Source organism: Bombina bombina, chromosome 4 (genome assembly GCF_027579735.1).
Source record: "Bombina bombina isolate aBomBom1 chromosome 4, aBomBom1.pri, whole genome shotgun sequence".
In the NCBI taxonomy this organism is placed as follows: domain Eukaryota; kingdom Metazoa; phylum Chordata; class Amphibia; order Anura; family Bombinatoridae; genus Bombina; species Bombina bombina.
The window spans coordinates 291,981,830-292,126,008 of NC_069502.1; positions in this window are offsets into that span (position 1 = coordinate 291,981,830).

Below are 144,179 nucleotides of genomic sequence, written 5' to 3' on the forward strand. Positions count from 1 at the left end.
CTTCGTTCTCTTGCAATCTTTATTTTAAAAGCAGGAATTTAAGCTTATGAGCCGGCCCATTTTTGGTTCAGCACCTGGGTAGCGCTTGCTGATTGGTGGCTAAATGTAGTCACCAATCAGCAAGCGCTATTAAGGGTGAAGAACCAAAAATGGCCTGGCTACTAAGCTTAGATTACTGCTTTTTCAAATAAAAATAGAAAAATAGCAAAGGAAAATTGATAATAGGTATAAATTAGAAAGTTGCTTAAAATCACATGCTCTATCCGAATCCGAAAGAAGAAAATTGGATTTAGTATTCCTTTAAACCATTTGACTAAATGCAGTAACTAGCTCTTCCATTTTTGCTTTTAAACAAAAGTTTTAACGTTTTTAGATGGAATACATAAAAATATGTTGGTTAATTAATTATATATTTATCAAGGCAGCCTAAAAGTTGCTTTTCACTTACATAGTAATATCAATTCATGCTGTGAACAGTTAATCATTTCTTATAATGTTAGTTCATTTTATAATCAACGTTTTAAAACACCCAAACATTTAATGTCAATCATAAATTAAAGGGAAAGTCTACTTCAGAATTTGTATTTTTTTAAAAAGATAGATAACCCCTTTATTACCCATTCCACAGTTTTTCATAACCAACACGGGTTAAATTAATATACTTTTTACCTCTGTGATTACTTTGTATCTAAGTCTCTAGAGAATGCACTCTTAAATCAGTTCTTTTGACAGACATGCATTTTAGACAATCAGTGCTGAGCACTGTTATCTATATGGCACACATGAACTAGCGATGTCTAGATAAGAGGCAGCCTTCAAGGGCTTAGCAATTAGCATGAGTCTAGCTAGGTTTAGCTTTCAACAATGAATTCTAAGAGAACAAACAAATTTGATGATAAAAATAAAATGGAAAGTTGTTTAAAATTGCATGCCCTATTTGAAACATGAAAATTTAATTTTGACTAGACTGTTCCTTTAATATTCTGATGAGTGTGATTTATTTGTGTCCTGGCAAATAACTATCCTTGATAATGCTCAAGAACTTAAATAAGTCACTCAAAAAAATACCAAAAAAAATCTATTTCTTCAAATGTTAATCACAACTTGTTCATTCTATTTATATACTTCTTATGTTCAGGGTCACAGGTTACTGCCCACTTATATAATTTTAATTAAAATACTCTTTGATACTACTTTAATAGAGTATCACTACCAATAAAACACTATAGGTCAGATTACAAGCGGAGGGCAAAATATCGATTTGCGATGGCGATATTTGCGCTCCACTTTGTAATACCAGTGCATGCAAATGTGCGCTAGTATTACAAGTTAGGAGCAATGCAAACGTGACCTTGCATTCGCATTGCATGAAAGCTTTGCGCTCACAAGTGTCCTTCCATAAGGGGTAAGTCGCGCAACGATGGGTAGCAGATTTAAAGATATATGTATATGAATATATAGATATATATTTATATGTTTGTATGTGTATATACACATTTAATAAATAAATAAAGCATATACATATATATATTTTTACAGGAAATACACTGTTTCCAATAAACCGCAATGTAAAGGCACTTTTCAGTGCCGTTTTTTTTCTAACACCTGTTTCGGGCACGCAATAAATTAGCTCTTCACTTGTAATCTAACCCTATATAATTTGAAACAAGCAAGTAAGGATTGAGAGTACAAACAGAACAATGGTCTAAAAATGTAGTATCTTGAAATCTTAAAGGGACAGTCAACACCAGAATTTTTGTTGTTTAAAAAAGAAAGATAATCCCTTTATTATCCTTTCCCCAGTTTTGCATAACCAACACTGTTATAGAAATACAATTTTTACCTCTGTAATTACCTTGTATCTATGCTTCTGCCCCCTTATTTCAGTTCTTTTGACAGATTTACATTTTAGCCAATCAGTGCTCAATCCAGGGTTACTTCACATGCATGAGCTCAATGTTATCAATATGAAACACATGAACTAATGCCCTCTAGTGGTCAAAATGCATTCAGATTACAGGCAGTCTTCAAGGTCTAAGAAATTAGCATATGAACCTCCTAGGTTTAGTTTTCAACTAAGAATACCAAGAGAACAAAGCAAAATTGGTGATAAAAGTAAATTGGAAAGTTGTTTAAAATTATATTACCTATTTAAATCATGAAAAAAAATTTTTGGACTTGTCTGTCCCTTTAAAAGAAACACAGTTAATAATATTGGACATTCACCCACCTTGTGTTACTTAATCATATGTGGTATATATTGTATCAACATTTTTGTTTGTTTCTATCTCTTTTGCAACAAGTAATTGTATAATATGATAGGAAAGGAGGTCTTGTATATCCACCAGTTGATTAGAGACAAGTGTCAAAACTTGTCAAGTCCTATCTGAAGCAGTCATAATACAGCAACCACTTTTTTAAACCAATTTCTCCAGCCATTCACCAGTATTACAGTTTTACATATTCCATTGTATTCACATTATATTATATATATATACAGAATTTGATGGTGCTTTACAAAGAAATCAAGATAATAATAAATATACTACACATATCTGGGCTTTGATATAGAAATACAAAAAATAGCATATTCTCTTTTTTGAACATATTAAATTGTATCTATCTTGATGTTGAGTTCCTATTTGAAAATACAATTAAAAAATAATTGTAATTATCAATTCTTTATTTATGTCCAGACTTATATCTATGACCAGCGTAGTGTGTACACTGTGTGTTGGGGGAGCCCAGGTACACCCTAAAGCAGCTGGCGCCAGACTTAGCTGAATGACACAAGGGAGTGTGCAGACCCGAGTGCCTCTTCCACAATCACTGCACTGCTGCTCTCTTAAGGTGCAAGAATGTGATTGTAAGACATAGGGGAAAATATCTCCAATGTAAAACATCATATTTCTCTGTTCTGCTATCACCTGGAGGCAGAAAAAGTTGCAAGTTTTTTGTTTTTTTCTTAGCATTAGTACAACGCCACAGTAAACCTATCACTAAATAAGGCAGGTTTATATAATCCAAACAAGTAGGAGATTTGCACTGATACCTTCAGAGACATCAAATGTAAAAAAAAAGATGTAATCCAAAACTATATATATATATATATATACAGTGTATATATATCTTTAAAATTAAATATTTAAATTAAATGTTGATGTTTTTTATGTTTATTCTTTATTTTGGCTGGTTGTAATAAAAATGAAGTGTATATTGTGAATGTATTTTAATGTATCATGTGTACTATTTATATAAATAAAATGCACTTTGGCTTTGCTTGATGCATACAGTGCTAACTTTGGTATAAATTAGTGGAGTGCTAATTTATCGCGCACCCTTAAATGGCAGAATTTGCACGTTTACTGGTGCACAATAAATAACCAGCCATTACCGCGTGCTGGCAGTAGCATGTAGTGCTCCGAAAATTAACCAGAGATAAGATCTCTGGTTAATTTTAAAAATGTGCCGAAATTGCCCCAAAATACAGTGTAGTGTAAGTATTAATAAAAAAAATGTAGCATTTAAAAAAAATAACTGCAAGAAGCAGTTATGAGGGGTTAAAGTGAGCGGGTGTAGGGTGTTAGAAAAAAACATCACTAAAAAGTGCTTTTACATTGTGGTCTATGGTGACTGTGAGTTCCCTGTAAATTGATATGCATATGCTTATATACATATGATTATGTGTTAATCTGTGCATAAACACATATAAACACATACACATATATATGTATATATTCATATATATTTAAATTTGCTGTCCTTCGCTGCGTGACTTACCCCCTTCGCTGCGCCAGGCTCTCATTCCGTGTCTCGTGGCATGAAATTGAGGCTCCCATCGGAGCCTATAGAAGCACACTCTTGTGAGCCCAAAGCTTCCATGAAATGCGAACATGAGGTCGCATTCGCATTGCACCTATCTTGTAACACCAACGCACATTTTCGTGCGTTGGCATTACTGAGTGGAGTCCAAATACCGCGCTTGCGTTATCAATATTTTGCACTCCGCTCATAATCTGGCCCTTTGTGTTTTATGTGAAAGAGAAATACAGTGAGGTGTTGGACAGGGGAGTTACTTAAGTAGCACATTAAATCGAAGGTCACTAAACCTATAGTCAAAACATTTAAAATGATCCCTGCAGTTATTTTTACATGATAATGCAACAGTTTTCAGCAACCTTGGCCAAGGCTGCCACCGGGGCGGTGAAACACAGGGTCACTGACGTCCAGCACCCGACCACCTGCTAGACAAGGGCTTAATTAACCCACTGAAATTGCTGCAGCTGCCAATGCACTTTATTTTTGTGAACAGCATGATGGTAACTGTAGTTTTCATGCTGTGCACAATTTTTAGCACAATATCAGCAGCTTCAGCAGCACAAGGAGGCAATATCTTCATTCCCCAAGCAGTTACTTTCTCCCGTTATTGCAGCGGGCAGTCTGTGTGGGTGGGGCTAAAAGCCACTACTGCCACTCCACATGTATAGATTTTGAGTTCTCTGGTTTTAAAGATATACTTATTTTGTATGCCTGGTTATCAATAATAAAAATGTTGATATTTTGTGTCATATAGGTTGAGTATGTATATGTTTTGCTTGGTTTTATTTTCATTATAATGAATTAAAATGGATGTCTTTTCTTTTACATATTTTGTTGCCTAAAAATAAATCTCTTGGTGCACACCCTAAGTGGCTTATTATTTAAATTTTTAGTGTATGAGATATTGAAATATCTAACCATTTTTATCAGTCATGCTATTTACAGATACAATTTAATGTGGATAAAAAATCAACAAAAAGTAGATATTATCAGGAATTGATAAGAGTAATTTAGACAAATAAATGAGCATTGTAAATATAAAGGTAAATAACTCAGATCTTATCAATATGTATAGCAATTCCAATAATCTGAATCAAACTGGTTTAAACAGATTAAAAAAATCTGCTAGTAATATGTTTCAAATGAGGCATTACTTTGTGAGAAGGAAAACCATAGTTAAAGATCATTACCAACTATTCTTACATTTGATAAAGACATTTTATTATATATCTTTGTGGTTCAACTTTTGGAACAATCATAGATCATTATTTGGAATGTTGGGCTTAGTATGTTTCCATGTGTTGGTTATATCTCAAAAATTGCACCAACATCTTTAGGAAGAGATTATCAGAAGACAGATACCGTTTCAAGTTTTATCTATGGAAATATAAAACCAAATCTGTTACTGTATGTGGCGATAAGCGATATTTACTACACCCCCAGTAGTCTTTCATTGTTAGGAATTGTGCCCAGAACATTCTTGAATTGTGTTTTTAGACCTAAGTGATGGGCAAGCTTCTCAAGGAAGCACAATTGAAAGGCACCACAGTTAGATTAAATCCTTGTCAATCTCCCTTCAGCATTACTAATCTTTTTTTTTATTTTCCATATAGTTGATTGAGAAGGGGCTGTGCCTATTTGAGATCTAACTATATCAATTGTGGAGAGCACAGTGGGAGAAAAACAGTAATGATATTCTTCTTTTTGATGTAGACAATCTACAGTCAGCAAGCACATGCAGGAGACTAAAACTGAACCAAACAGTAGAGGTCTTTCTAAATGGATAGACCAGATTGCAGGTTTGTTGAAAAATAAATGTCTAAATGATAACACATGTAGGATAACATTCTAACTTGAAGACTTTTTGAAATGGTGTGATGCACTTTTTTGGCCTCACCTATTGTTTGAAGAATGAAATAGTATTGTTTGTAGATTTAGATTTTTATTTTTTATTAATCAACAAATTTATGAATATTATTATTATTATCATTTATTTGTATAGCGCCACCAAATTCCCTAGCGCTGAATATAAATTCTATTATTTGCAATATATTGACCACATTAAACTCAAAATGTTTGAATATATATGGAAAACAACAGCAATCACATTGATATAAAAACAACCCTTTATAAGGCATCTTAAAATATGTTTTATAATATGTAAAGAATGTTTTTTATTAGCTAAATATGGAAAAGGTGCTAACAAATATATATATATATATATATATATATATATATATATATATATATATATATATATATATATATATATATATATATATATATGTGGGTGTTTTAAACAAAAATTAACATCCTTTTTACAGCAATAATTTTTAAATAGCCAAATTCCACCCACCATGCCTTATTTGGAGGAGTTAATATGGGTTTATCCACAGACAATAAGCCTAGCCATGGTTAGAAATTTAGTATACACTTCATTGTTTTACCGTTTTTATCAGTTAAAGCCACCTAGAGACAGATATGTAGCAGACTTAGCCTTGAGAAGTCATCATGGTGCATTTCAAGTTATATTTCTCAATTTTCATAGCTAAATTCCATGAAATGGGAGCAAAATAATAATGAAAACAATACAAAACTAACCATTTTATATAAAATCTCAAGGTGTTTCCAGTCCCTTTAAAGGGACACTGAACCCAATTTTTTTCTTTTGTGATTCAGATAGAACATGCAATTTTAAGCAACTTTCTAATTTACTCCTATTATCAAATGTAAGTTTAGAAGCCGGACCATTTTTGGTGAACAACCCGGGTTGTTCTTGCTGATTGGTGGATAAATTCACCCACCAATAAGCAAGTGCTGTTCAGGGACTGAACCAAAAATTGGCTGGCTGCTTAGCTTAGATACCTTCGTTTCCAAATAAAGAAAGCAAGAGAATGAAGAAAAATTGATAATAGGAGTAAAATAGAAAGTTGCTTAATATTGCATGCTCTATCTGAATCATGAAATAAACAATTTGAGTTCAGTGTCCCTTTAAACCCCTCTTGTGCATTGGATGATAAGGAAACCACAATAATTATTTTAGTGATTTTGATTCAAACCTTTACAAGCAGAAAAACAAAAAAAGGAACAACCACATCTATAAATTAATAAAAAAATAAATAGCCACTTGTTATTCAAATGTATTATCTGCCTTAAACAAAATAATACCATAATAGCATTTTGTCTTAACACACTTATTTGAATGTGGGAGTAAACATTACACTGTTATTCACAGCTGAGCATTTTTATTGAAAATTATTTTGTTTACGAATTTTCAAAAGTAATATTATGGCATCATATAACATGGATGGCACATTTCTTTGTATTGCTGTTAAACATATCTTTCAGAGGTTAACATAAAGGTTAAGAGCCCCAAAATTAGATGCACAATGCAAATAGAGGAACCAGTTTTATTGCTGTGAGGCTATCAGAGATGCTAACACACTTACTTCACACACATAATTACCTCAGGATTAAGCTGTTCGACACATATTTCAGAAGCATTAATAACCTACTTCATTTGATTGCTGTAAGTGTTTCATTAGGAATAATGTAAAATTGCAAATTGAACAGTTTTATAAAGGGTTAACTCTTAAGCCACCCTAAAGTTAGATTTTTAATTAATCATTTAATTTTACTTTTTAACAGACATTATCTTAACATTATGAAATATATTATATTATTATTATTATTATTATTAATATAAATGTTTTAAATAAGAATATTTTACATTTAAAATGACTCTCATTCAAAATCACATAGGCTAAACTTTGAACATTTCAAAACATACTAAAACTTTTGAAGGGACACTGACGTTACAATTAAACTTTCATAATTCAGAAAGAGTAAGTCATTTTAAATAACCTTTAATTTTTTTTCCTTGATCAAATTGTGCACTCTCTTTTTATAGTTATACTTTATGAGGCACCAGCTACTACTGAGCATGTGCAAGAGTTCACAGTATATAGGTATATAAGTTTGTGATGCGCTGTAGTCTGTCACATGGTAGGAGACAGGGAAATTAAAGGAAATTCTGAAATTACACTGCTTTTTTTAAATTCAGGGGGCAAAATTACATATGTGGTGACGCCGTTTTTTTACTCGGTTTTGGTATCTCATATACGGCATCACATACAAGTTATGCGCTTATATATTTTACCCGTCAGCCGCATTTTTTACTCCCATAAACTAATATAGAAATGGCGTCGCCATTCAGTATTACATATTCAGCGCTAGGACTTACATGCGCAGAATTGAGAAAATCTACTCCCGTTTCATCTCACCACACATAGGCAGGTGCAGCAACCCTTGCACTGACTAAACAGCAACATAACTCCCTGGAAGCCTTAACAAACACATACATTTAAGCAGCATCTCAAATAGTTAAAGGGACAGTATTCTAAAAAAATTGTTTTTCTCTTTCCAATTACTTTTTATACTAGCTGCAGAGTATAAAATGTATGAGATTTGCTTTTTTAAGGTATATTTGTGTATATGAAATAGCCGATTTAGTGTTTTGAAGTCACAACCTAATAAAATGGGTTGAGCTTGTAGGTATAATCAGATCTCATTACTTTATTACATTGTGTTCATATACCTGCTTCTTTATTTTATATCTGTTCATAAACCAATTACCAATATAGCGAGAGAACAATGGAAAATTAACATTGTATTACCTTATCTCTTCTAGAACCCACTGGGAGTGTAATTTATTCTACTGGCTGTGTTAACACAGCTTGGCCTTGAGGCCAAAATATTTAAAGGGACATGAAACCCAAATTTTTCTTTCATGATTCAGATAGATAATACATTTTTAAACAAATTTCTAATTTACTTCTATTATCTAATTTGTTTAATTATCTTGGTATCATTTGGTGAAGGTGCAGCAATGCACTAATGGTTTCTAACTGAACACATAGCTGAGCCAATCACAATCGATATATATATGCAACCACCAATCAGCAGCTAGAATCTAGGTTCTCTGCTGATCCTGAGCTTGCCTAGATTAACCTTTCAGCAAAAGATAACAAGAGAAGGAAGCAAATTAAATAATAGAAGTAATTTGAAAAGTTGTTTAACTTTGTATTCTCTATCTGAATCATAAAAAAAAAAAAAAAAAATTGTGTTTCATGTCCCTTTAAGGATGGGTGGGGATACCACAGGCTAAATAAAATATTTCAGATGCGATCATAAGGGTAAAGGAAATACTTGTAAAAAATGTAATACACTTCAGCAGGTAAAGTGGATCATTGGGAACAAATTAAAGGGAAGAACATTTTTGAGTAAACTGTTTCTTTAAACATTGCTGCCCACTTAATAATTAAAATCAATATTCCTCCTCTGCAATTGTGTCAAACCAATCACAAACAGCACAACCTCTCACCTGCAGCCTTAAAACACCTGACAATGAACACCCTATCAGTAACATCAGTATTATATATACCCATGTGTCAATTTATATTAGATGTGAGATACACTGATTTATATCTTATGTGAATATTACTATATGTACCCTTCATACACAACTATATGGATGTGAGCTATAGTACAAGAATATGTCATAAACATGATAATATTACCTGGTTTTTATTGCCATTTCAACACAGGTCATATTATATGTTTTAACAATATTAGTGTAATAAAACACCTTACATGGATGTGTATGGCAATTACATGGGGTAAATAACAGAGGACAAGGTTTATGGGGAACTATAATATATATATATATATATGGCTTCTTGGATGAGGGAGCTGAGGTGCCTGTAATGGATTGCCTTGTTCTCCTTGTTTTAGCAGATTATGATGTTTCTGCTGGTGTGCTGGCCACAGATGACAGGCTAGATGCAGTGTTCTGCTGGTGTGTAAAGTGCTCAACAAACACACCCAAAAGTTGATTTTGTTCTCTCCATCTGTTGTCCATCTGCATCTGCATTTTAGACAGAATTTGCATAATCTGTGACTGGTTTTGAACACTTGCACTTAACAATGCTGCAATGTTCCTCTGCAGCTCTATGCTACATTTGTGTAACCTCTCTTGGCCCCTGAAGAACCTCTCTTGGCCTCTTTGTATGCTCTCAGTGCTTGTGACAAGCCTCCTCTGGAGTGTAATGTATTCCTCACCCAGGGGAGAATACAATGCATCCACAGGCTCTTGAGCAACAGGGCTGGCAGTTGCTTCAGGGCCACAATGTTGGAGAAGAGGTGATGCCTGTGGATGTGCTCCTGTTGCTTGAGGGGCAGCTGTAGTTTCTGGTGCTTGAGGGGCAGTTGTAGTTTTTGGTTCTTGAGGGGCAGCTGTAGTTTCTGCTGCTTAAGGGGCAGTTGTAGCTTCTGGTGCTTGAGGGGCAGCTGTAGCTTCTGCTGTATTTTCATTTGCAGATATTGGAGCTCGTCCCAGGGAAGTGGATGGTGGAGCTCGCCCCAGTGAATAGGATGGTGAAGCTCGTCCAGGAAATAAGATGGTGGAGCTCTCAAAGATGATTAGTATTCCCACTGATGCCCAGTGTGTAACCACTCAGCCTCTACAATAGGCAAATCCTGTAACATAGTCTGTGGGTAATATCCATGACTGACATAAGACTGTGATTGTTTTGTGGGGAGTTTCTGTCAGTGATGTGCAGTCACTAGAGGCAGGTGAGGCAGTGCTTCACCTCTCATATGGGCAAAAATATATTTTTTTTTATTGGCTTTAAAAAAAAATTGTAATTTTTTTTTTCCCAGCATTTTTTTTTCTCACAGCTATATGTTGTGCAATGAAGAGGCACAAGCAGGTCTGCCCACCATTACACAACATGCTGCGCCATCTACTGGATGCAAGTGGTTAAGATCATTGCATGGCCCATTAACTGCTTATTTGAGGCAGTCCTATTTGGGCTGAACCAATCCAGCGAGAGGCATTAGTAAGTGGAACATAGGGTTGGGGCTGGATGTTAAATCATATAAAACAAAACAAAAACGGAAAAAAACAACTTTCATATATTTTGTTGCTGTCCTGTGAAGCTGCTAGCTTTGCTAAAGTGAAAAAGAGAGTTCTGTTCTTCCCCTCTAAGTGCAGTGGAATGTGCCACTGTCACTTCCTGAATCCTTCCAGAGCAGGAGAGAGGCACAGAGAGCAGTGTTTCACCCACATCTTATTAAAGTAAGATTTTACTGATAGGGATTCTGTTAGTGAAAATGCTAATTTAATGAATGTGGTTTAGTGTTTGTTTACTCTTTTACAGCAGGGTCATTTTTGTATTTTGTTTACTCAAACTTTACACCCACTAACTTAGCAGCTTGCCTCTGTACTTCACACTAAATTTCTGAACTCTCTGCAGCTCTGCTGTTTTATTACTTTAAATGCTGTGGTCCCTCTCCCCCCCCCTTGTGTGTGTGTGTGTCTCTCTCTATATATATCTAGCCATCTCTCTCCTTATGTGTTGTTCTCCCCCATGGTCTCTTTCTCTCTCTGTCTCTCTTCCTCCCCCATGGTCTCTTTCTCTCTCTGTCTCTCTTCCTCCCCCATGGTCTCTTTCTCTGTCTCTCTTCCTCCCCCTCTGACTCTCATCCCTTATGTAATGAAAGAATCTATAAGCATAATTTGCAGCATTAAAGTAAAAAGTATGTTTTAAACATATTTTAATGGGCATGGATTTCTAGATCTCATAATCAGAGCAAGCATTGTGTTATCTGGCAAGAGTTTCTGTTACAATCCTTTTAGACTAAAATCAGATGTTTACTAAGTTGACCAGTTTTCCAAGACACCATTTAAAGGGACATGAAACCCATATGAAACCCATATGCAAATGTAAATAACTTTCCAATTTACATCTAATATCTAATTTTCTTCATTATTTTGATGTCCTTTGTTGAAAATCATATCTAAATATGCTCAGTAGCTGCTGATTGGTGGCTGCACATAGATACCTCATGTGATTGGCTCACCCATGTGCATTGCTATTTCTTCAACAAAGGATATCTAAAGAATGAAGGCGTATCCTGCCACTGCCTCACCAGCCTCTGATGTCACTGCACGTCACTGGTTTCTGTGGAGGAGTCACAGTCAGATATATGTCCATGTGGGCATACAATGTACATTGATACATGCTAGGGCCTATACTGATTCACCTTTCAAACTCTAAAACATGCATGTGCGCATTGTGAGTTGGTCTATGAGGGATTTGAATATGAGCAGTATACAGGGATGTGTTTCATACAATAGTTATGTGTACATGTAAATGATTAAATAATGTGTTCTTTAAGTTACACTATGGTCACACAATTTACTTTAGCTTGATCTAGGCACAGAACCTGCTTTATTGAGCTAAGTGTATTGGGATGGCTATAGTGTTCATTTAATGAAAACTCTACATGTGGCTTGTGTTACTCTGAAAAATGTTAGTATTGCATTATTCCACCTCACATTATGAATTGCATTGTGTTATGTGGCAGTAATGTCAAGTATAATTGTAGATGTTTTTGTTAGTTCTCCAAATACCATGCTCCTCTTTAATGTGTGATATTAAAGGATGTTGTATTGCAATTACATATAATACAGGTGTGTGGGATGTTATTTACCAGCATGATGTGCTGTGGTTGCAACCTCTGAGTCATGAGCCCCTGGAAGTCCACAGACTGCTGTGATACTCAGGGATCTGAGTATCATCTTCTGCCAGGTGTTGTACTCCATTTCCAGGGATTGCCCACTGCCTGTTCCCTTCTGGTGGACAGCTTCCTGCCCCAACCAAACACTTAGCCTATCATACTCTAAAAATAAAGTAAAATATGTAAGGTGTAAGAAAAAAAGCGTGGTGTATTTGTATTTGTATGTATGCAATGTGTGCAATATGTCAGAATATGTTAAGTAAGTGTACAAGTTTACTCAATCCACCAATGCGACCTAACTATTTATTCTGTTTGCGCCTCTCTCTCTACTCTCACTAATCCTCCACTCCTGGGCCGTGTGTTGTAGCTCAATGAACAATCCAAACACAAGCAAGAAAATGGCGGTTGCGCAGGGGTTTATATTGGGATTTTGAATAGCGTAATTACGTGTCGCTTTTTTAGTTTAATTCCGGTTTCATTTTTATGTGCGTTATCCTCATTTGCATAAAACTACTTTTTATTGACACTTTCCGCTGATATAATAATGGCGTAAGTTACTTGTGACGACAGAAATGTGTATTTACGCACATTTCTGAAGATTGCAAGCTTGTCCTACTTACGGCAGTATAGCATCTGACGGCGCCGTATATGTGATACCCCGATGTGCAAGGTAAAATTACAGGCGGCACGGAATTCAGAAGTTACGCTGAAGCCTGCGCCGCATATCTAATCTCGCCCAGAGTCTGTGATTTAGCATTTTCTTTTTAGTATGTACTTTATGCAGTTCTACTGTATCTAATGCTTATGCAATTCTACTGTAGTTGATGATCTTTTAAACTTCTGCCCAGCTCTGCTATATCCGGAAACCTAGTGTCAAAAATATTAATTTTTTTAGTTTGACAGCTCAAAAGCTGTTAATTTAAAAATAGTGACAGGAACTTTCCATGTGTTTTTTTGTTGGTGTTTTTTTTACTAGAATTGATAAAAGTAGACCAAAATATATGCCCTTTCTATTCAATAACCCCATAGTTGTTTGATATTGAATTGCTCTATTCTTCCAATAAAGAAATATGTCTGAATCAAGCTGCCTCATAACAATCAACATAATTAAAGCTAAACTTTAAAAAAACAAAAACTAAAATATGGTTAAGACTAGCGTCAACATAAAAAAGATATATGAAAAATGATTTGCAAGACAGTGTATTTTTTTCAGGTTTTAACAAATTTAAATATTTTGTGGCTGACATTGGCATGACAGACTGGTACAATATCTAAAAACTTGATTACAGACATTTACACACACACACACACACACACACACACACATATATATATATATATATATATATATATATATATATATATAGATATAGATATATATATGTATATACATAGAATAAGGAAAGTTATGAAAATAAGAGAAGGTACAAACATGACAAATATTTTTGATTCAACTTGTATACTCAGAAAATAGCAATAAGAAAATATAAAATGTTGTTTTGTAGAGAATTGACAGCTTTTTATGTGATCAATATATCTTATAGATTACTTAGGCCTAGATTTGGAGTTTGGCGGTAGCCGTGAAAACCAGCGTTAGAGGCTCCTAACGCAGGTTTTAGGCTACCTCCGGTATTTGGAGTCACTCAAAAAAGGGTCTAACGCTCACTTTTCAGCCGCGACTTTTCCATACCGCAGATCCCCTTACGTAAATTGCGTATCCTATCTTTTCAATGGGATTTTTCTAACTCCGGTATTTAGAGTCGTGGCTGAAGTGAGCGTTAGAATTCTAACGACAAAACTCCAGCCGCAGAAAAAAGTCAATAGTTAAGAGCTTTCTGGGCTAACGCCGGTTCATAAAGCTCTTAACTACTGTGCTCTAAAGTACACTAACACCCATAAACTACCTATGTACCCCTAAACCGAGGTCCCCCCACATCGCCGCAACTCGATTACATTTTTTTAACCCCTAATCTGCCGACCGCCACCTACGTTATCCTTATGTACCCCTAATCTGCTGCCCCTAACACCGCCGACCCCTATATTATATTTATTAACCCCTAATCTGCCCCCCACAACGTCGCCGCCAGCTACCTACACTTATTAACCCCTAATCTGCCGTCCGCACGCCGCCGCCAGCTACATTATCCCTATGTACCCCTAATCTGCTGCCCTAACATCGCCGACCCCTATATTATATTTATTAAACCCTAACCTGCCCTTCCTAACATCGCCGACACCTAACTTCAATTATTAACCCCTAATCTGCCGACCGAATCTCGCCGCTATTCTAATAAATGTATTAACCCCTAAAGCTAAGTCTAACCCTAACACTAACACCCCCCTAAGTTAAATATAATTTTAATCTAACGAAATTAATTAACTCTTATTAAATAAATTATTCCTATTTAAAGCTAAATATTTACCTGTAAAATAAATCCTAATATAGCTACAACATAAATTATAATTATATTATAGCTATTTTAGGATTAATATTTATTTTACAGGTAACTTTGTATTTATTTTAACCAGGTACAATAGCTATTAAATAGTTAAGAATTATTTAATAGCTAAAATAGTTAAAATAATTACAAATTTACCTGTAAAATAAATCCTAACTTAAGTTTCAATTAAACCTAACACTACACTATCAATAAATTAATTAAATAAAATACCTACAATTACCTACAATTAAACCTAACACTACACTATCAATAAATAAATTAAATACAATACCTACAAATAACTACAATGAAATAAACTAACTAAAGTACAAAAAATAAAAAAGAACTGTTACAAAAAATAAAAAAATATTTACAAACATAAGAAAAATATTACAACAATTTTAAACTAATTACACCTACTCTAAGCCCCCTAATAAAATAACAAAGCCCCCCAAAATAAAAAAATGCCCTACCCTATTCTAAATTACTAAAGTTCAAAGCTCTTTTACCTTACCAGCCCTGAACAGGGCCCTTTGCAGGGCATGCCCCAAGAAGTTCAGCTCTTTTGCCTGTAAAAAAAAACATACAATACCCCCCCCCCAACATTACAACCCACCACCCACATACCCCTAATCTAACCCAAACCCCCCTTAAATAAACCTAACACTAAGCCCCTGAAGATCATCCTACCTTGTCTTCACCTCACCGGGTATCACACTGATCCGTCCTGGCTCCGATATCTTCATCCAACCCAAGCGGGGGCTAGACATCCACTGAAGAAGTCCAGAAGAGAGTCCAAAGTCTTCATCCTATCCGGGAAGAAGAGTAGATCCGGACCGGCAACCATCATCTTCCAAGCCGCATCTTCTATCTTCATCCGATGAGGACCGGCTCCATCCTGAAGACCTCCACCGCGGACCCATCTTCATCTGGCGACGTCCAACTGAAGAATGATTGGATCAGCCAATTGGATTGAACTTGATTCTGATTGGCTGATTCCATCAGCCAATCAGAATATTCCTACCTTAATTCCGATTGTCTGATAGAATCCTATCAGCCAATCGGAATTCGAGGGACGCCATCTTGGATGACGTCCCTTAAAGGAACCGTCATTCTTCAGTTGGACATCGCCGGATGAAGATGGGTCCGCGGTGGAGGTCTTCAGGATGGAGCCGGTCCTCATCGGATGAAGATAGAAGATGCCGCTTGGAAGATGATGGTTGCCGGTCCGGATCTACTCTTCTTCCCGGATAGGATGAAGACTTTGGACCCTCTTCTGGACTTCTTCAGTGGATGTCTAGCCCCCGCTTGGGTTGGATGAAGATATCGGAGCCAGGACGGATCGGTGTGATACCCGGTGAGGTGAAGGCAAGGTAGGATGATCTTCAGGGGCTTAGTGTTAGGTTTATTTAAGGGGGGTTTGGGTTAGATTAGGGGTATGTGGGTGGTGGGTTGTAATGTTGGGGGGGGTATTGTATGTTTTTTTCTACAGGCAAAAGAGCTGAACTTCTTGGGGCATGCCCCGCAAAGGGCCCTGTTCAGGGCTGGTAAGGTAAAAGAGCTTTGAACTTTAGTAATTTAGAATAGGGTAGGGCATTTTTTATTTTGGGGGTCTTTGTTATTTTATTAGGGGGCTTAGAGTAGGTGTAATTAGTTTAAAATTGTTGTAAGATTTTCCTTATGTTTGTAAATATTTTTTTATTTTTTGTAACTTAGTTCTTTTTTATTTTTTGTACTTTAGTTAGTTTATTTCATTGTAGTTATTTGTAGATATTGTATTTAATTAATGTATTGATAGTGTAGTGTTAGGTTTAATTGTAGGTAATTGTAGATATTTTATTTAATTAATTTAATGATAGTGTAGTGTTAGGTTTAATTGTAACTTAGGTTAGGATTTATTTTACAGGTAATTTTGTTATTATTTTAACTAGGTAACTATTAAATAGTTCTTAACTATTTAATAGCTATTGTACCTGGTTAAAATAATTACAAAGTTACCTGTAAAATAAATATTAATCCTAAAATAGCTATAATATAATTATAATTTATAGTGTAGCTATATTAGGATTTATTTTACAGGTAAGTATTTAGCTTTAAATAGGAATAATTTATTTAATAAGAGATAATTAATTTCGTTAGATGTAAATTATATTTACCTTAGGGGGGTGTTAGTGTTAGGGTTAGACTTAGCTTTAGGGGTTAATGCATTTATTAGAATAGCGGTGAGCTCCAGTCGGCAGATTAGGGGTTAATAATTGAAGTTAGGTGTCGGCGATGTTAGGGAGGGCAGATTAGGGGTTAATACTATTTATTATAGGGTTAGTGAGGCGGATTAGGGGTTAATAACTTTATTATAGTAGTGCTCAGGTCCACTCGGCAGATTAGGGGTTAATAAGTGTAGGCAGGTGGAGGCGACGTTGTGGGGGGCAGATTTGGGGTTAATAAATATAATATAGGGGTCGGCGATGTTAGGGCAGCAGATTAGGGGTACATAGGGATAATGTAAGTAGCGGCGGTTTACGGAGCGGCAGATTAGGGGTTAATAATAATATGCAGGTGTCAGCGATAGCGGGGGCGGCAGATTAGGGGTTAATAAGTGTAAGGCTAGGGGTGTTTAGACTTGGGGTACATGTTAGGGTGTTAGGTGCAGACGTAGGAAGTGTTTCCGCATAGCAAACAATGGGGCTGCGTTAGGAGCTGAACGCTGCTTTTTTGCAGGTGTTAGGTTTTTTTTCAGCTCAAACAACCCCATTGTTTTCTATGGGGGAATCGTGCACGAGCACGTTTTTGAGGCTGGCCGCGTCCGTAAGCAACTCTGGCATCGAGAGTTGAAGCTGCGTTAAATATGCTCTGCGCTCCTTTTTTGGAGCCTAACGCAGCCTTTATGTGGACTCTCAATACCAGAGTTATTTTTATGGTGCGGCCAGAAAAAAGCCGGCGTTAGCTTTTCGGGTCGTTACCAACAAAACTCTAAATCTAGTCGTTAGTGTCCTATTTATTATTTATATTCTGGTTATAAAAAAAACTATTTTAATGGGATACTAAGCTCTTAAAATAAACTTGCATACAAAAGAGCGCTAATTACAAATGTTACATTATTTTTTATGTTGAAAATATTTGTACATGAAATAAAATTTACCATAAATCTATTTATGTTGATTTTGAAAGCAACAGAAAGTGGGCCACTGGTCAGTGGGATAGAAGCTCTGGAATACCATTTCTTTAGTGTTGGACAGTGATTTGACCTGCAAGCATAAAAACAAAATGTGTGTTTTTTTTTTCTAAGAACAGGAACATCATTAGAACGCAAATGAAATTAAAATACTTTATTATCAATTGAAAGGACACATAATCAATAAGACACACATGCTAAAAGAATAGAATCAGAATAAATAAAATTGCTAAATATTGTTTTATAATATCATTTAAGCTTTTGTCTTACATCTTTTACTATAGTTTATAGTGAACAGGGCTAAAAATACAGCAATGGACTATTTGAACAGAGAATTTAAACTTTTGTTTTGATAAACTGGCATATACTGAATGTGTGCACAATCCAGAGGCCTATGGTAACCAGTAATACAACTTCACACCCTTCCAACATATTTTTTTCTGAAACTATGTAAATGTCAAGTTTACAGACAATGGTTAACTTGTATGCCACTGAAGTGTTTGTTCATTGAAGTGTGTCTTGTTAATAATAATTTGGGATTCACTAGAGTAATAGGCAATTCCAGCAACGGAGCACTGACAATTGCCAAAACCATTCATGCCATTAACTATGCTATTTCAAACCAGTTCCACTATTTGTTCTATAGATTTATTGTTTAAATATGTGATGAGCTCTATTGGGCAAAACTGATAGTTTAACAGTGTGTATGTAAATAATGTATATAAAATTGTCCTTTTTTTGTGATTATTATAAAGTGATAGTGTAGTTTATATTAACCCCATTATCTTAAAGTTTTTGTTTTACTGATTTGCCTTTAGACTAAAAAACATGCAGTTTGAAAAAATGTTCATACCACAACTTTGACAAATCAGTTGTCATTGAGTGAAATACTGGATGTGTTCATAATAGTGTTTCTTCAGTAATGGAAAAATAAAAATATTTCAAAGGAAAGTGTGATGAACATATCTAATGTCAGGGATAAATCGAGATAGCAAATCAACCAATAAAATTACTTATATAACAATATTCTCCAGCTTGTAGCTATACTAGCATAATGCTATCTGCAACATCAACAACCATGTATCTATAACCTCCACTAAAATGCCTACTACCATGAGAAACACAATCATCCCAATCACCAAGACAACCAAAATAATCAACACCTGTTACAACACTGGTACTGTCATCACCACAACAAAGGGGATTTTCTAACCAACCATATATCCCTGCTTTGATCTCTATGCAGCAGCCAGAGTCTGTCATGTAAAAGAAGACACGAAAGAGGCAGATAAAACATATGAAGAGCTGTACAATACAGTAGAGTAAAGCTTCATCCTAAAACATACACATTATTTGCAGTTATGAGCTTTATTAATGCTGCTTACACAGTATCATATGCTGGATGGATAAGTGGTAGAGGAAAAGTGTAAGGAGGAAAGAGTGTATGGCGTAACAGGAGATCTAGAAGGCTTTGAGACAATAGGAAAAACCCTTAGAAAATCAATTGTAGTTGTATAAATTGATAACAATATCGAGACCATAAAAGCAAAAATACCAATGACAGACACAAGTGCATAAGAAAAGTTTGCATTGTTAATTAAATTATAATTACAATCAGCAGGAAATGCATATCTGTGCATGTTTGTGCATTACTAACACTGCTTTATTAATTCTTAGTGGCTATAAAGGAACACTGCAAAATTTATATTAGTGTAAATTAACAAAAATGACAAAAATATCTAGTTTATTCAGCACAAGAACATCATTTTATAAAAAACAAACAAAGGGCTGATAGGTTAGTCCAAATGATAATGACAGAGCCCTCAGCAAATCATGATTCCTCTTGCTCTCAGTAATAGAGGATAAACCACCACACTCAAACTGTACTGCAACAGTTACAAGTAACAGCAACACTACTAGCTATTTGTATATGATGTAGCCAAAATACTATAAACATTCGGAAATGCTCTCTTTAAAAACATTAAAGCACAACTTAAATGTTAAAGGGTCTACTGTTCCACTAGATGACACCAAAGAGGAAGAAGATATTAATGATTTTTTTTCATTTTATTTGAGTAGGTTAGATAAATACAACTCTTTCAACCAACATGCATAGTTTAGTTATATCCCCATTTAAAAGTTAATAATAAAAACTAGTGTTTTTTTTCCATTAAACGTGATGTTTATTAAACGTAAACAGATTAACTGAGTTTGCTCTTACTGCCACATCAAGCATTTACTAATGTTTGCAGTATCCATGAAAAATAGTATTTCTGTTACATTTGGTAAGATTATCTAAGAAGTCTCATCTGTTTTGCAAGGGTCCTCAAGTAGGCAAATTTAACCTTGAGAGCTGTTAATCTGGAGGTAAAGGAGAAACACTAACACGACAATTTAATGATTAAAAATATGTTTTTGTGTAAATATGAGGATAAAAATAACGTTTTGTGTGATTTTTTTCAATGAATATATCCAGGTACAAATATTGATGCATGATACAAGCCTAAGGCTCTTCTCTTAAATTTGATACATTTGGGTAAAGATGTCACAAACATTAGTAAAAACATATTTTTGCTTTGAATTATATTATTTAAAAATATGTATTTTTTATTTTTGAGGTTTTTAGCAATATATATTACATAGTACATAGACCAGATAAGCAATATTCACCCCACAACACACAAGAAAACCTATATTTTTCTACTGATTTTCTCCATATAAAGATTCTGGTTAAGAATATGCAAATTATTTTAATAATTATTCCAAGCTCTCCTCAATATTTCAAGTTATCCACGAATTTCCTTATTCACATGTTATTGAAAGCACAATTTCAAATACAGTGTGGTTATTATGGGCAATGCTATAGAACTCAACAAATGTCGATAACTCAATTAATTTAATCCTTAATGATTTATGTATTTATGTAAAATTTATTTGATCTTTTTGCTCATAGGAATATCAGATATCACCTGAAACTACTATGAAAGAACTGACACCTTACTTAAGAGCTTCAAAAAGAGGCCCCGTAAATGTAAATATATGTAACTCACCTTCAGTGTTTTATATGAAAGGCAAGAATGTCCTAATCCATACATGCTGCTCTTTTGAGTTCATGTCCCCTCTACAAATACAAATTATATTATTTTTATTGTATTTTTAACTTCCTAGAGTAGTTCCTATCTTTTAAAGTCTCTGAATTAGTGGGTGCTAAAAAACACTAAGGGCTCATTTCCAAAAAGTCATTAAAAATGGAGCCGTAAGCCAACAGCTAAAAGTAGTTTATGGCTCCATTTTAGTACTAGGTTTCCATTTAAATATTTTGTGCAGTGCGTGCAGTCGGTCTTTTCGTGTATGTCTAAGTAAACATTGTATTAATGCTTTCATCTGACATCAAATTTCTTGAAAATCGTACCTTGCTATGGTAATCCATCCTAACACTTTGGGCCAGATTACAAGTGGAGTAGTATTTATCGCAGTATATACACACATGATTATATATAGGTATAGATATATAGATAAGATATCCATCTTCATAATGGTGGCAGTCTTCTATATTCATCCCAGTGGTGGTCTTCTATCTTCATCCATCTTCTTATCTTTATTTGCTGACGTTCTCTTCATGTGGTAACTCACCACACACTGAATTTTGAATGCGAGGTGTCTATAGGTGTACATATATATGAATGTATTTATATGTGTTTATATGTATTGACAGATATAAATATATACACATATAAACACATAAATATATATGTACACATATACAGACATATATATATACAGTATATATATATATATATATATATTTTATTTTTTTTTTTGCATTAAAGCCCTTTGCAGTTAAGTAGATGAAAAGATGTAAAAACATTTTTATACAATATTCATATTTAATAATTAAAGATTTCAACTATGTCTTTACTGTAAACATTTCACATTTGCTAATGCAAATATGCTATGTTGTGCGATGGGTGTTAGGTCATTTTTTCAACAATTTTTGTTTGCGTGATTTTGGGTGTGTTTTTTTTCTCCTTTTTTTTCTCCTTTTTTTTCTCCATTGACTTCTATGGGAGAATACATGCACGCACACATGAAAACTTAATTTAGGATATTTCCGCTATTCGGGTTACCGGTACCGCAAAATAAGTTTTTTTTTAACTTGTGACACTTAACACAACCCGACTAGCGCAAAAAGTTTAACTCTTGTGGAGTTTTCACAATTGTGAAAAAAAAATGACTCCGCCACTTGTAATGTAGGTCATAGAGTATGTATGCCTTAATTCTTCATGGCATAGATTCAACAAGGTGTTGGAAACATTCCTCAGAGATTTTGGTTCATATTTACATGATAGCATCATGCAGTAGCTGCAGATTTGTGCAGATTTTTGTGCACATCCATGATGCAAATCTTCTGTTCTACCACATCCTAAAGGCGCTCTATTGGATTGAGATCTGGTGACTGTGGAGACTATTGGAGTACAGTGAACTCATTGTCATGTTCAAGAAAACAGTTTTAGATGATTTGAGCTTTATGACATGGTGCATTATCCTTCTGGAAGTAGCCATCAGAAGATGGGTACACTGTAGTCATAAAGGGATGGATATGATCAGCGACAATACTCAGGTAGGCAATGGCATTTAAACGATGCTCAGTTTGTATTAAGGGGCCCAAAGTGTGCCTAGAAAATATCCCCCACATTATTACACCACCACCAGTGGCCTGAACCGTTGATACAAGGCAGGATGGATCCATGCTTTCATGTTGTTTATGCCAAATTCTGACCACACCATTGGAATTTCGCAGCTGAAATCAAGACTAATCAAATCAGATAACATTTTTCCAATCTTCTATTGTCTAATTTTGGTGAGCCTGTGTGAATTGTAGAGGAAAAAAAGGTAATCAGCTGCACTGGCGGTTGTAATGTAAAAATCCAAAATTTATTAATTCAGTTTAAAAACAAGGTACAAGCAGGCTAGGCAGACAGAACATCCTAACATGTTTCGTGCCAAACATGGCACTTAATCATAGGACAGGTGTTCAAGGTATGGCCCCTTCCTTTTAAAGGGGCCATATCCAATAGTATGCTAAGTACAATTTAAAAAGACAGTACTTGGAAAACCTATGCACTAGAAGGGAAACAGGGGGAGACAAATACTGGGGCCAAATGGGGAAGTAAAAAAGGACATCATATGAATCACCCCATAATGTAGTGCAACAATTAATAAATAAATGCATAAATGAATTACATTTAATAATGCTAGTATATTATGTCTAAGGGCAATAAGACTACTATTACTCTGATTTAAGCCTAAGGTTCTCTTAGAGCAACATAAATGGTGATGATATAATAGAGTAAATGCACAATAGGGCTTGCTATAGCATGTGTATTAACTGTGGTGCTTAAAGTATATACATTTGAATAAATGAATAATAAAAGAAAATAGATGATCAATGAATTATTATTAAATTAAAGGCCTGTCATTATCTATTTCTGATTGGGATACAAGAACATACAGATATATACAACAATAACTCCTTGGTGGTACCCCAAAACATTAAACATACCGGTACCATTCATTTAGAGTAAGTATTATGTGCTCCCAACATGAAACATTATATATCATAATAGATAAGACAGAAACAGAAACAGAAATGAGAAAAGTCACTTATTCAAAGTAATAAGACATATCCCACTCTCTATTTAAACCTGAGGGAGTTACAGTTTTGAGTTTATGTATCTAGTATAACTCACGTTTCTGTAATAATTTACATTTATTCCCCCCTCTAATTGGAGATTCTATTTTGTCTATCACCATAACAGTTAACAGTGCCTCATGAGTGAAGTGTATTTGATTAAAGTGTCTCGCCACAGCAGAATCCTTGTTATAATTCTTGGTGTCATTAATGTGCTCCCTGACCCTAGATCTGAGTTCCCTCGTCGTTTGTTCGACGTATTGAAGGGAGCAAAGATTACATTCAAGTAGGTAAACAATGAATTCACTTCTGCAGTTGGCATAAAAGTTGACCATGAAATTTTCCCTGGTTACAGAGCTAGAGAAGCTATTACTTTGTTTAATGACACCACAAGTAATGCAGAACCTTGCTCCACACTTAAAAGTGCCTTTTTTCTTTAACCAGTTGGCTGCTTGTTTTCTATTACTGGTAACCATACTAGGAGCCAGTTTAGTAGCTAGGGTGGGGGGCTTTTTAGAGATTGTAAATTTGTCTCTAAAAAGCCCCCCACCCTAGCTACTAAACTGGCTCCTAGTATGGTTACCAGTAATAGAAAACAAGCAGCCAACTGGTTAAAGGAAAAAGGCACTTTTAAGTGTGGAGCAAGGTTCTGCATTACTTGTGGTGTCATTAAACAAAGTAATAGCTTCTCTAGCTCTGTAACCAGGGAAAATTTCATGGTCAACTTTTATGCCAACTGCAGAAGTGAATTCATTGTTTACCTACTTGAATGTAATCTTTGCTCCCTTCAATACGTCGGACAAACGACGAGGGAACTCAGATCTAGGGTCAGGGAGCACATTAATGACACCAAGAATTATAACAAGGATTCCGCTGTGGCGAGACACTTTAATCAAATACACTTCACTCATGAGGCACTGTTAACTGTTATGGTGATAGACAAAATAGAATCTCCAATTAGAGGGGGGAATAAATGTAAATTATTACAGAAACGTGAGTTATACTGGATACATAAACTCAAAACTGTAACTCCCTCAGGTTTAAATAGAGAGTGGGATATGTCTTATTACTTTGAATAAGTGACTTTTCTCATTTCTGTTTCTGTTTCGGTCTTATCTATTATGATATATAATGTTTCATGTTGGGAGCACATAATACTTACTCTAAATGAATGGTACCGGTATGTTTAATGTTTTGGGGTACCACCAAGGAGTTATTGTTGTATATATCTGTATGTTCTTGTATCCCAATCAGAAATAGATAATGACAGGCCTATAATTTAATAATAATTCATTGATCATCTATTTTCTTTTATTATTCATTTATTCAAATGTATATACTTTAAGCACCACAGTTAATACACATGCTATAGCAAGCCCTATTGTGCATTTACTCTATTATATCATCACCATTTATGTTGCTCTAAGAGAACCTTAGGCTTAAATCAGAGTAATAGTAGTCTTATTGCCCTTAGACATAATATACTAGCATTATTAAATGTAATTCATTTATGCATTTATTTATTAATTGTTGCACTACATTATGGGGTGATTCATATGATGTCCTTTTTTACTTCCCCATTTGGCCCCAGTATTTGTCTCCCCCTGTTTCCCTTCTAGTGCATAGGTTTTCCAAGTACTGTCTTTTTAAATTGTACTTAGCATACTATTGGATATGGCCCCTTTAAAAGGAAGGGGCCATACCTTGAACACCTGTCCTATGATTAAGTGCCGTGTTTGGCACGAAACATGTTAGGATGTTCTGTCTGCCTAGCCTGCTTGTACCTTGTTTTTAAACTGAATTAATAAATTTTGGATTTTTACATTACAACCGCCAGTGCAGCTGATTACCTTTTTTTCCTTTGCTATTTTTGCGGCGGAACCGGCCGCTTTTTCGGCTTGCACCCCCTGTGGCTTCACACCAATTGCATTCCCCCTGTGACTTTCGGTGGCGTCTACAGCCAGCAACGGACTGGAGCGGCAGTTGTCTATGGATGTGTGAATTGTAGCCTCAGTTTCTTAGCTGACAGGAGTGGCACCTGGTGTGGTCTTCTGCTGCTGTAGCCCATCTGCTTCAAGGTTCGACATGTCGTGCATTGAGAGATGGTATTCTGCATACCTTGGTTGTAACAAGTGTTTATTTGAGGTACTGTTGCCTTTCTATCTTTTCTAACCAGTCTGCCCATTCTCCTCTGACCTCTGAGATCAACAAGGCATTGTCGTCCACACAACTGCCGCTCACTGGATATTTTTTTTCCGGACCATTCTCTGTAAACACTAGAGATGGTTGTACATGAAAATCCCCAGTAGATCAGCAGTTCTCAGACTAGCCCGTATGGCACCAACAACCATGCCACGTTCAAAGTCATTTAAATACTATTTCTTCCCCATTCTGATGCTCGGTTTTAACATCAGCAAGTTGTCTTCACACGTCTAGATGCCTAAATGCATTGAGTTGCTGCCATGTGATTGGCTGATTAGCAATTTGTGTTACCAAGCAATTGAACAGGTGTACCTAATAAAGTGGCCGGTGAGTGTATATTAGTATACATATGTATTTATATGTGTATATATGTATTTACAGACATATATACATCTTTAAATATATAAATACAAATGTATACATATAGACATACAGTATATATATATATATATATATATATATATATATATATAGTATACAGTATATATGTTGTTATATTTTTTTTTCACTTTTTGCACGCCATATAAGTCTATGGAGAATGTGTTAATGCAGTCATGATATTGTAACTTCTGCTTTTTGTGCAAGGTCGGTTAACACGTGAGTGAAAACATTTAACTTTTACTTGTAAAACATGTGTAGTACCCGATGCAGAAAAATCCTAAGTCAAGTGCAGTTAGCGCAGGAGAGATAATTAGCGCATCACTCTTAATCTAGCCCTTTCTGAGTAATCAATGTAGAAATTTCTAAGGGTACCCAAATGTTTTCCTGCCACTGTATATGTGCAAGGGAATGTGATTGACCAAGAGAAGTAGCAAATTTGAGTGGCCTAGTCTAAGACATAATTATGCTCTTTGGGTGTTTATTATTATTATTATTATTATTATCGCTTATTTATAAAGCGCCAACATATTACTCAGCACTATAGCATTAAGTATAGAGTTATAGAAAACAAAAATGAGAACAAATTTACATAAATAATAAGGGCAGAGGGCACTGTAAGCTGTAATCAATCTTTACATAAAATGATCAATAGGACAGGTGAACGCATGAGCTTACATTCTAAATGAAGTGCACAGGGAAGTTGATGGAGAGGTAAACATAAGTAGTAGAAACATCTTAATGTAAGTTGTACACAACAGATATGTTTTTAAGGAACACTTGAAGTTTTTGAGACTATAGGAAATTCTGACAAGTGAGACAAGGAGTTCCATATGATAGGTGCAGGAAGTTATGAGAAATGAGGAGAGAAGTAGGTTTTGGGCAGAGAGGAGGGGGCGAGTTGTGGAGTTTTTCCAGACAAGGGAACAAATATGGGATGGTACAGTATAGGTTAGAGCTTTGTTTGTTAGGGTTAAAATTTGGAATTGTATTTTTGAGGCTAAGGGAAGCCAATGGAAGTGTTGACAAAGAGGTGCAGTAGACATGGAGCGATGCTTAAGGAAAATTAGCCTTGCCGAAGCATTCATGATGGAATACAATAGGGACAGGTGGTAGCTTGGGAGACCGGAGAAGACAGAATTGCAGTAGTCAAGGCGGGAAATGATAAGGGAGTGGATAAGAATCTTAGTTGAGTGAGGAAGTGATGAATTTTAGAGATATTTTTAAAGTGGAAGCTGCTGTAGTTGGCTAAGGCTGCAAAAAAAGTTCTGAGTCAAGACATTGGGCTTTAGGGGTAGAGGTGATGACAGAGTTGACCACTGTAAGTGAGATTTGGAGAAAGGGGAGAGTGGAAGACGGAAGAAATAGTAGGAGTTTAGTTTTATAGAGATTCAGCTTTAGGTAGTGAGAAACCATCCAGGATAAGATATTAGCTAGGCAGCTGGTGACACGAGTCAGCAGGGAAGATTAAATGTCTGTTGCGGAAAGGTAGATTTTGGTGTCACAGCGTAAAGATGGTACTGAAAGGACTAGATTAACTTGCCTAGAGATGATGTGTAGACTAAGAAAAGAATGGGACCTCGAACTGAGCCTTAAGGTACCCCAACAGAAAGGAGTTGAGGGGAGGAGGAAGAGCTACAGAATGTACGGTTAGAAATGTAGGAAGAAAACCACAGTAGAGAGGTGTCACAAATCTCCAGCAATGGATGATCAACAGTGTCAAAGTCTGAAGAGAGGTCTAAAAGAAATAGCATGGAATAGCGTATACTTTGCTAGAAGTAAGCTTTTTGTATGCATCTGGTTGCGTGTATTACAAGTTGAAAATAAAAATTTTGTTCGTGAGTGAAACCAAACACACGCTAATCAAATATCATGGCGCATTAACGTATTTTCCCCTTAGAAGTCAATGGAGAGTGCATTGACATTATCCTGTATGTGAAGAACATTGGAATGTGAAACCCAATGCATGCTAACCAAATATCACAATGCATTACCGTATCCTCTCCCCTTAGAAGAAAATGTAGAGAGCAGAAGAAAAAACCTAACTCCTATCACTCGCACGCTATCCAGACAGGAGTAATTCATATTTCATATTACAATGTCCTTCACATACAGGATAATGCACTTTTTATAGTAATTATATTTTTCTATATATCTGTATAAGTCTATACCTGTACATCTATTCCTATAAATATATCAGTATAGATGCTTAAAAAAAATATATATATATTTACAGTGGGGCAAAAAAGTATTTAGTCAGCCACCAATTGTGCAAGTTCCCCCACTTAAGAAGATAAGAGAGGCCTGTAATTTTCATCATAGGTATACCTCAACTATGAGAGACAAAATCACATTGTCTGATTTGGAACAAATTTATTTGCAAATTAGGGTGGAAAATAAGTATTTGGTCAATATCAAAAGTTCATCTCAATACTTTGTTATATATCCTTTGTTGGCAATGACAGAGGTCAAACGTTTTCTGTAAGTCTTCACAAGGTTGTCACACACTGTTGCTGGTATGTTGGCCCATTCCTGCATGCAGATCTCCTCTAGCAGTGATGTTTTGGGGCTGTCGCTGGGCAACACGGACTCCAGGACTTTGAAATGCTTCTTACGAAGCCACTCCTTCATTGCCCGGGCGGTGTGTTTGGGATAATTGTCATGCTGAAAGACCCAGCCACGTTTCATCTTCAATGCCCTTGCTGATGGAAGGAGGTTTACACTCAAAATCTCATGATACATGGCCCCATTCATTCTTTCATGTACACGGATCAGTCGTCCTGTTCCCTTTGCAGAGAAACAGCCCCAAAGCATGATGTTGCTACCCCCATGCTTCATAGTAGGTATGGTGTTCTTTGGTTGCAACTCAGAATTCTGTCTCCACCAAACACGACAAGTTGTGTTTCTACCAAACAGTTCTACTTTGGTTTCATCTGACCATATGACATCCACTTCTGGATCATCCAAATGCTCTCTAGCATTCTTCAGACAGGCCCAGACATGTACTGGCTTAAGCAGGGAGACACGTCTGGCACTGCAGGATCTGAGTCCGTGGTGGCGTAGTGTGTTACTGATGGTAGCCTTTTTTTACGTTGGTCCCAGCTCTCTGCAGGTCATTCACTAGGTTCCCCCATGTGGTTCTGGGATGTTTGCTCACTGTTATTGTGATCATTTTGACCCCATGGGGTGAGATCTTGCGTGAAGCCCCAGATCGAGGGAGATTATCAGTGGTCTTGTATGTCTTCCATTTTCTAATTATTGCTCCCACAGTTGATTTCTTCACACCAAGCTGCTTGCCTATTGCAGATTCAGTCTTCCCAGCCTGGTGCAGGTCTACAATTTTGTTTCTGGTGTCCTTCGACAGCTCTTTGGTCTTCACCATAGTGGAGTTTTGGGGTGTGACGGTTTGAGGTTGTGGACAGGTGTCTTTTATACTGATAACAAGTTCAAACAGGTGCCATTAATACAGGTAATGAGTGGAGGACATAGGAGCCTCTTAAAGAAGAAGATACAGGTCTGTGAGAGCCAGAAATCTTGCTTGTTTGTAGGTGACCAAATACTTATTTTCCACCATAATATGCAAATAAATTATTTCCGAGTCAGACAATGTGATTGTCTGGATTTGTTTCCACATTTTGTCTCTCATAGTTGAGGTATACCTATGATAAAAATTACAGGCCTCTCTCATCTCCTTAAGTGGGAGAACTTGCACAATTGGTGGTTGACTGAATACTTTGCTATTTCCGATGTCCGTAAAAATCTATAATGTAATTGTAATGTAGTTTTATATTAGCTGAAGATACAACATGGAATGACGAATTAACTCATTACCAAGATTACATGTGGAGCACATTCAATAGCACAAGATGTGTTGTTCTTAGCGTGACTCTTAGCTAAGAATAACACACAATCTGGTATTACAAGTAAATTGTAAAAAAAGGTTCCCCAGAGAATTATGGTTGACACTTGCGCACCTTGGGTTTAGAGCATCTTTAACTTAGTTATGGAGCGATAGCCTGCATGAGATTTTCAGCTTGCTACAATAGAAGACCACTATTTGAGCAATTTAGAGTATCTATGCTATCTGACATCCAGTGTAAGTGCTCCTTAGACTTTGTTCAAGTGCTAATATATTACTTTTAACTTGCAACATGAGCTAAAAAATAAAAGTGCAAAGTTAACATACAATTACAATAATATTTTTGCTCCCCACTTGTAATCTTTGTGCATTAATGGACTGAAAATGTCTCCTGTGTCTGTAGAAATCCCAAGTTATTCATATGTAACTAAAGAACCCATATGTGCAGTTTATGGTGCAAAGAATTCATGTATATTTGTTCATCTATAAACGTCTTACAACATTCTACAGAAGCAATCTGGGCTCTTTATGCTTTAACAAAAAATTAATAGATACTGCAAATCATCCGAAAGGATGACAGATTTCTTCTGGCTAAAGTATTTATATACTTTTTATGAAACCCTTCAAGTAAAAAAATGTTCTTGCAGATTTTCAAATTTCACTGTTGAAAGCTGTGATTTAAATAATGAAGACTTCAATAACCTGGTACATGGCAATATTCATAAGATTTTGTTCAAAAACTTGTGCATTTTTTTTTGTATAAAATTTCAGGAGCCCGACATACAATTCATGGGCAAGATATATGTAAGGTTGAGGTCAAAATTAGTTTGTTTTTTTATGTATCCCATTTCTTGGTCAAAAGAGCATGTAGAGAGGAGGTTAATTATCTGCATATCAGGTTTGACCATTGTAGATACATTAAGGGGCAGATTACAAGTGGAGTGCTATTTAACGCTCCAGCTCGAGTGTTAACTGCGCTAGAAGTAATATGTTTATGTTCTTCAGATTGTGCGCGTATTGGGAGTTGAGAGTAAACTGTTTTTGCTCTTGCAATATATCACAAAGCAGAAGTTAGAATATCAAGTGCGCATTCACGTATTCCCCCATAGAAGTCAATGGAACAAAAAAAATAAAAAATAATGCTCTACTTGCGCAAACCCGATTCCATATTCTCATGTGCCGACATGAAAACATGAATATTTCACATTCCAATGTTCTTCACATAACAGAATATGCTCTATTTATTAATAAATACATATTTCTACATATATCTAATGGTATTCTGGTATAATATATATACCTTTAAATATACTGTATACATGATTATATATATAGATATAGAAATATACAGAAATATATATAGGAATATCTATTTCAAAACACTTAGAACATATTCCCCTATGTAAAGAACATTGGAATGTGAAATATTTACAGTAAATACACAATTAAACACTTTATTAAACAATAAATATTGCATAAATATGCTTTTACATGTTTTACACATACATACATATAGATCTTATAAGTGTGTGTGTATCTCACTGTTAATGCCCTTTGCCTGTCTTTTTTTTTAAGGAATACTAAACCCATATTTTTTCTTTCACGATTTAGACAGAGCATGCAATTTTAAACAACTTTCTAATTTACTCCTATTATCAATTTTTCTTCGTTTTTTGCTTAGGAACCGGCCCATCTTATGTTCAGCACCCTGGATAGCGCTTGCTTATTGTTGGCTACATTTGGCTAACCAATAAGCAAGCGTAACCCAGGTTCTGAAACAAAAATGGCCTGGTTCCTAAGCATTACATTCCTGCTTTTTAAATAAAGATAGCAAGAGAACGAAAATAAATTGATAAAAGGAGTAAATTTGAAAGTTGCTTAAAATTGCATGCTCTATCTGAATTGTTAAATTGGGTTAAGTATCCCTTTAACACCTGAGACCTCATATCTTTGAGCCTTGTTAGCTTTTGTTCACATTTATCCATGCCAAATCATCTCTATTACCAAAGTGATCATCTGGCTATTAAAACCTATATATGGACTTTATTTTAAAAAGGGCCTTGTGGTCTTTAAAACAATGGGGTCTTGGGAGTCTTTAGGCCTTTTCTGATTACATGTTATGAGTGCCTAGAACCCCCAGCCTCCAAAAAGTATGTGTTGTTTATTTTATGTGATTTAACTTTGTAACCACAAGTCCCACATGGTTTGTACCCTCGAAGGGAGGTAAGATTGAGGAGTTTTCATATCCCCCTCATCCAGCAACTTTGTAGCAGGCCAAAACTTCCAGGTTTCTAGGGTAGAGCAATGATGACCTTGGAAGCCTCATAGCAGGCCTTTAGTGATGAGGGGCAGTGATCAGCTACAATAGCACCCCTCCCCCTCAGGAGGACAACACATGTTCATCATCTGCATTAAATACATTGTGCAGATGATGACCATGTGTTGTCAACCACACTTAAAAGGTTCAACTAAAATCACAAAGAGTTTTATGAAGTCTTTCTTTGCTAGTTTTGTTTCTTTACAGAAATAAGCGACAAGCTGGGGCCTAAGCAAGTAAACTGAGCAGAACTACCTTGAATAATGAAAAATATATTGATAGAAAAACTTCTGTCAGCAAGACTGAGAAAAACAACATTTAATGTCATAATAGACGAGCCACGAGTAGGCTTAAAAAAAACAACATGGAGTCTGTTGTGTCATGAAAAATTCATGACAATACCACAACCATTTTAGTAGCACTCCTTGGAACAGATTATAGTTTATTTATACCCTTCGGTAGATATGGTCTCTAGACCTGTACACAATATTCAAAATGATGCCTTACTATTGATTTATAAAGAGGCATAAGTAACTCATGTTCTGCCTTTTACTATACAACCAAGCATCTGCATTGTTTGTCAGCCTCCAAATTGTATGAAATAATAATTTCCAGGTCTGTTTCTCTTAGTTGATTTCAGTAAAATATTTCTGAGTCTACAATTAATCTTTATATTTTTCATGTTGCGCTTTGTGGTGGTCATTTTTTGAATCTATTTATTTTATTTTATTCCTTCATTTATATAAACATAGAAATGAGTTGAGATATTGGGATGCTGCGTATGTTATGTGAGATTAATATAGCAATTTTTATTTATAGCAAGGAAAGAAGTAAATGTATTTTTATTCATATTAGATTGCTTTAGTTTTATTCTTGTAATTTCTTGCTTGTCTTTAATCAGTGCATACACATAAGTTTATTAATGTGCTGTTTTGTGAATAAAATAATAAAGAAATCCTACAAAACGGATTACATAGGATAACTATGTAATGTTAAGAAGCCGTTGTGAAGCCAATACAGCTTCTCTTGCTAAAATGTGTCCTTTCATAATGGCCAGATTTGCTCATATTTCAATATAGCAATTAAACAACAATGGCCAGGTTTGCTCATATTTCAATATAGCAATTTAACAACAAATGAATGTATATTCTGTAGCTGTGTCTAAAGCAACATCTGAGATGTACATTATAAAAAATATGCAAATGAAAATGAAAAATCTTCAAAATCACATATGCACTGTTCATATGCTAAGTGCTTTTTAAATCTGTGTGTATATCAGAGGCAGGAAACATTATTTTTAACATTCTTTTAGTATAAAAAGAGTGGAAAACGATTATATATATATATATATATATATATATATATATATATATATATATATATATATATAATCCACTGGAATAAGTGCACTCCCACAAACAATAGATTCCAATTTGGCCAGGGTGCTATAGAAAGTTCAATATCAAGGTTTAATACAAGCATTCACTGGACTTGAAGAAGGTGAAATAAAAAGTATTTATTCCATATATAAACAAGTGACGTTTCGGGGTGTTCACCCCTTCATCAGACCGACAATTGTGCAAAGTGAAACAAATATTTATACCCATTCAGACCCCACCCACTGTGCAAAAAAAGCCAACCGTTGCCATAACAACCATTGACCATAACAAATACATTGTTGCTAATATAATTTAGCTAATCCTGTGCTATGTTAAAGTGAAATGACAAAATACAGTGCTAACATAAGGGGACATATAGCAGATCATCAATATGTATATCCAATCATTAACAGTGATATATCATAATACATATCATATCACCAACCTCCGTTTCTATGTATTGTCTCTGAAAGCAGTCAGAGCTGGATCCAAAGATCGTATATCAGACTCATCATGTGATATATACTGTATCAGCTCCAAAAGCACAAGGTGCTAAGAATGAGGCGTTTATTTATATAGATATGTATATATATATATATATATACATATATATATATATATATATATAATCTTACCACAATTGCGAAGAAATAAGCATTCACAGACCGAGCTAAATCAACACTGTGTATTTATTACATCAAAAAAACAAAGGTTCCACCACTCCACACACATAAGCTACATCCAACGCGTTTCCTGCTGCTAAACAGCACTTCGTCATCCCTGACGAAGTGCTGTTTAGCAGCAGGAAACGCGTTGGATGTAGCTTATGTGTGTGGAGTGGTGGAACCTTTGTTTTTTTGATGTAATAAATACACAGTGTTGATTTAGCTCGGTCTGTGAATGCTTATTTCTTCGCAATTGTGGTAAGATTGGATCCTTTTTGGTGTGTGAGATACACCGCGGAGATCTTTTAAGCTACTAGTTCTATACTGGATAACGGCTGTCTGGTGAGAAGGAGGAGTGCCTGGACACTTTCTAACTACCCGCAGAGTGGGGCCGGATAACCGTGAGTAACCTGGGTTGATGTTTTCACCGCTGCATAAAGTTAGCTCAAGACCACCAATATACATGCTCATGTCATTTACCCATGATACAATATAATATACTGGAACACTGAAAGCTTTTGGAGGTTATTTGAAAGTATATTTACCTACAAAGGAGAAAATATAATACCCAAAATATGTATGTGTAAAACTCACTCAGCCGAAAAAACATACACAGTTAACACTCTACTTGTACCCTGATATTAGAGTGTTACCGGTAAGAACTTTGCAACAATTTGATTCCTGTAGAAAACTAGGTTGTGGCAATGATACATATGAGACTACAAACCAATTTGCAAAAATATAACAGTTTGTTTTGGTTGCACACAGCTGGAAGTTGTTACATGTCTTATGGCTCAAAAGCACAGTTTTTGCAACAGTGTGTCTTTATATATATATATATATATATATATATATATATATATTTATTTACAAACCATAGTTCTCTGTGCAGGGCACCATATCAATATTGCAGTCCCTCCCTAAGAATAGCACGCAATCTGGTATTACAAGTCCACGATAAAACAGAATTAGCAGAGAATGTTTAGAGTGGCTGACATATCTCTAGCACTCCCTATACTTTCAATAGATAATGCGGCTGAGCTAAACATCGCTCATATTACAAGAAAACACATAACAGCACTAAAAAGTTAGTATGACCGGAAACTTGATGTGAAGTGTTAGGGCTAGAATAAAGGTATAATAAAACATATTAAAATAAAGTATTACACACACATACACATCTATATACATATTAAATTAAAATTAAATGTTTATTATTGAAATACATTTATTACAAAATAGATTTTCCAAAAGCAAATTCTCTATCTGGAGTCTTAGGGCCTGAATCTCAAAAACCTGCCGGTATGGTGAGATTTCCTCAGCTTATTTTTCTGCGCACTATATTGTAAAGTAAATGTCTCTCCTTTACCTTGAGCTTATTAATAAACTCCTCTTAATAAGATACACAGTTCACAATGTAAAAATTGCCTTTAAAACAATTACTAAAGGACCTCATAATACTGATGAGGCATCTTATAAAATCTCACCAGACCTGAGAGCTTTAGAGAATCAGGCCCTTGGAGAGCCCAATTATTGTATGATCTGAAAATCCACAAAATGCAGGGACACCACATGGCCAAGTACAGTCTCTATTTATCAGAGCATAAATTGATGTAATCTGTATACTAACAAGTGTAGTGCACCACAACAGAGTGTTTAAAAGAGCAAGTCACCCAGCAGACGTAACATCTCGCAAAACTCCATACAAAGAGAGAAGCACTCTATGAGGAACGAACAACAGCTCAATAGCTTGTTCTATGGCGAGTTATGCTTTTCACAAAGGAAAACTTTCTTGAAGTATATCAGTCTGATCCCGCCGAGTATAGTCAGTCCAGCCCTGAAATACCAGGCAATTCTCCTTTGAACGAGGAACATGACAACCCTAGATGATCGTTTCAGCCTCCTATAGGCCTCTTCAGTGAGGTGCAGCCATATTCCGCTAAGCTTCACTGGGCAAGGAGTCCATGTCTGGTTTACCATATCACCCTTAGGGAGAACACCCCAGGGTCATTATTCAAATGCATACAAAGAGTGCTGGATCCTCCACAATGCTTATGAACTAGGAGACAACTGTGGTTAAGGATAAAGTAGCAAGTTGATTTAAAAGTTAAAAAGTGTTAAATCAAAACATTTCATAAAAGATACATCAGTTGCAATGTGACACATTCCTCGGCCAATGCAAGCTGTTTCCTCAAGTATATGCAAACAAAGACTTGCTACTTATACTAATGAGAACTGATAGTTGAAGGACCACTCAATGCAGTACATGCATAATTAACAAGTGCAGAATAAAAAGACAATGATTTAACACCTACCTTGAATTTCAAATAAGCAATAGATATTTTTCTGACAAATTTATTTTTTCCTCCATTTTCCGGCCACTGTATCATGTGACAGACATCAGCCAATCACAGACTAGTATACGTATACCCTGTGAGCTTGTGCACATGCTCAGTAGGATCTTGTTTCTCAGAAAGTGTGAATATAAAAAGAATGTGCAAAATTTGATAATGGAAGTAAATTGGAAAGTGTCTTTAAACTCCATGCTCTTTCTGAATCATAAAAGTTTATTTTGACTTGAGTGTCCCTTTAACTGCTAATACCTGTGTGGAGTACTGGTTGATTGAAATCATCAATAATATATTGTGTTCTCAATGGTTATAAACACTAGCTATAAAATAAAATAAAAAATCGGAATAGATGGTGTTTTAATGTTATTTATTAATGATATTTTTATTACTGCATAATGAAAAAATGTTTTATATTTTTAGGTTTAAAATAAACAGGGAAATAAAAAAACTCATTCAGAATTACTTTAAGAAGACAATATGGACATTAAATATAATAAAACTGAACTGAAAAATGTATACTTTAGCTGGTGATTTCTTTAGTGGTCTTAACAATTATTGTGGCCTCTACACATAGGCCTCTATTTATCAAGCCGTCAACTTTCTTGCATTCAACGGCACCAATACGCTCGCCTAAGTTCACCTAACATCGCCGCCGCGGACCTGAATACGCTCTCCAAAATTATCAAGAAAGCTGTTTGGCTTATGCGCAGCTTTCTTGGTACCCTGTCACTAAACACCCACACTATACAATACTGTTTACACCCTATACCCCCACTCCCAGACCCCACCGCACCAAAATAAAGTTATTAACCCCTAAACCGGCGCTCCCAGAGCCCACCGCCACCTACATTATATGTATTAACCCCTAAACCACAGCTCTAGGACCCACCACAACTAAATAAAATGTTTAACCCCTAAACCGCTGCTCCCGGACCCCGCCACAACTAAATAAAGTGTTTAACCCCTAAACCACCGCTCATGGAGCCCACCACCACCTACATTATATTTATTAACCCCTAATCTGCCCCCTCTACACCGCCGCCACTATAATAAACATATTAACCCCTAAACCTAAGTCTAACCCTAATCCTAACATCCCCTAACTTAAATATAATTTAAATAAATATAAATAAAATTACTATCGTTAACTAAATTATTCCTAATTAAAACTAAATACTTACCTAAAAAATAAACCCTAAGCTAGCTACAATATAACTAATAGTTACATTGTAGCTAGCTTAGGCTTTATTTTTATTTTACAGGCAACTTTGTATTTATTTTAACTAGGTAGAATGGTTATTAAATAGTTATTAAGTATTTAATAGCTACCTAGCTAAAATAAATACAAATTTACCTGTAAAATAAAACATAACCTAAGTTACAATTACACCTAACACTACACTATAATTAAATTAATTAAATAAATTGACTACAATGAAATACAATTAAATAGAATTAAAGAAAATTAACTAAGTTAAGTACAAAAAAAACACGAAATTACAGAAAATAAAAAATAATTACAATAATTTTAAACTAATTACATTGAATCTAATCCCCCTAATAAAATAAAAGCCCCCCAAAATAATAAAAAGCCCCACCCTATACTAAATTACAAATAGCCCTTAAAAGGGCCTTTTGCGGGGCATTGCCCCAAAGTAATCAGCTCTTTTACCTGTAAAAAAAAGTACAATACCCCCCGAACATTAAAACCCACCACCCACATACTCAATCCTACTCTAAAACCCACCTAATCCCCCCTTAATAAAACCTAACACTAACCCCTTGGAGATCACCCTACCTTGAGACGTCTTCACCCAACCAGGCAGAAGTGATCATCCAGATGGCCAGAAGTCTTCATCCGATCCAGGCAGAGGAGGTCCTCCAGATGGCCAGAAGTCTTCATCCAGAGGGCATCTTCTATCTTCATCCATCCGACGAGGAGCGGCTCCATCTTGAAGACATCCGATGCGGAGCATCCATCCAGACCAACGACTACCCGACGAATGGCGGTTCCTTTAAATGACGTCATCCAAGATGGCTTCCCTTGAATTCCGATTGGCTGATAGAATTCTATCAGCCAATCAGAATTAAGGTAGGAAAAATCCTATTGGCTGATGCAATCAGCCAATACGATTGAAGTTCAATCCTATTGGCTGATCCAATCAGCCAATAGAATGCGAGCTCAATCAAATTGGCTGAATTCCGATTGGCTGATAGAATTCTATCAGCCAATCGGAATTCAAGGGACGCCATCTTGGATGGCATCATTTAAAGGAACTGTCATTCATTGGGTAGTGATCAGTCTGGATGGATGCTCCGTGTCGGATATCTTCAAGATGGAGCCGCTCCTCGTCAGATGGATGAAGATAGAAGATGCCATCTGGATGAAGACTTCTGCCCGTCTGGAGGACCTTTTCTGCCCAGTTGGATAAAGACTTCACCCGGCTTCAGTGAGGACTTAGGCCCGGTTGGGTGAAGACGTCTCATGGTTAGGTGATCTTCAGGGGGTTAGTGTTAGGTTTTATTAAGGGGGGTTTGTGTGGGTTTTAGAGTAGGGTTGGTTGTGATGGTGGTAGGTTGTAATGTTGGGAGCGGTATTGTATTTTTTTACAGGTAAAAGAGCTGATTACTTTGGGGCAATGCCTTTTAAGGGCTATTTGTAATTTAGTATAGGGTAGGGCTTTTTATTTTGGGGGGCTTTTTTATTTTATTAGGGGGATTAGATTAGGTGTAATTAGTTTAAAATTCTATAAGTATTTAGTTTTAAATAGGAATTATTTAGTTAATTATAGGAATTTTATTTATATTTATTTAAATTATATTTAAATTAGGGGTGTTAGGGTTAGAGTTAGACTTAGATTTAGAGGTTAATAAATTTAATATAGTGGTGGCGGTGTAGGGGGGGCAGATTAGGGGTTAATAAATATAAAGTAGGTGGCGGTGGGCTCCGGGAGTGGCGGTTTAGGGGTTAAACACTTTGTTTTGTTTCGGCGGGGTCCGGGAGCAGCAGGATAGGGATTAAGAACTTTATGTAGGTGGCGGCGGTATAGGGGGCGGCAGATCAGGGGTTAAAATGTATAATATAGATAACGGTGGGCTCCATGAGCGGCGGTTTAGGGGTTAAATAATTTATTTAGTTGCGGAGGGGTCCGGGAGCGGCGGTTTAGGGGTTAATAAGTTTATTAGAGTGGCGAGGGCTCCGGGAGCATCAGTTTAGGGGTTAATAAATTTAATGTAGGTGGCGGCAGTGTAGGGGGGGCAGATTAGGGGTGTTTAGACTCGGGGTACATGTTAGGGTGTTAAGTGTAGACATTTACCATAGGAATCAATGGGATATCGGGCAGCAGCGAACATGAGCTTTCGCTGCTTTCCGACTCCCATTGCCAAGTGTACCTGGTAGGAATTTGATAACTTCCAAAAGTAGTCAGATAGTGCCGAACTTGCGTTCAGAACATCTGTAGTGATGTAAGCATCGATCTGTGTTGGACTGAGTCTGGTGGATCGTATGTTACGTCACTATATTCTACTTTTGCTGGTCTGTAGGGTTTGATAACTATGGTGAATCAGGCTCGCCACAAATACGCAGCGGAATTCCAGCGTATTTGCGGTTGACAGCTTGATAAATAGAGGCCATATTTTTCTTTTCAAACATGTTATGTTATTTTCCTTTTTTTTTTTATATAGTTTTATCAGGCTCACATTTGTGTAAGAATGTGGTTTATAGACAGAAATTATGATCTGCTTATTTATATAAAATTAGTTGCATATAGATATACTTTTTTGTCCTTTAATCACATATGCCTAATATATAATTTCTTTTTCTTTCTTTTTTTTTTTCTTGTTTGCAAAGTATTATTTTATGAATTCCACAAATTGTCTCTATGGGTGAAGAGTACATTGTGATTTGATGGACTGAACCCTTAAGGTGATTAACCAGCCGAAAGGATAATGATCCTGGTGAATTGAACAAATGCGATCTGTGATCAAGGACATTCGTATAACAAGTCTAATGGAACATATATCATTTTTTTTAATAAACCAAACTGGTTAAGTCAGAGTATAACATAGTGTTAGCCTGTCTTTGCAGGCCATAATAAGGAATAATGTCTTCAGCATGCAGACAATATTATCCAAACTGTAGATTAAAAGTGTTATTTGTGCTGGCGATTTTTAAGGTAGATGGAAGAGCAGATGAAAAGATAATAGTGAAGGATCCCTTTACCTTTGCACTGAGAAAGATCATTACAGGACAGAAACATATTTTCCTGACAACAAAGATATCTTAATATAGTAGGTATTCTGGGTGCTTTCAAAGGCAATTTTTGTAATTCTCTTTTGCATTAATGTTTCCAGAATTTATAAACAGAATCAATGGTATTTATAAGCTTTATTGAATTGTATTATTTTCTACCTTTTTTTAAAGTTATAAAATCACAAATAATGGCCTCCCACTCAATAAAACATTAAGGGCCAGAGTATGAGTGGAGCGCAAATGTTTGAGCCTGAGCGATACAGGGTTTATCGCGAGGGTTTGCGCTTATCGGGCTTACAGCTCGTATTAAGAGTTGAAAGTAAATGCAATCATGTGAATGCAATCGCAATTTACGCTAGAATGATTACCACGACTACAGAGCTCTAGTTAACTGTTTCGTGAAACATAAAAGTGTCAGAAAACACATAAAAGATTCATTACAAAGTACAGTTACACTCATACTAACACTATCTAAAAAATTATATATAAAAAAATATTGTATACAAAAGTTATAAAGGCTCAAAGATAGGAGGTTTCAAGTGTTAGAAAAAAAAAGGCAGGCAAACGGCTTTAACATAGAGATACATACATATACATGTCTAAAGATGGATATGTCTGTATATATACATACAGTATATAAATGTACATATGTATTTATATGTGTACATATATATTTACAGACATATATACATATATAAACACAAATACATATAGAGACATATAAGTGCATTGGAGCCCTTTGCCGTTAAGTAGATGAAACATGTAAAAGCATATTTATGCAATATTCATTTTTAATAAAGGCTTTAACTATATATTTACTGTAAATATTTCAAACATTCCAATGTTCTGCACATAGCAGAAATGTTCTAAGTATTTGTAAATAGAAATGCCTATTTATAGCTGTATATATCTACAACTATGTATAATCATGTATATATATATATATATATATATATATATATATATATATATATATATATATATATATATATATATAAGTAAAGATATATGTTACCAAAATATCATCAGATATATATAGAAATATGTATTTATGAATAAATAGAACTTATTCTATTATGTAAAGAACATTGGAATATTAAATATTCATATTTTCATGTTGGGTTAGTGCAAATGAAAATATGCGATTGGGTTTGTGCGAGAGTAAGGTGTTAGGTTTTTTTTTCCCGCTTCTTTTCTCCATTGACTTCTATGGGAGAATATGTGAATGCGCACGCAATGTTCTAACTTTGTTTTTTTGTGATTGCCTGGTTAGTTTACTTTCAACTCATCATATAAGTGCAACATTTTTTTCTTAACTCTAGCGCTGTCATGCCGCACTGCTCTAGCCGTTGCTAGGGATGCAGCGTCTCCTTGCTTCTCCTTCCCTGCTCGTTGTCAGGGGTTGTGTCGGGTCCGGATGCGTCATCGCTGCACGCTCCTGATGCCGGTTGGACCTTTGTGGCGCGAATCCTGCGCCTATGTAAGTTTCCTACAACGATCTGTCACTGCCCAAGTATAGGTGTTACTTTGTGTGCTCTTGGGTGTGACAGATCGTTGAATTTATTTGCCTATTTGTGTATGTACCCTGCCTGTCTGACTACTCAACCTGCTATACCATATCATGACAAACTATAAGTTGTTTTTAACATTTATATATCTCTATGTAAGTAGTTGTTAAATGAACGCTAAGCTCAATATTTTATTTTTATACAAATTGTTCAATAAAAATAAAATTAAACAACGTAATATATAGTTATCATTTATGTTGCCTCCTTTCACTGCAAATATCTCTGATTATTAATTATTTTAGTTTCACTCCCTCTCCAGAGAAACTGGAGCACCTCTATCATACTTAAAGTTACAGTCTACTCTAGAATTTTTATTGTTTAAAAAAGATAGATAATTGCTTTATTACACATTCCCTATTTTTGCATAACCAGCACGGTTCTATTAATATAGTTTTACCTCTGTGATTACCTTGTATCTAAGCCTCAGCAGACTGCCCCTTATTTCAGTTCTTTTGACAGACATGCATTTTAGCCAATCAGTCTGTATGGCACACATGAACTAGCACTGTCTAGCTGTTAAAAAACTTGTTAAAATGCACTAAAATAATAGGTGGCCTAGGGCTTAGAAATTAGCATATGAGCCTACCTAGGTTTAGCTTTCAACAAAGAATACCAAGGGAACAAAGCGAATTTGATGATAAAAGTAAACTGGAAAGTTGTTTAAAATTGCATGCCCTATCTGAATCATGAAAATGTAATTTTGACTAGACTGTCCATTTAAGTATAAGGAAATGTACCTGAACTTGCAATATTTTACACAGTGATTGGCTTGGTAAGAGCTCCTTAAGTAGCCACAGCAAACGATTCATGGATGTATCATGATATGCAAAATTTTGCAAATTGTGCTAACAAAATGACATTGGTATGATATATACTTAGAGTTTAATGTCCTTTAATACATTTGCTTTAATTTGTAGTTGTAATTATTACATTCGTGTTAGTCATTTGGATAATTGCTGGAATTAAGTGTAATTCAAAGATGTCAATGTTATTTTGTTATCTGTGAAATACATTGCTGGAACTAAAAATAAAATGTCTTGAGACAGCAAGTCCAGCTGGTTGTCTGAAGTATGATGTAAAGGAACCTCAAACATCTGAAGCCCAAATTCTAAAGAATCACCAAAGACACTTTTTATGACTTAATCCTTAAGGTAGTAAGGTTTATCCAGTTCTAATGGCTAAACCAGTTCTTAAACATACTTTCAAACTTAGTTGAAGTAATTAAAAGGTGTCATCACTGCTTGAACACCACATGCACACTAATGTTGCCATCTTGACAACTGCTGTTTAGATGAGTTTTTCAGGAGTGCTTCAAAAATCCACAGTAGCACTGCTTGGCAGGGGGCCAGCTTTCTAATGATTGTTTGGACACCCAAGACTTCAAAGCTTGTACTGTATGGTTAAACTGTTAATGAGCTGTATCCTTCTCCAGCTTTTGCAACAGTTTAATTGACATTGGTCCAGATAAAACTATAATCTCTTCTTACTTAAGGGTGGTCACAATAGTAGTTCAGAAGGAAAAACAGAAATCAAAATATACTAAATTAAATGTATCATTGTTTTTTTAAAATATCTTATTTCACTTTATTTATTGTGGATATTTAGACAGTGAAAATTACAAAAATAACATAACATAAAAAACTAGATCACCTAGAGTAAGGTCTAATGATTTGCTGTGCATTTTTCTCTTTTTATTATTACATTTACATTTTCAGGTCTAGTTCTAAAGTAGAAATGTACATTAATATGGAATGCACATTTGACTATTTACAAAGTTGTGTTTGCTTTTTTTTCTACAAAGTTTGGCTATTTTCAGGGTTTGTTATTACCCAATATGTCCTACATTACAAGTGGAGCGATGTAAATAGCGCAGAGTAGGCTATAAATATTAGTGCACAATATGATAGGTTTAGGGGTTAATAACTTTAGTATAGTATTAGGATTAGTGCACAATATGATATTACAAGTCCATGGTAAAAACAAATTAACAGAGAATGTTTAGTATATACTACATCCATTTAGTGCACCCTATACATTCAATAGATATTGCGCTAAACATCACTCATATTACAAGTTTGAAAGTTATGTGCTACGCTCAAGTGCCACACATAATAAAAAAGTGACCATGACTTGAGACCTGAAGCTATAATAAAAGTTTAACAAAACACATGTAAAACATATTAATATAACGTATTAAATTTATATATATATATATATATATATATATATATATACTGTATATATATATATATATATATATATATATATATATATACATATTCAATATAAAATATAAAATATATATTATGGAAATACATGTTTAAAAAGGGTTTAAAGGGTTATGATACTTCACAAGGTGTTTGACTGGGATGGGCTCAAAAGTGTATATATTGATGTATCTATATCTATTAATATAGATAAATAGCTGTAGATACATATTTTAAATATATAAATATGAAATATTTATAAATATATTTGAATGTCATTTTTGTCTAAGTAAAGAAGTATTTGAAGCATTTCTTAACACACCTTCGGATTTAGTACATTTGACCTAGTGCACCTTTGGTTAGAACTTAGAAAGTGTATGTGTATGTATCTCTATGTTAAAGCCCTTTGTCTGTCTTTTTTTTCTAACACCTGAGACTTCATATCTTTGAGCCCTTATATCTTTTTTGTGCATTTTTTTTATAAATAATTTGTATTAGATGGTGATATGAGTGTAACTGTACGTTGTAATGTATTTTTGATGAGTTTTGTGAGACTTTTTTGTTCTGCGAAAAAGTTAACTACAGCTCTGAGGACAGAATGAGCATTAACTTAAATTGCACTCACATGTGCATTATAGTATTTGTAATTGATCTGTTTCCCATATTGCTTTCATTCAACCAATTTATTATCACCTCCATAGGAATCATATATGAATATGAAGAAAATGGTAACAAAACCCAGTAATGGGAAAATTGACAATTTGCAGTCAGTAGTCTACTACTGTTTGTGTGCGGACAGTAAAACTGATATTCTCTTTCATTTCCTACTAATAAGTATTTTGTTTGTTTAGAACACAACAGTAAATCAGGTAATATACTTATGGAAAACCAAATGTAGGACACATGTTGGGTGTAAAAAGGTCTCCATTCCAATTAAGCACAATTACTTAGGGGTTCAATTCTCTATAGCTCTCTGGACTGGTAAGATTCTATAAGAATGCTCTCCAGCACCTCTATTTCCCTGATGAAATTCTATAAACAGGGTGTCTCCCTAAGAGGGAGTATAATGCAATTTCATATAGGAAGGAGATGCATACATTACAAATTACAATTAAAATCATGGAAAATTAATAATTGAATAGTCCACATAAAAATAAACTGGAGAAAAAATGTATTGTTAAGGTGCATCAAAAATCATAACATAATTCTTCACCAAAAATCGTATTTTATCAAAAATGTAAAATTGAATGTAAATTATACAAGAATAAATCATATAAAATATGCACAGTGTAAAGCATAATTCAAGTACACTGGATGTGCAAAGAAAAACATAGAAATTCATACTTATAAGTACAAAATACAAAGTGTAATTCTTGCTTTTGCAAATAATGGACTGAACATGGGTGTTCCATGGGCGTATATGAAATTGTTTCTCTATTTCCAGTGTCATTTTGTAAAGATCTTCACACTGCAGGTCTCACAGTTTTTTCTCACCAGCTAAAAAGTGGCAAGCTTTTCATAAAACACTCAAAATACTTGTAATACTAAACGACAAACACATGCATATGAAATGTAGGTGATTGTATGATGCTATACACAGAAAGCAGCATAATGTGATATAAATTGGCTGCAGGATTTCATTTTTAAAGTGCTTCCGTGCTCCCTGCTAACTTCGTGCTATGGAGTGAAGTGTCCCTATCTAGTGAGCTCCTTACTTTATATAAGAGCCATCTCACCACTCGCAGGGACTGCTCCTTTTATTTTACAATAATACCATCATGGCAGCCCCTGCAATGGTCAGTGTGACAAACCATGTCTGATCTGGAGAGATTTAGAGACCTGGACCCTTTCTATTCCAGATTGTTCAAAATCCTTAAAGGGACATAAAACAAGTTGGGATAGAGACAAAATATAATAATATGTACTCTAATTACTTTACATGCAAATTTATACTTCAGTGCCTCATCATTAACCCTTTATTTTAAGTTTCCGAATTGTAAAGCTCTAACTCCCCCCACACATTTCCTTCTATGGCTTTATCTATATTTATTGTTGCTTTGGTAGAATGCAAAAGTGCACAGTGAGTATCTGCTGGAGCATGCCTTGAAGCTGTGAACTCAGTTGAAATACAATGCCTGTGTCTAAACACTGATAAGGGGGGGACTGGATCTGACTACTCCAGACAGCATGGCGATGTAAGTATTTTTGATTTTTTTTTTAACATGATTTTAAAATACTTGCTAGAAATTTTTAAACAATTTTTGTATGCAAACTATTTTTTTACTGAATTAGCCCTTTTAGGATATGCACAGATATCAACCTGTTTTATGGCACTTTAAAGTTAGCCAGTTATCTAATGCTTTTCAAAAGTGATTGGAACACAAAAACACCTTCTATATCTCACATTAGGGATGTAGTTCCAATCAATCAGAGAACACTTTCCCAGCAGTTGTTAAAAGGATTTTTGGACTTTTTAAAATTACACCTTGGACCTGTTGAACACGTATTTTTGCCTAATTTTCTAGTAATATTTCTAGGCTCATTGTATTTCTTTTCTAGTTATTGTACATACTCATTTCACATGTTAATAAACCAGATCATTGTTTTGTTTAATAAAGTTCATATGAAATTTTTAAACAATTAAACATTTCCATATTCACAAATATGTGTAATGTAAATATCTATATTTGTATTCATGATTGCAATATTGTGTTTGTTGTATGAAACATTTATCGAGCTCCCTTAAAAGGGAAGATTTGCCCATTTACAGACGTGTGATGAATAACCAGCCATTACAAGTGGCTGGTTATTATTGCTACCATGAGCTCTCGGTAGAAATTAGTTCCCCCCGAAAATTAACCAGAGATCAAATCTCTGGTTAATTTTCAAAATGTGCCCAATTGCCCCCAAAAATACAGTGTAGTGTAGTTAATTAAAAATAAGAAAAATGTAGCATCTTTTTTTATTATAAAATAACTGCAAGAAGAAGTGTTTAGGGGTTAAAGTGTGTGGGTTTGGGGTGTTAGAAAAAAAGGCACTGAAAAGTGCCTTTACATTGCGGTCTATGGGTTACTGTGTGTTATATACGTATATATTTATGTTTTAATATGTGTATATATACACATACATATATATGTATATATTGATATATATTTAAATTTGCTGCACATCGCTGTGCAACTTACCAGCTTTGCTGCGTTAGGTTATCATGTCATGTCTTAAGGCATGAGAATGAGGCTCCCATTGGTGCCTATGGAAGCACACTCTATTGAGCGCAAAGCTTTCATGCAATGCGAATTATGGCTACTTCAAATACCAGCGCACAATTGCGTGTGCTGGTATTATGAGTGAAGTGCAAATATCGTGCTCACAAAAATGCAATTTTGTGCTCCTCTCGTAATCTGGCCCATTATTTGTTAAGTGAAAAATGTTATTTCAAACCCCTTATCTGGCCATTCATTTTCTGTCATGTTTTAATTTGGTTTTAGTCATTTATTGTCTTTAAAAATTATTGCAAAATCCTACTGACTCTGAGTACAAAATCAAACTGATTGGAATTGAACTTAATATGTGGTGCTTGTGACGTTAAAGGGACATTGTACACTAGATTTTTCATTGCATAAATGTTTTGTATATGATCCCTTAATATAGCCCATCTGGTAGTGTTTTTGTAACAAGGTATAGTTTTGCTTATTTTTTAATAACATTGTGATGATTTTCAGACTCCTATCCAAGCCCTACATTGTCAGATGTATACATGCATTTAAAGACTACTGCTGGCTCCTGTTTATATTATCTCATCAACAGTGCTAAACTGGGAGCTTCTAAGGTAGTTTTAAAAAGGTTTTATACTGGATTTTTAGATCAGTATCTGTGCATAATCTTCTTTATAGTAGTGTCTATTACGTGCAGTTATATGAAAATTGGTGTTCACTGTCCCTTTAACATCATCAAATTATAATACAAATTTGATAGGAAATATTAATTATAGTACAATAGTTTTGTAATACACAGCATGAATTTAAAACCTGCTGTGCTTGGATATAAATAGAAATCTATTATTTGACAGCAGGTAAGAACCATAGTCTCATCAAGTCAGCCAAATTTCCTATAAATTTAAAGCTTAATTCGTCTGTAGAATAGTCTTATCTATATCCCAGAAACTCTTGAAGTCCCCCCACAGTGTCTGTCTTTACCACCTCTAACAGAAGTTTGTTCAATCACCCTTTCTGTTAAGAGGTGCTATTGTGAATTACTCCTGAACCTGCTACCACCCAACATGAGATCATGACCCCTTGTTCTGGTGTTCTTTTTGTAAAAAATACTATCAGATTCAACTTCTTTTTAACTCCCTTAACATACTCAACGTTTTCTATGATATTACCTTTTTACCTTCTTCCCTCAAAGCCATACATATTTAGGTCATCGAGTCTTTCTTAACACGTTTTTCTTAGATAATTCATCATAAAAACCTTACATTTTCCACTGCTAATACCTCTTTCTATACAAACAATAATTTGAAATTATAAGTTCTTATTTCTCATTTTATCTAATACCCCCCTTAAAAACATCAACTATGTTACACATTTTTGTATAGTCTACAAACATACCACCTCCGGAATGACTTTCTTTAACATACAGAAAAAAAGAAGCACCCTCTCAGAAATGAACAACGGCACAATAGCTTGTTCTTTTAACCCAATAAGGTTTTTCACAGAGAAGAACTTTCCTGAAGTATATCAGTCTGATCTCGCCTAATAAGAACAATCAGTCCAGTCCTGAAAAACCAGGCAATCCTCCTGTGAACTGTTACAGGCACATCATTTGTTCATGTTTATAATGCTATATAGTTTAGCTATTAGGGAGTAAATACATTTATTTCAATGTAGTGTTTTATTATGATATGCATTAATAAATATAATAGTTTTAAATAAAATAAATGAGAAATCAAGTAAAATTATATGCTACTGTGAAATTAACTTTTTGTATTTTCCCCCAAGGTTATAACATTGTTTATGTCTTATGACCAGTCTCAATGACACCAGGATACTACTGGTTGTGTTTTAGCTTAAGGTTATAGAATTAGCTAATTACTCATGATGTAATGCCAAAGGATTGTTTAAAATGGTATAAATACCTCTTCCCTGAACTTATAAGGGGGTCAGAAAATATTATCTGAATTAAAATGTTGTCAAGACTGTCTGTTTTGGTATAATATTTATCTATAAGCAAGCATGATTAAAGTATTGTAACTCTGCAACATTGGATTCATATTTTAAAATTTTCATTCAGCGAGATTACGAGTTTGGCATTATGAGTGAAAAAACAACGTCATGCTTCATAACGCTGCTTTTTCCCTAACGCTGCTATTACGAGTCTTGTAGGTATAGGTGTACCGCAACCTTTTTGGCCGTCACGCAAAGTCAGTACCTTACTTTTTAAAAAGTCCTTTTTCAATGGGACTCCTATAGCGCTGGTATTACGAGTTTGCCTGGGAGGCCAAAAAGTGAGCGGTACACCCTATACTGACAAGATTCGTACCGCCATCAAAAGTCAGTACTTATGAGTGTTATGTTACAAAGCTGTAGCATAAAACTCATAACTAAAGTGTTAAAAAGTACACTAACACCCATAAACTACCCCTATTAACCCCTAAACTGAGGCCCTCCCGCATTGCAAACACTATAATAAAGTTATTAACCCCTAATCTGCCATTCCGGACATCACTGCCACTATTAAAATTTATTAACCCCTATTCTGCTGCTCCCCGACATCATCGCCACTATAATAAACCTATTAACACCTAAACTGCCGCCCTCCCGCATTGCAAACACTATTTAAATATATTAACCCCTAATCCTAACCCTAACGTAACCCTAACCCTAACGTAACCCTAAGCCTAGCACCCCCTAACTTAAATGTAATTAAAATAAATCTAAATAAACCTTACAATTATTAACTAAATAATTCCTATTTAAAACTAAATACAAACTTACCTGTAAAAAACCCCCTAAGCTAGCTACAAAATAACTAATAGTTATATTTTATCTATCTTAGGTTTTATTTTTATTTCACAGGTAAGTTTGTATTTATTTTAACTAGGTAGACTAGTTAGTAAATAGTTACTAACTATTTACTAACTACCTAGTTAAAATAAATACAAACTTACCTGTAAAATAAAACCTAACCTGCCTTACACTAAAAACTAACATTACAATAAAATAAAATAAATTAAATTATTAAAATACAATTTTCTAAATTACAAAAAAAATAAACACTAAATTACAAAAAATAAAAAACGAAATTATCAAAAATAAAAATGAATTACTCCTAATCTAAAAGCCCCCCCAAAATAAAAAACCCTAGCCTACACTAAACTGACAATAGCCCTTAAAAGGGCCTTTTGTGGGGCATTGCCCCAAAGAAATCAGCTCTTTTACATTGCAAAAAAAATACAAACAACCCCCCAACAGTAAAACCCACCACCCACCCAACCAAACCCCCCAAATAAAAACCTATCTAAATAAACCTAAGCTAAACATTGCCCTGAAAATTGCATTTGGATGGGCATTGCCCTTAAAAGGGCGTTTACCTCTTTTACGAATTGCCCAAAACCCTAACCTAAAAAAAAACCCACCCAAAAAACCCTTAAAAACCTAACACTAACCCCCAACGATCCACCTACAGTTATCGAAGTCTGGACATCCATCCTCCTCCAGGCGGCGAAGTCCTCATCCAAGCGGCAAGAAGTATTCATCCATGCGGACTCTTCGATCATCATCCAGCCGGCGAAGTCCTCATCCAAGCGAGAAGAAGTCTTCATCCAGATGGCATCTTCTATCTTCATCCACCTGGCGCGGAGCGGGTCTGTCTTCAAGACATCCAGCGTGGAGCATCCTCTTTTTACAGTCGTCGGCGTAAGCTGAAGGTTCTTTTTAAGTGACGTCATCCAAGATAGCGTCCCTTACATTCCTATTGGCTGAAAGATTTCTATCAGCCAATAGGAATTAAAGGGGAAAAAATCGTATTGGCTGTTGCAATCAGCCAATAGGATTGAACTTTCATCCTATTGGCTGATTCAATCAGCCAGTAGGATTGAGCTCTCATTCTATTGGCTGAATTATTTGGGGGTTTGGCTGGGTGGGTGGTGGGTTTTACTGTTGGAGTGTTGTTTGTATTTTTTATTGCTTTTAAGGGCCATTGGCAGTTTAGTGTAGACTAGGGTTTTTTTATTTGGGGGGGGGGGGGTTATTTTGATAGGGCTATTAGATTAGGAGTAATTTGTTTTTATTTTTGATAATTTTGTTTTTTATTTTTTGTAATTTAGTGTTTATTTCTTTTTTGTAATTTAGAAAATTGTATTTTAATAATTTAATTTATTTTATTTTATTGTAATGTTAGTTTTTAGTGTAAGGCAGGTTAGATTTTATTTTACAGGTAAGTTTGTATTTATTTTAACTAGGTAGGTAGTAAATAGTTAATAACTATTTACTAAATAGTCTACCTAGTTAAAATAAATACAAACTTACCTGTGAAATAAAGATATAACCTAAGATAGATACAATATAACTATTAGTTATATTGTAGCTAGTTAAGGTTTTATTTTACAGTTAAGTATGTATTTATTTTTAAATAGGAATTATTTAGGTAATAATTGTAATGTTTATTTAGCTTTATTTTAATTATATTTAAGTTAGGGCCCGGGGGTATTAGGGTTAGAGTTAGACTTAGGCTTAGGCTTATGTTAGGGTTAGGGTTATGCTTAGGGTTAGGGTTACGTTAGGGTTAGGTTTAGGGGTTAATATATTTATTTAGTGTTAGTGATGTTGGAGGCCAGAGGTTTAGGGGTTAATAACTTTAGTATAGTAGCAACGACATTGGGGACGGCAGATTAAGGGTTAATAAGTGTAGGTAGGGGGCGGTGATGTTGGGGGCGGCAGATTAGTGGTTAATAACTGTAATGTAGGTGGCGCCGATGTTAAGGGTGGAAGATTAGGGGTTAATAAGTGTATTTAGGTGGCGGCGATGTTAAGGGCGGCAGATTAGGGGTTAATAACTGTAATGTAGGTGGCGGCGATGTCGGGGGTGTCAGATTACAGGTGTTTAGACGTGGTTTTTATGTTAGGGTGTTAGGTTTAAACAAAACTTTTTATTTCCCCATAGACATAAATGGGGCTGCGTTACGGAGCTTTTCTTTCCGTGATCGCAGGTGTTAGGCTTTTTTTTGTGTCTTGCTCTCCCCATTGATGTCTATGGGGAAATTGTGCATGAGCACGTCAAAGCAGCGCTTGTATTTGGGTGCGGTATGGAGTTCAACGCCACCATATAGCCCAAACAAGCCTGCTTTTTGTAAACTTGTAATAGCAGTGCTATAGGGAGGTGAAATAATGCCGCTTTTGTGGCGATCGTTAAAATCCCTATAGAGCTCAAAACTCATAATCTAGCTGACTGTAATTATTTAGCAAAATAAATTTTTGGTTTTTTAATGTTATACTTCATTTTTGTACAATATATATAAATATATATATATATATATATATATATATATATATATTTATACTTTATTCTCTCACACCTTTTTCTATATGTATTGTACTCAAAATCTTTCATAAGATATGAAACATGGCAACCACAGTTAATCATTTCAGCCTTCATTGGGCCTAATCAGTGAGGTGCATCCATATTCCTCTAAGTATATTGAGCAAAGAGTCCATGTCTAGTTTCTCCCGTCATCCTTAAGGAGACTTCCCAAGGGTCATATTACAAATACATACAGAAAGAGTACCAGAAACAAATAACAGCTCAATAGCTTGTAATATGGCAATTTACTACCTGGGAGCAGTTTCTTTTAGCCCAATTTTGCTTTTCACAGAGAACTGTCTTGAATTTTATCAGTCTGATCCCCCTATACAGGCCAGTCCAGCCCTAAAATACCAGGCAATCCTCCTCTGAACAAGGGACATGGCAAGCACAGACAATTGTTTCAGCCTTCTTTGGGCCTCCTCAGTGATGTGCAGCCAGATTCCTCTATGCACATTGGCAAGGAGTCCATGCTTGGTTTCCCCCATTACTCTTATTGAGACTTCAGTCATATTACAGAAAGAGAGGTGCTCTCACAGGAACAAACAACAGCTCAATAGACTGTTCTATGGCGATTGACCACCTGGGAGCTGCCTCTCTTTCTGTATTTAAATTACTTTCTTTACATTTCCTTTTATATTATTATGATATTCACATTTTGAAACATGTTGTAATACAAATTGCATTGCTGTTTTTGATACATAACAATTGCGAGTAGAATGTTACTTGTTGAATTACTAATTCCAAGTAGTTTTGTTGTTATACATATTTTGACTAGATTTATACCAAGACTGAAAATGTTCTGTTTTCTAAAATTGCACTCTTCCAAAGTATTGCTTAGTTTGATTTCCACAGACTAAGCATGATAGTGTTGCCATACAGATGAAAATGAATGGTTTTTTTTATATTATTTTTTGCTGACACTTTAAATTAAAAAGCAAAAGAGTGATCCGACCTTTCTCAGTTGCATGCAGGTTCAAAAGAGTGGCCCTATCATGTGCAGCTAATACTCTAACTGAAACAGAAAATCTCTTTACGAAGTTCTCAACTAATATGTTTAGACAAGAATGATATGAATCCATAAAAGTGGGGTGTCATTCCTTGGATAATTCTGTATTTGAATTAGACACAACTTACAAGAAAAAAAAAAAACTTGCAGCATATATATTTTTTTTTATCTTATTATTAAATAAATTAAATTAATTTTGTTTGATGTTGTGTTTTATATATGTTGTTCTATCCAAAATAAGGGGAGAAGTAAGACATAATTTTAATAAGAAAAATAGTAATAAATAAATAGTATAAAATGATGACCCCCCTGCACAAGTAGCAAACCCTTGCAATCTTTTTTAACACGGCCAATGTTTTTAAAGTCTAGAATCACTCCTGGTTAAATGGGCATAATAGTTTAAATTGAAAACAGTGGATTTCCATTTCTAGTAAAAGCTATCACTGTTTTAGGGGCACATGGACATATGCTGTGTGTGTCTCCTGCACCCTCATTTAAAGGACCACTAAAGACAGTAAAATAATATAATCAGCAAATTCATACTAAAAAGATAATGCAAGAGCACTTTGTTTGAAATTCAAATAAGTACAAGATTTCTTTGTGACAAATTTTAAATTTAGTTCTATTATTCCTCCCACTGTATCATGTGAGAGCCATCAACCAATCACAAAATGTATATAGGGTTAATCTGTGAATTCTTGCACATGCTCAGTAGAAGCTTGGGCAGCAGAAAGTGTGCATATAAAAAGATTGTGGAATGGAATTGCAAAGTTGTTTAAAATTGTGTGCTCTATCTGAATCATGAAAGTATGATTTTGATTCTAGTGTCCATTTAAGCAGCTTCTCATAGAGTCTGTGATGGTTTGTAATTTACAAATTGATCCACTGCTGACACAATGCATGCCAATGTCAACTCTTTGGGGGATATTTATCAAGCCGTCAACCGCAAATACACTGGAATCACGGCGCGTAATTGTGGCAAGCTTGATCCGACCTAGTTATCAAAGCCTACAGAACAGCAAAAGTTGAAATCTGTGACGTAACATACGATCCGCCGGTCTCAAACCGACACAGATCGATGCTTACATCATTACAGATGTTCCGAATACACATTCAACACTATTTGACACTTTTTAAAAGTTATCAAATAGTTAACCGTTACGCTCGCGGCTATTCCGGCCCAGCTTACCTGGTTTTCAATCCACCACCCTGGAGGCCACGGATGCCATAGAAATCAATAGGAGTCTGAAAGCAGCAAAAGCTCATGTTTGATGCTGCCTGATATCCCATTGATTTCTATGGTAGAAAAATAGTAATATTTACATATAACACCCTAACATAAGCCCCGAGTCTAAACACCCCTAATCTACTGCCCTGACATCGCTGCAACCTAAAAAAAAGTATTAACCCCTATTCCGCCGCTCCTCTTCAATACAGTCGCCGCCGTAAACTGGAACTTGAATGCAAGTGACGTCATCCAAGATGGTGTCCCTTGCATTCGTATTGGCTGAAAGGTTCCAATCAGCCAATAGGATTAGAGCTGCTAAAATCCTATTGTCTGTTCCAATCAGCCAATAGGATTTGAGCAGCTCTCATCCTATTGGCTGTTCCAATCATCCAATAGAATTGAGCTCTCATCCTATTGGGTGATTGGAACAGCCAATCGGATGAGAGCTGTTCAAATCCTATTGGCTGGATTGGAACAGCCAATAGGATTTTAGCAGCTCTAATCCTATTGGCTGATTGGAACCTTTCAGCCAATAGGAATGCAAGGGATGCTATCTTGGATGATGTCACTTGCATTCAAGTTCCAGTTTACGTCGGCGGCCGTATTGAAGAGGAGCTCCGCTCCGGAGCAGATCTGAAACCTGTGGGCTAGGTTGCTTTATGTTCAGTGCAACAAAATTAAGTTTTAAGGTGGTAATGATCTGCACCTGATCTTAATTTCTCATTACACACTGCACCTTTCATGACATCTTTCATCTTAAATGTGACATTTTTTTAAATGATACTTTGTGTACTTAATGAATATTTCTAAAAAATATTGTAACTACATTTTTTAAATGATTTATTTTTATTTGGAAGGAACCTTTTTACTTTTTCTTCAAAGTGCTAATGTTTAAATTACAGATATGGGAGCTATATCTGGATAACATAATTAAACCATTTTACACTTCCATTAATATAAAGTTAAAAATAGCTTGATAACTTTCACTTAAGTTATACATTTAAAGGTCAATTTTGTTGTTGATAAACAGCCTCTCCTTTGCTGAAGACATTTACAGCAGTCAACAAAGATTAACAACATTATGTAATGCAAATTTGTACATAGTTGCTTGTTGACAAAATGATTAATAAGGGAATCAGAAAGAAAAAAAACGTAAGTACTTTAAAAAAAAAAACCTTTACATTTACACCAGTGTTGTCCAATCTGAAGCCCATTTGGCCAGTACACACTATTTGGCCCCTAATTTACCACATTAATTCATATTACACTTCTCCGTCCACCCACATATTAAAGTACACCTGTGTGGTTTCTGTGACCAGTTAATTCTTTTGTTATAAGAAAATTTTAAACAGGGATAGAAGTAGTGGTTGTTGATAATAGTGGTATTGGATATTATAATGCCAGTACGAGTGTGGATGGTCATACATATTCTGACCATATATGATTTATCCTTATATCTGTAATACTTAGCTGATATTGGTAACCGCTCTCTGGTTATCTGTACTCTTTACTTTTAAATTATTTCAGTGCATCCGGACGTTAGCGGCCACCGATATTTAGCGTCACTTAACTTTTATAACTATACACAACTGATGACTACATATAGTCTAACTACATACAATTCATATCTAACATCAAACAGATAGCAGCTATAGCGATTCACCGCAGCTGCATTTTTGGACGGTTGAATACAAACTAACTATATGGAATATAACTGAAAACCTTTAAATATTTAACTTATATCAGCCAACGCCGCTTTTGCAAGCATTTAGCTTGTAATAATTTACCGCAATTGATCGCCATCTAATCTTTATAAGTATTTAGTTATATGCGGTAACTATAAATATTAGCAGCGTTAGAATTATTTTAATTGTGGTAGATAGCCATGTATAATTTTGCTGTACATGATTTATCTTAACCCTTTTGCAGCTGGATTCCATTAGCAATCGCCCATTATCTTATATTGATTTGTGTATGGTTATATACTTATATCACTTATAAATCATTTGAACCGCATAAGTACTATAAAGATACATGTAACCGCTACTTTGTATATGTAACTAATTCATAGTTATTAAGAGTTTATATTGGGAAGTCCTTTATACACTTAAGTTACTTGGCTATGAATGCATTAAATTATTTGTAAAATACACATAGTCACGCAGAGGAAAAGTACTATAGTTATAAGAACATAGTGAAATATAACTTGGAAGGCTATTATACTGACCATATATTGTGACGAATATAAACTTAGGGATAAATTATATCAGTAATAGACGTTACGAATTATATGGTATTAAAGGGACAGTCTACACCAGAATTGTTATTGTTTAAAAAAATAAATAATCCCTTTATTTCCCATTTCCCAGTTTTGCATAACCAACACAGTTAAAATAATATACTTTTAACCTCTGTGATTATCTTGTATCTAAGCCTCTGCAAACTGCCCCTTTTTTCAGTTCTTTTGACATACTTGCAGTCTAGCCAATCAGTGCCTGCTCCTTCTCGTGCACGAGCATAGTGTTATCTATATGAAATACGTGAACTAACACCCTCTAGTGGTGAAAAACTGTTAAAATGCAATCTGAAAGAGGTGGGCTTCAAGGTCTAAGAAATTAGCATATGAGCCTCCTAGGTTAAGCTTTCAACTAAGAATATCAAGAGAACAAAGCAAAATTGGTGATAAAAGTAAATTGGAAAATTGTTTAAAATTACATGCCCTATCTGAATCATGAAAGTTTATTTTGGCTAGACTGTCCCTTTAACTACTCTCCCTAAAAACCAACATTAAAGTTGTCACTAATATCAGCCTAGACTGAATGGTACTACAAAGCTCTTCTTATACAAACTTATGAGTATGCTCTGAATACTTATATATCAAATCTATATAGATACGTTATTTAACATCCAGTATAATCCTCGCAACTATATCAGCTGTATAAATACCACTGTATACTTTATAGCGAACATAACTTAAGGATAATTATATCAGTAATACTTGCTGTGAATTATATGACACCTATTACTTTTCTTATAAAGCGATAATAAAATTGTTACCTATATCAGCCTAAGCTGAATGTTGATACACAAGCACTCCTCACACCTATTTATTAGTCCGCTTTGAATATTTATATCCTTGATTAATATATATATGCTATCAAGTGTTTAGTAACATTTTTACATTATATCAGCTGGATAAATATCTCCTGACAATAGTTGAATTGCAGCTTTATACCTGGAGATTATTTCTCTTTAGATTTGATTCTAAACTGGGGACTTCCTTTTAAAACTCTCAACAGTTAACTCACCAGTGAAGTATTGTTTATATATGCTGACTATGGATTAACATCGACATCCTAGGTTAGATTTTTTGATCACCACTCTCACTGATAGTGAATTAGCTATGAAACTTCTGCAACACATCAACACCACAATTTTCCTGTGTTTTTAAGTCGTTTTTTCTGTGTATATGTTTAACATCAACCCTTTTTAAATAGTTTCTATTAAAGATTACATTTTAATATATACACTCCCCCTCCCCCATTTTTCCTCTCCCTATCTATCCATCCAGGCCTGAAAGGAATGTGAGTGCTTCATATATGTACACTAGTGTCAGTCAATGACTGATTCACCTTTGTTCTACATACACAGTACATAGCACCCCTGCTTATTACTATAATATTGTATCTATAAATTGTTTAGATCAATAACAGATCATTTATATTATCATCCTTGCCATTCCATCCTAGTAGTGCCATTAGTACCCCCTTTTTCTTTTCTATATATACATACATATTTAGACATGTATATGTATGTATCTCAAAGATAAAGCACTTTGCACCTGAGACATCATATCTTATATCTTTTTTATGCAATTATTTTTAATAATTTTTATTATTATTATTATTATGAGTATAACTGTACTTTTTAATGTAATTTTTATGTGTTTTATTTGAGCATTACAGTTAACCAGAGCTCTGAGGTTGCTCTATCCTGCACACGTTAACTTCAATTGCGCTCAAGTGATCACATTTACTTTCAGCTTGTAACGCGCCCTACTTCCGATGCGAGCAAACCGCCGCCATAGTCCTGATATTGCTTGCGCAACTGTTAGCCCTTATTTTTTATACTTTTTAAATTATAGGTCACTAGAAGTTTAACATAGAAGAACATTATATACTAAAATTATAACGTAGCCCCTTATTTAAAACAAACAAACCAACTTGAGAATCCCTGCTTTAAACAGTGCTATTCAAATTTGCAGATTTAATATGCGCTATTCAAAACATCTAATAATATATATATATTATATAACAAAAGGCCGAGTATGTTTGTCCGACGCAGTCATGCGCAGTAGAGACTGCGTGAGACAAGCGAGAGGGTAACGCTGGTTGTTAAGCCCTGGGCCTCTCTCTGCTGCAATCTCACTAAAAGTAGCGAAATTGTGCTATTTCTGCATGCCCTATGACTGGGGCAGTACAGAAATAGTCTTGCAGAGGTACCCAAGCAAAGTGGGACCGATACGCTACAGAAAGAATAATTGTTGAGAGCAGCAGGGAAGGGGGATGAGGGAGAGTGGATCAGAGGGTAGGGAAAGTGCTTTTGGCCCGTGTACACAGGCTTTAATGCTAGTGTATATATATATATATATATATATATATATATATATATATATATATATATATATAATGTCCCAAAGAGTCACACTCTCACCTCCTAAGTAGCTGCTAATAATTCAATGTCAAATCAAATAATCTGCACTGACAGGGTTTGGGCAAATCAGAACAAGTTGAATCATAACATAAGTTTATTGTTGTTATTTACACAAGCCCAACAGTGTGTGGATTATTTGGTGACTGGCTAAACAGAATATGGCCATAATGTGTGACTAAAATCCAAAATGTATATATATATAGCTAACTATATCTATTTATCTATCTATCTATACACACTCACACACAGATGCAAAACACATCAAATTAAATATTAAAACAGATTACTGTAAATGTGTGATGAAGGATTTTTATGTAAAAATGGGAAATTTACAACTTAACACTTCTGAAACTATAAAATTCCATGGCAGGTGTATTTGAAGACAAAACATTGTTGGTTAAGTTAAATCTATTATGGGATTTGGTAGCTATTGGTTCGGTTTTATCTGATAAGGATGTTGAATTAGAGTTTTAACAGTGATATGTAGACTAGACATCAAGCCTCTCTGGTTTCATACACCCTCAGCATGGAGCATTGCGGTCATGTCCTTTAACAGTAGACACATCTGTGCAACAGAACTCTAATCACCATTACAATGTTAAAAGCTACATAGTTTGTAAAGAGTTCAAAAACATAGCTGCTTTGCAAACTGGTGCATGAGTTAATGGAAAACCAGAGGAATACAATTTACATACAATTTTAAACAACTAAATTAGTTTAATAATTTTTTCCTTATATGTATGTAACTACATATATATATATGTATGTAAATTCCAAACTTCTTAATTAGGTTTTCACATGAGCTAATAGACATAGGCATAAGCAAAAAACAATGATAAAACATTGTTTAAATTAATTCAAAATTAGTTCATGAGGCTGTTTACTTTCTCTAATTTTTGACATTATTCATTCATTAACAGTAATTTGTTAACCCCTTATTTCCTATGGGGAATGCTTTAAAAATTGCATGAATAGTACAAGTTTAATTTTTATTGTACTTTAAATGTAAAGGGAAGTTATTGTTTTTCTTTAAATATGCTTAATCTAAATTATGGTACCTAACATTACAATGAATTACAGGTTTTTCTGTAAAATAAATTCTCCTATAATTAGGGGGAAAAAACAAAAACACTTTTTTTTGTTTTTGTTTTTATGCTTGTGCCTCACTGTTCTTGTAATAAGTCTTTAATCTTTAGATGTGCACTTCCTATTATCTTCCGAAACAAAATAAATGGCTTTAAAGGGACACTGAACCCAATTTTTTTCGTGATTCAGATAGAGCATGCAAGTTTAAGCAACTTTCTAATTTACTCCTATTATCAAGTTTTCTTGATTCACTTGCTATCTTTATTTGAAAAAGAAGGCATGTAAGCTTCTTTTTTGGTTCAGAACTCTGGACAGCAGTTTTCTATTGGTGGATTCATTTATCCACCAATCAGCAAGAATAACCCAGGTTATTCACCAAAAATGGGCCGGGAACTTAACTTACATTCTTGCATTTCAAATAAAGATACCAAGAGAATAAATAAAATTTGATAATAGGAGTAAATTAGAAAGTTGCTTAAAATTGCATGCTCTATCTGAATCATGAAAGAAAAAAATTGGGTTCAGTGTCCCTTTAACATGACTTTTTTTCATGCCCCTTTTTTATGCTCCTATACGTGTTTTTAAGTTTTGAAATATTAGTCTTATATTGATGCAAACTGACACTGAAAGAGTTGATTACCCTTACCTATATTCCATTCCTATATTCTTCACAAAGAAAAAAAATGTAAAAGCAAGAAATATAAAATTACACAATACAAGAGAACACAATATTCAATAACTAAATACCTCTACCCACTAGATTTCCTAATAATACAACACCATTTCCTCTTTTTATATTACTTTATCCAGTTTCTTGAAAATGGAGAGGGTACTGAGTTTAAATAAGCAGCATGTAAATAGTAACCAGGGACTAGCAGAGGCTGTACCTGTCTTTCAACCTTTGTGAATGTAGGTACATATAGCCGAAGCCTACCTCCCAATATTTGCCAGATGCTATCCAGGTTGTTGGAGGTTTGAGTATTTAGTGGCAGCGGCCCACTGGTATTTTGTGGACAGGCAACCTGGGAGGAAAGGGGCAAGGACAGGAGGATGGGGTGGTGCGAGTGACATGGACATGTCCGGGTAGTGCGTGGGTTTGTCATTAAGTCGCTTGGGCATGTCTGTGCAGGGCTTGGTCAGTCCCTTGAAACAGGGGCATTGAGGGGCTACAGGTGCTAAATGGGCCAAACCACCCAACCAGTGACAATCCTGCAGGATGTGGGATGGTTAGGAGATAAGATGGTGCAGGATATTTTTTTCCAGCTTCTAATTATCTATTGGACTTAAAGGGACAGCCAACTCAATTTTTTTTATTGTTTTAAAAGATAGATAATCCCTTTATTACCCATTCCACAGTTTTGCACAGAAAACATGGTTATATTAATACACTTTTTACCTCTGTGATTACCTTGTTTCTAAGCATCTTCTGACGGCCCCTTGATCACATGCCTTTATCTATTGATTTGGATTTAAGCCAATTAGTGCTGTGTTGTTAGAGGCCACGGGTGTCAGCACAATGTTATCTATATGGCTTACATGAACTAGCTTCCCCTGTTGTGAAAAACAAATACAAAAGCATGTGATCATGGGGTTGTCTTTGGGGACTTAGAAAGAAACAGACAGAAATTTAGAGGTTTAAAGGTTATAACGTATGTTAATATAACCATGTATTTTTGTGCAAAGCTGAGGAATAGGTAGTAAAAGGCATTATCTATTTTTTTAAACAATAACAATTTTTGTGTTGACTGTCCCTTAATGCATATCACATTTATATTATGCACATGAACAGGCATTATTTAAATATGTTAAAATATATTTTTTGCATGGAATTGGTTTGGTCAAAAACTTTTTTTTGTTTTTAAATTTTGAAACTAATAGGAAGCATATGTATACATAGCTAGAAAATGTGATAGAAATGCACTTGCTGGTAAGGAAGACTTCCTAAGCTCTATTGGTGGAAAGTGGCATGCTTTATGGAATTTGGGAATGTGAGTTTCTATAAAGTTACATACCATCTTTCATAAGTAAAGTATTACACTATATGCCAAGGGCGTATTATGGTCTAGGCCAACAAGGCCGGTGCCTAGGGCAGCAGATTTGGGAGGGGCAGTACATCTGTCCTATCCTCTCTCTAAAAGGTAGCACACAGTACAGTTAGCGATAAAGTGCAGGCTTTTACACAGAAGACAAGGCACATGCGCTGATTAAGGTCGCTCTTTACAGGCAATTCTTCTTTAAACCATTGCTTCATTTAGAACCGCCGGCATTTTTGCAGTAGAAGCGTTCTTGATGAGAAACGTGACCGGGGATATGCTTCCAAGGTGAGGCTGGAGGAGAAGATCTTGTGCCAATATGCTGCCTCCCCTTATCAGCTGTGGTTGGTCTGTGAGCACAGTGCTTATTGCAGGTCTTAGCAGCTAACAGACTGGATGTGTCTGTGCACTGCTTATATCAACTTGTGATATCTAATCATAAACTCTCAGCACTAATGTATGTTAGCTACTAATAGCTGGCTTTCTCTGCATTCATAAACCCATGGAGTAAATAGGAAACGGACACTTAAAAGTTTCATTACTTGAATAATGGTAATTACTGTATGTTGTTGCATGTAAAGGGCAGTGATTGTTTCAAAGTGTATTCTTTCTCTCCCTTCTTTCCCTTTCTCCCTGTCTTCCTCCGTCAACTCCCTCCCTTCTTTTCCTCCCTCCCTTCTTTCTCTCAACTCCCTCCCTTCTTTCCCTCCCTCCCTTCTTTCTCTAAACTCCCTCCCTTCTTTCACTCCTTTCTTTCCCTCACCACTTTTCCCTCTCTCTCTCCCTCCCTTCCTGCTTTCCTTTCCCTCCCTTTTTTCCCCTCTCCTACTTTTCTCTCCCTTCCCTCAGGGAGAAAATGGTATGAGATTCAACCTACCTGTATGCAAGTGTTTTGCTAGCCCATTTTTTTTAATTGTTATGAAAAAACAAACAAACCAAAAACATTTTTACTGACCCAAAAAAATATTAAGTGGGAAAAAAAGGCTTAAAACCTTTGCAGGGGGCAGCAGAACTTTGAGTGCCTAGGGCAACACAAAACATAAATATGCCACAGCTATATGCACTTTTTCTGCCTGTCCAAAATCTCCATACCCCATACAAAGGAAGAGATGGAAGTTAGAATATTTTTCTAGTGATTTTTATATTTCAGCATTTAAAATGTAAGTAGATGTGTAGAGTAAATAAAGATTGATTCTTTTAAATCATTGAAGCCCGGTACAATGTGAAATGTATTTTTACACTTACGATCTTCTCTTGTTTCAGAATATAATATTAACTATCATTGGCAGCCAATCCTATGGACTTGCAAAATTCACTGAAGACTTCTCCAAGTTGTACTATGACAACAGTGGTGAGTATATAGGGATCTCTTTTTTTCTTACACAAGACTTGTATAGTATTCTAATGCTACTTTACAATGCATTCCTCTAGTAATAGGAGAGCATATGCATGCAAACAATGACAATCTCATTGTTAATTTCAGCATCATAGTTTACAATTTAAATAGCCTAAACACCTTAAAAGAAGAAAAAAAAAACTGTCTATAAAACAATCCATTTTCGCATATGCAAAAATAATAATAAAATAAAAATAAAAGCAAGATAACCTTGCCAGCTTTTCAAATAGTGAGACACCTCTGCTAGACAAGGTACTTCACAAGGATAATAGAGTCCTTTTGAATTCTTCATGCTTCAAGTTTAGGAAATAAAACCCAACCATACCTCTAGAACACCCAGGAAGTGCCATGGCTAGCCCCATATTGTGACTCTCAGGCAAGAATAGCACATAATCTGATAATTAAAGTCAATGGTTAAAGGGACATTAAACACAAATTGTAAACTACATGATTATGAACCTTCATATATAAGAATGTAAACTGCAGCTCTATTTTGTCAAATGAGTATATTGTTTTATGTTTATTCTTTTCACTGGTTTCCCTGTCCCCCAGCACAAAGGAACCCCTGCTAACCAATCACAAACTAATATTTAGATATAGCACAAACTCTGCAACCTGCCCTCTTGTATTACCTTAAGGAGATTTAGCAGTAACTGAATGATTTTCCTGTAATGACGGTTGATGCAAAACAGATAATCCAAATTTTAAAAGCATGTTTCACCATAAAAGCTTAGTGAGGGAAGGAAAAGTAAACAAAAGCTCACATACACTGCCTAAAAGTATTAACCCTAGCCTCCCTGCGAGAAGATGAAAAAAACACAATTGTTACATGTATTTTACAGCAAAAGGCTGCAAAATAAATACTGAATGTATATTGCAATACCACTTGCAATAATGAAACATTTTTGCATTGTGAAAATGTCAAGTTTAATGGTCCTTTAAAGTGATGGTAAATCGTAGCGTTTGTGAAACGCTAGGAATTACCATTGGAACAAATAAAGGGGATTTTCATTCATGAAGTATAAAATACTTCATGCTGAAAGCTCCTTTATTTGTTCCAAGCAATCGCCGCACTGAACTGCTAAGGAAGCCCACGGGCAGAACGCCATTTTGGCTATTTGGCTGAGAGGTGATGTTTCCACCTCTTAGCTAATAGCCGTGCGTGAAATCTGTCAAACCCAGGGCCACGCTAATAGGAAATTTAGCTTGAGCTAAAGCTCCTATTTGCATGGCTTGGGGCTCTGTGAAGCAGGGTCCGAATTAGCGTGACTATCCAGTGCATTATAGATAAGTGTATAATGCGACAGGTGAACTTTTTAATCTGTAACAAAAGGACCATTTACATTGGTTTATAGAAAATTAATGTAAATGTGACATGAAATTTCAATATTATTTTTTTAAAAAATTGAAATGAATACAGAATAAAACCGGCAGATGAATATTCAGAAAATGAATTGACATACAAAAATGATAAGGCGTGGGAGGCGAAGCTTGACCACGCTGGAAGATGGTCACACACTAGAAAGGCTCCTGCTTCTTATACTGATAAATAAGCTTTAAATAGCTCAAAAGCACTTTATAAAACCCCTTTTTTTGAGATGACTGATCCAGCTTAACAGAACACCTTCACAGCTGAATACTTTTAGCCCTAGGAACTTTAAGTTTATTATATTTACCCCACCGCTCCTTAGTCTGCCTACAAATGGCGCCTATTTGAAAGAATACCCCTTCAAACCGCTCATCACTCCCATAAGACTCTACCGGACCTCTTTTACATCTCAAAGAAGCTTCCCGGCGATCTCAGGCACAACCCCAGACCCGTAAGCGCCAGCACAAGGCATCGACCTGAACCGGAGATACAGCACTGACCGGGCTGTGGAATTGACGCAGCTACGCCACTCGGGTCCCGAAAACACATAGTGCCGACTCCGGCAACTCAGACCTCCGGATCTTTCCTCTCAACAGGTCCGGCAGAGAAGCGAGTACACGACAGTGGCCCCAGCACAGCTGTCTCCGTAACACTCCAGATAGCCTACAAGGCCTCACGAAGGGAGAACCGGAACGGGTAAGCTGTTTATATTTAGGCGCTCTGCCAAAGATTACATGCCATCTATACACCACTAAAGCAGAGCGAGGCCTAAGCAAGATTCATAAAGAAAGTTTACACTGCCCTTACGGCCTGCACATCGTTAAGGGGACCCCCCCCCTTATTTTCCTACTACTTTGCGGCCCGTTGCACACCACACTCTTTTTCTGCCTCCAAAAAAAAAACAACAAAGAGCACAAGGCTCCAGCCGAGCAGACACAGTAAAGGATCTAAAAATAATAATAGGACAATCATAAGACTGCCCTTTCTGGAATCCTGAAGAATTCTCTTAAGTTATCACAGGGCACAAATAAGGAATAAATGCATGAATAGCAGGTCATTTAACAAGGCCTGTGCATTAAATCTAAAAAGGAGAACTTTTGCTAAGGCACTGCTTATATAGACATTTACTTGCAGGGGTATGCCTCTCAAAAAGAACAATAAAGCAGAAAAGATATCTGCCCCTAAGTCTATGAGCCATTACCTGAGACCCCTAGACCACACAAAAGAGGCCCCTGACATTAACATGGATAACCCTCAAGACCCTCCAGCACCCTCTACTCCATACCACGCTGATTCTAACCCCCAATTCGTTACTAAAGACGACATTAATCATTTGTCTTCTAAGGAGGACATCCAGGGGGTAATGACAGAAATGAGGAGCCTCTTTGGTGATCTCAGAAAGGACTTTTCCGCACTAGAAGCTAGGGTCCTGAAGATTGAAAAGACCTCTCAAGACAACGCAAAACTGGGGGCGCAGCATGCTGTAGATCTCCAAAACCATGCTGACAACCTACAATTTTTTTTTTTTTTTTTTTATTATAATAGTTTTTTATTGAGGTTGAAATAACACATTGGTAACAGTCTCATCTACAGAATACATTGTACAACTAATATGGTTCTGGCATGACATTACATGATGGGCACCTCATTTTTTTAAGTCTTATAGGTTTTGCGAGTTCCTCAGACAAGCAGGTCCAATCGTGGGACCAAAAGTAAAGGGAAGGAAGGAAGGGGAATGGAGGAAGGGAGGGGGTAGGGAAGAGGAGGGAGGGAGGGAAGGGAGAGAGGGGGGAAGGGAGGGGAGGGGGGAAGGGAGGGAGGGGGGGAAGGGAGGGAGGGGGGAGGGGGGGAAGGGAGGGAGGGGGGGGGGAAGGGGAGGGAGGGGGGGAGGGGGGAGGGGGGGGAGGGGGGAAGGGGGGAAGGGGGAGGGGAAGGGGGGGCGGAGAAAAGGCCAAAAGAAAAACAACAAATCTTGCTATTATTAACTCACACTTCTACCATAGAGCCCAAAGATATTGATAGAACAACAAAACATCATGACTAGCTGACCAAGGACAATATGGACAACCTAGAGTAGAATATACATTTCAGACAAGAGCTCTAGATTAATCATACATGACAGTAGAATGCTAGAATATGTAGGTTATCGTCCTGACTATCCACATAACATTGTTACTAAACATTTATACCTGAGTGGGCCCCAGTTAACATGCTCAAATCCCTAGGTCAGCTAAAATGTTAGAAGGAAGTTAAGTAATTAGTGATCTCTTAGGAACTAAGCATATCATCAAGGTTTCATCATATGCATGACAATCATCTTTAACAAAATATAAAAGTTTCATGCTGCTCCATGATTGAAGATATATATTCCACTCCAGTATCAAAATTATATTAGCAGGGTATTCTATGGAGTGTTGCATATAGTGTTAAACAGCATGTTTAGACCAGTAGAAACATGAAACTTTGTTCATTATACGTATATGTACACACCTGCATATATCCACAAACATCGTCACAATTAAATGAGCTAGCATTTAGAACAACCAGTAGGAGATAAAGAGTATTCACAGAACTAAGGTCCTGTGTAAGACTAAACCATAAAGCACATTTTGAGCAATCTAGCAATGAGTATAAGTGTAGCAAAGTACTTGCTTACATGTGCTGTACACACCTCAAAGTGAGAGCTATTCTAAGGGCTACTGGTTAAACTCACTAAAATAATGGCATTAACATATACCGCAACCCCAAACTCTATAAAAGTTAGTCTCATACCCAAACTGTCAGGTAAGCATAAATGTCCCAGCACGGTAGAAACCTAAAAGCATAGGCATAACCATTAAAAGTGCCATTAGGCAGAGGGGCATATTTATATTTAAAGCTTAGCCGCAAATCTAGCGCTCAACACAAATATGTAAGCAAGCCTAACAAACACAGGACCCTGGTGTGTTAACGCTAGGGGGATAGGTGCAAAAAGCTATATTATAGCAGGCCCACATAATTGGCTCAGTTAAAGGCACACACATAAGGTAACAGCTGGACATAAAATTATATAATAGCATCCTATGTATATGCAGCTGAAACTAAAAGTAACATGGAGCAAGGGATAGTTTCACTGAGTCTGCTATAGACTCCATAATTGGCAGGAACAGAGAAAAACTTAGGCAGGGAGCACAGTAAAGTTTGTCTTCTAAACCCAAGCCCAAATGGAGCACAGTTAGGAGCCCCAAAGACACTAACAGCATACCAGGGGGTAATAACTAGGAGTTAAGTACTAAGGGATATTTAAAGCAATAGTTCTCTGATGCATAGATGCATATATTAACTATTGAGTTATCTATTATATGTTAAAGCAGTTATAATAACATTACATGGCTGTGGACCCTTCTCATGGGGCAAAGTAGCACGCAACAACAAGGGAATATTAACTGACTCTTAATACACAACTAAATTTACATTGCAGGTAATGTCCCCTTAAGGAAAAGCATACAGTTAACATAGTGAAAAGATGGCCCATTTGTACGCTATAGATCCTCTCTGGGAGCTAAGTCACACAAGTCCAATGCCTTCAAATGTTCCGTCAGGTGAGTTCTCAGGCTCAAAGACCGTCATTTATATACCCGGGCGAAACAGAAGTTTTTACTCAGACACTGAGAGAGGGCGCACAACCTTACCCCACACCAGTCCGGTCGCTCGTATCGGCACAAGTATAGTAACAGGAGCAATAGGCCCAGACCCCAATTGTGGTGCGGTGCCAGAAGTAATTCTGGGGTAGAGTTAGGTCAGGCCTAGCAGGCCACAGAATGTCTTACAGTCTATAACTTTACCCAACCCCGACTCTTGGAGCTCCACCAAGATCCGGAAGGTCTCCTGGCACTGCAAGAATCAGATCTGAAGTGCCCTCCGTCGTGGGCCACAGCCCTAAGCCGCAGCCGTTGCAGAGAGGCAGAGCAACAAAAGAATAGCGGGCCATCAACATCCAGCGATCCTCCGTATCGCCTCTCACAGAGGAGCCAGCCGGTCTTCCCCCTCTGTCCAGGTAAACGGTAGCCATCTGGGTGCGTCTATCGGTGCCGCCATCATGAACCTCTGCAGCTTCTTGTGTGGTAATGATAACCACTACCTTCATAGCCGTTTCTATCATAGGCGGGTCTATTGCCTCTGGAGTTCCCAGGTTTTTGACTTCCCTCGACCTGTCTTCTCCAGGACCAGCATACCGCTGCCCTTCTCCCAAAACAAAAGCTCCGGCAAATGCATTTACATCCGGTGGTTGTAAGCCACCTTCCAGATTGCTTGAAAGTGTCCCCTCCACCATAGTAAGCCTGCGGGGTTGCGTCAGAGGGGCCTCAATCAGTTCCATGAGGCGATCAAATCTGTGGTGTATTTGCCGCTCATATTCAGTAAATAAAGCTAGTATCGTAGAATAGAAATCCTCCTCCATGCTTTAATATAGGGGTTGAGAGAACTGCCTGCGTTCTTTTAGAGATGTATCTCAAGTAAAACAGATGATGTGTAAAAGCCCTGCAGTATTGCTCCATGCGGCAGACAAGCTGGGAGGCCTTTATTCTGTTGATTTTGTCAGCTATTGTGTATTAATGCCTCATAACCTTTTATCCTGAATTCCCAGACTGATTGGGAACCAGGTCTAGTAGTATAAGGGTGTTCAAAATGTCAAAATTATGAGATTTATTGAGCAGATGGCAGGAGCTCTGAAATGGCACATCTTGCTGCATCGGCTGCTGGCTCCGCCCCCCCAACCTACAATTTTTGAATGATAAACTGGAGGATTTGGATAACCGGGTCCGCAGGAACAACTTGCGGTTCCGCGGGGTATCTGAAACAGTCCATCCACAGAGCATCGAAGGTTATTTACAAGCCTTATTTTGCATCATTAAAGACTCTCCTTCATCACCTGACATCCCCATAGAAAGGGCTCACAGGGCCCTCAGGCCTAAACCACCAAATAAAGCGCCCCCAAGAGATATAATAGTCAGATTCTTGAGCTATAAAGATAAGGAAGACCTTCTTCAAGGAGCCCGTAAGAAATCTTTCATCTTCAGGCCAGAGATGGACCACACTGAGTTTTTTGAAAACCTGGCCATTCCGGCTCCTACCACCAGAGGACCTCAACCAGGAAGACAACCTCAGCTCACCCGTCCTTCAATTGATCGCCCTGAAAGTGACTTATGAGGGTAAAGTACTGCTGGACTCTCTAAGCTCAGGTTTTTTGTTCTTTGTTTTTTCTCATTACTTTAATGAAAAATATCCTTTCTGAACTCATGAAAATGTTGTGATTGTTAACATGTCTTCATAAACGTTGAATATGTTTTTATACTCTTTATTTGCGTTAAGATGCAAGTTTTACCCCGTCCTTTAAGATTTAATATGCAATCCATAGGTGATGTGACTAGCTCTTCAATCCGTAAATCAAAGACTTTTATCATTGAACTGATGTTGGACACTTTATATTTGACCCATTTGGGCGGATTCTATCACCTATACTGTTCTAAATATCGCAGTTTGCAGCAGCTCATTCCCCCAGTTGTTTCCCTATCCCACTTTCTCTGTAAATGTATGCATATACCGCTGCGTGTGCTCCCCCATGAGCTGAAATGTTTACATTTAAGAACTTCTCATAATTGTATGTATTGTCTCTAAAATTAAATGTCTAACCTGCATAGGACTGTTCTAGACACTCTTTCTCCTTCGACACAAACAGGCTACTCCCATGCACATAAAACACCATAAGTTCTATTAGTAGACCTAAAGTTGCACATTACCATTGTACGGGAAGCCAGATTTTTAGATCTACGACTTAATAACTTATCTTAACCAGAATGCAGCTTGCCTTCCTAATTAAAAACAGTCTTTACAGCCGATACACGTAAATACACAAGTTACCAACCAACAAACAAGTACATACTACTAGAACACTATCTAGGGCAACACCCTTGATGTACATACACTATTATCCACACAGTATGCAAATAAGGTACCAAACAGTAAACCCATATAGTCCCTTTTTAAACGGTTCTATATCTTAACCAACTGCACACCTACTTAAAACCTGCTTTGTCAGACAGTCACCTTGATAACGAGACCCCCCTTAAATAGACTCATTTCTTATGCAAATGCCAAAAATGGTCCTGAAATATCTGGCTCCCTTATGACCATGATTTTTCCCCTTATATATAGGAGTTTTACGAAATGACAACCACTACATTTGATTCAGCTGACTAATTGACAGACCTAGGGTATAAGACTTCGCTTCTTGATAGACTACATCTCTACATTCTAACTGGACAGCTCTAACATAATGTTATGCTATAAGTATACTTTTTTCTTACTACAACTTACATCAGTAAAGGGGCTTTTCCCCTAACCCAAGCTTGTTGCACAGTTTTTTGTATATAGAATTATCCTCCAGAGTGACCCAATTTCTGTGTTTACTATGACTTCTAATACTATACTTTTCCCTTAACACTTATTCTTCTACTCCCACCACCTTCACTTTCCCCTGCTCTCTCATATCCCCCTTCTAGTAACCTTCCCCTATCCTAACTCCCCCCCCCCCTTTTTTTTTTTTTTTTTTTATCACTACTATCATGGCTACGAGCCAAAAATCTAAAAGGTTTTTTGATCACTCGATCAATCTCACTACCATAAATGCTAAAGGATTGAATAACCCGGGTAAGCGCTCCATTGCGCTTAGAGAACTAAATAAGATTCAAAGCCACATAATCCTGTTGCAGGAAACACATTTTAAAAAAGGTAAAGAACCCAAATGGTACAACTCCCAATTTCCATTGGCTTTTTTTGCCTCTGGTCAAACCAAGAAAGGAGGAGTGGGTATCATTTTTCACAAAACAGTTCCTTTCAAAATGTCACATATTGAAAAAGACCCAAATGGCAGATACCTTATCCTTGTAGGCACATTATATGGTCATCAAATCACCTTAGCTTCAATATACTCTCCTAACCACGGCCAGGATGCATTTTTCAAAAAGACCTTAGACCTCCTCATGGAACTTTCTAGAGGTATCACCTATTTAGGTGGAGACTTTAATATTGTCGCAGACCCCGCAGTTGACACATCACGTGGGGTTTCCTGCACTCCTCTCTCTACAATCACACAAGTAAACGACGCACTCCAAAAACTAACACTACATGACATCTGGCGAACCCTTCACCCAACTTCCAAAGATTACTCTTTTTACTCTGCCCCACACAATAGCTACTCCAGGATTGACTACATTTACACAGACTCCTGTGGACTCTCTCTCACCCACCACTCTAACATTGATCATATCACCTGGTCGGACCATGCCCTGGTCTCTTGCTCAATACTGTGGCCAGACATCCCATTCATGCAAAAAACATGGAGAATGGATGACTCTATCTTAGACAACCCTCTAATTTATAAAGACATACTTAAAACAATGTCAGAGTACTTTGAGATTAATGTTAACCCTTCCTCATCACGCGCCATTATTTGGGAAGCCCACAAAAGTGTTATTAGAGGTGCTATGATCAAACATAAGGCCTTCCTTAACAGACAATATAGAACCACATATAATGACTTACAAACTAAAATCAATACACTAGAAATTAAGCACAAAGCGGACCCCTCATGTTTATCTACTTGCACTCTCTTAAAAGAAACAAGAACCGCATTTCATAAACATCTATCAGAATCGCATCAAAAAATTGCTCTTCACTTAAAACAACAATATTATGAAGGAGGAAACAAACCAGGTCGCATCCTCGCCAGAACCCTTAAAAAAAGACAGCTTAGCTCATACATTCACTCAGTAAAAGCTACTAACGACCGCTTGCTGTATAGCAGCGACCAAATAGCCTCAGAATTCCGCGGATATTATCATTCCCTATACAATATACATAACTATCCCTCAGACCCAAACCACTTGATAGAAGGTCCCCAACACGAAAAGTTTATAAATGCATACTTAAATAAAGTAGACCTCCCTTCTCTATCCACTGAGGACTCCAAGTTACTAGATTCTCCGATAACCGCTGAAGAACTTTTTTTAGCTATTAAAAATTGCCCGAACGGTAAAAGCCCCGGCCCAGACGGATTCACGTCAGCTTATTACAAAAAATTTAAAGAGATCTTAGCAGGCCCACTCCTAGATTTATTTAACGACCTTAGAGAGGACCCTTGTTTGTCCCGGATCCTCCTGGAGGCACACATAACGGTTATTCCCAAGCCGGGAAAGACCCCAGACCGCCCCAGCCACTTTCGACCTATCTCACTCATTAATTCTGACATGAAGCTTTTCGCGAAGATCCTAGCGACCAGACTAAATAAATACTTGCCTAATCTAATAGGCAATGACCAGGTGGGCTTTGTCCCTGGACGTGAGGCCAGGGACAACACTATCAAAGTCACACAGCTAATTAATCACGCTAAGGTCTCAGGTCTTCCCCTAGTGCTTTTCTCCACAGACGCAGAGAAGGCCTTTGACAGAGTGAACTGGGCCTTCCTGCGTCAGGTAATGGAACGAATGGGATTTGGTAGATCCTTTCTAAATTTAGTTTTTTCCCTTTATTCTAACCCTAACGCTAAAATTAGGATCAATGGCACGTTGTCAGACTCTTTTGATATTAAAAACGGTACCAGACAAGGCTGCCCTCTATCCCCTTTACTATTCGCCCTTTCCATAGAAGTCCTAGCCAGTATCGTCAGGGCCTCCCCTCATATCACAGGTATTAAAGTAGGAGACACAGAATACAAACAAGCGCTCTATGCTGATGACGTCCTTTACACCTTAACAAACGCCTCTGAATCCCTCCCCGCACTCCTAGACGTCCTTAAGGAATATGGCAAAGCCTCCTGCTTCTCCCTGAATTTACATAAGTCTGAATTACTGAACATCAACACTTGCCCCAAGATCATACATTCTCTACAACTGACACACCAGATTCCTTTAGCTAAATCTAAATTAAAATACCTAGGCATTTACTTAACCTCAGACCCTTCCGATTTATTTAAATACAATTACATCACCCTTAGGAACGCGATCTCAGCGGATCTCTCCTCTTGGAAAAGCAAATACACATCTTGGCTTGGCAGAATAGGGGTCATTAAAATGAATATCCTTCCCCGTATCCTCTATCTCCTCCAGACCCTGCCTATCACTCTTCCTAAGGGATATATTCCTCAATTACAAAAAATTATAGAACAGTACATATGGGCAGACACCAAGCCTAGAATCCCTAGACGCACTATGTACCTGCCAAGAGACAAAGGCGGGCTCGGGCTACCTGACATCTCCCTATACAAAAAAGCGATTAGTCTTCAAAAGATAGTAGAATGGGCACAAAACGAAAAGCATAAAGCCTGGATAGATCTAGACAGACAAATCCTCAAAACAAATAATGTAAGCACTTTAGCGTGGCTTTCCCCTTCCCAACGGCCTAACATAATTAAGAATTATCATCTTTTAACAGAAATATTTAACATTTGGGACTCAACCGTAGCAACCTCCACTCACATTTCCTCAAAACATTCCCCCTTAACACCAATCCTTGAAAACCCTGAAATTCCTTATCACAAAATAGGATTTTTCAGATCCGCACCATATAAACTCAGGGGGGGCACGGTTCAAGGAGTAGTCGAGAACGGGAAAATAATCCCACATGATACGCTTAGGGACGCTCACCCCAAGGTCTTCTCCTCCTGGCTACATTACAACCAGCTAGTACATTTTATATCCGGCCACAGACAGAAACAGGACCTGGGCAGGTCACTTACCCCTTTTGAGAAGCTTTGTTTAGGGGATTCCCTACCAAAACATCTAATATCTCTCCTATACAAATTAGTCTCCTCTCAGAACACAGACACGCTGCCGTCCTATGTCACACAATGGAACACCGAATTGTGAATAGATAATGATGAGCAACTATGGCTAAAAGCTTTTAGCTTAACTAAAAAATCGTCTGTATCGTCAACCATTCAGGAGCTTCACATCAAGCTCTTGAGCAGATGGTACTTGACCCCAGTCAGACTTCATAAGATATTTCCAACAGCTAGCCACATGTGTTGGAGAGGGTGCGAGGCAACGGCTCCTTGCTCCACATATGGTGGTCTTGCCCAATTATAACGCCCTTTTGGTCAGAAATTTTCGATAAAATGGCTGAAATCCTTAATATCCCTCTTCTAAAAACTCCCGAGGCTCTACTGTTTTTAGAGCTCCCTAAAACGCAAAGCAGAACACACCTCGCCTTACTGCTAATTATGCTCACTAGTGCGAAAAAATTGATTCCTAAAAAATGGAAGAAACAAAACCCTCCTACACTAGAAGAGTGTCACTCGCAAGTCGAGGAAGTCTTACTAATGGAAAGATACTTTTACCTTAAAAACCATAAGATAGATGAATATGAACTCATGCGAGCGCTGTGGCAGGGCACTATATAATTAAATATTCCACTGTTCGCGCTTGCTAACCACAAAAGAAAAAGAATAATCTGATTAGTACTTATAATTTTTTTTTTTTTTCTCTCCACTTCCCCTCCCCTCCCCACCATACCCCTCCCTTTCTATTCCTCTCTGTCCTCTCTCTCCCTCTATATATCTCTAACTGATCAAAAACAGAAAAAGCTCTCATCTGATTTCTCATGCTCCTGCTGTGTGTCAAGGAGCATGATGTTTACATTATTTTGAAGTGTACAATCTTTATGGGCATTGATTCAAATTGTATAGATTCCTTTTTGCTTAATTCTTGTATTATACATTATGCCAATTTGTTATTATACCCGACTTTGTTATTGTAACCTTTACACTTCAATAAAGCCTGTTTAAAAAAATAAATAAAAAAAAAAAAATGATAAGGCGTGTACTTTATTACTGAGAATCTATGGCCTAGATTTGGAGTTCGGCGGTAAAAGGGCTGTTAACGCTCCGCGGGTTTTTTTCTGGCCGCACCATAAATTTAACTCTGGTATCGAGAGTTCAAACAAATGCTGCGTTAGGCTCCAAAAAAGGAGCGTAGAGCATATTTACCGCAAATGCAACTCTCGATACCAGAGTTGCTTACGGACGCGGCCGGCATCAAAAACGTGCTCGTGCACGATTCTCCCATAGGAAACAATGGGGCAGTTTGAGCTGAAAAAAAACCTAACACCTGCAAAAAAGCAGCGTTCAGCTCTTAACGCAGCCCCATTGTTTCCTATGGGGAAACACTTCCTACGTCTGCACCTAACACTCTAACATGTACCCCGAGTCTAAACACCCCTAACCTTACACTTATTAACCCCTAATCTGCCGCCCCCGCTATCGCTGACCCCTGCATTACACTTTTAACCCCTAATCTGCCGCTCCGTAAACCGCCGCCACCTACGTTATCCCTATGTACCCCTAATCTGCTGCCCTAACATCGCCGACCCCTATGTTATATTTATTAACCCCTAATCTGCCCCCCACAACGTCGCCGACACCTGCCTACACTTATTAACCCCTAATCTGCCGAGCGGACCTGAGCGCTACTATAATAAAGTTATTAACCCCTAATCCGCCTCACTAACCCTATCATAAATAGTATTAACCCCTAATCTGCCCTCCCTAACATCGCCGACACCTACCTTCAATTATTAACCCCTAATCTGCCGACCGGAGCTCACCGCTATTCTAATAAATGTATTAACCCCTAAAGCTAAGTCTAACCCTAACACTAACACCCCCCTAAGTTAAATATAATTTTTATCTAACGAAATAAATTAACTCTTATTAAATAAATAATTCCTATTTAAAGCTAAATACTTACCTGTAAAATACATCCTAATATAGCTACAATATAAATTATAATTATATTATAGCTATTTTAGGATTAATATTTATTTTACAGGCAACTTTGTAATTATTTTAACCAGGTACAATAGCTATTAAATAGTTAAGAACTATTTAATAGTTACCTAGTTAAAATAATAACAAATTTACCTGTAAAATAAATCCTAACCTAAGATATAATTAAACCTAACACTACCCTATCAATAAAATAATTAAATAAACTACCTACAATTACCTACAATTAACCTAACACTACACTATCAATAAATTAATTAAACACAATTGCTACAAATAAATAAAATTAAATAAACTATCTAAAGTACAAAAAATAAAAAAGAACTAAGTTACAGAAAATAATAAAATATTTACAAACATAAGAAAAATATTACAACAATTTTAAACTAATTACACCTACTCTAAGCCCCCTAATAAAATAACAAAGCCCCCCAAAATAAAAAATTCCCTACCCTATTCTAAAATACAAATATTACAAGCTCTTTTACCTTACCAGCCCTGAACAGGGCCCTTTGCGGGGCATGCCCCAAGAATTTCAGCTCTTTTGCCTGTAAAAAAAAACATACAATACCCCCCCCCCAACATTACAACCCACCACCCACATACCCCTAATCTAACCCAAACCCCCCTTAAATAAACCTAACACTACCCCCCTGATGATCTTCCTACCTTGTCTTCACCATGCCAGGTTCACCGATCCGTCCTGGCTCCAAGATCTTCATCCAACCCAAGCGGGGGCTAGACATCCACTGAAGAAGTCCAGAAGAGGGTCCAAAGTCTTCCTCCTATCCGGCAAGAAGAGGACATCCGGACCGGCAAACATCTTCTCCAAGCGGCATCTTCTATCTTCTTCCATCCGATGACGACCGGCTCCATCTTGAAGACCTCCAGCGCGGATCCATCCTCTTCTTCCGACGACTAGACGACGAATGACGGTTCCTTTAAGGGACGTCATCCAAGATGGCGTCCCTCGAATTCCGATTGGCTGATAGGATTCTATCAGCCAATCGGAATTAAGGTAGGAATTTTCTGATTGGCTGATGGAATCAGCCAATCAGAATATAGTTCAATCCGATTGGCTGATCCAATCAGCCAATCAGATTGAGCTCGCATTCTATTGGCTGTTCCGATCAGCCAATAGAATGCGAGCTCAATCTGATTGGCTGATTGGATCAGCCAATCGGATTGAACTATATTCTGATTGGCTGATTCCATCAGCCAATCAGAAAATTCCTACCTTAATTCCGATTGGCTGATAGAATCCTATCAGCCAATCGGAATTCGAGGGACGCCATCTTGGATGACGTCCCTTAAAGGAACCGTCATTCGTCGTCTAGTCGTCGGAAGAAGAGGATGGATCCGCGCTGGAGGTCTTCAAGATGGAGCCGGTCGTCATCGGATGGAAGAAGATAGAAGATGCCGCTTGGAGAAGATGTTTGCCGGTCCGGATGTCCTCTTCTTGCCGGATAGGAGGAAGACTTTGGACCCTCTTCTGGACTTCTTCAGTGGATGTCTAGCCCCCGCTTGGGTTGGATGAAGATCTTGGAGCCAGGACGGATCGGTGAACCTGGCATGGTGAAGACAAGGTAGGAAGATCATCAGGGGGGTAGTGTTAGGTTTATTTAAGGGGGGTTTGGGTTAGATTAGGGGTATGTGGGTGGTGGGTTGTAATGTGGGGGGGGGGTATTGTATGTTTTTTTTTACAGGCAAAAGAGCTGAAATTCTTGGGGCATGCCCCGCAAAGGGCCCTGTTCAGGGCTGGTAAGGTAAAAGAGCTTGTAATATTTGTATTTTAGAATAGGGTAGGGAATTTTTTATTTTGGGGGGCTTTGTTATTTTATTAGGGGGCTTAGAGTAGGTGTAATTAGTTTAAAATTGTTGTAATATTTTTCTTATGTTTGTAAATATTTTATTATTTTCTGTAACTTAGTTCTTTTTTATTTTTTGTACTTTAGATAGTTTATTTAATTTTATTTATTTGTAGCAATTGTGTTTAATTAATTTATTGATAGTGTAGTGTTAGGTTAATTGTAGGTAATTGTAGGTAGTTTATTTAATTATTTTATTGATAGGATAGTGTTAGGTTTAATTATATCTTAGGTTAGGATTTATTTTACAGGTAAATTTGTTATTATTTTAACTAGGTAACTATTAAATAGTTCTTAACTATTTAATAGCTATTGTACCTGGTTAAAATAATTACAAAGTTGCCTGTAAAATAAATATTAATCCTAAAATAGCTATAATATAATTATAATTTATATTGTAGCTATATTAGGATGTATTTTACAGGTAAGTATTTAGCTTTAAATAGGAATTATTTATTTAATAAGAGTTAATTTATTTCGTTAGATAAAAATTATATTTAACTTAGGGGGGTGTTAGTGTTAGGGTTAGACTTAGCTTTAGGGGTTAATACATTTATTAGAATAGCGGTGAGCTCCGGTCGGCAGATTAGGGGTTAATAATTGAAGGTAGGTGTCGGCGATGTTAGGGAGGGCAGATTAGGGGTTCATACTATTTATGATAGGGTTAGTGAGGCGGATTAGGGGTTAATAACTTTATTATAGTAGCGCTCAGGTCCGCTCGGCAGATTAGGGGTTAATAAGTGTAGGCAGGTGTCGGCGACGTTGAGGGGGGCAGATTAGGGGTTAATAAATATAACATAGGGGTCGGCGATGTTAGGGGTAGCAGATTAGGGGTACATAGGGATAATGTAGGTGGCGGCGATTTGCGGTCGGAAGATTAGGGGTTAATTATTTTAAGTAGCTTGCGGCGACGTTGTGGGGGGCAAGTTAGGGGTTAATAGATATAATACAGGGGTCGGCGGTGTTAGGGGCAGCAGATTAGGGGTACATAAGTATAACGTAGGTGGCGGTCGGCAGATTAGGGGTTAAAAATTTTAATCGAGTGGCGGCGATGTGGGGGGACCTCGGTTTAGGGGTACATAGGTAGTTTATGGGTGTTAGTGTACTTTAGGGTACAGTAGTTAAGAGCTTTATAAACCGGCGTTAGCCAGAAAGCTCTTAACTCCTGCTATTTTCAGGCGGCTGGAATCTTGTCGTTAGAGCTCTAACGCTCACTGCAGAAACGACTCTAAATACCGGCGTTAGGAAGATCCCATTGAAAAGATAGGCTACGCAAATGGCGTAGGGGGATCTGCGGTATGGAAAAGTCGCGGCTGTAAAGTGAGCGTTAGACCCTTTAATCACTGACTCCAAATACCAGCGGGCGGCCAAAACCAGCGTTAGGAGCCTCTAACGCTGGTTTTGACGGCTACCGCCGAACTCTAAATCTAGGCCTCTGTTTGTAATGCTGTTTTGACCTTGTTCCTGGAATAATTATTTTGTCAAAGAGTGAACTTGTCCTAGAGCTTCATTTTCTGGTACACTAAAGCAGTCTCTTTTGCAATATTTCTCCATATTTTGTTCCATCAATTCTTCCTTCAGTTTTACGATAATACACAAACAATCCTGATGATAATCATTGTAAGTGTGTTGCTGTCACTATATATTAATGTACCGATGGTGATTCATGGGGCATAGGAAGCGGCAAGTTAAGTTTTGACTAATTCATCTGGTCACAACACCCTACTCAAATTGCAGCTTGGACACTTTTATGCTTTCTGGCAAGCTTCAGATTTGATTTCTAATGGTACATTTCAAGTATTTACTTATTTTTTACCAACCTCAATTAGAGGCTGTTTTTATACCGACCTCTTTATATGGATGACTGGTCCATAACTAGTCCTCTGTTAACCATTGAACTCTGTAGCTACTTTAACGCAATTACTGACCTCTCTCTCCTAAATCTCATTCTTACCTGCATTTTATTGTTTATATCTGGGTCATGTGACACCAATTTCCACATCCAGATTAACCCTTTGAGTGCTAAGCACTTTCCCACATGGGTGCTAAGATTTTTTAAGGTTTTTTTTATTTTTTGAACTACATTTTTTTAATTTTTTTTCTCAGACCCACAAGACTTACACTGTTGGAAAGGTTAGCTTTTACCTTTCCAATGGTGTGTCTTGGGGGTCTGTAGCTGCTTAGATGCCTGAGATATAGGCTTATAAGCAGAATGCCCCCTGCTCTTATACTTATCATTGTTAAGTATAAATAAAGTTGCACGGTGACGTCATCACGTTATTGAGCATGACGTCACTGCACATAACGTAAAGCCCCGGCGATGCCTGTCACTAGGAGTGAATGGGAGCCCCCAGATCTCCCTCAAGGTGGGAGAGTGCTAGTGATGGCTCTGAGCCGTCATTAGCACCAGAGTGGGAAACTCTGTGATGGCTCAGAGCCGTCATTAGCACTCAAAGGGTTAAAAGGACATTGTACTGTAAAATTGGTTTCCCCTTAATGTGTTTACATTTACAATGACATGTTATACCAAATGAAGAGTTTAAAATGCATGGCAAATGTATCCTTTATGTTTATTGTGTACACGAAAAAGCTGTTTTTTGCTAGTTGAAACAACCTATTTCAATAGGATGAGCTTGCAGAGAATGTAGACATCTTTATTTTTTCCCCTGTATATAAGCAATGGCCTCCTTATCTCTGATTACACAAAAGCAAGTAAAAATTAACATTTTAGAACAAATATTTCCCACCCACACTGGGAGTGTAAATTCTTCAACAGTTTCTTGTTTACATAGCTTTAATAAAGCCAATACTTAATTACTGAAATATTCAGTATAGGAGGGGATACAATAGGCAAAAGGAAATATTTGCTATTTTAAATGACAAAATAAAGGTAAAGGAACTAGATTATGAATGGAGAGCTAACTGCTGTGTGCAAGCAAAAAAGAGGTTAATCATGGCTCTTTGCACATGGCAAAAGTAGTGCACATTTTAGAGGTTGAAAGTAAACGTTTTTGTTTGAGCGCAATTGAATTGAAACATGTCAGGATATCGCTACTTCAGAGCTCTGGTTAACTGTTACACTTGACTAAAAAGTTGCACAAAACACATAAAATTATATTTAAAAATTGAGTTACAATCATAATAACACTATCTAATAACAATTAATGACATAAATTGTCATTAAATCTGAATAGCTAGATAGATAGATGATAGATATATAGATAGACAGATATATGTGAGCATGTGTGTACATATGTATTTATATGTGTATATATGTATTTACAGACATATATTTAAACATATAAACACTTTATTACATATGTATACTATACATGTATACATGTATTTTATTGTACCCTATTGTAACAATGCAATGTTTTGTGGACCCAGGACATACTTGAAAATGAGAGAAATCTCAATGTATCCTTCCTGGTAAAATATTTTATAATAAATAAAAGAGACATATATACAAGTGCTCTGGAGTCCTTTGCAGTCAAGTAGCTAAAAAACATGTACAATCAGATTTATACAATATTCATATTTAATAAAGTGATTTTTACTGTAAATATTTCACATTCCAATGTTCTTCACATAGGAGAATATGTTTTAACACATTTAAATGGATATTCCTATATATATATATATATATATATATATATATATATATATATATATATATATATATATAAAAATTTTGTGGGCAAAATATAAATCCATAAGTATGATTTCTTGTCCATTTGTCAGAGAATATGAATGATAACACAAAAACTTTTCTTTCACTCATGGTTAGTGTTTGGCTGAAGCCATTTATTATCAATCAACTGTGTTTACTCTTTTTAAATCATAATGACAACAGAAACTACCCAAATGACCCTGATCAAAAATTTACATACCCTGGCGATTTTGGCCTGATAACATGCACACAAGTTGACACAAAGGGGTTTGAATTGCTATTAAAGGTAACCATCCTCACCTGTGATCTGTTTGCTTGTAATTAGTGTGTGTGTAAAAAGGTCAATGAGTTTCTGGACTCCTGACAGACACTTGCATCTTTCATCCAGTGCTGCACTGATGATTCTGGATTCTGAGTCATGGGGAAAGCAAAAGAATTGTCAAAGGATCTGCGGGAAAAGGTAGTTGAACTGTATAAAACAGGAAAAGAATTTAAAAAGATTTCCAAGGAATTGAGAATGCAAATCAGCAGTGTTCAAACTCTAATAAAGAAGTGGAAAATTATGGGTTCTGTTGAAACCAAACCATGGTCAGGTAGACCAACTAAAATTTCAGCCACAACTGCCAGGAAAATTGTTCGGGATGCAAAGACAAACCCACAAATAACTTCAGGTGAAATACAGGACATGTGGTGTGGCTGTTTCAAGATGCACAATTAGGAGGCACTTGAAGAAAGATGGGCTGCATGGTTGAGTCGCCAGAAGAAAGCCATTACTACACAAATGCCACAAAGTATCCCACTTACAATACGCCAAACAGCACCGAGACAAGCCTCAAACCTTTTGGCACAAAGTCATTTGGAGTGATGAGACAAAAATTGAGCTTTTTGGCCACAACCATAAATGCTACATTTGGAGAGGAGTCAACAAGGCCTATGATGAAAGGTACACCATTCCTACTGTGGATCGCTGATGTTTTGGGGATGTGTGAGCTACAAAGGCACAGGAAATTTGGTCAGAATTGATGGCAAGATGAATGCAGTATGTTATCAAACAGAACACCTCATTTTCCACTTCTTGATTAGAGTTTGAACACAGCTTATTTTCATTCTCAATTCCTTGGATATCTTTTTATATTCCTTTCCTGTTTTATACAGTTTAACTACCTTTTTCCCTCAGATCCTTTGACAATTCTTTTGCTTTCCCTATGACTCAGAATCCAGAATCGTCAGTGCAGCACTGGATGAAAGATGCAAGGGTCTGTCAGGAGTCCAGAAACTCATTGACCTTTTATACACACACACTAATTACAAGCAAACAGATCACAGGTGAGGATGGTTACCTTCAATAGCCATTCAAACCCCTTTGTGTCAACTTGTGTGCATGTTATCAGGCCAAAATCACCAGGGTATGTAAACTTTTGATCAAGGTCATTTGGGTAGTTTCTGTGGTCTCTATGATTTAAAAAGAGTAAACACAGTTGATTGATTATAAATGGCTTCAACCAAACACTAGTCATGAGTGAAAGAAAAGTTTCATATTCTCTGAAAAATGGCCAAGAAATCATAAATTATGCCAGGGTATGTAAACTTATGAGCACAACTGTATATATATATATATATATATATATAAGAATACATAGAGCATACTCTGATATGTGAAGAACACTGGCATGTGAAATATTCTTATGCCATATCAGGTCTTTCATTTTCATAAACAATATGTAAAAAAAAAGTCAGCTAACAAACACTAAAAAATATAAATAGAGGGCGCCCCTGGTCAACCACAGCTAAGACTATATAATATAACTGTGTGGAGTATAAACATATATATTTATATTTATAAAATATTTTACCAAGAAGGATACATTGAGATTTCTCTCGTTTTCAAGTATGTCCTGGGTCCATAAAACATTGTATTGATACATTAGGTTACAATAAAATATAAAAACAATATTAATACATTATTCATGCAAAATTTAACATAGAACAGGTAAGAAATATATAATCAACCATGACAGGTGCATTCTGTATTGAGATATGCAAAGAAAGATCTTTTAAAGGATTTTAGGCTTGGGGAAGGTTTAAAAGTATGCGGGAGGTTGTGCCATAATTGTGGTGCTCTGTAGGAAAAGGAGAATTGAGCTGCTTTCTTTTTGTATGGAGGCAAACTAAATAATGTGTGGGTACTGGATTGCAGGTTATGGGAGATAGGGACAGCTGGAGAGAGCATTCTGCTCAGGTAGGGTGAGAGCTTCCCAGAAAAGCTCTTAAACACAAGGCTGGAAAGATGGAGGGTGCGTCTGGATTCCAGCGACAGCCAGTTTAGTTCTTTTAGCATGTCACAATAGTGGATCCTGTAGTTACATTGTAGCACAAAGTGGCAGAATGAGTTATACAGTGTATTAAGTTTATTTAGGTGAATTTGTGGTGCAGGTGAATAAACTACATCCCCATAATGCATGATTGGCATCAGCATTTGCTGTACAATCTTTTCCTTTACTGTAGTACTGAGGCAGGATTTGTTTCTGTACAGGGCACCTAGTTTTGGATAGAGTTTAGATGCAGGTTTTTCTATGTGGAAGTCAAAAGATAGATAGGGTCTAACAACATACCCAAGTATTTGAAAGAGTAGACTGTGGTCAGCATGCAATTTGATTTTGTTTTGATGCGTAGATGGGAATTTTGTAATTTGTGTAATTTAGGTACCATTCCAAAGATCATTGTGACAGATTTGTCAGTGTTTAGGAAGAGTTTGTTTTTTGAGATCCACTTTCTACCTCTGTGAACTGGTCTTGGAGCTTTGCCTCAAGCTGCGGCAGATTGGATTTGTTTGCATAGATTGCCATGTTGTCTGCGTACATGTGTACAGTTGAGGATTTGCAAACATTTGGCAGATCATTTATAAATAATGTGAATAGTAGGGGGCCGAGAATGGAACCTTGGGGAACACCACACGTGACTGGGAGAGGGAGGAAGACGCTGTCAGAAATGGAGACATACTGTGATCGATCCGATACATATGATCGAAACCAGGTTAGCGGACGATCACCAATACCTGAGTTTTTAAGTTTGAGCAGTAGTATGTTGTGGTCTACTGTGCCAAAGGCCTTTGAAAAATCAAGGAAATTAGCTCCAGTTAGGTCTCCTTGTTCCATGCCAGTTTGGATGTCATTGCAATCTTTTAGGAGGGCAGTTATAGTGGAGTTATTCGGGCTAAAAACCTGATTGAACAGGGGTCATATAGTTAGATTGTTGGTAATACTCACATAGTTGCGTAAGGACGAATTTTTCTAAGATTTTTGACAATACTGGGAGCAATGATATTGGGCGATAGTTAGTAACCAAGGTTAACTCACCACTTTTATGGATAGGCATTACTCTTGCAGACTTCCAAAGTTTGAGTATGTATCCAGACACCAAGGATTCATCAATTAGGGTTGTGACAGGTTTAGCAATTGCTGGCACACTGAGCTTCAACAGCATTGCTGGGATTTGATCAGGTCCAGACTGGTTTTTCATTTTTAGATTATTATAGTGTTTCTTAATGACATTGATGGGTACAGGTCTAAAATTAAACTTCTCAATATTGGGTCTTTGCAGATTTAGTGGGGCCTGATCCACATTTGTAGTTTCAGGATATGTGTCATTTATTAGTTTGTCAATCAGGGTGGTGGAGCATCTGACAAAATATTTGTTAAATGCATTTGCTACTTCTAAGGAAAGGTGCAGGGTTTGGTTGTCCACTTTGACAGTGGAGGGTTGGGAGTGGATTGGGGAAGTGTGTAAGTTATTTATGACTTTCCAAAACTTTCTAGGGTTTGATATGTTATTTTTCAGATTTTCACAGAAATATTGGACCTTGACCAATTTTGTTTGTTTAGTGCATATATTTCGCCATTGTCTATATACACAGTGATCGTTTATAGAGCCAGTATGCTTGAACTTTGACCACAATGAATCCCGAAACTGGTACATTTGAATGAGGTCAGCTGAGATCCAATTCATATGTGCTCCTTTTACTCTCACCTTATGCAGCGGGCATGCAAATTCCAAACTTGTAGGAGTTTGGACTGAAAGAATTCAACTGCAGAGTCTAAATCTGGAATTAGATCTGTGCCAGGGGAGGTTCTTGATGTCATTTAGAAATGATTGAAGATTACATTTTTTGAAGGACCTGGTGATTTTAACCTTGGGAAAGGATTTAGTAGCCTTTATTTTGCGCACGCAGTACACTAAGCAGTGGTCACTGAAACTGTTAGGGAGAACACCTGCCTCCTGGATTCGGTCAGGAGAAGTGGAGAGAATCCATTTGCGCAGGGTGTGGTTATGGCTTTTAATGTTTATGCAAGTTGGGGAGGAGATTAATTGCATTAGCTGCAAAGTCTTAAATGGTCAGCAAGAACTATTGTTTTTAGGATTCAGCCAATCAATATTAAAATCTCCAAAGACCAAAATTTTTGGGTTTTGAGCTATGATTTCACTGAGGAGATGGGCTATGTCAGAAAGGGAATGCACAGGGGAGCTAGGTGGGCGGTAGATTCCTGCAACAATGATTGATTTACTGCACGGGATCTCAATTGTGCCAGAAAGGAAATCAAACTGTCTTCCAGAAGGCTACCTGTTTGTTAGCAGAGGGCAGATTGAACAGCTAAGTGTAAAATCTTTGTATTTTGTTGGAGTTCTGGGGCAGGAATATATTTCAAATCAGGCTGAAGGAGAGAGATATATTAGGGTCATGATGGACCTGCAAAAAAGAGTTTTAAAGGAATGGGGAGGGTGCATTTATGGGCATTTGAGCTATGGATCATTCATGCAAATACAAAAGAGATATGACTGAGGTGAGAAAAAAAAGGTACAATAATCCAGAACGATGCAGCTTCTTTTGAGTTTTAAAGGTGAAACTTTATTTTACAAATCTTAAAAAGTCCATGGCATCACAACACAATGACTTAGCTGAACTCAATGTAATATAGAGCAGCCAAGGAGAGGAATGGTCTGAACGGTTTTGGTCCTTTCGACCGTACTCATAGACTGAGGTATACAAGGGGGTGAAATAAAACCATTAAACAAATAAATAGACAGATATATGGGCCAGAGCTGCTTAAATGAATTTAACATAAATGGGCAGACATAAAGTTGATAAAATATGCAATGTGCTAGAGGTATGCAAATTATGACTAGCACAGCCTGTAATTACAAAGTCATGGTAATATATACATTTAAAATAAGAAAATAAAAATAAATATACAAACACATACAATAAAAACAACTTGGTAGGTAAAATATAATGAAGAAACTGTCTTCCAGAAGGATACCTGTTTGTTAGAAGAGGGCAGATTGAACAGCTGAGTGTAAAATCTTTGTATTTTCTTTTAGTTCTGGGGCAGGAATATATTTCAAATCAGGCTGTTTGTTAGCAGAGGGCAGATTGAACAGCTGAGTGTAAAATCTTTGTATTGTCTTGGAGTTCTGTGGCAGGAATATATTTCAAATCAGGCTTAAGGAGAGAGCTATATTAGGGTCATGATGGGCCTGTTTGTTAGCAGAGGGCAGATTGAACAGCTGAGTGTAAAATCTTTGTATTTTCTTGGAGTTCTGGGGCAGGAATATATTTCAAATCAGGCTGTTTGTTAGCAGAGGGAAGATTGAACAGCTGAGTGTAAAATCTTTGTATTTCCTTAGAGTTCTGGGGCAGGAATATATTTCAAATCAGGCTGTTTGTTAGCAGAGGGCAGATTGAACAGCTGAGTGTAAAATCTTTGTATTTTCTTGGAGTTCTGGGTCAGGAATATATTTCAAATCAGTCTGAAGGAGAGATGGGCCTGCAAAAAGAATATATAAATATAGATGTGTAATGGTAGTAACAGTGATATTGGCAATAGTAATAGCAGTATTGATAACAATAAGATATAATATTCAATATAATAAACAATCAGTTGTGACTATATTTGTAAAACCAACAGGCAAATGCATATATCAATATAAGTAATAATAGAGTCCCATCCAGAGATGCTTGGGTCACCAAAAAGTATGGGTTATTTCAGGTCAAGGCAGCTATCTGTGTAGGGATCAAGGTCACGATCCTGGATCAACAATCTGCAGACAACACAAGAAAACAGAAGTGCCACATGACTCAATATTGTAGGAGTAAATGGAAATAACTATGTAGTAGATTAATTCACATTGGTGTAGCACCCCTAGTAGTGCAGAAAGAGCAGACTAGGATCTAATACAGTCACCCAGCAGAATGACCTCCGGTGTAAAATCATGAGTCATGTGAACAATAATAATCTTTAAGTCACTAATTCATAGTTACATAGATAGATACATTAAGAAATAAATGATCGTTCTGACCAATAGAAATATAATAATATAATAACAACTAAGATATCAATAAGTACAAGATTTGTTAAACATGATTGTTTGATAATATTCCCACTTGATTGTAACACTTTGATTCCCTAATATCAAAACAGTAAATGTGATTTACTGCAACTTCTTATTAAGTCACAAGTAGTCAGTGGTTTCATTTGCAAACTAACAGATTAAAACTCATGTGATCTGTTAAGCATATAATTTATTAACATCAAAATGATCGGCGGGTAACGCCAAACTTATATGTTGTGTGTTTACAAATGACCCATTGCTTACATGTGATTCTATCAACTATAGAGTGAAACACAGACCTTTCTTGTTGATATTTCTTATTTGGTTCCAATGAGCTAGAGTTCAAACATAACGAGTGCTACCTTGAGCCAAATTAATATTATTCACATTTTCACTTAATAGATCTTTTTCACCTATTGGTAAAAATTATGTTTACGGGAAGGCTACATTCAGAGAGGGGGTTTACAAGAGGACTGCGTTACATGTTATCATTGGTCCTTAAAATGTGACATCACTCACCCCTATTTGGAATGGATGCTATTGGCTGATCCATAGTCGCTCTGGTGATATATCGTGTGTGGGTAAGGTGGAGACTCAAATGCCGTGACTGACTGGACCGTTAGGGTGTATAAATGTAAAAATAAACACCCGTATCCAACCTCATATTGTTAAACATATTATCAAACATATTAACAAATTACTTAAATAAGGATCGAGTGTTTGCAGGGAAGCTACATTTAGAGAGGGGTATCAACAAGTTGATTACATTCCTTATAGTGATTGGTCCTGAAGATGTGACATCACTAAATCCTGGCTTAAACTCGTTACAGGCTCAGAGCAGGCGGACAGGTTATGGAGCAGCGGTCTTTGTGACCACTGCTTCATTACTGCTGTTTCTGGAGAGCCTGCAGGCTCACCAGAAACACGGGGCATCAAGCTCCATTCGGAGCTTGATAGATAGGCCCCTTTAACTTTAAGAGATCCACTGGCCCTTTAGCCAATCTTACTGGACTTTTGATATTTTTTAACAAGCACAGGCATGAATGCCCCTAGTCCCATATCTTCTTTTCTTGGTTTTCCTATTCATATAGTCTAATCATCTTAGTAATTTGGGGACCTAAAAGAAGTTTTATCTTATTTCTGTATCCTACTTCTGTATATTAAGGGCCTTGATTCATGACTTTCATGTTCTCTTGCACATAATATTAATTAATTTTGTTAAATTAATATTAAATTAATTTGTTTATCATATTATATTATGTTGCTTATTTTATCACCTTATCCATTTAAGTATGGTTCTCGCTAATTACTCTTTCTGTTCCCCCGAAATGTATTTGAATTAGGGAAGGTTCTTTTGAATCCTCCTTGTAACGTTCCATTCTATTGTACATCTTCAAAAGTGTTAATCTAATAGCTGTTTATGTAATATAGGCATTTCATGAATTTATTTTATTTTATCTCCAATACTCTATGTTAGATTAGGAGTCATTGATTAATATTGTATTTGATTGGTTGTAGGAATATTAAGTGTTAAGTTATAGCACAGGAAGTATGTGTTTTATCCAATAGGAAATGTATTTTAATTATATATTCTGGTGTGACACTAGACACTGCAGGCTATGATTATGGCTCTCAGCCGAAACGCGTAAGCCAACAGTGCCACACCGCTTTCCACTGTGTGCATGTTGCTGCCAAGCTTCCATGGTTAACGTGTTTTAACCTTTAATAATAAAAGTCTAGTTTTATCACATTGCAGCGGACGCTTCTCTTCTTTATTTTTCACTTCCACATGGTTTGTTCACATGGCTCATGATGCCAATCAGGTGTTGCCTATTGTATAGGATAATTTGTATGGCATATATAGCAAATGTTTCATACCCATTGTATTAAGTCTTATGAAACAGCCACTGGTTGGCTGAGAAACGTGTTGCTAGTTTTTTTTATACATTTTCATAAAAGTAAGCTGTTATACTTAGCACCTGCTGCCATACATTTTATTATCCTTCCTACCACCTGGTCCTCTGACTGCTGAGAGTTCTTGTTACATCGTGTCTGACTACTGGGTGACTGTTTGATCCCAGTTTGCCTCTATTGCACCAAGGGAGGTGCTCTTCTAAATATTGCTGATTTTACACTGGAGGTCAGTCTGCTGGGTGACTGTATTAGATCCCAGTCTGCTCCTTCTGCACCACTAGGGGTGCTACACCAATGTGAGTTAATCTACTACATAGTTATTTCCATTTACTCCTACAATATTGGGCCATGTGGTGCTTCTGTTTTCTTGTGTTGGTAACAAACACTCACCTAGATTACAAGTTTTGCGTTAGAGACTGTGTGCTGTGCTAACGAGCAGTTTATGCTCACCGCTTACTTACAGACGGGTTTTTACAAACCAGACAAGAAGTGAGCGTTGAACAAAATTTTGCTCATTACCGCACTCCAATAACAGCGCTGCTTACGTTAGCGGGGAGCTGGCATAACGTGCTCGTGCATGATTTCCCCATAGGTATCAACGGGGAGAGCCGGCTGAAAAAAAGTATAACACCTGCAAAAAAGCAGCGTAAAGCTCCTTAACGCAGCCCCATTGATTCCTATGGGGAAATACATTTTATGTCTATACCTAACACCCTAACATGGATCCCGAGTCTAAACACCACTAATCTTACACTTATTAACCCCTAATATGACGCCACCAACATCGCCGTCACCTACATTATAATTATTAACCTCTAATCTGCCGCTCCGGACACCGCCGCCACCTACATTATACTTATGAACCCCTAATCTGCTGCCTCTAACATCGCCGAACCCTACATTATATCTATTAACCCCTACTCTGCAGCCCCCAATGTCGCTGCTGCCTACCTACACTTATTAACCCCTAATCTGCCGCCCCCCCACGATGACGCCACTATAATAAACATATTAACCTCTTAACCGCCGCACTCCCACCTCACAAACATTAGTTAAATATTATTAACCCCTAATCTGCTGACCCTAACATCGCTGCCACCTACCTATATTTATTAACCCCTAATCTGCCGCCCCCAACGTCGCCGCCACTATACTAAATGTATTAACCCCTAAACCTAAGTCTAACCCTAACCCTAACACCCCCTAACTTAAATATAATTAAAAGAAATCTAAATAAAAATTCCTTTCATTAACTAAATAATTCCTATTTAAAACTAAATAGTTACCTATAAAATAAACCCTAAGCTATCTACAATATAACTAATAGTTACATTGTAGCTATCTTAGGATTTATTTTTATTTTACAGGCAAGTTTGTATTTATTTTAACTAGGTAGAATAGTTATTAAATAGTTATTAACTATTTAATAACTACCTAGCTAAAATAAATACAAAGTTACCTGTAAAATAAAACCTAACCTAAGTTACAATTACACCTAACACTACACTATAATTAAATTATTTCCCTAAATTAAATACAATTAAATATAATTAAATAAAATTAAATAAAATTATCTAAAGTACAAAAAAACAAACAAACACTAAATTACAGAAAATAATAAACAAATTACAAGATTTTTAAACTAATTACACCTAATCTAATCCCCCTAACAAAATAAAAAAGCCCCCCAAAATAAAAAAGCCCTACCCTACACTAAATTACAAATAGCCCTTAAAAGGGCCTTTTGTGGGGCATTGCCCCAAAGTAATCAGCTCTTTTACCTGTAAAAAAAATTACAAATCCCCCCAACATTAAAACCCACCACCCACACAACCAACCCTACTCTAAAACCCACCCAATAGGAATTGAAGGGACGCCATCTTGGATGATGTCATTTAAAGGAACCTTCATTCAATCTTAGCCGTATGATGAAGAGGATGCTCCACGTCGTATGTCTTGAAGATGGACCCGCTCCGCACCGGATGGATGAAGATAGAAGATGCCGTCTGGATGAAGACTTCTGCCTGTCTGGAGGACCACTTCACCCGGATTGGATAAAGACTTCTCCCAGCTTCTTTGAGGGCTTAGGACCGGTTGGATGAAGACTTCTCCCGGTAAGGTGATCTTCAAGGGGTTAGCGTTAGGTTTTTTTAAGGGGGTATTGGGTGGGTTTTAGAGTAGGGTTGGTTGTGTGGGTGGTGGGTTTTAATGTTGGGGGGGATTTGCAATTTTTTTTTACAGGTAAAAGAGCTGATTACTTTGGAGCAATGCCCCGCAAAAGGCCCTTTTAAGGGATATTTGTAATTTAGTGTAGGGTAGGGCTTTTTTTATTTGGGGTGGCTTTTTTTATTTTATTAGGGGGATTACATTAGGTGTAATTAGTTTAAAAATCTTGTAATTTGTTTATTATTTTCTGTAATTTAGTGTTTTTTTTTTTTTGTACTTTAGATAATTTTATTTAAAGGGACAGTCCACCATAGAATTGTTTTTGTTTTAAAATTTAGTTAATCCCTTATTATCCATTCCCCAATTTTGCATAACCAACACTGTTATATTAATAAACTTTTTACCTCTGTGATTACCTTGTATCTAGGAACCTTCTTCCAGTTCCCTGATCACATGACTGTGACTGTTTATTATCTATTGTCTTAAATTTAGCATTGTTTTGTGCTAAATCTTAAATAACCCCCTGTGCCTGAACACAGAGTTATCTATATGGCCCACGTGTACTTTCTGTTGAAAAGAGATTTAAAAAGCATGTGATAAGAGGCAGCCCTCAAAAGCTTAGAAATTAGCACATGAGCCTTCCTATGTTTAGTTTAAACTAAGAATACGAAGAAAAAAAAGCAAATTTGATGATAAAAGTAAATTGGAAAGTTGATTAAAATTAAAAGTCCTATTTGAATAATAAAAGTTTAATTTATACTAGACTGTCCCTTTATTTGTATTTACTTTAGGGAAATAATTTAATTATAGTGTAGTGTTACGTGTAATTGTAACTTAGGTTAGGGTTTATTTTACAGGTAACTATTTATTTTAGCTAGGTAGTTATTAAATAGTTAATAACTATTTAATAACTATTCTACCTAGTTAAAATAAATACAAACTTGCCTGTAAAATAAAAATAAACCCTAAGCTAGATACAATGTAACTATTAGTTATATTGTAGCTATCTTAGGGTTTATTTTACAGGTAAGTATTTAGTTTTCAATAGGAATAATTTAGTTAATGATAGGAATTTTATTTATATTTATTTTAATTATATTTAAGTTAGGGGGTGTTAGCGTTAGGCTTAGATTTAGGGGTTAATAACTTTAGTATAGTGACGGCGACGTTGGAGGCAGCAGATTAGGGGTTAATAAATCTAGGAAGGTGTCGGCGATGTTAGGGATGGCAGATTAGGGATTAATAATATTTAACTAATGTTTACGAGGCAGGAGTGTGGCGGTTTAGGGGTTAATATGTTTATTATAGTGGTGGTGATGTCCTGTTCGGCAGATTAGGGGTTAAAATTTTTATTTTAGTGTTTGCGGTGCAGGAGGGCCTCGGTTTAGGGGTTAATAGGTAGTTTATGGATGTTAGTGTACTTTTTAGCACTTTAGTTAAGAGTTTTATGCTACGGCGTTGTAGTGTAAAACTCTTAACTACTGACTTTAGAATGCGGTACCAGTCTTGACAGGAGAGGGTGTACAGCTCACTTTTTGGCAGACTCGGAATACCGGCGTTATGCAAGTCCCATTGAAAAAATAGGATACGCAATTTACGTAAGTGGATTTGCGGTATTTCCAAGTCTGGCCAAAAAAGTGAGCGGTGAGCCTGTAATACCAGCGGGCGTTAAAAAGCAGCGTAAGGACCTCTTAACGCTGCTTTTTAAACCTACCGCACAACTCATAATCTAGTCGACTGAGTTTTAATCTTAGTGTTCTTAAAAAAATATAAAACAGAATAATACTGCAATGCATCATTTTTAATTCAGTAACATGAGATATTTACCTTTGTTAGGTGTTGCTTAAAAGAATCACCAAAGTTTTAGAACTATTGTCAATAATCAGAAATAGATGAAATGTCAGAGAAATCTACTAAAGCTAGGGGATTGATTAATGGTAGGAATTAAATATGGAAACACATGGATTTAAGTGCCTGAAGAAGAAAAAGAGTGTAGGTTGGATGAAGATGACATGTACAGAGTTAAAAGAAGACTAGGAATAGTGGTTAAATATTCAAGGGAAGTATAACTTGATTGACTATTTAATGATTCCAGTCTTATATAAAAATGTGGTGGAAACATTCTGGGATGATATAGTGAAATAAAATTGGGTTTATCAATAAAATATGAAACAATAACACAAAGGCACCAAATGGCCTAGCATAGCTATGATAATAGAATTTAAATTATAAGTGATAATTCAACTCACAATGGAAGCGCACCTCTCAGGTGCTGTAGATGCAGGCTGGAGCCTCTCAGTTGCCCAGCAAACTGACAGTGGCGAATGTGGTTATCAACTGGCATTGAACTCACAATTTCCTATGTGAAGAAGGTACAAAAGAACATGGCCCAGCACAGCAATGAACCAGTGACGATTTTGTAGTATGCTAAATACTTACAAGACATCCATCACCTTAAGGGTGCTAATCACAGCCGCCCGGCAGATTTCAGGCACAAACTGGAACTTGTCCCATATGATCAAAATCCAAAAGGTATGTGATAGATAAATATGCAAGTGGTGTAGTATAATAGTACAATTTATTAAAAATAGCAACGTGTTTCTCAATCCTACAAAAGACTATTTCCTCAGGCTAAAACATTAGCAAACTACACTTGCAATTTAAAAACCCTAAGGTTTACATTGATAGGCTATCTATTACCCAATCTGTAACTATAGAAACCCCAGTGTGTGGAAATCAACACAAGAAAAACAACCCTTAGTTCATAACATACATCAGTTAAAACATAAATAAATGATTAACACATTTGTTATATATACCTAATTCACACAATGACTTGCAAAATTGTATATAAAAGTTTTAAACAACATGAGATCCAACAAAAAGACAAAATATCACCGTGAAGGTGTATCCAGTTCCAACAATACAATCATGTGTGGAAGGCTATACGTTGCTACATTACCTCCATCTACAATTGCAGATCAAACTCCATCTTCATGTACAGTTCAAAAACGATATACAGATGATCGTTCCATTGTTGAATACACTTAAGTTAAAGGGACAGTATACACTCATTTTCATATAACTGCATGTAATAGACACTACTATAAAGAATAAGATGCACAGATACTGAGATAAAAATTCAGTATAAAACTGTTTAAAAACTTACTTAGAAGCTCTCAGTTTAGCTCTGTTGAAAAGGCAGTTGGAAAGCCCACTGCAAGTGGCAAATAAGACACTCCCCCTCCCCCTTCTTTTGCATATGAAAAGACCCTTTACACAAACAGGAGCAAGCTGGAGTAGGTAGCTGACGGTATTCTCATAAAACTTTGGGGCTTGGTTAGGAGTCTGTAAATCAGAGCAATGTTATTTAAAAATAAGCAAAACTATACATTTAAAAAAAACAAAAAAACTTTATGGGCTATATAAATAGATCATCTATAAAATATTGATGCAAAGAAAAAATGAGTGTATAATGTCCCTTTAAGTTCCATTGTTAAATACACTTTACCACATATTATATATCATGGTTACACATATAGTTTAAGTTCTTTATATTAGATCACGTTGGTGATTTGTCTATCTAACACTATTTGTATATATTGGTTGTCACAATCACAACCAAGATTGTTGACATTTATTCTACATAGCCACTCATATTTGCTCATGAGTTTTCCCATAATTGTTTTTGGCTGTCAGACTTATTTTCCTCCATTGTAAGTATGTGATCCCGTGGCGATTCCTAGTCCTTCCCCCTCGCCTTTGATTGGCTGCTTACATGGTGACGTGTCTGGGGAGTTTATACTATTGCCACAGGCACAACATAATATTATGGACGTGTATCACTTACCTATTAGGTTGTTTCGATACATCTATATATCGTTTTTGAACTGTACAGGAACTGTATCAGAGGAACTGACCACCCTCAAGACAAAGAGCTGCCGGAGCCCTAAGTGCCACACAGAAGATTCACCCTTTTAGTAACATTTGGACTTTTTATTTGATAATACAATTTTTAAATATACCTATCTATTTAGTAGGTTATACATGTTTTGAATTAATATTTTAATAATTATATGTCATATTTGCTGGGTTAGATGGGGAGTGCCTCCTAAGGGTTATTTGAGCGGTGTATATTAATACACACATCTCTATAATCTCTGTCATTATTTTGGGTTTAGCAATATATTTAATTAGGCAACATATAGAAGATATAAAGAATTCATTAGATATCTATATTAAAATAGTTTGAGCTGTTAATGGTTCAGATTTTATTTTATGACCAAACTAGGGTCACATGGATTCAGGATTAAAAAGCCAATTATCTAAAGGTCTCTGAACTGGGAAGATTATTTAAGAATGCTCTCCATTCCTTCTGTTTTCCTGGTGGAATTATATAAAGCCACTTTTTACCCTTAAAACAGGATGTCTCACAAAACAAATAATTTATTTGGTCACACAAAAAATACACAGAAAAACATTGTATTGTTATGTGCACCAAAAATTGTATTTTATCAAAAATGTAACATTTGTATGTAAATTACAAAGCAATAAATTGAACTATAAATGCACAGTGTAAATAGTAATTTAAGTATACTAGATGTGCAAAGAACATATATAAATTCCCACTTATAAACACATAATTGTTGTTTTTTCATAAAATGGGCTGAACCTTGGCGTTCCATAGGCGTGTATGACATTTTTTCTCAAATTGCAAGGTAATTCTCTAAACATTTTCACCCTACAGTTCTCACTGTTTTTTCTTGCAAATTTAAAGGTGGCGAGGTTGTGACAAAATACTCAGAATACTTAATACCCTAATAGAAAAACACATGCATATGAAAATAGACACCACATAGCACATAAATGTAAAAGTTGATTCACTCACCCAATCCAAGTGGGTAATCCCTACCGGGGATACTTCAAATCTTTTCTCAAATAGGCTTCAAATTGGTAGATAACGATCTTTTAGTGAAGAGAAAAGTAGTTACCTTTCATAGAGGCAGTTTACAAACCTCCGTCACAGAGTAAATATTTATGCCAGAGAGGGGGAAAAAAAGTTAATACTTTATTGTTTACATTGCTAAAAGTAAATATTCCAAAAAGGACCTCTGATGCGTTTCATGCACCAAACAATGCACTTTATTTGATATTATTTTTTCTTTACATCAATGGATCTGTTGGACAAAAGTGACCCACACTCAGTAAGAAAAAACATATTAGGGAAACTATACCTTAATAATGTAAGATTACTTATCTAGCCTCTCTGAACAGAGTGAAGCAAATGCAGTTCTTAGATGTATTTATAGCTAAAGCAGTTAAAATGAGTAATCTATCAATGTTACAATATTGTTTTATTTTCCTTAATGGGGCATTAAATACAAAATACATTTCATGCACCTACCTCTCATTATGGGTGCCACCATTTTGGAACCTAAATTTTATTGAAGATATCTGAAGGAGAGTTACTGCACATGTGCAAATTCCTGTAAGTGTTGGAATGCAGTCAAGGCTAGATTGACTAGAGGTGGAGGAAGCCCCCAATACTATGCTTAGAAAATTAATAATGTCTATTTAATGGATGCTATATTTTTTGTTTATTGTCCATAAAGTTCTGAAATGTGCAGCACAATTAATTTGCAAAGTGTGTTGTTGCTCACATCTTTAATTCTGTTTTATTACAAATAAATAAATTATAAAACTTGAACACACCATCTATATAGTATACAGACAGTAGAAAAAATATAATTTTTTTTAGAAATTATTGTTCTTTTTTTTTTTTTTTTAGATAATTCTGTTAATTAGCCTGCTAATATTTTGGTGTTGCCTCCACTTGTCATTAAATTGTGTGAACATTTTATAACGAAATTCCTCTGTTTACAAATGAGACAGATGAACATGATTCTCATTGAAGATCAGCATATATATTGTGGTTTATTTCAGCTGCACATGATTAAAAGAACATTACCTGAGCCTTGAGAGTCACTGAATGAGCTATGCTAAATTGGTTGTTTTCTGTTTTGTGATTAATTGTGCTTCTAAACCATATTTTAGTGTGCTTTGTTTTTCTGTCCCCAGTCATCTCATATTATTAAAGAGAAATTCTGCATATCTCTCCTGGAGTCCAATTAAGGATTTGCATCATGACTAGATTTTTCACTTTAATTACTGTATATAAAGTAGGTTTTGACTTATTTCCTTATTTATCAAACTATGCAGAAGAAGCAAAATTCATCAAATAAACAGATATCCGTGGCTATAATTGCAGCCTGCATTGAGCATGTAGGAAGAAAATATGAGGGTCCAAATTTCATTATGTAGAGCATAATAAACATCTGAATAATTAAACTGTGTGTAAATCACTAGCGTGGCAGTAGTAAGAATAGAACACACACCTCTGTTTGATCACAAAATATATTTTACTGTATATTATATTCTAAACGCTAGACAATCAACAAAAGTAGAAAAAAAATTGCCACACATTGAGAATGGGAATATCTCAATGTGTATATAAAAAATATACCTAGAAATATGTTATGGTTTTTTCATAAAGTGTATTAAAAGCAATAAGGTGGGAATGATATAATTTTGATTATTAATTTCTGATTTGTACAATTTCACATTGAGTAATTTCCTTTATTTTATTCACAATAAGAATGTTTGATACAATCAGTCAGTCTACAATCCATTTCATTAAAGTTGCCAGTATGGTATTTTTCTGTATCACTTTAACACATATAGCATTTCTATTCTCTCAAGAGCCTTGTTACTGCTCTCATGATATATTCTTTTTGTAAAGTAAACAATAAGTGCATCTGTATTATACTAGCTATGCATATTTTCTAGATCCTGGCACACATTAAAAAATAGAAAGATGAATAATTTAACACCTAAAATCTTTTCTTAAGCAATCTACAACTGCTTATTGCCCATTCTTACATACATATTATATTAACAGTGAATTAAATAATATATTTTGCTCTTAATATCTTGTGAATATAAATTAAGAATTTTATAAAATATATTTTAGCTTAATTTATTTACATATTTTTAGATAATTAAAAAAGTGAGCACTACTTTAAAAAAGAATAGAAAAAAAAAGGAACTGGAAAGAGATATTATCCTGCACCCTACTGCGATTTACAAGAATTCTTTGTGTTAAATCTTCTGGTCTCCCCTGCTGTGACTACAACTGGTTTCATTTAGAATACATGTAAATATTTTTGTAATAATCTAAGTAAGTCCAAGAATGTATCTACTGAATGTTGTTAACAGCCTATGAAAAATGGGACTGCATGTGAAGCCCAAACTTGCCTTAGAATTGATGTAACCCTTTATAGATTCATTACTAAAGGCCGGGATACATTTAACAGAGCCACACTTTTTAAATGTCACAAATCACAATGTTTCTGTATTTTAATATGCTAGAAACAAATTAGAATGTTTAATGTGGTTTTAAAGCATGAGTCTAACTGAAACTCTGATCATATAAGTAGTACAAACTACTTAACTCCCTAGAGAAAATCAACAAAAAAAGTATTCCAAACTCTGATGCTGAACATATTAACATATATATATATATACATAATAAATAATATACATATGTAATCCAAGTAAAAGAAGCACTCACCAGGACTCAACAAAATGTGTAGTTTAATCCACAAAGGTAGTGACGTTTCGGGGTCCCCGACCTCAGAACACACCCTGAAATGTCACTACCTTTGTGGATTAAACTACACATTTTGTTAAGTCCTGGAGAGTGCTTCTTTTTCTGGGATTATATATATATATATATATATATATATATATATATATATATATATATATATATATATATAATTTTCCCCATTAATTGCATTATTTTTAAGCTCAGGAATATGCTTCTTGAAAAGGCTTAACTATTATTTACCTTAACTTCTCTGCTTTGGCCAATTAGCTATTGACATATATGAGCTTCTACACTGATTAAGCAATTTCTGTATGAGGTTTCATTACAGGAAACGCAAGCAAAATATATAATAAAAGTACATTGTATATATATATATATATATATATATATATATAGTAACAAGGGAGAGCACTCTCACCCAGTATATCAATTGCCAGGGTGCTAGTGTAATTAAATATAGCTGAACACAAAACTGGCACTCTGGTCTTTCCAAAAAAATCCTTTACTGTGAAAGTAGTGACGTTTCGGGGACAAAGTCTGAGGAAGGGGATACTTTGTCCCCGAAAAGTCACTACTTTCACAGTAAAGGATTTTTTTGGAAAGACCAGATAGTGCCAGTTTTGTGTTCAGCTACATATATATATATATATATATATATATATATATATATATATATATATATATACATATATATATATATATATATATATATATATATTTATTTATATTTACTACACCTAATTAAATTAGTTATAGGAAATTCAATTCTAAATTGCAAAGTATTACAAAACTCAAGTTGAGCAGGAAAAGTAATTATATCTTTTATATCTTTTTCCAAGAGAAGCCAAAAAACAAAAAGTTGGGAAAACTGAAAAACTGCTGGAAAAGTGTTGGCTTTGATTAAATTCATCATTTGTATTCAGGTCTACCAGAAAAGTATCAAGGCAAGAAAACACAGTATGAAAACATTAGAAAGAAGAAGAAAACCACAATTACTGGGTCTTCTGATTGTTTAGAATGGCTCTATTTGGAAAACCCAACAAAAATCCATGCAAGCCACTTTGCACAACTAAAATAACCCATACTGACAACAAGTCACCCATATTAGTTATTAATGTTCTCTAAACATAAAAATGATATACTCATGGTTTACTTTGGTATAGTTTTAATATGTTATTCCTGAATATATATGTAATTGTGCACCTGCTTTGTAGGCTGCATGTTTAAAAATAAACTATAACAAAAAATAAACAACAATTTATGATTGAGGCAAGCACCATTTAATGAATCTGGGCCAACCTGGGCCAAAGCTGTACATACACACAACTATATTCTAATCAATTTTTCTTTCTTTCTACTAGTGCCTAATTGGCCCTAATACATTCTAGGCATAACCTCCCAAGATATAAACATTTGTCTTTGTTTATGCTGTTTTAATTAAACAGTGACTGCTCTGAGGAAATTAAATTCAAGAATGATTAAAGAATAGTTTCACACGATAACAAAACAACTACATACAATATATTTAATACATGGAATACACATACATAAAAAAAACCTTTATAGCTTTAGAAAGGAACATTTTTAAAATGCTTAATGCATGGCAGTGTACAATGAATTAGGGACAAATATTACACATATGTAAAAAGAATCCACCATAAATTGCTCCAGAAAACATGTGAAAAATGGACAATAAATAGGAAGGAAAAATTTACTTTTATTAGAAGACACACAAAGAGCCAATCATTTTGTTATAATATTTACTTACTTTATATATCAATAAATAAATAGCACATTTTAGAAAACACCAGAATACATAGAAAGTAAAAATGAGCTAAAACAGTAAATACAAATCTTATAAGGACATTCCATTAACACAGATACAAATAATTTGACGGTAGAAAGAAACAAATAGGAACATCAAGTCTACCCATATTACATGTTACTGTTTTCTAATGATAGCTTTAGGTCTTTGGGCTAGATTACAAGTGCGGTGCAATGGATTTTTCCAATCCATTTTCTCCCGCTGATATTACAAGTCGGGAGAAATCGTGATTGCGCTAGTGCAATGGGCTTTTCTGCTTCAATCCTTACCCCAATCTAAGAGCTCTGGTAAACTGTTCTACAAAAATAAAAACTTGCACAAAACATAACAAAAAACATTATAAATTACACTTACACCCATAAAGTACACTATTAATCCCTAAACCACCATCGCCCCACATCGCCAACCCAAAACAAAACATTTAACCCCTAAACCACCATCCCCCATATCGCCAACCCAAAATAAAACTATTAAACCCTAAACTGCCACCCCCCACACCACAAACAAACTAACGGCCAGATTACGAGTTTTGCGGTAAGAGCTGTGCGGTGCTAACTTGCACGTTATTGTCACCGCTCACTTACCTACAGCGCTGGTATTACAGGTTTTTATAAACCCGCTGTTAAAAAAAAAGAAGTGAGCGTAGAGCAAAATTGAGCTCCATACCGCACTCCAATACCAGCGCTGCTTAAGTCATCGGTGAGCTGGTTGTAAGTGCTTGTGCACGGTTTCCCCATAGACATCAATTGGGAGAGCTGGCTGAAAAAAAGCCTAACACCTGCAAAAAAGCAGCGTAAAGCTCCGTAACGCAGCCCCATTGATTCCTATGGGGAAAGAAAATTTATGTTTACACCTAACACCCTAACATGAACCCCGAGTCTAAACACCCCTAATCTTACACTTATTAACCCCTAATCAGCCACCGTTGACATTGCCGACACCTACATTATACTTATTAACCCCTAAATGCCGCTCCAGACATCGCAGACACCTACATTATACTTATTAACCCCTAATCTGCTGCCCCCAACATTGCCGACACCTACATTATATTTATTAACCCCTAATCTCCCACCCCCAATGTCGCCGCAACCTACCTACACTTATTAACCCATAATCTGCCGCTCCCAACATCGTTGCCACTATACTATTGTCAGGGGCACCCTGACAATAGTATAGTGGCGGCGATGTTGGGAGCGGCAGATTATGGGAATCAGACTAGAAGATGAGAAGTGCAAAAATAATCACACCTTTATTAATAGCAAAAAATAATAAAAAGTCCACAAGTCAAATAACAAGCCAGGAATCAAAACCAGAGTTGGTAGTCAGATGAGCCGATTCAGGAGCCAAAGCGAATAGTCAGACGAGCTGGAATCAGGAACAAAGAAAACAGCAGAGTCAGGAACAAGCCAGGGATCAAGAACCAGGAAGGACGTCAGGCAGCCAGGTAATACACAGGAACTCTCACAAACAGGTCTGAAACAACGCAAAGGCAAAGCATACTGAACAGAGGCTCTTTAAATAATAAGTGATGACATCACAATTCTGAGACTGCATCCTGTCTCACATGGATGATGCACACCAGTCTGGCCATAAAAGGAAGTGCAGGAATTGAGCAGCATCCCCCACAATGCACCATAGTCAGGAAGAGAGGTGAGTAAAATGGCTGCCAGCAGCACATGGCAAACACATAAGGGAAAAAACCCTGACAGGACCCTCCCCTCAACGACCCCTCCCCCGCTGGAGGACAAAAGGCTTATTGGGGAAACGGGCATGGAAGGCACGGAGGAGGGCGGGAGCATGAACATCATAGGAGGGAACCCAAGAACGCTTCTCTGGACCATAGCCTCTCCAGTGAACCAAATACTGTACACGATCCCTGGACATACGAGAGTCAATAATGCTGCTGACCTCATACTCCTCATGGTTGTCAACAAAGATAGGATGGGGACGAGGCAACACAGTGGTAAACTGATTACAAACCAATGGTTTCAAGAGGGAGACATGAAAAACATTGGAGATGCGCATAGCAGGAGGAAGGTCAAGTGCGTAGGCCACAGGATTAACCCGTCGGAGTATTCAAAAAGGACCAACATAACGGGGAGCCAATTTATTGGAAGGCACACGAAGGTTCAAGTTGCGGGAGGACAGCCAAACTCTCTCACCAACCTGGTAGGAAGGTGCGGGCAGACGCCTACGATCAGCCTGGAACTTTTGGCGCTGCATAGAATGATGAAGGCAATCCTGAATCTGCACCAACGTGGAAAGGAGTTGCCGGAGATGCTCCTCCAAAGCCGGAATACCCTGAGACATGAATGAATCAGGCAACAAGGATGGTTGAAACCCATAATTCGCCATGAATGGGGATATCTTGGAGGAAGAATTAATAGCACTATTACGAGCAAACTCTGCCCAAGGTAACAGTTCAGAACAATTATTGTGGTGATCTGAGACATAGCAATGGAGGAACTGTTCCAGAGCTTGATTAGACCGTTTTGGAGCCCCATTGGATTGAGGAGAAGGAAAGCTGGATCCCCATTTGAGCACAAAAGGAACGCCAAAATCTGGAGACAAACTGGCAACCCGGTCAGACACTATCTCCTTGGGTAACCCATGTAAACGGAAGACCTCCCGGGCAAAAATTGAAGCAAACTCCTGGGCGGTAGGCAGCTTCATCAAGGGAATGCAATGTGACATTTTAGAAAAATGGTCAACCACCATAAGCATAACAGTATTGCCATTGGAAACAGGGAGCTCGACAATGAAGTCCATGGAAAGATGTGTCCAAGGGCGCTCACCATTAGCAATAGGTTGAAGAAGACCCACAGGAAGACGTCGAGGAGTCTTATTCTGTGCACAAACTGAGCAGGAGGCAACATACGCAGCAACATCAGAATGAAGACCTGGCCATCAGAATTGTTAAGTGACAGATAAAATCATTTGGTTTTTGCCTGGGTGACCTGCGGCTTTAGGATAGTGGTAAGTGTGCAAAAGTTTAGTTAGAAGATTCTCAGGAACAAAACACTTACCACTAGGTTTCTCAGAAGGTGCATTGGTTTGTGCAGCCAGTATCTCCTCCCCCAAGGGAGAAGTTAAATTAGTACGTATGGTAGCAAAAATATGGTCAGGAGGCATAAGAGGAGTAGGTACAGACTCCTCCTTGGACAGAGGCGAAAATTGTCGAGAGAGGGCATTAGCCCTAACATTCTTACTACCAGGCAGGTAGGAGACCACATAATTAAACCGAGACAAAAATAGCACCCATCTGGCCTGTTGGGGGCGACAAATGTTTTGCTTCAGATTGAAAAGTTAAATTCTTGTGGTCATTAAGATTGAGCACTGGCACGCTAGTACCCTCGATAAGATGCCTCCATTCCTTAAGTACAAAAATTTTGGCCAGTAATTCCCTGTCGCCAATTTCATAATTGCACTCCCCTGGAGACAATTTCTTAGAGAAGAAACCACACGGATGCAAGGAACCATCAGGCGTAGGACGTTGAGACAAGAGGGCACCTATTCCAGTCTCAGACGCATAGACCTCAAGAACGAAAGGCAGGACAGGGTTAGGATGAGCCAGAACTGGAGCGGCAGCCAAGGCAGTCTTAAGACTATCAAAGGCCTTATTGGCAGTAGGTGACCAATGGAGTGGATCATTCTCTTTACAGGTCATGTCAGTGATAGGTTTGACCAAGGAAGAAAAGTTTTTAATAAACATTCTATAGTAATTGGCAAACCCCAAAAAATGTTGAATAGACCAAAGACCAACTGGGCGAGGCTACTGCAGAACTGCAGATAACTTGTCAGGATCCATGGAGAACCCTGCAACGGAGATAACATAACCTAGGAAGGTTACTTGAGTCTAATGGAACTCACATTTCTCGAGTTTACAAAACAGGCTGTTCTCACGTAGCCTCTGAAGAACCCGTGTAACATCAGAATGATGAGTCTCAAGTGTGGGTGAGTGTATGAGGATGTCGTCTAAGTACACCACACCACACTGTTGCAACATATCTAGTAGGACATCATTAATAAATTCCTGAAAAACAGCAGGAGCATTACTTAGGCCAAAGGGCATTACAAGATACTCATAATGCCCGCTCCTGGTGTTAAATGCTGTTTTCCATTTGTGGCCCTCCTTAATCCTAACGAGATTGTACGCTCCTCTCAAATCAAGTTTAGTAAAGACCGTAGCTCCCTTGAGGCGGTCAAAGAGTTCCGTAATAAGCAGAATAGGGTAAGCATTCTTAATGGTAAGATGATTAAGACCCCTATAATCGATACATGGTCTTAACTTGCCACCCTTTTTCTTCACAAAGAAGAAGCCAGACTCTGCAGGAGAGCAGGATTTGCGGATGATCCCCCATGACAGAGCATCGGCAACATACTCCTCCATAGCACAATTCTCTGCAACAGACAGAGGGTATACCCGGCCCGAGGAGGAATGGCTCCGGGTTGCAGGTCTATGGCCAATTTCACAAAAAGAACAGCACCATCCAAAGATGAGTAAAAGTGTATCTTTATTGGGACATCTCCAAACACAGCACAGAACACGACGTTTCGGTCAGATGACCTTAATCATGTGATTAAAAACAAGACCTATAACCACTCCTTATATACCCACCTTGGGGGAGGTGATAATTACCTATACAGGTGAATTTTATACATTCTGTTTCAACATTGAACTCTTTAGCACCCTCTAGTGGTAAAACAAGGTCATTTATCATTCTTACATATTACTTGGTTAACTCACAGGCAAAAAACAGAAAAAAAGGATGGCAATATATATATATATATACATACATAATTCCTTATAACATTTCAGTAGATATATGAAAAAATGCAAGACCCCTGAAAAAAGATATGATCATATCCCACACATATATGATTAAAATAAATGCTTCCAATCACATAGCCAGACTATTGACAGAAATGAATAAATCTCAAGTGGAACTAACTCACATTGTAATGTTCCAATCTATCTCTTTATTCATTCCATATGGAATGAGGGATTGCAGAGTATAAATCCAAAAAGTCTCTCTACTTTTTAGTAATTTTTGTCTATTCCCCCCTCTTCTTGGTCTCTTAACTTGCTCAATTATCTGAAATCTCAATTGAGAAATACTATGTCCTGCAGTCAAAAAATTATTGGCAACAGGGGCTTCTTTAATGCCACACCGTATGTTAGATTTATGTTCATTTATTCTATCTCTTATTCTCCTAGTCGACTCTCCTATGTAAATTTTGGAACAAGGACATTTAATTAGATAGACTATATAATCAGAGTTGCAAGTAAAGAAGCCTGGTATTTTATATTTCCTTCCAGTAAGAGGGTGAAAAAAGCTATCTCCTCTAATGATATAATTACAATTACAGCAATTGAGACAGGGGAAACATCCTAATTTGGGAGTAGATAACACTGTTTGAACTTGTTTCTTTTTTGGACCTATATCTGCTTTTATTAATGAGTCTTTAATATTTTTACATCGCCTGTATGCAGGCATAGGTAACTGTTGGAAATCAATAACATTAGGGTTCAAATCTTTGATGGTGGACCAATGTTTCTTAATAATGTTATTGATCTTATTACTTAAAAGGTTAAATCTAGATATGAAAATCATACGTTTATTTTTATTCTTCTCTTGTCTCTTGTCTAAATTATATTCTCCTTTAAGAATAGTTTGTCTGGGGATATTTTCTACTTCTTTAATATGGCGTTCAATCAAGGGCTTTGGATAACCCCTCTGTAGAAACAGATTACCCATTTCTCTAAGTCTACTGTGAGCTAGCTGATCATCAGAAACAATTTTTTTAACTCTTAAGAGCTGACTCTTGGGAAGACTGTTGATAAGAGGTGGATAGTGTGCACTTTCATATTTCAATAGGTTGTTCCTATCACTTTCTTTCCTAAATAAGTCAACCTTTAGTTCTCTACCATTCTTCTGAATAGTAGTATCCAAAAAATCTATAGATACCACACTACATACCAATTTAAGTTTAATGTGTCTAGTTGAAATGTTGAGGTCATCTACAAAGGACTGCAATGAGCCAATGTCACCCCCCCATATGCCAAAAATATCGTCTATATATCTATACCAACATAATCCATATTTTTGGAATGCTTTCTGAGTGTATACAAACCTCTCTTCATAAATATTCATAAAGACATTGGCATATGTGGGGGCGACATTGGACCCCATCGCAGTCCCCTGGCATTGAATGTAAAAAGTATCCTGAAAAAGAAAATAATTGTGGTATAAAATTAACCAGCGCTACGGAATTTGGTGGCGCTATACAAATAAATGATAATAATAATAATAATAATAACTGTAGTAGCTCAAGAATAAAATGACATTGAGAATTAGAGAATTTACCACTAGACATAATGGTTTGTTTCATAGCGCCCATCCCGCTCTCATGTGTGATTGATGTGTACAATGATGTTACATCTAATGAGAATAAGATAAATTTGTCACTTTGTAATTCTAAGGAATCTAACTTTGTTATAAAATCCCCAGTATCCCTAATGTAAGACATAGATTGAGTAGCAAACGGTCTTAGTACTCTGTCAAGATATTTAGATACATTAGATAGAATAGAATCTGTGCTGGCTACTATGGGGCGTCCAGGTGGTGCAGAACTATCTTTGTGTATTTTGGGCAGTGTGTAAAGGACTGGTATAGAGAATGAATCAGGTATTAAATACTTCTGTTCTTTTACAGAAATAAGTCCATTACACACTGCCCTATTCACACAATTAACAAGACATTTCTTGATCCCAAAAGATGGATCAGTATTCAAAACCTTATATACATTCTGGTCTGAAAGTTGTTTCTCAATTTCTTGTATATAGTATGTTTTGTCTAGGATGACAGTTGCGCCGCCCTTGTCGGCCTGTTTACAAATAATATCTTTGTTGTCCTTTAATTTAGACAGGGCAAGCCATTCAGCCTTAGAAAAATTTGTATGCCTATTAGATGTTATAGATACACAATTTTTTTCTTTCAATATATTGATATCCCTTAACACTAGCTGTATAAATGTTTCAATGCTATTATTAGAGACATTAGGTGTAAAAGAACTTTTGTTTTTAAGATCTAAAGTGTTTAAAGATAAGGGATTTTCATCATGCAGCAATTCATTACATCTCAATATGTCATTATTCTTAGACTCTAATGTTGCAAAATATGCCTTTAACTTAATATTCCTAAAAAAAGAAAAAAGATCACGTTGTAATTCAAAAAAGTCACATTTAGTAACCGGACAAAAAGATAGTCCTTGCTGAAGTACTTCTCTTTCGACATCATTAAGAGCATATGCAGAGATGTTTACCGTTAGTTCCGGTTGCTCTGACGTTCTTTGCTGCGAGTTATTCTCTGAGCTTTTGGTGCTTTCGCAGCTGACTTCTTCTTGCTTGCGGCGGTGTTTGCGGCCACCTCGCTTCTGCTTCCGTCTGAGTCCCCCGACCTATTAGCTGATGATGATTGGCTAGTGTCGTCATTACGCCAACGGCGTTGTCTCCTCCAATGGGGTGTGCCTGATCTTTTTCCATCATCCTGAGTGTCCTTCTTCCAACGATACACATTATCGTTTCTGTAGGTCTATGGCACAATCATAAGACCGGTGAGGAGGCAACGTACCGGCACGCACCTTGTCAAACACGTCTAGGAACTCTTGGTACTCCTCTGGCAATTGAGAAACCGAAGAAGTGCACAAGACTTTAACTGGTTTCTGAAGACAAGTGGAAATACATTGCGGGGACCTCGACAAAATTTCGGACCTGCGCCAGTCGAGACTGGGATTGTGCTTTTGGAGCCAGGGATAACACAGAACAACCGGAAAATGTGGAGAGTTTATCACCTGGAACTGGAGGGTTTCAAAATGGAGAGCCCCAACAGCCATGGACAATTGAGCAGTTTCGTGAGTAACGAGTGTGGGCTGAAGGGGCCTGCCATCAATGGCCTCAATAGCAAGCGGAACGGACCGAGGCAAAACAGGAATTGAGTCCTTTGATACAAAAGCACTGTCAATGAAATAGCCTGCAGCACCAGAGTCAACAAGAGCCTGGGTGACTATGGAGGAGTCCACCCAGGAAAGGACAACCGTGACCAAAGGTTTCTCCTTAAGCGGTTCCGGGGACGAGGATAAACCACCCAAGGTCTGCCCCCGACAGGACCTTAGGTGTGAGCGTTTCCCAGCCATGAAGGACAAGAATTCAAAAGGTGGCCCTGTAATCCACAATAGAGGCAGAGCCCCTCTCTCCTCCTAAAGGCCCTCTCTGCCACGTAGAGACGAGTGAATCCCAGCTGCATCGGCTCAGCAGTACCTGGTGACTCGGGATCAGGAGGCATGGGAGGAGAGGGAGGCATGGGTGGGAACCAACACGTAGGAGACAACGGAACAGGAGGCTTCCGCAAGCGCTCCTTGAAAGAGGGCCTCTCTCTGAGTCTGATGTCAATTAGGATCAAAAAAGACACCAATGCCTCAAGATCATCTGGTAAATCTCTGGCAGCAACTTTGTCTTTAATCGCATCAGAGAGCCCATGAAAGAAGGTGGCAACAAGGGCTTCATTGTTCCAACCTACCTCTGTGGCAAGCGTACGGTACTCAATAGCATACTGAGCAACAGATCTTGTACCTTGCTGAATGGACATGAGTTGTTTAGCAGAAGAGGAGGAGCGAACCGGAACATCAAATACCCTTCGAAAGGAGGCCACAAATTCAGGGTAATTTGAAATCACAGGTTTATTAGTCTCCCACAAGGGATTAGCCCAGGCAAGAGCTGTGTCAGAGAGTAACAAGATGAGAAATCCCACCTTTGCTCTGTCAGAGGGAAACGCCTGAGGTAACATCTCAAAGTAAATGCCCACCTGGTTAAAAAACCCTCTGTACTGAATAGGATCGCCTCCATATCGCTGAGGTAGAGGTGCAGAACTGGACATCCTCCTGGTAGGCATAGGTGCAGCAGCGGAAACAGGAGCAGCCATAACTTGCGGGACACTTTGGTCCAAATGTGCAGTGCGAGTCAGCAGGGTTTGCAGGACTAGTGCAAATTTATCCAAGCGGTGATCCTGTACATCCATCCTGGAAATGATGGCAGGTAAAGGTGGATTATTAGCACCATCAGGATTCATGGCCTTTGCATAATGTCAGGGTGCCAGGAATCAGACTGAGACGAGATGTGCAAAAATAATCACACCTTTATTAATAGCAAAAAATAATAAAAAGTCCACAAGTCAAATAACAAGCCAGGAATCAAAACCAGAGCTGGTAGTCAGACGAGCCGAGTCAGGAGGCAAAGCGAATAGTCAGACGAGCCGGAATCAGGAACAAGGAAAACAGCAGAGTCAGGAACAAGGCAGGGATCAAGAACCAAGAAGGACGTCAGGCAGCCAGGTAATACACAGGAACTCTCACAAACAGGTCTGAAACAACGCAAAGGCAAAGCATACTGAACAGAGGCTCTTTAAATAATAAGTGATGACATCACAATTCTGAGACTGCATCCTGTCTCACATGGATGATGCACACCAGTCTGGCCATAAAAGGAAGTGCAGGAATTGAGCAGCATCCCCCACAATGCACCATAGTCAGGAAGAGAGGTGAGTAAAATGGCTGCCAGCAGCGAATGGCAAACACAACAGGGAAAAAACCCTGACAACTATATTTATTAAACCCTAAACCTAAGTCTGACCCTAACACCCACTAACTTAAATATAATTAAAATAAATCTAAATAAAATCTATCTATCTAACTACTATTAATAACTAAATAATTCTTATTTAAAACGAAATACTTACCTGTGAAATAAACCCTACGCTAGCTACAATATAACTAATAGTTACATTGTATCTAGCTTAGGGTTTATTTTTATTTTACAGGCAAGTTTGTATTTATTTTAACTAAGTAGAATAGTTACTAAATAATTATTAACTATTTACTAACTACCTTTTTAAAATAAATACAAATTTACCTGTAAAATAAAACCTAACCTGTCTGTCTTAAATAAAACCTAACCTTTCACTACAATTAAATAAATGACCTAAATGAAATACAATTAACTAAATGAAATACAATTACCTAAATTACAAAAACAAACAAACACTAAATTACACAAAATAAAAAACAAATTACAAGATATTTAAACTAATTACACCTTATCTAAAAGCCCTATCAAAATAAAAAAGCCCCCCAAAATAAAAAAAAACCCTAGCCTAAACTAAACTACCAATAGCCCTTAAAAGGACCTTTTGTGGGGCATTGCCCGAAATAAATGAGCTCTATTACCTGTAAAAAAATTACAAACAACCCCCCAACAGTAAAACTCACCACCCACACAACCAACCCCCCAAATAAAATCCTAACTAAAAAAACCTAAGCTACCCATTGCCCTGAAAAGGGCATTTGGATGGGCATTGCCCTTAAAAGGGCATTTAGCTCTATTGTGGCCCAAACCCTAACCTAAAAATAAAACCCACCCAATAAACCCTTAAAAAAAACCTAATACTAACCCCTGAAGATCCACTTACAGTTTTGAAGAGCCGACATCCATCCTCAATGAAGCCGGGAGAAGTCCTCATCGAAGCGGCAAGAAGTCCTCAACCAAGCCGTGAGAAGCCTTCATTCAAGCCAGGAGAAGTGGTCCTCCAGACGGGCAGAAGTCTTCATCCAGACGGCATCTTCTATCTTCATCCATCCGGCGTGGAGCGGCTCCATCTTCAAGACATCCAATGTGGAGCATCCTCTTCTTTCCGACGACTAACGATGAATGAAGGTTCCTTTAAGTGACGTCATCCAAGATGGTGTCCCTTAGATTCCGATTGGCTGATAGAATTCTATCAGCCAATCGGAATTAAGGTTGAAAAAATCCTATTGGCTGATGCAATCAGCCAATAGGATTAAACACCAATCCTATTGGCTGATGCAATCAGACAATTGGATTGATCTTGCATTCTATTGGCTGTTCCAATCAGCCAATAGAATGAAAGCTCAATCCTATTGGCTGATTACATCAGCCAATATGATTGAAGATTGCATCAGCCAATAGGATTTTTTCAAACTTAATTCCAATTGGCTGATAGAATTCTCTCAGCCAATTGGAATCTAAGGGACGCCATCATTAGTCGAAAGTTGAAATTACGCCATCGTTTGTCGAAAGAAGAGGATGCTCCACGGCGGATGTCTTGAAGATGGAGCCGCTCCACGCCGGATGGATGAAGATAGAAGATGCCGTCTGGATGACAACTTCTGCCCGTCTGGAGGACCACTTCTCCCTGCTTGAATGAAGACTTGTCCCGGCTTTGTTGAGGACTTCTTGTCACTTCGATGAGGACTTCTCCCAGGTTCCTTGAGGATGGATGTCGGCTCTTCAAAACTGTAAGTGGATCTACAGGGGTTAGAGTTAGTTTTTTTTTTTTTAAGGGTTTATTGGGTGGGTTTTATTTTTAGGTTAAGGCTTGGGCCGCAATAGAGCTAAATGCCCTTTTAAGGGCAATGCCCATCCAAATGCCCTTTTAAGGGCAATGGGGAGCTTAGTTTTTTTTAGTTAGGATTTTATTTGGGGGATGGTTGTGTGGGTTGTGGGTTTTACTGTTGGGGGGTTGTTTGCATTTTTTTACAGGTAAAAAGAGCTGATTTCTTTTGGGCAATGCCCCACAAAAGGCCCTTTTAAGGGCTATTGGTAGTTTAGTTAAGGCTAGGGCTTTTTTTATTTTGGAGGGGCTTTTTTATTTTGATAGGGCTATTAGATTAGGTTTAATTAGTTTAAATACCTTGTAATTTGTTTTTTATTTTGTGTAATTTAGTGGGGTTTTTTTTGTAATTTAGGTAACTGTATTTAATTTAGTTAATTGTATTTAATTTAGGTAATTTTTTTAATTGTAGTGTAAGGTTAGGTTTTGTTGTAAGACAGGTTAGGTTTTATTTTACAGGTAAATTTGTATTTATTTTAACTAGGTAGTTAGTAAATAGTTAATAACTATTTAGTAACTATTCTACTTAGTTAAAATAAATACAAACTTGCCTGTAAAAGAAAAATAAACCCTAAGCTAGATACATTAGTTATATTGTAGCTATCTTAGGGTTTATTTTACAGGTATTTAGATTTAAATAGGAATTATTTAGTTATTAATAGTAGATTTTATTTAGATTTATTTTAATTATATTTAAGTTAGTGGGTGTTAGGGTTAGACTTAGGTTTAGGGGTTAATAAATATAGTATAGTGGCGGCGACATTGGGGGTGGCAGATTAGGGGTTAATAATATTTAACTAGTGTTTGCAAGGCGGGAGTGCGGCTGTTTAGGGGTTAATATTTTTTTCTAATTGCGGCAAAGTCCGGAGCGGCAGATTAGGGGTTAATAATATTTATTTTATTGTTTGCGATGCGGGAGGGCCTCAGTTTAGGGGTTAATAGGTAGTTTATAGGTGTTTAGTGTACTTTTTAACACTTTAATTATGAGTTTTATGCTACAGCTTTGTAGTGCAAAACTTATAACTACTGACTTTAGAATGCGTTACGAATCTTGCGGTATAGGCTTTACCACTCACTTTTTGGCCTAAAAAAAGCTTGTAATACCGGAGCTATGGAAGTCCCATTGAAAAAAGACTTTACGAAAATTGCGTAAGTTGATTTGCGGTACGGCCAAAAAAGTGTGAGGGACAGCTGTACCTACAAGACTCGTAATAGCAGCGGTAGTGAAAAATCAGCGTTATGAGCCTTAATGCAAAACTCATAATCTAACCATAAATAAACTATTAAGCCATAAACCTCAATCCCCCACTTACAAACTAACTAAACTATTAAGCCCTAAACCGTCATCCCCCCACAATGCAAACTAACTAAATAAATGATTACCCCCTAAACTGACATCTCCCCACAACGCAAAGTAATTAACATCTAAACCCCCTAACCTAACACCCCCTAACTTAACCCCAATTAAAATACCCATAAATTAACTAAAAAATATTCTAACTACCTTACAATAAATAAAAATGTACCTTTAAAATTAAATTAAAACCTAAGCTTAACCTAAAAAACTACCATTACTTAAACAAAAAATTATATTACAAAAATAAAAAACCTACATTACAAAAAAAACAGAATTTATGTTTACCTGATAAATTTCTTTCTCCTACGGTGTATCCGGTCCACGGCTTCATCCTTACTTGTGGGATATTCTCAATCCCTCCAGGAAGTGGCAAAGAGAGCACACAGCAGAGCTGTCCATATAGCTCCCCTCAGGCTAGGACACAGAGAAGGAACAACTATTTCCTGGTTAATATTCTTATTGGAAACCACTTTTGGAAGAAAACCAGGCTTGGTACGTAAAACGACCTTATCTGTATGAAACACCAGATAGGGTGAATTGCACTGCAAAGCAGACAATTCAGAAACTCTTCTAGCAGAAGAAATAGCAACCAAAAACAAAACTTTCCAAGATAGTAACTTAATATCTATGGAATGTAGAGGTTCAAACTGAACCCCTTGAAGAACTGAAAGAACTAAATTTAGACTCCATGGAGGAGCCACAGGTCTGTAGACAGGCTTGATTCTGACTAAAGCCTGTACGAACGCCTGAACATCTGGCACGGCGCCAGATGCTTGTGCAACAAAACAGACAGAGCAGATATCTGTCCTTTTAGGGAACTAGCTGACAGATCTTTCTCCAATCCTTCTTGGAGAAAAGATAGTATCCTTGGAATCCTAATCTTACTCCATGAGTAACTCTTGGATTCGCACCAGCAAAGATATTTCCACCATATCTTATGGTAAATTTTCCTGGTGACAGGCTTTCTAGCCTGAATCAGAGTATCTATAACTGATTCCGAAAACCCACGCTTAGCTAGAATCAAGCGTTCAATCTCCAAGCAGTCGGTTGCAGAGAAACTAGGTTTGGATGTTCGAATGGACCTTGTATTAGAAGGTCCTGCCTCAAAGGTAGCTTCCATGGTGGAACTGATGACATATTCACCAGGTCTGCATACCAAGTCCTGTGTGGCCACGCAGGAGCTATTAGAATTACCGAAGCCTTCTCCTGCTTGATCCTGGCTACTAGCCAGGGGAGAAGAGGAAACGGTGGAAAGACATAAGCTAGATTGAACAACCAAGGTGCCACTAAGGCATTTACCAATGTCGCCTTGGGATCCCTGGACCTGGACCCGTAACGTGGAACTTTGGAGTTCTGACGTGACGCCATCAGATCCAGATCTGGAAGGCCCCATAGTTGAGTTAACTGGGCAAAAACCTCCTGGTGAAGTTCCCACTCCCGCCGGATGGAAAGTATGACGACTCAGATAATCCGCTTCCCAGTTGTCCACTCCTGGGATGTGAATTGCTGATAGATGGCAGGAGTGATCCTCTGCCCATTTGATGATCTTGGATACCTCCCTCATCGCCAGGGAACTCTTTGTTCCTCCCTGATGATTGATGTACGCTACAGTCATCATGTTGTCCGACTGAAATCTGATGAATTTGGCCTCCGCTAGTTGAGGCCATGCCTGGAGCGCATTGAATATCACTCTCAATTCCAAAATGTTTATCGGGAGAAGAGATTCTTCCCGAGACCAAAGACCCTGAGCTTTCAGGGACTCCCAGACCGCACCCCAGCCTAAGAGGCTGGCGTCGGTCGTGACAATGATCCACTCTGGTCTGCGGAAACTCATTCCCTGAGACAGGTGATCCTGAGACAGCCACCAGAGGAGTGAGTCTCTGGTTTTCTGGTCCATTTGTATTTGGGGAGACAAATCTGCATAATCCCCATTCCACTGTTTGAGCATGCACAGTTGCAGTGGTCTTAAATGAATTCGAGCAAAGGGAACCACGTCCATTGTCGCAACCATTAGTCTTATTACCTCCATGCACTGAGCTATGGAGGGTTGAGGAATGGATTGAAGAACTCGACAAGTGTTTAAAAGTTTTAACTTCCTGACCTCCATCAGAAAGATCTTCATTTCTACCGAGTCTATTATTGTTCCCAGGAAGGGAACCCTTGTGAACTAACACCACATACTCTTTACCACCCCCGTGGAGATGCTACTAGTTAGAGCGGCAAAGAGAATGACTGGGGGGGAGGAGCCTGAGGGGAGCTATATGGACAGCTCTGCTGTGTGCTCTCTTTGCCACTTCCTGTAGGGATTGAGAATATCCCACAAGTAAGGATGAAGCCGTGGACCGGATACACCAATGTAGGAGAAAACCTAACATTTACAAAAAATAAAAAAACCCTACTGTTACAAAAAATAACAAACATAATTACCAAAAAATAAATAAAAATATTCCTATTCTAATACCCCTTAAAAAAACACCCCTAAATAAAAAACCCTATTCTAAAAATAAACTACCAATAGCCCTTAAAATTGCCTTTTGTAGGGAATTACCCTAAAGAAAACAACTCTTTTGCTAAAAAAATACAATAACCCCCTAACATTATAACCCCCACCCCCAAAATAAAAAAAAGCTCTTTTGATGCCTAAATAAAAAAAAAATCTTAAAAACAGAATAAACACAAAAAAACAAACAAAAAAAAACTAAGTCTAACCCCAAAATTGGTACTCACTGTTGATGGGCGGCGCTCTATCTTTATCCCGGCGGTGCTCCATCTTCATCCATCGGCTGTGACATTGGTCCGCCTCTTCAGACCAGCGACATGGAGGTCCTCTTCATGCGGTCTCCAGCCACACACTGAAGATTGAATGCAAGTTACCCCTTGAATTCCTATTGGCTGATTTGAATCTTCAAATTGAAATTTATTTTTAGTTTATTTTTAGATTAGGGATTTTTTGATTTTTGGGTGTTTCTTTTCGGGATATTGGAATAGGAATATTTTTTTGATTTTTGGTAATTTCGTTTGCTATTTTTTGTAAGGGAAGATTTTTTTTTTATAATGGTAGGATTTTGTAATTTTTGTAAATGCTGTTGTTTTTTTGTTGTTTTTTGTATTGTAGTTTTTTTATTTTTTGTAATGTAATTTTTTTTAAAGTAATTGTAGTTTTTTTAGGGTAAGCTTAGGTTTTAATTTAATTTTACAGGTAAGTATTTATTTTAAGGTAGTTAGAATATTTTTTAGTTAATTTATGAGTATTTTAATTGGGTTTAAGATAGGAGGTGTTAGGTTAGGGGGTTTAGATGTTAATTACTTTGCGTTGTGGGGGATGACGGTTTAGGGGTTAATAGTTTATTTAGTTAGTTTGCGTTGTGGGGGATAACAGTTAGGGATTAATAGTTTAGTAAATTTGCGTTGTGGGGGGATGGCAGTTTAGGGGTTAATAGCTTATTTACTTATGGCTAGATTACGAGTTCTGCGTTAGCCTTAAAAAACAGCGTTGAGAGGTCCCAATGCTGCTTTTTAATGCCCGTTGGTATTACGAGTATGGCAGGTACAGGTGTACCGCTCACTTTTTTTCCGTGACTTTTGGCTACCGCAAATCTCCTTACGTCAATTGCGTATCCTATCTTTTAATGCTGGTATTACAAGTCTTGGAGAAAGTGAGCGGTACAGCCTCTACCTCCAAGACTCCTACCGCATTTAAAAGTCAGTAGTTAAGAGTTTTATGGGCTAACGCCGGAACATAAAGCTCCTAACTACAGTGCTACAAAGTACACTAACACCCATAAACTACCTATGAACCCCTAAACCGAGGCCCCCCCCCACATCGTAAACACTATAATAAAATTATTTAACCCCTAATCTGCCGACCTGACATCGCCGCCACCTACATTATCCCTATGAACCCCTAATCTGCTGCCCCTAACATCGCCGACACCTATATTATTATTATTATCAGGTATTTGTAGAGCGCCAACAGATTCCGCAGCGCTGAATATTATATTTATTAACCCCTAATCTGCCCCCCCAACGTCGCCACCATCTACCTACACTTATTAACCTCTAATCTGCCGACCAGACATCGCTGCCACTATAATAAATGTATTAACCCCTAAACCGCTGCACTCCCGCCTCGTGAACACTATTATAAATTTTATTAACCCCTAATCTGCCCCCCCAAAGTTGCCGCTACTATAATAAAGTTATTAACCCCTAAACCTAAGTCTAACCCTAACCCTAACACCCCCTAACATAAATATAATTTAAATAAAAAGAAATAAAATTACTATAATTAAATAAAGTAATCCTATTTAAAACTAAATACTTACCTATAAAATAAACCCTAATATAGCTACAATATAACTAATAGTTACATTGTAGCTATTTTAGGATTTATATTTATTTTACAGGCAACTTTGTATTTATTTTAACTAGGTACAATAGCTATTAAATAGTTATTAACTGTTTAATAGCTACCTAGTTAAAATAATTACAAAATTACCTGTAAAATAAATCCTAACCTAAGTTACAAATACACCTAACACTACACTATCAATAAATTAATTAAATACATTAACTACAATTATCTTAACTAAAATACAATTAAATAAACTAAACTATAGTACAAAAAAAACAAAACACTAAATTACAAAAAATAAAAAAATATTACAAGAATTTTAATCTAATTACACGTAATCTAAGCCCCCTAATAAAATAAAAAAGCCCCCCAAAATAATAAAATTCCCTACCCTATACTAAATTACAAAAGTAATCAGCTCTTTTACAAGCCCTTAAAAGGGCTTTTTTGCGGGGCATTGCCCCAAAGTAATCAGATCTTTTACCTGTAATAAAAAATCCAAGACCCCCCCAACATTACAACCCACCACCCACACACCCCTACTTTAAAACCCACCTGATCCCCCCTTAAATAAACCTAACATTAACCCCCTGAAGATCACTCTACCTTGAGCCGTGTTCACCCAGCAGGACCAAATTCTTCATCCAATCCAGGCGTTGAAGTCCTCCATCTGGCAGAAGTCTTCATCCAAGCGGGCCAGAAGAGGTCCTCCATCCGGCAGAAGTCTTTATCCAAGTGGGCCAGAGGAGGTCCTCCATCCGGCAGAAGTCTTCATCCATCCGCGGATCCATCTTCAAGACCTCCGACATGGAACATCCTCCTTGGCCGACGAACTAACGACGAATGAAGGTTCCTTTAAATTACGTCATCCAAGATGGCGTCCCTCGAATTCCGATTTTGCTCAATGCTCACTTTTCTGAGGCTAGCGCAGCCATTCAGAAAACTTGTAATACCAGCGTTGTTTAAAGTAAGCTCTGAAAGAAAAAGGCTCATTAGCCCCGCAAGTTTTTACTGACAAAACTCGTAATCTAGGCGTTAGTTTGTGTTGTGGGGGGCGGGTGGCGGTTTAGGGGTTAATAGTTTATTTAAGGTTGGCGATGTGGGAGTTTGGCAGATTAGGGGTTATTAGGCTAGGGGCTTATGGTAGGGTGTTAGGTTTTTTCAAATTGTTTGTCGTTTTCACGAGTAGGGTGTTTTTCCATTGATTTCTATGGAGGAACACATACAAGCGCACGCGAAAACGCCGCTAGTGATGTTTGCCCTTCTCGGACTACCGCTAGTACAAAAATTTTTCTACTTGTAATATGAGTGGAACCTGAGAAGCGCAAAAAGCATAACGCTAGCAGTGTTTTGCTAGTGCAACATTTTGATATACCGCAGCACTTGTAATCTCGCCCTTTGTGTTTACCACCTCTATTAGAAGGTTATTCCATGAATCCACCACCCTTTCTGTAAAAAACTGTTTCCTCACATTTCTCCTGAATCTGCTACCCTCTAACTTAAGATTGTGACCCCTTGTTCTGGCAATTCTTTTTTTGAGGAAAATGCTTTCAGCTTCCAGTATATTAAGTCCCTATTAATCTAATAGTTTCATCCTCTGAAGAAACTGTTCCCTGTAGTCCAAAACAGTGTAAAAGATCATGTTTAAAATTAATTATTTTAAATTCTGTTCATGTTTTATTTGAATAAATAAATTATTTTATATACTTCCTTTAATGTTATGTTACTAACAAAGATTTATTTTCCTCTCAGTTTTATGAACCACAAATCTTAAATATTTTAATCATATTTATTACTTATCTTTTAATACTAATTAATTAAGCACCTATTTATTCTATTGTCCTTGCCTCGTTCCATACTGTTCCACCACACACAACTCTTCTCCTTATATTCGTTCACTGTTTTGTAGCCACCATCTGCTTTTCAGTTTTCATATTTTTACATTGCGATCACTTACACTTTGGCAGTACTTTTGTTGTAGGGATTTGGCCATGACATTCTTTTAACATTAGCAGTGTGATCTTTGTTATAGATGACCGCACTTTCTTTTCTTTTAGCCACAAACCATCCTGACACATAATTTATAGATTATTATTAAGTTCAATATAGGCCAACATTTGGCAAGCACCAGGCGGATAAGGCTTGTTGCAGCAAACAGAAATGCGTCATAACAGTATCATTGCACCATGAGCTGCTAGTGGAATGCCGCCCCCCAGCTAGCGTGCGACCAATCGCGCCCCAGCAAAGGCTGTCAATTACCATGGTTTGACTTGTCCAGGGTGATTTTAGTCCGCCAGCTAAGAGGTGGCGTGAAAGTTAGGAAGCAGCAGTCTCCAGACCGCTGCTTCTTAATTATCAGCTGCAGACAAGCTTATGCAAGCCTGCATCTAAGCTGCATAAAGCTGCATCTTGCAGCTTTATAAATTTCCACCAATATTCTTGTTTTCATTATTTCATTTAAAACCTATGATTTATTTTAAATGTTTTATTTAGCTAAATTATTAAAACATTTTTATCATATGACAATACAAGTTATTAATATATTTTGCTTTTTCATTCCTACTGACTTTATCCATTTATTCAACAGCTAACACACCCCTTCTTATAATCTACAAGTGTATAAGGTCTGAGTAAACAGTTATAAATGGTGTTAAATATTATGAGACTGATAGCTTGCCTTCTATTATGAAGACCATTAATTCTACATTTAATATTATTATTTCCAATCAAAATTTTCACTCAACTTCTTACCTAAATTATTATTTCTTGTAGTTAACACTTTATATGTATTTTATTTTATTTATTTAAAAACAGAAAAAGCCACCACATTCTTACTTTGGGTCCTCTTTTATTTAGAAAAAAAGGCCATCCTACCCACAGGTAGCATAAACAATCATTAAATACAGTAGAATTAAATAATCAACAAATGCATAACACAAATTTCATTAGCTTCAATTTTCCAGCCACCTGTATCATATGACAGTTATCAGCCAACCACTGACTCATTTAGTAGGACCTGGTGCCTTAGAAAGTGTGCATATAAAAAGACTGAGCACAATTTGAATATGTAAAGTAAATTGAAAAGTCTCTTAAAATTGCATGCTCCATCTGAATCACAAAAGCGTTAGTGTCCTTTTAAAGGGGAAAAAACAATCTACTTCTTTGGTTGTAGTTATTTTAGAGATGTGCATAGGGGAAAAATTAATTTTATCCAAAAGATTTGTTTCAGATTTTTCCCAACATTTGGTTCAAATCTTGTAAATGTGGGCATTTGTTTCGGTTGAATGTTGGATTCAGATTTGCTACCATTATTTCCAATGGAAACAGCCAATATATACTGTACAACAAATTTTAACACATAAACTCTTACATTATAGGATTAAAAAAATTAAAAGAATCTTTCTTTCAATGCCAACAAAACATACAACTCATGGATTGAATTTGAGTCAATGGCCTCTAGTTATCAAGCCGTCAACTTCATATACGCTGGAATTCGGCAGCATATTTGTGGCGAGGCTGATTCGCCTTAGTTATCAAGCCCTACACACCGGCAAAAGTAGAATTTAGTGACGTAAGCTTCGATCCACCGGACTCAGTCCGACACAGATCAATTCTTACGTCACTCCAGATGTTCCGAACACAAGTTCGACACAATCTGACTACTTTTGCTAGTTATCAAAAAACTAGCAGGTACGCTCGGCACTTTTCCGGCCCAGCGTACCTGGTTTTCAATCCGCCGCCCTGGAGGTGGCGGATCCCATAGGAATCAATGGGAGTCTGACCATAGCGAAAGCTCATGTTTGCTGCTGCCCGACATCCCATTGATTCCTATGGGAAATGTGTACACCTAACACCCTAACATGTACCCCGAGTCTAAACACCCCTAATCTGTCCCCCCTACACCGCTGCAACTAAATAAATGTATTTCCCCCTAAACTGCCGCTCCCGGAGCCCACCGCCACTCTAATAAACTGATTAACCCCTAAACCGCTGCTCCCAGACCCCGCCGCCACTATAATAAATATCTTAACCCCTAAACCGCCACTCCCGGACCCCGCCGCCACTCTAATAAACTGATTAACCCCTAAACCGCCGCTCCTGGACCCTGCCACTACTATAATAAATATGTTAACCCCTAAACCGCCGCTCCCAGACCCCGCCGCCACTATAATAAACTGATTAACCCCTAAACTGCTGCTCCCGGACCCCGCCGCCACCTATACAATACCTATTAACCCATATCCTGCCCCCCCCACACCACCACCACTATAATAAATTTATTAACCCCTATCCTGCCCCCCCTACACCGCCGCCACTATAATGAAATTATTAACCCCTAAACCTAAGTCTAACCCTAACCCTAACACCCCCCTAACTTAAATATTAATTAAATACATCTAAATATTATAACTCTTATTAACTAAATTATTCCTATTTAAAACTAAATACTTACCTTTAAAATAAACCCTAGTATAGCTACAATATAAATAATAATTATATTGTAGCTATCTTAGGATTTATTTTTATTTTACAGGCAACTTTCAATTTATTTTAACTAGGTAAACTAGCTATTAAATAGTTATTAACTATTTAATAGCTACCTAGTTAAAATAAAGACAAATTTACCTGTAAAATAAAAACTAGCCTAATTTACAATTACACCTATCACTACACTATCATTAAATAAATTATTCCTATTTAAAACTAAATACTTACCTATAAAATAAACCCTAAGATAGCTGCAATGTAATTAATAATTACATTGTAGCTATTTTAGGATTTATATTTATTTTACAGGTAACTTTGTATTTATTTTAGCTAGTTAGAATAGTTATTAAATACTTATTAACTATTAAATAACTACCTAGTTAAAAGAAATACAAAATTATCTGTAAAATAAATCCTAACCTAAGTTACAATTAAACCTAACACTACACTATCATTAAATTAATTAAATAAAATAGCTACAAATAACTACAATTAAATACAATTAAATAAACTAACTAAAGTACAAAAATTAAAAAAAACTAAGTTACAAAAAATAAATAAAACATTTAAAAAATATTACAACAATTTTAAGCTACTTACACCTAATCTAAGCCCCCTAATAAAATAACAAAGCCCCCCAAAATAAAAAAATGCCCTACCCTATTCTACATTAAAAAGTTAACAGCTCTATTACCTTATCAGCCCTTAAAAGGACCTTTTGCGGGGCATGCCCCTAAGAAAACAGCTCTTTTGCCTGTAAAATAAAAATACAACCTCCCCAACATTAAAACCCACCACCCACACACCCCTACTCTAACCCAACCCCCCCTTAAATAAACCTAACACTACCCCCCTAAAGATCATCCTACCTTTAGCTGTCTTCAGCCGACCGACCACCGATGGAACAGAAGAGGATATCCGCAGCGGCCAAAGTCTTCATCCAAGGGGCGCTGAAGAAGTCTTCCATCCGATTGAAGTCATCATCCAAGGGGCGCTGAAGAAGTCTTCCATCCGATTGAAGTCATCATCCAGGCAGCATCAATTGGAATTAAGGTAGGAAAAATCTGATTGGCTGATTTAATCAGCCAGATTGAAGTTCAATCCGATTGGCTGATCCAATCAGCCAATCAGATGAGCTCGCATTCTATTGGCTGATCGGAACAGCCAATAGAATGCAAGCTCAATCTGATTGGCTGATTCAATCAGCCAATCAGATTTTTCCTACCTTAATTCCGATTGGCTGATAGAATCCTATCAGCCAATCGGAATTCGAGGGACGCCATCTTGGATGACGTCACTTAAAAGAACCGTCATTCATCGTTAGTCCGTCGGTAGAAGAGGATGGCTCCACGTCGGCTCGTCTGAAGATGGCTCCGCTCCGGATGGATGAAGATTGAAGATGCCGCCTGGATGATGACTTCAATCGGATGGAAGACTTCTTCAGCGCCCCTTGGATGATGACTTCAATCGGATGGAAGACTTCTTCAGCGCCCCTTGGATGATGACTTCAATCGGATGGAAGACTTCTTCAGCACCCCTTGGATGAAGACTTCAGCCGCTGCGTATGTCCTCTTCTGTTCCATCGGTGGTCGGCTGGCTGAAGACGGCTAAAGGTAGGATGATCTTCAGGGGGGTAGTGTTAGGTTTATTTAAGGGGGGTTTGGGTTAGAGTAGGGGTGTGTGGGTGGTGGGTTTTAATGTTAGGGGGGTTGTATTTTTATTTTACAGGCAAAAGAGCTGTTTTCTTTGGGGCATGCCCCGCAAAAGGCCCTTTTAAGGGCTAGTAAGGTAATAGAGCTGTTAACTTTTTAATGTAGAATAGGGTAGGGCATTTTTTTATTTTGGGGGGCTTTGTTACTTTATTAGGGGGCTTAGATTAGGTGTAAGTAACTTAAAATTGTTGTAATATTTTTGAAATGTTTGTAACTTATTTTTTTTTATTTTTTTTAACTTTTTTTATTTTTTGTACTTTAGTTAGTTTATTTAATTGTATTTAATTGTAGTTATTAGTAGCTAATTTATTTAATTAATTTAATGATAGTGTAGTGTTAGGTTTAATTGTAACTTAGGTTAGGATTTATTTTACAGGTAATTTTGATTTTCTTTTAGCTAGGTAGTTATTAAATAGTTAATAACTATTTAATTACTATTCTAACTAGCTAAAATAAATACAAAGTTACCTGTAAAATAAATATAAATCCTAAAATAGCTACAATGTAATTATTAATATTAATTATATTGTAGCGATCTTAGGGTTTATTTTATAGGTAAGTATTTAGTTTTAAATAGGAATAATTTATTTAATGATAGTGTAGTGATAGGTGTAATTGTAACTTATGTTAGTTTTTATTTTACAGGTAAATTTGTCTTTATTTTAACTAGGTAGTTATTAAATAGTTAATAACTATTTAATAACTATTGTACCTAGTTAAAATAAATTGAAAGTTGCCTGTAAAATAAAAATAAATCCTAAGATAGCTACAATATAATTATTATTTATATTGTAGCTATATTAGGGTTTATTTTAATGGTAAGTATTTAGTTTTAAATAGGATTAATTTAGTTAATAAGAGTTATAATATTTAGATGTATTTAATTAAAATTTAAGTTAGGGGGGTTTTAGGGTTAGGGTAAGACTTAGGTTTAGGGGTTAATAATTTTATTATAGTGGCGACGGTGTAGTGGGGGCAGGATAGGGGTTAATAAATTTATTATAGGTTGCGGCGGTATAGGAGGGGCAGGATAGGGGTTAATACATTTATTATAGGTGGCGGCGGTATAGGGGGGGCAGGATAGGGGTTAATAAATTTATTATAGGTGGCGACGGTGTAGGGGGGACAGATTAGGGGTTAATAAGTTTAATATAGGTGGCGGCAGGGTCCGGGATCAGCGGTTTAGGGGTTAAACAATTTATTTAGTTGCGGCAGGGTCCGGGATCGGCAGGATAGGGGTTAATACATTTATTATAGGTGGTGGAGGTATAGGGGGGGCAGGATAGGGGTTACTAGGTATAATGTAGGTGGCGGTGGGCTCCGGGAGCGGCGGTTTAGGGATTCATACATTTATTATAGTTGTGGCGGGGTCTAGGAGCGGCGGTTTAGGGGTTAATAACTATATTTAGTTGCGGGGGGCTCAGGGGGCGCCGGTATAGGGGGTAGAACAGTGTAGTTTAGTGTGGGTGCTTAGTGACAGGCTAGCAATAAAGCTGGGAAAAGCCGAAGAGCAGCAAGATCGGATGAGTGATAACTATCATAGTCAGCTGCTCATCGCCCGTACTTGGTGCGCAGCTTTTTGACAGCTTTATTGATAACTTTGGAGAGCGTATTCAGGTCCGCAGCGGCGATGGTAGGCGAGCTTAGGCGAGCTTAGGCGGGCGTATTGGGGCCGGCGATGGCAGGTAAGTAGACACGTTGATAGCTAGAGGCCAGAGACTAGCTCAAAGAGGGTCCGATTCTCTGGGCTGGCGATATTCTCTAAGAATGCTCGCCAGTACTATTATTTCCCTTGTGGAATTCTCTAAAGACATTTTTGAAACCTTGAAAACAGGGTGTCTCTCTAAAGGGCATATGCTGCATTTTCCTATATGAAGAAGATGCATACATTACAAAAGTACACAATAAAAACATAATTTAAAAATGACACAAAATGAATAATTGAACTATTCAGACAAAAATATGCAAGAAAAAATGGTATTGTTAAATGGACAGTCTAGTCAAAATTAAACTTTGATGATTTAGATAGGGCATGCAGTTTTAAACAACTTTACAATTCACTTTTATCATCAAATTTGCTTTGTTCTCTTGGTATTCTTTAGATAAAAAAGATACACAGCGGGCGAATAGTAATTTTGTATTACACCAAACTGGTAGCTATAAGAGGCACCAGAAGAGGAAACTAATGTAAATCTGCCTAATAATCAATGTACAGATGTGCATATACAAAACAGTGCACGTGTGGACTAGCATAGACAAATATATACTAATGTGTGTAAAAATAATAAATTATAAATAACTATAAATCCAAAGAATATATGCTAAAGAAGCAATACATATAGTAAAACCAATAATAAATAAATAACAAAATATAACAATTGGAATATACAAAATGTAACAATGTTACCATAAGGTGTATATAATAAAAATAAATTTAAGAAATGGTGAAAAGTCCTGTGATAAGGAATATCCAAATGACAGAAGATATCACAGATCCAGGCAGCTCCTCTGGTGTGTCACGCCATGACATAAGATAGAAAGGTCTAAAATGAGAAAATAGAGGGCGCCATATGGTGCAAATCAGACAGGTAACCAGTCGTACAGGTGCAGGTAAAGGTGAAATCTTACTTACGTGGTGGAGAGCACAGTAGTGCAATATAGGCAGGCCGGAACCAATGGGTCGTCCGGCAGACACCTAGGCACACTAAGGGTTAATAGTATCCTCGTCCCATCCAGGAGGGAGTCCAGAGATTTTCTTAAGTGCCACAAAAGATGTCACAGTGTTCAACGATGGTCCGCTCATGCAGTTGTTCTGTAAAGAAATGGGATCCAGTGTGCGGAGAAAACCAAATGACGTATATGTCAGCGTGCTTGGCCGGATGTACCTCTTTGTATCAAACGGGTGACCACACCATCCAGGACTCCACACCAACAAGTCCCAAATACAATACAGAAAAAAAGAGGCAGATGGCAGCACTTCAGAATAAAAGATGTATATTTATTTACATCTACTCCAAACAAACATAGAACAACGACGTTTCGGGTGTTACATAAAATAAGATGATGAAGTTTCTCTGGGTTATAAGCAGTGTTTCCTTGTGTATTCTATTATATTGTATTTTCTCACCCTGTTAGTGAAATGTATTTATTTTTATTTATAGTATAGCTTTCTTGTTAATTGTAGGTTATTTGGATCTGAAAAAAAAATATATTTATAATTAGAGGAATCAGAAGAAAATGGAATTAAATAAGTATCAGTATACAAAAAGTCAAAACAACTAGAGATGTGCATTGTTTTTTTGGACGAAAACAAATAATATTTTGGACAAATAAAAGAACAACAGGAGCACCGATTATCGTTTAACTTCTTTTATTGCAGTAAAAACATGAGTCCGTTTACATAAAACAGCAAATTGTGAAGGAAGAACGTGTGTTGGTGGGTAGATCCGTTACCCGCTGACACATTTCGGCATTCCGCTGTAACCGTAGAATGCCGAAGCGCGTCAGCGGTTAACGGATCTACCCACCAACACACGTTCTTCCTTCACAATTTGCTGTTTTATGTAAACGGACTCATGTTTTTACTGCAATAAAAGAAGTTAAACGATCATCGGTGCTCCTGTTGTTCTTTTATTTGTCTAAAATATTATTTGTTTTCATCCAAAAATACAATGCACATCTCTAGATGTTTTGACTTTTTGTATAATAATACTTATTTAATTCCATTTTCCTCTGATTCCTCTAATTACAAATATTTTTTTTCATGTCTTAGAATGGTTTCCGTTACAACACATTTCAAATATTACTGGCTTTGCATTCCTTTAGACAAAAACATCCACAGCACACATTCAAAGCTACAGATACCCAAAAGCAGAACCAAAATAGTTTACCTGATTCAATGAAAGATCCTCCCGGAAGTAATAAAGCCAAGAAGCTTTATCTATAACATTTCTTAGATTTATTTGGTCCTCTCCCCAAAATGTTAAAACTAACTAATCAGTCTCTTACCAACAATATCCTTTTAGATCAGACTCTGATAAGGTAATAGACTCAAATGGAATTATGTTTCTTGGTAATGACAAATTGGATATCAAAGCAGAAAAGCACAGATCAATCCATATTAAATTTGGCAAACGTGTCCAATTATTAAGTATTCTCTTCTTTATATATTTATGATATCTTCTCCACTAATTACATTACTGTACACTTTAATGTCTTAAAAGTAAAGTTTACAAATGTCTAGAATCAATATATGTATCCGCAGAAAGGAGGCCTAAGGAGGAGCGAGGGAGGCCTTCATTGCAGTAACCTTTAGAGGTGTTCATGGGTGAAAATTTTGGTTTTGCCGAATATTCAGATATACTTAGTTTTCTGAATATTTTGCTGCCGTGATATTCGGGAAAGATAATGCTGAGTACTCATTGATCATTTAATACATTTGTTTTAATTAAACAAATGTAAATATTACTTTGCTACAGGTAAAAAAGTAAAACTGTAGTGTCATATACTTACCTTTAGCAAGCTGGAGAGTCATGCTAATCTCAACCCATCTTCACAGAGCCTAGGGTGCGCTAATAGGCGGATCCCAGTGCCTGCACTAAAGGATCTATGCTTTTAGTGCACGCCCTGGGATCCACCACGCTAATTTTTCTATTAGCGCATCCCGGGGCTCTATGAAAAAGGGTTAGGATTAGCGCGGCTCTCCAGTGTGCTAGAGGTAAGTATTATTAACCCTTAAAGTCATTTAAAAGAAACAAATTAATATGAATTTTGTCAGTATTCATTCATTTTCTTTCAATTTTGTGGTGCATTTGTTCTGATATTCATCTTGTGAAAAAGAAACAAATATCATTGTTCCATTAACAAATTTTAATTTGTTACAAAACAAATGCAAATTTCTAGTAAGCTTTATATTCTCTGATTTGTGCAGTGTCTGGTGGATTGTGTATTGTGGAACAAAAAGCAAACCGTTTTCCCGGCCTTGCCTTCATCTACACCTTAATCCAAAAGGCACAGCAACAACCCTTTTCACCAAACACCTGCTATGACACCTGTTGATCATAGTAGGACTGTTCACTGTATAACTGTTTTATAGTAGGACTGTTCACTGTATAAATGTTTTATAGTAGTTCTGTTCACTGTATAAATGTTTTATAGTAGTTCTGTTCACTGTATAAATGTTTTATAGTAGGACTGTTCACTGTATAAATGTTTTATAGTAGGACTGTTCACTGTATAAATGTTTTATAGTAGGACTGTTCACTGTATAAATGTTTTATAGTAGGACTGTTTATCACATATCTTTACATGTTCCTCATATAATTGTTCACTTTGGGACTTTTCATAATATAGCAGTAAATCATAGTACTAGTTAGTATAGTCATAAGGATTATAGTTTACATCTCTGTTTTTGTTTAAAAGATAGATCATAATCCCTTTATTACTATTCCCCAATTTTGCATAACCAACACACTTATATTAATATGCTTCTTACCTCTGTGATTACCTTGTATCTAAGCCTCTGCAGACTGCCCCCTTTGTTCAGTTCTTTTGAAAGACTTGCATTTTAGCCAATCAATGCCCTCTCGTATCTAACTCAACGGGCGTGAGCACAATGTTATCTATATGGCACACATGAACTTATGTCCTCTAGCTGTGTCAAATGCATTCAGATAAGAGACAGCCTTCAATTAGCATATGAGCCTACCTAGGTTTAGTTTTCAATAAAGAATACCAAGAGAACAAAACAAATTTGATGATATAAGTAAAATAAAAAGCTGTTTAAAATTACATGCCTAATCTGAATCATAAAAGTTTAATTTTGACTAGACTATCCCTTTAAATATATAGTTAAAAGGAACAATCAAGTCAAAATAAAACTTTTATGATTCAGACGGAGCACACAATTTTAAACAACTTTCCAATTTCCTTACATTATCTAAATGTGCACAATCTTTTTATACGCACACTTTGTGATGCACTATATATATTATATGATGTATGATGTATGTAGAGCCATAGCTAGGTACTGTGGTGCTTTTGGAAAACAAGAATGTAAGTAGTGCCTATTTGTAGGCTATGTGAGCTAAGCAGCATGAGACGTCCATTTGTAGTTACTTTTGTCTTTGATACTATACACAGCATAGAGAAGACACAGCACAGATTGATAGCACAGCAGAGGCACTTGATAGAGCACTTACGTATAACTAGCATAACAATGACCCATAGCACACCACAGACACATGATTTAGGGCATACAGAGATACCTGTATGATACTTACCACAGACCCATGACAGTAAACATCCACGACACAGAACAGGGAGAGAAGACACATGACAGAAATGTTTTGTCCAACTTAAGGCCTCCATTTTTTATGGTATCCCTAGATTACATATATATGATATTATCTCAATAACCATCAGTTAGTTGTAGGTTAAAATCAAGATACTTGCATAGATAATTTCTTGCAAATGACTATGTTTCCATTTACAACATTACTCTTCAAAATAGTTTGTTTAGAATTAGCCTATAGATTGATCAAATTAGCTTGTTCAACATTTATTGTTGGTCACAAGCAGTGTTATTTCTATGGCAACTTTTGTGTGTGGCCCAGCAGTGAAACTGTTAATAAGGGACCCATACCTTGCAGTTTGCATTATGAAGTTTTTGCTCTCTGCAGGGTGCGGGTCGGTAATTAACTGTTTCACTACTGGGCTGCATACAAAATGTGGCCTTAGAGGGATCACTGGTCACAACCAAATAAGCCTTTATCTTAAGGGCTAAAATGTTAAAAGAAATAAAGTTACATATCCCCCTTTCACCCAGATATTTGTTACAATGGAATGCAAAACTCACCCATAGATAATTTTGTAAAAGATAACTGTATGCAAAATTGGCAATGCTGTTTTATTATAGTAAAGCTATATTTTGTGTATTTAGAAAAAGTGCATCTTTATCGGCATGTCTTTTCTATCCCTATCTTCAGTCTAAGGATTTCTTGATTCAGATATCATAATTCTAAAAAGTGATTATTTCATTTTCATCTCCTTGCTTCTGTATCCTTAAATTGCTGATAATTTTAAAAGACAGGAGTGGTTTTTGGAATTGCAGGATTAGATATTGGATTTTTTTTTTAGATATATCAGAGATATAAAAACTTAAGATGATCAGAAGAGTGCAATGTAGTAAAACAAAATAAACAATTGGGTTCTGTCATCTATTAACTTAAAGGGACAGTCTAGTCAAAAATAAACTTTCATGATTCTGATAGGGCATGCAATTTTAAACATCTTTCCAATTTAATTTTATCATCAAATTTGTTTTGTTCTCTTGGTAGTTTTTGTTGAAAGCTTAACCTTGGTAGAGTCATATGCTATTTTCTAAGCCTTTGAAGGCCGCCTCTTTTAACAGTTTTCACAGCTAGACAGCGCTAGTTCAGGTGTGTCATATAGATAACATTGTGCTCACTCCCGTGGAGTCAGCAGTGATTGGCTAAAATGCAAGTCTGTCAAAACAACTAAAATAAGGGGGGCATTTTGCAGAGGCTTAGATTAAAGGTAATCACAGAGGTAAAAAGTAGATTAATGTGACTGTGTTGGTTGTGCAAAACTGGGGAACTTGTAATAAAGGGATTATCTATCTTTTTAAACAATAACAATTCTCAAGACTGTCCCTTTAACAGAAAGACTAAATGATGAAAAAAGGTCAAACAAAGCAGAGCCTAGTGAGACAAAGTAATCATGTGAGATAAACAAGACAAATATGATATCATCACGCATCAAAACCAGATAACAGGAATGTAAACCCAATGCTTGATCAAAGGAGGTTGAGCTAGGCTAGTTTACATATACAGTTAAGGGCAGATCTAGAACAACTTCTAAAGAAATTAATAATCAAATTATGCAAAGGCTAACAAATAAAGCTTGAAATAAATTATTTGTGACATCTGGCTTTGGAAACCAGAATTAAATGATCCACTGATTATGATAGTTGATCAGCCCATAACCAGGAGCCTGGACCTAGGCTAGGCAGAGGTAAACAAATGAATACTAAAGGCAGTAAACAAAGGAAAATGTTTTGGCAGACAAAATAATATAGCAGGCAGTTCAAAATAATTTAAAGGTCTTAAACTGGAGATTAGCATATGATCAAGAATCCAGTAGTTAGTTTGGCACAAAGCTCAGTCAGAAATGTACAACAGTACCTCCAAAGTCCAGAATAGAAATGTTACTGCCATTAATAATGTGAAAATATACACACCTACCTCAAGAAACTAAAATATCTGGATGAGGGGCATAAACATCATGAAAGGGAAGCCAAGTTCATTTCTTCCAGTTGTATTTCATATTCCTCTTGACCTTTGGCTATCACAAGTTCTCAAATGTCTTTATGTATATGTTTTAAACAGTTTTTTCAATAAATAGGCATAACAAATTGCTAGAATTTTCAATGAAGAGGGCATTGCTAAATGATAAACAGTCAGATTAAATGGGTGCAGTAAAATTGCTGGTAACATTAATTATAAATAACGGACGGCTAGATTACAAGTTTTGAGTTAGAAGTTATGCGGTGCTAACGAGCAGTTTTTGCTCACTGCTCACTTACCTACAGCACTGGTATTGCAGGTTTTTACAAACACAGCGTTAAGAGGCAAGAAGTGAGCGTTGATCAAAAATTTGCTCCTTACCGCACTCCAATACCAGGGCTGCTTAAGTCAGCAGTGAGCTGGTCGTACGTGCTCGTGCACGATTTCCCCATAGGAATCAACGGGGAGAGCCGGCTGAGAAAAAGTCTAACACCTGCAAAAAAGCAGCGTAAAGCTCCTTAACGCAGCCCCATTGATTCCTATGGGAAAATAAAATTTATGTCTACACCTAACACCCTAACATGAGTGTAAACACCCATAATCCTACACATATTAACCCCTAATCTGCCGCCCCCGACATCACCACACCTACATTATACTTATTAACCCCTAATCTGCCGCTCCAGACACCGCCGCCACCTGCATTATACTTATTAACCCCTAATCTGCTGCCCCCAACATTGCTGCCACCTACATTATATTTATTAACGTCGCCACCACTATAATAAACATATTAACGCCTAAGCTGCCGCACTCCCGTCTCGCAAACATTAGTTAAATATTATTAACCCCTAATCTTCCGTACCTAACATCGCCGCCGCCTACCTACATTTATTAACCCCTAATCTGCCGCCCCAACGTCACCACCACTATATTAAAAGTATTAACCCCTAAACCTAAGTCTAGCCCTAACCCTAACACCCCCTAACTTAAATATAATTACAATGAATCTAAATAAAATTACTATAATTAACTAAATTATTCCTATTTAAAACTAAATACTTACCTATAAAATAAACCCAAAGCTAGCTACAAAATAACTAATATGCAATCAGCCAATAGGATTGAGCTCACATTCTATTAGATGATTGGAACAGCCAATAGAACGCAAGCTCAATCCTATTGGCTGATTGGATCAGCCAATAGGATTATTTCTACCTTAATTACGATTGGCTGATAGAATTCTATCAGCCAATCGGAATCTAAGGGACGCCATCTTGGATGACATCACTTAAAGGAACCGTCATTCAGTAAGAAGGAGGATGCTCCACGCCGCATGTCTTGAAGATGGAGCCGCTCCGTGTCGGATGGATGAAGATAGAAGTTGCCATCTGGATGAAGGCTTCTGCCCGTCTGGAGGACCACTTCACCCGGCTTGGAGGAAGACTTCTCCCGGCTTTGTTGAGGACTTTGGCCCGGTTGGATAAAGACTTCTGCCACTTCCTTGAGGATGGATGTCGGGTCTTCAGAACTGTAAGTCGATCTTCAGCGGGTTAGTGTTAGTTTTTTTAGCGTGTATTGGGTGGGTTTTATTTTTTAGATTAGGGTTTGGGCCGCAAAAGAGCTAACTACCCTTTTAAGGGCAATGTCCATCCAAATGCCCTTTTCACGGCAATGGGGAGTTTAGGTTTTTTTAGATAGTATTTTATTTGGGGGGTTGGTTGTGTGGGTGGTGGGTGATCAGCCAATCGGATTGAGCTCGCATTCTATTGGCTGATCAGAACAGCCAATAGAATGCGAGCTCAATCTGATTGGCTGATTGGATCAGCCAATCGGATTGAACTTGAATCTGATTGGCTGATTCCATCAGCCAATCAGAATTTTCCTACCTTAATTCCGATTGGCTGATAGAATCCTATCAGCCAATCGGAATTCGAGGGACGCCATCTTGGATGACGTCCCTTAAAGGAACCTTCATTCGTCGTCTAGTCGACGGAAGAAGAGGATGAATCCGTGCTGGAGGTCTTCAAGATGGAGCCGCTCGTCATCGGATGGAAGAACATAGAAGATGTGGCTTGGATGAAGATGTTTGCTGGTCCAGATCTACTCTTCTGCCCGGATAGGATGAAGACTTCTGCCAGAAGATGGAATTCTTTAGTCGCCGCTTGGATCAAGACTTCGGCCGGAGGATGGACGTCACTCTTCAGCCCCCGCTTGGGCTTGGATCAAGACTTCAGAGGCTTGGATCAAGACTTCGGTGGACGGATCGGTGAACCTGGCGTGGTGAAGACAAAGTAGGGAGATCTTCAGGGGCTTAGTGTTAGGTTTATTTAAGGGGGGTTTGGGTTAGATTAGGGGTATGTGGGTGGTGGGTTGTAATGTTGGGGGGGTATTGTATGTTTTTTTTTTACAGGCAAAAGAGCTGAATTCTTTGGGGCATGCCCCGCAAAGGGCACTTTTAAGGGCTGGTAAGGTCAAAGAGCTTTTCTATTTTAATTTTAGAATAGGGTAGGGCATTTTTTTATTTTGGGGGGCTTTGTTATTTTATTAGGGGGCTTAGAGTAGGTGTAATTAGTTTAAAATTGTTGTAATATTTTTCTAATGTTTGTAAATATTTTTTTATTTTTTGTTACTTAGTTCTTTTTTATTTTTTGTACTTTAGTTAGTTTATTTAATTGTATTTATATTTGTAGGTATTGTATTTCATTATTTTATTGATAGTGTAGTGTTAGGTTTAATTGTAGATAATTGTAGGTATTTTATTTAATTAATTTATTGATAGTATAGTGTTAGGTTTAATTGTAACTTAGGTTAGGATTTATTTTACAGGTAATTTTGTAATTATTTTAACTAGGTAGCTATTAAATAGTTATTAACTATTTAATAGCTATTGTACCTGGTTAAAATAATTACAAAGTTGCCTGTAAAATAAATATTAATCCTAAAATAGCTGCAATATAATTATTAGTTATATTGTAGCTATATTAGGGTTTATTTTACAGGTAAGTATTTAGCTTTAAATAGGATTAATTTATTTAATAAGAGTTAATTTATTTAGTTAGATTTAAATTATATTTAACTTAGGGGGGTGTTAAGGGTTAGGGTTAGAATTAGCTTTAGGGGTTAAAAAATGTATTAGAGTAGCGGTGAGGTCCGGTCGGCAGATTAGGGGTTAATACTTGAAGTTAGGTGTTAGCGATGTTAGGGAGGGCAGATTAGGGGTTAATACTATTTATTATAGGGTTATTGAGGCGGGAGTGAGGCGGATTAGGGGTTAATACATTTATTATAGTGGCGGTGAGGTCCGGTCAGCAGATTAGGGGTTAATAAGTGTAGGTAGGTGGAGGCGACGTTGGGGGCGGCAGATTAGGGGTTAATAAATATAATATAGGGGTCGGCGGTATTAGGGGCAGCAGATTAGGGGTACATAGGGATAACGTAGGTGGCGGCGGTCGGCAGATTAGGGGTTAAAAATTTTTAATAGAGTGGCGGCGATGTGGGGGGGGGCTCGGTTTAGGGGTACATAGGTAGTTTATGGGTGTTAGTGTACTTTAGAGCACAGTAGTCAAGAGCTTTATAAACCGGCATTAGCCCAGAAAGCTAACTACTGACTTTTTTCTGCGGCTGGAGTTTTGTCGTTAGATTTCTAACGCTCACTTCAGCCACGACTCTAAATACCGGAGTTAGAAAGATCCCATTGAAAAGATAGGATACACAATTGACGTAAGGGGATCTGCGGTATGGAAAAGTCGCGGCTGGAAAGTGAGCGTTAGACCCTTACCTACACGACTCTAAAAACCAGCGGTAGCCCAAAACCAGCGTTAGGAGCCTCTAACGCTGGTTTTGACGGCTAGCGCCAAACTCTAAATCTAGCCTTAATAATAGTGGAAGCGACGTTGGGGACGGCAGATTAGGGGTTAATAAATGTAGGTAGGTGGCGGCGATGTTAGGGATGACAGATTAGGGATTAATAAAAATAATAATAATAGGCGGGAGTGCAGCAGTTTAGGGGTTAATATGTTTATTATAGTTGTGGCGATGTCTGGAGCAGCAGATTAGGGGTTAATAAGTGTAGGTAGGTTGCGGCGACATTGGGAGCGGCAGAATAGGGGTTAATTAATGTAATGTAGGTGTCTGCGATGTTGGGGGCAGCAGATTAGGGGTTCATAAATATAATGTAGGTGGCGGCGGTGTCTGGAGTGGCAGATTAGGGGTTAAAATTTTATTATAGTGTTTGCGATGCGGGAGGGCCTCGGTTTAGGGGTTAATAGGTAGTTTATGGCTGTTAGTGTACTTTTTAGCACTTTAGTTATGAGTTTAATGCTACGGCGTTGTACCATAAAACTCTTAACTACTGACTTTTAAATGCGTTAGGACTCTTGAAAGGGTAGGGTCTACCGCTCACATTTTGGCCTCCCAGGACAGACTCGTAATACCAGCGCTATGGAAGTAGAAAAAAGACTTAATGAAGTTTACGTAAATCGTTTTGTGGTAAGGCCAAAGAAGTGTGCGGTACACCTATACCTGCAAGACTCGTAATAGCAGCGGGTGTAAAAAAGCGTTAGGAACTCTTAACGCTGCTTTTTTACCTTAACGCACAACTCGTAATCTAGCCATGAATTAACTTCTCTGTATCCTTAGTTACGTAAACCAAAATATTTTAAAGTAAATTTGCCTCCTAGATGGCCATCTTATTTGCAACTATGATGCAGGTAAAAAAATATAATTCCCATTAGAGTTGGTAAATCCTGCATAAATCTTAATCTAAGCTATTGCAATAATATAATGTGGTGCAAGCTGTAATAAGCCCAGGAAGAATGGTAGTTTGCAACATATTTTTTTGACTGATTGGAATTTCAGTGTCAAATTGGACCTTTAAGAGGAATAGGGGATGATTATGTAAGCTGAATTCATTAGAAAAAAGTACGGTAATTAGATGATCAAGGGGCAGATGAATTGATCGGAAATTCATCAAATTCCAATTTATATGAATTTTTCAAGTAAAAAACTCAATTAAATTTAGGGGATTTTGACTTCTTTTTTTCATGGCATTCCTTACTAACAGAAGTGCAGGCATTTGAATTAGTTAAATAGTCCACACATCAGATTTTCTTACACTTGAAAAGACTAAACACATAAAAAGCTACTCGAAACAATTTTTATTTTTTGCAGGCTTTCTATGAGTCTCTATGTTTTGTTTAGTTTTTTTTTACACTGACGCAAAGCACACAAAATCAATGCAGCTAAATATATTTTATGCTTTGGAGTAAAAAAATTTTTCTGATGGACTGGAATACCATTGGGGAGCTTTCCTATGTTAAAGTATCTGGTTTACATTTAGCCATGCAGAGTAAGAAAGAATAGTCACAAAAAGCAAGGTCTTATAATGGATTAGTATGGTCACAGATTTGAAAAACCCATAAACACCCATATAAATTGATTACCATGGCTTTTTTATGGATTGGAATAAGCCTTTATATATTCAGAAAAAGAGAGGACACCTCTCCAGTTTATTATACAGATCAACTACATGTATTGCGCTCCTGTGCTATGTAAAACAGCCAACAGATTTAACTAGTGCAGGAGAGCAATACATATAGTTGAATAGCACAATCTGGCTTGCTGTGATTAGACAGTGAGCCTGTGACGCGCTAATTTAAAAAAACTGCCACGCCGAAGAGGTTGGTTTTGCTTAGAGAGGTAAGTATATGTTTAGGTGTCAAATTTGGTATTTTCAGCTATTTTTTAGAACAAAAGGCTATCCCCATTGTCATGAAATGCAGGATACAGCATAGAAGGTACAAAGCTATTTTATTGCAGAGCATAGAAGTATAAAACTTGCATAACACATCTAACTTAGTAACAGCAACACAGACAATAATGGATATAAGCCACGCCCCCATCCGGTGACGTCACCTCCAACTCTCATCAAATCCTCCCCTTTTTCAAAGGACAAAGCATACATTTTTTTAGAGAACATCAAATAACAAGGTATAAAAGAAGCATACAAAAATAGTTTTGTTTAGTGTACAACAAATAACAAGTTAAAGAGAATATATATGAACAACAAAAAATACAATCCTCACTTGAACATCACTGTAGACTACCCTACTCCACAGTGACTATGGGATTATTCTGCCCATTCTTCCGGTCACTGCTCTAACTAGTGCTAATCCCGATATCGGGCTGGAAGTTTCACCACTCTTAAACATCATTTTACATGAACGGTCCACTGATACAGAAGAAGGTGATTGAGAGTCTGCTGGAAGCAAATAAGTATCCCCGCTGTGATCTTGCTGAGGGGAAGGCACCCCTCTTAAAACAGGGGATCCCACCGGTGGTGACTCTGAGGCATCCAGTCCCAAACGCTCAGGTACTGGCTGAAGATGTCTTCGATTTCGACGTGTCACTCTCCCTCCATCAATAAGGACTACATAAGACCTTGGTTCTGGAGAGTGTCCAATTACCATAGCAGGCATCTTCCAGTTCTTCTCATCATCCAGTTTAACTCTGACACTATGCCCTACATTCAGCTCCTGCAAGGGCTTCACTTTCGTAGAAGAATCGATAACCCCTTTTAACCTCTTCATTCCCCCTAAGGACCTCGTCCAGAGGAACAGAGCTGGTTGGCTGGAAGATACCCTCAGAGGGTAACATGGTGCAAATCTAATGTCCGAGCATCAGCTGAGCCAGGCTAAAACCCAGGGCTTGGATGGGAGTCGCCCTATAGGCCAAGAGAGCTAGGTACGGTTCAGATTGCTTCAAAATTAACTTTGGAAAAAAGGGGGGGATGGGTTAGCGCTCCAAAAAGAGGAGCAATCAGACTAAGGGCTCCATGTACTAAGCCGTCAATTCATCCGTCATTGTAGACGCGGATAAACGCGGGCGAAATGGTGTCCGCTGTCACTATGTACTAATAATCCCCCAATAAATAGACACGTCTAGCCCGCTGCGAGCAGTGGCGGAATATTGATAAATTTGACGCCTCGCTCGCCGCGACTATTTTGTGAAGTATGCAGCAAACCAATATAATTTTTGCAACTTTCTCAGGTGCATACTGCATAGCACCACCAGAACGATCAAGATATCGAAACCGCATTTTCAAACCGCATGTACATGAGTACCCTCCATCTCCTAATAGAAGATACAATAAATATAAATATTAATATAAAAATAATTATAAAGATTGACAACTATACAATACAAATTTAAAATATACAGATTGCTCTTTAATTACAGTCGACAAATTGGGCGCAATTTATGTACATGGAAATGAGAGAAAAATTAGACGCCAGTTATGCTTACCTAGAAGCCATCCTTCAGGCATATTTCCATCCAAAATGAACAATGTAAGTACAATGCTGATATTACTGCCTTTTATATATGTCTAGACTAGCGTCTAGAGTGACTTTCCTATTGTTTTGTACCTTGCCCGCCACCTAAAAGGTGGCAAGGCAAAAATAACGAGATGGGAGGGGAAATTGTCGCGAGCGGACAAATAGATTTTTTAGTACATTCGCTTTTGACGAGTTGGTGGTCAAATGTGTATAATTACATTGAAAAATGGAGAGGTAGCGAGGTTTGGCAGATAAGTACGCTCGCAATTTTAAAGATGCGAGTTTGAACATAGTTGACGACTTTGTACATATCAGTTTGCGAGTTTTGACGCGAGATTTGTTGCGGTAGCTCGCTGACTGCTTAGTACATGGAGCCCTAAGTATTATATTAAAAAGGGATTAAGAATCAACTCTATACAAGATAATAACACAATGTTACTAACAAAATTATATACAATTTATTCAAAGTTATATTGATTAAAGACAGAGATGTGCCGGCACTAAATAACTAAAATAACACAAGATAAAACACTAGTCAAAAAGTGTGAAATACACCTTAATAGCTGAAAAAGAGGCTAGTAATGCTAAAAATATTTGCTCATATAGACCAGTGGAAATGAGACAATAATCCCAAATTCTTAGGTGAGTGAGAATACAGGCCAATGTATGGATGAAGAGAAATGATAATCCCTTAAAGGGCCACTAAACCCAAAATCTTTCTTTCTTGATTCAGATAGAGAGCAATCCTGAAGCGTTGAAACTGCTGATGTCATGTGGGCCAAGCTGCAGGCTAAGAGAAATCAAAAGGCTCAGGTGTGGTATACTTCGACATCGTCATTACTCAGGAAACAGAAGCACAGGCAAGTACTTCTGACACCATGTCATGAGATGCAGGACACAGCATAGAAGGTACAATGCTATTTTATTGCAGAGCATAGAAGTATACAGCTTGCACAACACATCTAACTTAGTAACTGCGACATAGACAATAACGGCTATAAGCCACGCCTCCATCCAGTGACGTCACCTCCCACTCTCATCACACTCATGCTACATAATTATGCACATAGTGTTTCAAAATGTTAACTGTCACTTTAAATATCCCAGTTAACAGAATTTAATAATATCTTATAATATTAAAATATTGTTTTATGGGGAAGTTTATTTTTGGAATTTCTGTGCTTTTTAGTTAGTTTGGGAAGGTAATCTATTTACTGCTATTTACAAAAACACACAAACACAATCACACTGTACACAATGCACACATAAGCAAATACCGCATACACACTTTACAGACACTGCACACACATTACATACACAAACACACTGTACACAATGCACACATAAACAAATACTGCATACACACTTTACAGATACTGCACACACATTACATACACACACACAAACACACTGTACACAATGCACACATAAACAGATACTGCATACACACTTTACAGACACTGCACACACATTACATACACACCACACACACAAACACACTGTACACACAGCACACATAAACAAATGCCGCATACACA